The sequence below is a fragment of the Saccoglossus kowalevskii genome, chromosome 2, assembly GCF_978046115.1.
Source record: "Saccoglossus kowalevskii chromosome 2, keSacKowa6.1, whole genome shotgun sequence".
NCBI classification, from domain to species: Eukaryota; Metazoa; Hemichordata; class Enteropneusta; family Harrimaniidae; genus Saccoglossus; species Saccoglossus kowalevskii.
In genome coordinates, this window is record NC_140642.1 from 10689106 (window position 1) to 10811001 (window position 121896).

A 121896-nucleotide genomic window follows, 5' to 3' on the forward strand; every position below is an offset into this window, starting at 1 on the left:
GAGCGATTTTATAGCTATCTACTGTGAGTTAATACTGTGTTTTATAAATATGCATGTCTCGAAGTTGTTGATTAATTGTATGTATGACAAATATACACACAATAATGTTAATAAACAAAAACCATAACATAACAATGAGTGATTGCAAACATTTTTAGTGCGAGTATTGAACATGTACTTGAAAAAACCATAGCGAACAAACAAACAAACAAGTAACAATCTGCACCGGAAAGGTTCACTTAGTCCCAGCGGATAGCTGATACTCGATTGAACGACATTCTTGACCTTTATCTGATTGAGGATTAGTCTGGACCTTCCAGATATTAGGAACTGACCGAGATCGAATTATCTTTGAGCGAAGTAAAGACTTCTGTGTGACTAATCATCCCCATATATTACATATTACAGAATACATTTTAACCTGGATCCTGGTGTTTTGTACACATTTCGGCTACTCTTATATGTACATTTTATTCCTATGGTTTTATAGTTAATCTGTATATAACTGGTTGGAACACCCTAAATTTGACCCATTCGAAGTTCAAAGACTTTGTCTATGCCTCTTCTATTTCTGACGTTAAAAAGCATACTGGCATGCGTCGTCAATATGAATGGTTGGAATAACCATTAAAGGTGGGGGATGGCGGGGTTGGCAAAAATATGGTATAGTTGTTTTACAGGTTAATATTATAATACATTACAGTAAAACGTAAATAATGAAAAATGTAAAAATAGGTGAAGTTGATTTACCAGGATATCTCGATAATTACAAGGATGTATCACCTGACTTGCTAAGAGTGGTGGTGGTGGTGGTTGGGCTGGTAGCGGGGGAGGGGGTTGTTCCATCAAGCAACGATAGACTGGAACATGATATCCATGATTCTTTGTGCTAGGTCATAAATAGTCATAAGATGGTCCTTATGTGGATCTTGCGTATACCTGCTCTAATAATAGTATGCACGTTTTATGAACAATGAACACAAATTTCGAATGTTCGAGTACTTTAATAGCATATTCCATTTGAAAATATGATCCCCTTTCCTTTACGAATTGTGTGGCAGGATTCACTGAAGTTCTTCAAAAGTGTGACAATTTCCGCAAAATAAATACCTATAGATTGTTGGGGCTGTGAGTCAGTCAGATTAAGCTCACGGGCTTATCTGGGATATAAAGTCCTCGGAGTTTGGTGTTAAACCATACACGATTTAACATACGATTACATGGTATCTCAGATGTAGCGGAGATATTGCCAACACCAAAAAAGTCCTTTCTTGAATAAACGATGATGACACATTCTGAAATTATTATCTAGGGCGCTTGTTACCCGATTTGATTAAACAAGTATTTGAGTATTTAAGTATTTGAGTTGACCATGTTTATTTTTTTAATAAACTAATTAAAATAATAAATTCACATACATTAAAATAAGAATATACTTTTAGACATTGAAACAAAATAATTAATTGTCTTAATACTCATATGAAGATATAGCGAATTATGTGTATTATTAAATGCCATATTGTTGTAAAATTTTAAAATAAATTTCGAAATCAGTGAAATCGAACAAGAGTTTCATTCTTGAAAATATATTTTATCGGACTAGATAATGATAAACGACCTAATAACCAGGCAATTTGTGTTCAGTTCAAGTAAGCCTTTCCATTCGAATTCATTTTATATACAAGCCAAATGATTCCAAGGAAACAGACCAATAGGAGTATAGACAATATCACAGTCGCCGTGATAAAAGCGCCAGTATAGTCTTCACATGTCGTAGTAGGCTCATCATCAACCGGATATGACGTTGAGACGTCACTCAGCGGATTGGCAGTTGTAGTTGTAACTCGAGAATTAAGGTATGTATAAAAGTATTCGAAGTCCTATAAAGAGAGAATACCAAGTTTAATGATTAACATGTTTAACTGTATAACCATGGATATATAAAGATATTAGCAATATCCAGCGAGCGTATATTATATATCTAATATGAAATAAACTTTTCTAGAAACACGTGGTTTGTTTTACCTCTGATGGACATTCCAATATGTCACCTGGACGCCATGCTGTCCGTTTCGCACCCACTGGTTCGATCTAAAAGATAAGAAATATGTATGCCAAGTTAAAAGATTTAATTAGTTTATTTAGTTTTAAAATGTACGATATCCATATATGGTCTCCAGCCCATCACGTTAATCATTTGTATAGCTGTTTACCATATTATTCCAAAGGCTCATTGCACATGCTTGATGTCCATATTCGTTGAAATGAAAGCAGTCTGGTGCAAACATTCTATGATCCCAACCACCTTCCTAGAAGGCAAACACATTCTCCTGATTAGCGAATCGTAATCGATGAAATAAGGTAGACACTATTATCAACAAATCACAAATGAAAAATACTTACACCATCGGGAGGTACATATGTCTCTTCAAAAAACGGTTGAATAACAACCGTGAAATCTTCTCTCGTATCATATTGTCCCGTAGATATCAAAGTTTTCAACCCCGTCTGCAGTTATTTTGGATGAGAATTTAATTATCATTTATATGTCAAACATTTATTTTAGGTGTGGTTCAAATAACTAAGATCACCAGTTTATAAGTTAAAATTAATTTCAAAAAAGATGTAAAATATGTAATACAATGAATATTACATCATGACAGTTCAATGGGAAGACTTACATGGTAATCCCATGTCAACTGTAACACATCCTCCCAGTCGTCGTTATGCCATTGCTTTGCACAGGTGCATAGTGAGCTGTAAATACAACAATTCTTAAATTAAGACACAAGTATTATGGCGTGTAAGGCGAATGCGTAGCACATATAAACGCGAAATTATAATACAGTGAACTTACAATTGATTACAGTAAGAAGTATTGAACTTGTTAGTTTCTGTCACAACTACTGTCTGAGCTAAATTGACAAATGTCCGCGGCATCTGTTGAGTACAAGTCAATACATTAGATAGGTGTATGTGTCATATTTGTTTGTGTACATTATTATTATTATAATATCATTGGGAACAATAATCTATTCCTGATCTATGTTGTTGCACATGTTGGGGTCGTCATGTTAAACATACAAACAACAGGAAAGTCTTAAATAGTCTGCTAGTTTCATGGCATATGTAAAATTACATCGGAGTCTAGAGATAGTTGTTATTGCTTCGAGTCATTGTTGGTGTGCAGTACATTATTATTATTATTATTATTATTATTATTATTATTATTATTATTATTATTATTATTATTATTATTATTATTATTATTATTATTATTATTATTATTATTATTATTATTATTCATCTGTCACCGTAACGCCATAAGTTACAGTGTGCTGTAATTTTACGGTATTTTACGGGGTATTTTCATCCTAACTGTTTGGGTTTCTGCATTCATATGATTTATCCTTGGAAGAATTCAACCTGTACTAATTTGTGTTGAGTGATCAAAAATCTATATTTCAATGCTGCAAGCACAAATTGGCACAGCTACATATACAATAACCTAAAATACATCTGAAAAATAAAAATACCTCCCCTAGGTTCCTAATTATTGTTTTCATTGATATTATTTGACCTTCCTTTCTTTTTTTGTATTCATTTAATTATCCATTTTTCATTTTAGTCATATTTTTTTTTATTTCTAGTTTATATTATGCTAATAATTTGACAGATTTGCATACGACCAAGAAAACCATTTTAACTTTCATACCCAATCCTGAACAAAATTGTCCATTTCATTTACATTACTAACATGGTAACAATGACCTGTCAAATTTTTAACACTAAAATTCTATTAGTTAGGACCGTTACAATTCTCACAATATGAACTAAAAATAAGAAAAAAAATACAAGTAATACCGTTTGATGCATATAATCCAAGGCTTCTTTAACATTTTCTGTATATTGTTGAGCGGAATGTCATTCAGGAAAATTGCAAGACGCACATAAATCATTACCACCGATAAATATTGTCACCACTTTCCAGTCATTGATGTAGTCCACTGAATCAGCAAACAGTAAACGTTCAACAAGATCTTCAGCTTGGCGCCGCATATTTCTACAAATATATAATAGTCAAATATTTGAATGTCAATGAAATTTACATAACAATGATCATATATCAATGTGCATATTATAAATGAGATAACAATCAAGTATATATCTGATATGAATCAATATTATAAATGAGATAACAATCAAGTATTTATCTGATATGAATCAATATTATAAATGAGATAACAATCAAGTATTTATCTGATATGAATCAATATTATAAATGAGATAATAATCAAGTATATATCTGATATGAATCAATATTATAAATGAGATAACACTCAAGTATTTATCTGATATGAATCAATATTATAAATGAGATAACAATCAAGTATTTACCTGATATGAATCAATATTATAAACGAGATAACAACATGTATATATCTGATATGAATCAATATTATAAATGAGATAACAATCAAGTATATACCAGCGTGAATCACTATTATGAATGAGATAAGAGTCAAGTATACACATGTATGAATCAATATTGTAAATAGATATTAATCCATACAAAGAAAATTCATAGCTTACGTCGATCTTGATCCTGGAATTGCAACATTAAGTCTTGAGATGTTATAGTCTCGACTACCACCAGTCTCCACGGACCAGCCCTTCAAATCAGCATTGTATTTACGCAAAACATCTATTTAGAAAACATTAAGCACATTTTTCGGACAAATAATAGTGTACATTTTTCTTCATAATGCATAAAATTAAAATAACCTAAACTATCCGCAGTCAAAAGAAACTTTATAAATCCAAAAACACAAAACAACTGACACACGGTATTTATGAGTCAACCTACTTGGAAGTGTGAGAACGCCATCCTCCAAACTATCATCACCTCCAATGCTGAAAACGTTATATAGAACGAAACGGGTTACAAACAATATTAAAACATAACACGTGATATAATATTGTTTGTTTGTATGTGTTACCTTACCTCCATGATATTCCCCTGTATTGAGTACTAATTGTACTAATATTTTCTGATTTTGCTCCGAACCCCGCCTGCAACTCGAATAAATTGTTCAAACAAGAATGATTATTACAAATAAATTTTGACAAGCAATTTTAAATGCAATCGTGTAATTTTTTCTCTAAGATTTAGGTATGCGGACATTGTTCTGTTATTGATCTCCGCAGATTTGTCACCATGATTTTTTCTGTACAAATTATTTTTTTATACAATTCTGCCATCACGCCCAAAGTTTCATATGCAATTTTTTTTTTATTTGAAACATACCGTTATTGAGTCTCCGAGAGCTGCCACGACGTTAATGTCTGCTGGGCGAAGTTTATGTACTGTAAATATCGAATAGAAGAATAGTCATGTTACACTGATATAACAATCATCACAGTGTCACAGTTTGAATATCGCGTTAATAAATAATGTTGTTTACATGCAATATTATATATGTGACATTTGATCAATATCGAACACGACGGGTCCCGGTAAATGTAACGCTTTAATTTGCCATCAACTAATATACACCAATGAGTGATTTACTCTCGGCACAACATACTTCATCTTTCACGAAGTTGAATCCATCCAGCCAATGAATGAGCGTAGAGCAAAACGACGTCAGTCCAACATGTTCCAATGATGTTCAATCGGCCAATAGAAACCTTTCGTTTCAATTTGAATTTTGAAAAGTATAAATATTTATAAAGATGAAGGGAATGGGTTTCTCGTGCCGAGAATAGTATATTTCTCAAATAAAGTCTCCCCATAGCTTATAACACATTAGATTAGGTGCGGTGGTCAACTGCAGCTACCTCGATAACATACCTGACGTGGGGATAGTATCCGATGGTGGAAGAATCTCGCAATTAAATTCGTTCAGAGATGAATGAAAATCTTTCTAAAAAACAATAAAACTAAATTATGACCTATTACACAGACAGGAATACGTTGATTAATAGTGGTAATTATGCAAACACTGCTGGTTATAGCTATTCAGCTGTTTTATTAGATGTACACACGACATGTTTACAGTCTTAATATGTTATCTGTAGGAGTACAAACACATGATAACATTGATGACCTGTTGCATATTATGAGACAGATTACAGATCAGGCTATATGTGTACCATTATCGTTCGGTAGTATCAATAACATGATTATGTTGTCAGATATAAAACACGCTGTTGGACAAAGTGGGCTATAGTGCACGAGTACAGCGTTGATGAACACTTTGTTATAGGCGTCGTTTTGATCACTTTACATCACCTATATAAAGAGCCATGTATTTTAATTTCAACACGAACTGCTAAAATATTAGCACCCCTGCCTGCATAATAACTTTTTTAAAATTGTACAACAGGTGAATTCTGTTGTGATTTATTATAAAGCGTGCATAGACTGCATATCGTCTCTATTCATTTGAACATTTTTTTAGTTAATTAACTCATGAATCTGAGCCAATTTCGGCTCACGCTCGTCTAGGAACTGGTGAAAAGAAGAATATTAATTAATGTTACTAATGTTACTTACAGTTTTCCACTCGTCGGGTGTATCAATGAGCTGAGATAATTCGTCAGGATTCCGTAAATACGGAGATGCTACTGTAGATCAAATAAGTGGTGTTTTAGACCAAACTAAACGCATTCATGTTAATCCCAGTAACGATCGTATAACTATGACAAAGTGTACTGTCAACTTACATGATTCTTGGGAATCTACCTTTACAGAGTCAATTGATGGCAATAGCGTGACTAATGCGAGGAAGCCAAATGCTGCAATTGAAATATCCATGATAACGCAGTAGATGTAGTTCCACACTCGACAACGTAATGAAATGTAATGCAGTGCTACTACCCGGAGGATGATGTTTTATTAGATGATGTGATCAAATCACATGGTCAATATTTGAGGCATCATAAATGTCGACGTTGACTACTTTAGCCTCGTTCTGAAAATCAAGCATGTTCAGCGTAGTATTGTGTATTTTGAGTATTTTTCTCAAATAACTAGGGATTTCCAAAAATATATTACACACAAATGTAATCACTAATTTCATTATCAACATCCTTTTTATGGCCCTTACTTTCATTACTCTCCTTCCAGCTTCCCGTCTATTCCATGTTTATAAATTTCATCAGCAATACTCTTTTCACGCCCCTTGCGTTGTTTACTAATATTCCCTTCCACATTCAATTTACTCGCCCCCTGCTTTCATCACCAGTATCTTTTCCACATCCGTTTTCATCACCAGAACTCATTCCACATTCCTTGCTTTCATCCATTTATACGTCCTTTGTTCTCACCCCCAGTACTCCCTTCCACATCCCCTGCTTTCATTATCAGAATTCCCTCGAATTTTTCGTATTTTTTTAATTATCATCACCAGTTTTCTCTCTCTCTCGTCTCTTACTTTCATCACTAATACATCACGTGGTATCCAATTACCCAGAAGGCCCTATAGCATTTTATTTATGGACATGGTAAAGATGGCAGTCTTTCTGTTCTGTGCATTACTATTACGCGGAGTACAATCGGATGAAAAACACAGCAGTAAGTGATTGTTGTCGAGTATTATCAAACATATAAATTATTATATATATATATTATGAATCGCGTCTTTAAATTTATTTGACTTTTTATGTTCTGTTATCTAACACATCTGAAGATGATCATATAAGTAAGTCTGAATAATGAATATGACATCTATGACCGATGAATTGTATAATACGACAGATAATGTCAACTGTAATACTTTGGAATTCTTGCAGAATAACTTAAAGTCAGAAACCACAATTTTTCTTTTGATATTATCTATGAATTACATACATGTACATACTTTTAGCCATATACCGTATATGGCTTTGTAACGACATTCCATCCCGCATACATCTACCAACCAGTAAGTTTAATAGGTACAGCTAGTTACCAGCACACGTAAGAAAGATCAAAATAGTATTGCAGTAGTTCAATCACACAACGGCTATTAATATAATATTCGACTTCACTCGTTATCGTATTATTATGTTTATCATTTATATAAATTCCATTTTCAATGTTATCGTCAACAAAAATCGAAAGGCACTGTGTTACATTATTTCAAATAGAAAAGTTAAATTCATCAAAAGACGAAATGGATCATTCCAATGAGAGAAAGAAACTCTCGCAGTGTAAGTACTATTGGTAACGCCTGGATGAAGCGAAATGACCACTCGGCGGAAGTCACAAATGGCGCTGACTGGGAGTGTAAAGTAATAATATTATTGCAGTTTGCCCAATAAGCACTGTACGTTGTTTACAATAGTGCATCAATACAATAGTGTACACTCTTGACAAATTCTCTTTATCTATATAAATATTTATAAATTGTACGATTCAAAGCAAAGCGAAAGGTTCCTAACACAGTTGTCTGGTAAGTTTCTTGGATAATAACAATGATCTGAAGTAGAGTCGGTATACTTAGTTAGCCGCCGGTAATTCCCCGGTAATAATATCGGTATACTAACTTGAATCGCATTTATTATATTATTGCAAGCAATTGTAAGCCAGCTGACTGTGGTACACGCACCGTCGAAAATATGTTATGTTTTCTAGTTACAGAAAACGGTAAATGTAAAGAAGTAAAATAAGAAACGGGGAGGCTTAACAAACTAATTAATCAGGGTCGCATTTCTTTCGTGTAAGTGTTTATCGAACCTTATTATGGCGACTGCCTTCAAAATGAAAATGCAAACATTGTTGAACTATTGTAAACATCGCGCATTGCGTAGCGTGAAACAATTGTAATATTATTACTTCACATTCAGCACGCTGAGTAGTCTCTCCGTCCGCTCACGTGTTACCGGTAGTAATATAATTATAAAAATGTAAATAATTAATACCAATAAATGTGTATTAGTACTGCAGGATTTGTTCTCAACTGAATATTCATACCGTACACTTTCCAGTATTTTTTGTGGACCTGCCAACAACAATGAAATAGCCCAATTACAATGCAGTCCTATGTAGTTGTACATAAACAGACGTACCGCGCTCGTTCATCAACGGCTACTTTCTGGATGTTGTAATGTTCCTCAGTAATTAGCTACACATAAATAAAGTGTTATATAAACACGTTGTGGGCGATGTAAATAATGTCAAAGAGGCAATTTATCACAGTATTTGAAGGTTGTGTCTACGCTAATTTACTTGTTACATTGGTGCACGGACATTGGTATAAAATAGTACCTTCCATGCCTAGTTGCTTCATCATTTTCTCCTCAGTTCAAGAGTTCAAAATATCTAGAGAACGGGTCAAACTAATGTGTTGTTGCACACACATAAACTTTACCAGCTTGACTGGTCAATATAATCTATAAACATTGAATTATCACAGTGTGCAAAAAATAGATCAGAATTTATCATATTAATTGGTTGTATTGCATTATCAATCAGCGGGTATAGTTCAAACATATACTAGGGCCAACATGACATTATGACACGGCGGTCTCAATCGATGCCCCGATAGTGTAGATTACATCAGGTGATATAGAATAAGTCGGTCACTCAAACGTGTTCCATTTTGTAACAACAAATCTGGTCGACCTTGTGGAACATTTACTTAGCATATATGCATACCATTAATTAATTAAACATGTACTAATTAATTAATTAATAGGAACAAGGGCTTATTTTAGGTGAATTTATGGCTATTTAGATTTTTTGGCGGTCATCATTCTGGTACAAATTCAAGGTGTCTCAAATGTAAATTTCAATCAGACCGGTGTAAATTACCAGAATCCGTTAAGAAAATCTTGACGTAAAAAGCGGTAATTATTGCAATACCCTGACGTACCTATACAGGTTTTGATGGATCTTTTATTCTTGGTGTAATAATGGAAATTTACATGGTACTGCTTATATAAAGTCGCTGTCCATACATGTTAATGTTATGTTATCTTTTCCCATTTCATACTTTTGTATACTAAAATATTATTCTCCTAGTAATCTATTTTCACCATATTACAAGTATTGTATTCATTTGTTTGTAAAGAGTTTGCGGTGATTTATGTTGTAAGTAGTTCAATGGCCTCTGACATGAACATAAAATGGATACTTACTGTGCTAAATTTGTGTCATTGGTAGTGTGGACAGATTATATGCGTGCTATCGAATTCTTACAGACGAGGGAATTATACAAGGATACTACAGAGTATAAATCGACGGTAAGCCATCCTACGTCAAAGTCACAATCAGGGTGAAGTTAGTTATGTTGTTTACAACTGCAAACTGTACAGCATTGTTTACACAACAATTTGTTTATGTTGTTCATAGCAACCTAGTTAGCATTATTTATGCAATTTACACTAGCCATCTGGATACCATTATTCACGTTGTTTAGACTAGAAATGTAGCATTGCTTACACTGACAACCTGGGTGTAATCCAGCAACTTGTATTCCGTTTCGTAATGGATTTTCTTATAGCTTTTTAATATTAGATTGGACTTTTACTGAAGACGTTGTTTTTTAACGTAGTTCATATATTATTTGACAGACTTACCACGATCCACCCTCATCGTTCCCATGTGACGTAGATATACCATTGAACAAGACGGACATTAACGGTAAGTGTGTCACGTATTCAGCTACAATTGTTCACAAACAATTATGTTATTTTAAAACTCATTGATTTTCATCTTTCAGTACATTCACTGCGTCCTTCTGATATCAAAGTGATCGGTGCGATGGGAGATTCCTTAACTGTGAGTCGTCAATTGTTATTATGGTCTAATATTTTAAAAATAACCGTTAGTTGCAATGTTTAGTAACAATGAAGATACCAGCCGTGAAGCTGTGGTCACACGATAAGGCAATACATTAACATCAAAACACCAGCTCAATATTAATTGAACACACAGCATAACATAGTCGTCGGGAGTTATACTAGTGCTACATCGCGAAAAATAACACGAAATGAACAAATAATAACATGTATGTATAGAATTCTAAATGTTTCAGATCGCTTATAATCTCAAACAATCCTACGCTATAATGGTGCGTGTCACGACGATAACACAATATAACATAATAATACGTTGAGTGATCCAGTGGTTTAAATATACATATATGTGTAACTTTTTATTTATTTATTTTCTTTCCAGGCTGCCTATGGAGCCCTAGCAGAAAATATCGTTGATCTAGTTTTTCCGCTTTGGGAAAGTGAGGAGGCCAGAGGTGTGTCATTTAGCGTCGGAGGCGATCCAAATCCCGTCAATGGAACGACTGTCACCTTACCAAGTACGTAACTGATATATATAACCACATTGTAATGGTACCACTGTCACCTTACCAAGTACGTAACTGACATATACAACCATATTGTAATGGTACCACTGTCCCCTTACCAAGCACGTAACTGACATATATATTGTAATGAAACCACTGTCACCGTACCAAGTACGTAACTGACATATATAACCATATTGTAATGAAACCAGTGTCACCTTACCAAGTACGTAACTGACATATATAACCATATTGTAATGAAACCAATGTCACCTTACCAAGTACGTAACTGACATATATAACCATATTGTAATGGTACCACTGTCCCCTAACCAAGTACGTAACTGACATATATATTATAATGAAACCACTGTCACCTTACCAAGTACGTAACTGACATATATAACCATATTGTAATGGTACCACTGTCCCCTAACCAAGTACGTAACTAACATATATATTGTAATGAAACCACTGTCACCTTACCAAGTACGTAACTGACATATATAACCATGTTGTAATAGTACCACTGTCCCCTAACCAAGTACGTAACTGACATATATATTGTAATGAAACCACTGTAACCTTACCAAGTACGTAACTGACATATATAACCATATTGTAATGGTACCACTGTCACCTTAGCAAGTACGTAACTGACATATGTAACCATATTGTAATGAAACCACTGTCACATTACCAAGTACGTAACTGACATATATAACCATATTGTAATGAAACCAGTGTCACCTTACCAAATACGTAACTGACATATATAACCATATTGTAGTGAAACCACTGTCACCTTACCAAGTACGTAACTGACATATATAAACATATTGTATTGGTACCACTGTCACCTTACCAAGTACGTAACTGACATATATAACCATATTGTAATGGTACCACTGTCACCTTATCAAGTACGTAACTGACATATATAACCATATTGTAATGGTACCACTGTCACCTTAGCAAGTACGTAACTGACATATGTAACCATATTGTAATGAAACCACTGTCACATTACCAAGTACGTAACTGACATATATAACCATATTGTATATATAACAAGCATATTGTTATTTTTTTCATGTAACAATCCCTTTTTGTTCTATAAGCCATTTTAATGCAGTACGAATCGGAGAATGAATTGGTTGGATACTCTCTTGGCAGAGGGGGTATTAATGACAAAGGTTCAAATTTAAACGTAGCTGTCGGTGGAGCAACATCCTAGTAAGTAACACGTTAATGAAAACGAATTCTTGTATAACGCCCTGGTTATTGTTAGTTTTATAATTTCCGTGATTATGTGTTGTAATCTGGTTTTGGCATGGTATATGAGATCGAGGTACCAACGGACAAGGATAATGAAGCGTAAATAGGTCTTCAATTTTATATCATTAATAAGGTAAGGTAAGGCTTTTTCTGTCAGTTTTGTGGATGCGTCTAATGTACGACTACAAATTTGACAAGTGGTAACGTCTGAATATTGACATAAGGCACCATTTATTATTAATTTTTAAGTCTTGACGCATGCGCCTTACTACAAAGTCCGCTACTAGGAAAACCACATCGCATCACATCTAGGTACTGTGAAATGACTGATTAAAACACCTTTCATTATTTCTATTGTAAATAAATGCTAGCTGGTTCACAAATCCTCGTCAGCATGAACATAAAAAGTCAAATTCTCCCCAGCAAACATCACACTGTAAGTCATGGACCGTCGCATACACAATCATGTGGTATGATGCTGAATTTGTTTTCATTATAGTGATATGCCAGAGCAAGCCCTGATTTTGATTGAGCGAATGAAATCGCGTCCTGAGATCAACTATTACCATGATTGGAAAGTGGTGACATTATTCATTGGTGGTAATGATCTATGTGGTTCATGTCGTAATCCAGAGAGATTTACTGCACAGAATTATATCAACAACGTACGTAAGGCCCTGGATATTATGCACGCCGAGGTTAGTGTTTGAACAAATATTTGTAATATTGCGTACATGTGAATCATAGTAGAACTACGACGAGGTCTCCATCACTGTTGTTGATATATTGGTGGGTGGCGTACTTATCTAATATTATTGTGAAAACTATACATCCAATGAACAACAAATGCAAACAAGAAACCTTAAGTATGGCAGGTGGTAATATGAACAGCTTAATCCCATTCGAATTATGTATAGGAAGACAAATTTAACAAATTGTATATATCACTGACTAGAAAGTGAGTAAGAATGTCTAGAGGAATATATATTCGATAACAAAAAACAAAGAATTCCAATGAAACTTCTACATATGATGTTGATTAATACATTTTCACTGAATGATGAATTAATAATATGTTCACAAACCAAACTTTTTGAAGAAAATATTACAACAATCTATGTCGTCTGTTTTTAATTCTAAACTGTGATTCTGGCACGACGTCTAGCAAAGGAATGCCGTAAACAAATGTCAAACTGATAAATGTTTTTTAAGAAACTTAAAATGATCACATATTGCTTGTGAATTGTTTATTTATTGATTAACCTGACACAGAGACTTAAAAATGGTTATATAATTGCGTGTGTAATAAATAGGATCAACATTATATGGTGGAGTAGTAAATTAGGCCATTATTAATTTACTGACTTGAAGACATTGTAATAAACATATCCACAATTTGACATTTTTAGACACAAAATATATGTAACAATCATGAATTGCTGGAGACGTCTTTTAAGAAAATCGGCTTTGTTTATTTCCTGAAGTCATCTTTATTTTTTCATGCGCAGTGATTATTTTGTGTCATTTAGGTAGATAACGATATACTTTATTTTGAAGTGGTATGTTGTATTTGTTACAAGTCTGAATGTTCGTATATCACCGAATGATATCGAATACACGACATGTTTTTAATGCATATTTACAAATCTACCTCTGTGCGACATTACGTGCCTTTTCATTTGTTTAAAGACTTCGATTTGAGACATTTCTACTAGACTAATTGTAGCATAGTAAATAAGACCATTTGAGTATGATATATTGTCGGTTTGTTAGTCACATTATGAATAAGACCATCGTTGTATGGTGAAGTATACACAAAGACTGTTGCTGTTGTTTTGTGGCCCAGTAACTTAGATATCTGTTAATTGATAGCGTTGGTCGCTAACACTGAGAGCAACTAATACTTTTGGCGTTGGTTTGTGATGTAGTTACATTTTATGCTTTAGGACATACGACGACCTGTTTGTCATTTGTTATTTGTTGGGGTCTTTGGGGTAACTGTGGTGTGGTGGCTATAAGGATCAGAGGTTGTGGGCGCACGGGAGTTGTGGTGATTCAACGATCATTGGTTGGTGAAACGGTAAGTGTGGCTTCAACAAACATGTGTGAGGTGCGATAACTGTGGTATGGTGGCTTCAATGACCATTTGTTTTAATATGTCTTACCCTCTTCTTAGCTGCCGAAAACGTTTCTCAATCTGGTGTCAGTATTGAAGGTAACAGAAATTAACAAAATGGATAGTTTGGTTTGCAATATAGTTCACAGGTATGTATATTCTTAAACACCTTTGAACACAATTTATGTTATACTATCCAGTTCATAGTAGTACTATGGATTCCATTTCAAAGTAGAGTCGCTACAGTCGTCGAGTCTTGTCCCATGAGACGTGCATAACCCGAATACATTTATTTACATGAAATGTGTTTATTCAAACATGCAGGTTTGCGTGCAGTTGTGCCAAGGCTTCTCAATCAGGTAACGAGAGTGTGGCGGAAATATCGAAATTGACAGGTGAATACCAGGTAAGTCATTTCTCTGATGAAACAAACGAATGAACGAACTCGATCGCTCACTGGACCATCCTGACAGACGGTGATGGACTATGTTATGTGATTACAGTACATGTGTATGTTAGATATATCATCTTTAGGTGTTATATGTTATGTACTGATACGAAATCTATTTATTCTCATTTTAGAAATTGACACGCGAGTTAGTCAACTATGGACGATATGATACACGTGATGATTTCACTGTTGTTGTGCAACCATTCTTTGAAGATACCGGATTGCCGTGGAATGAGGAGGTAATTGTTAGCAATTTATAACCTATTCATTGAACTTTAAATCAACTAAAATCGAACACACTAAATTTCACTACCATGACTGTTGGAATCCTGTAATTTATTACCAGCATCCATCGGTTGTATTCTGTTATAATGGGGCGTTTCAAATACCATGATCGAACGCATATTCAAATAAACTGACGTAGTAATTATTTGAATATAAATTTGTCATTGACAAACAGTAACGTTTAGTTCCCTAGAATCGACGTACTTTTATGAAGATTAACAGTCCAAAAAAACGCATTATCCAGAATCCAAAACAGGTATACGCATATACTCCAGGTTTACGTGCATTTGTATTTATTAAATTCTTGATCATTAATATTATTTCAGACCCAGGAATGGGATGACAGTATAATGTCCCCCGACTGTTTTCATTTTAGTGAACTCGGGCACAAACTTAGTGCTGGGGGACTGTGGAACAATATGGTAAGCCAGTAATTGTAATGTGATTAATGCGCCGATGTGTAATCAAGTTCATGAAACCTATTCCCAAATTGATTTGATATTATGGCATTAGATCGGAATTATCATCAGATATATTTGAATGCATTTGTAATCAACACATTTATATCAGATATACTTTTATTTATTTTTTAATTCTGGCAATTTCCCTACCTACAAATTGATGACATCTTTCTATTACTAATTCATAGTTCGAAGATATGGGTAATAAGACGAATAACGTTGACTATTATAACTTGTACATATATTGCCCAGTACAGGTGAGGACTTCTATTTTTCAAATGTATATATGTTCCATTCAGTCAAGTAAACCAATCAACTGCCATAACACTGTACAAGAAGGAAGACGTGCCTCCATGTCACCCAGTGGCGAATCCAGGGGGAGGGCAGGGGGGCCATGCTTCAGCCAAAACGCATGACGATTCATATCATCTGGATTACGCATAGTTTCTCTGCGATTTACGCTCCGTAATATTAAGCGAAGCTTGCCCCCCCCCAATACATTTTGCTGGATCAGCCACTGATGACACTGTGTATGAAGGGGGACATCTCTCACACTCTCTCTCTCTCTGACACCCGAGGGACACACTAGCGAGAAGGTGCCGCATTTACGGGGTTTATATTGAGTCCTGGGGTAGCAAGACTGTCTTGATTTTCATCAAGTCATCTAATCATCTTGTCTGATTTGGCCGCAACAGTAAGCGATTCCCAGTATTTTCGATAATTTTTGATGGACTATTTTTTCCCGAGTTTTTCATGTATGAACTAAATCGTTTAAAACAAAAATGCAAAAACCGGCATAAAACCCTGGCACACACACAGGATTTTGACTACATCGTCCGCATTTTGTTATAACATATTTTCGAGCAGATCCACCGTTGCCTGACATTCTAGTTTTGACCAAAATACTCTAAATTTGACAGTTTATGGTAAAGAGTTTCATACTGCGAGATGCTAAATTGTTCGAGTTGTTTTTGTTGAACGCCCACATTTAGTACCACGGACTTTGATTAACAGTTATCCGAACCACGTGCTACGGACAATATAGTTTGTTCCCGTAACTCGAAGTTAACTGTTAATTAAAATTCCTGTTACTAAATTCGGACGTTAAACAAAAGAACAAATCCATGTTGCCTGTTTTCGTAACTCGATGTTCGAACTCGAACTCAGCATTTCTAATGCTGCACCTCATGTTGGTGTGCTTGAGAGTGCCCCGGAATCTGTGTATGTACATGCCGCCTTAATTTAATTTAGTTTAATTAAATAACATGCCTATATAGGGTTGAAATTTAATTTAAAATCGCATAATGCGAAGTTTAGTGATGACAGGCTTGCGTAGGTAGTACATGTGTGAACAGGGATTAGCTGGGGGTGAGCTCATAACAAAACTCATTTTGCAGTTAAATTGACAGGTGAATATTTTGAATTCAAAAATGAATATTTTCAAATACGTTATGCTTATAAGACACAGCACATGAAAATGGACATCCATGTGCGCTATATTCTACTGCTCTCAACACTCAATCATGTTATAATGTTTCTTGTTATGTATACAACAGAACGACGTCTTTAAAACGAGGTTGAACAGCGACCCAGCGTTCTACGTACCCCCGACCGGATATCCACCGATCACTCGCGAACCCGAAACATGATACTAGTCCAATTTAACCATACTTGGGGTATAGTTACCGACGACTGCATCCAACAATGCCTACCATACATGTTTGGCACGGGCTATTGATCAGAAGCAAGGTCTTATACCATACAGTGTTTAGGAATTGTAAATTGAGTTTGTCTTACCAGCATTTAATGTAATTTAAAGTTTACCTTATGCATATTGAAATGTATTTTTCTCCAAAAAATGAGTGCATTAAAAGTACAGTACAAATGTATTAAAAGTATATTTATTTTGTACTTGACGATTTGGAACGTCTTTACGTATGTTAATCATGCATTAAATTCATTATATAAAAATCGTAATTTTGCTTTCATTACCATTGTCCTTCGTTTTCACAATCAGTACCTTCCATGCATATTGCTTTCACCATTTTTCACCATCAGTACCTTCCATGCATATTGCTTTCACCATCAGTGGCCTTTAATGTTCCTTGCTTCCATCAATAAACTTCCATGTCCCTTGTTTTCATCACCAATACACTTCCAACGCCACTCATTTATTACAAGTATCATGTTTTTATCACCAGCATACCCAAATCACATCCCCTACTTTCATCGCAAGTAACCCTTCCACGTCCCGATTCGACAATATCCCAAATAAGGAGCCATACATACGACAGTTATGTAGATCGGTATATTTAGTTGACATTCAGCAAAAAAGTTCGTTTAACTCGTGTGTAACCTGCTTTATTCACGACCCTGGAGAGGGAAACGGAATGGCACAGGGGTGATAACATTTGGCTAATTTGTAAGAACACTGATGCTGATTACTATATCGTGATATCAGATTATCTAAGGTTACCTGCATCTAAGTGCTTGGGCCTCACGGCATTGTATTGATAGAAATAGTAAAGATGGCAGCCTCTGTTTTTCTGGTCTGTGCACTGTTATTCTTACGCGGAGTTCAGTCGGACGACAAGCACAGTGGTAAGTATATGCATTACTGATATACGAATTGTGATATATATTGTCACTATACGTGATTTGACGCATTGTAAGTGTCTTTTTATTTATTGAACATGTTTTCTTATCTTACTTGTCGCATGTTGAGTATCGTACTCTCATAAAACACCCCATGTTAACCTCTGTAGTAAAAACAACTGCTACTTAACGGTAGCGTTTTGACCGGACAATGATGACACATGGTAATATAATAAATTGTGGACAAAACGATGATCACTGAAATAAATCTTCAAGAACAACATAATATTTTCAATCACTACATTTCCGCCAAAAGCCACGTTGTATTGTATTAGTGGGTAGAGGTCGCACATGCCATAATCACAGTCATAATGGATAGTATAGGTTAAAGCAGGTAATTAATGTGTGGAACTTTAAAAAAAATGATGAAAAGAGGGAAGCTCAATTTTTCTTGATACAAAGTGTGCTTGTAAGTACGGAAACAGAACGCTGTTTCTTCCCAGTTTTAGTGTATAACGTGCATCATTTCACTACAATAACGATACTTTAATCCCCGTATTTACAGCAGGAACGCAACCGAGCGTTTTAACCGTTATTGGGCGCGATTACTATTAGATTTTAGTAGCGCCACCAACGGCGCGAAATAATGTTTTTTTATATACCGAGTATAAGCCCACCCCCTAATTTAGCCGATGTTCAGGCCCCTGGTCTTATGATCGGGAAAGTACGGTAAATGCAGAAATTGAATATATGAGAACGATACTTACTGTACTAAATTTGTGTCATTGGTAGTGTGGAACGATTATAAGCGTGCCATCGAACTGTTAAAGACGAAGGATTTACCCAAGGAAGTGATAGTGCACAAACCCATGGTAAGCTACATTTCGTTACAGCCACAACCAGGGCTCCAATGGATATCTCGTTTATATTAGGAACCTGTATAGCAGTGTTTATGTTGCTTACACTGGCAACCTGTATAAAAATGTTAACATTAAATTAGCAAGCTGTGCAAGTTTGTTCAGTAAGTGCTACGAATTATATGTTACCTCCATGGTTAGATTGGATTGATGTTTGTTTTTAACGCAGTGTATGCATTACTCTACAGACGTACTACGACATACCAACCTCGTTCCCGTGCAATATAAGTATTCCACAAAACAGAACGGACATAAACGGTAATTGGCGTAATTGCAAATTTTGACATTAGCGAGTGGTGGAATAATAATGAACCTGTCAACTATTGTATCGTGTTATGAAGCCCAGACCGGTAACATTCATGACCGGTGTCGCAAGAGGGCGTCTAAAAAGACACAGTTTTCGAGTTTGTTTCGCGATAATCCGGCTTTCAGCATTTACACAATCACATAATATTTTAGTTTATTGAAAACACATGATATATGCTAGTATAATTGTTGGTTATATTTCAGTACATTCACTGCATCCCACGGATATCAAAGTGATTGGAGCGATGGGAGATTCTTTAACCGTGAGTTATAAACTGTCATTACGATCTGATATTCTAAAAAAAATACCAAAATACTTGGAGCAACTAACTGTTTAAATAAAGATATAATGATTTACAAGGTTTACTTATTTAATGTAAACAAATATGATTTAGTGGTAAATAATTTCACTTGTCTTCAAGTATATTACAATTACAGTTTACAATTTCAATCTCATTTCATTTTGTTTTATCTCGTTATGTTTCTTGCCAATCATGAACACCATGCAATATTGCCCAGGCTGCCTATGGAGCCCTAGCAGAGAATGTCGTTGATCTGATTTTACCGTTTTGGGAAAGTGAGGAGGCCAGAGGTGTGTCATTTAGCGTAGGAGGCGATCCAAATCCCGTCAATGGAACCACTGTCACCTTACCAAGTACGTAATGTCACCATGGACATTTTTTATTTTATTTTATTTTATTTTTTTTATATTTTATGTGATTACCCCTTTTATTCTTTTAGCCATTTTAATGCAGTACGAATCGGAAAATGAATTGGTTGGATACTCTCTTGGCAGAGGGAGTGAAAATGACGAAGGTTCAAATTTAAACGTAGCTGTCGGTGGAGCAACATCAGAGTAAGTAATATGTTAATGAGAACGATTTCTGGTACTATGTACCATAGCTATTTCACATTGGCAATGAGCGTGTCGACAATTCAAAACATACAACAAATTGATTATGAATCAAGCTCCGCTGATTCACTACGCAAATGTACGTAGATGAGTTAAATAATGACAACTTGCTGTTTTCCGACACAAGCATTGGGCAAGGTTTTCCGCGTTCGTCACGTGATCTTGGTTTATATAACCGCATAACTAGTAGGTATTACTGAATTTGTCACACTCAGTGTTTATATATAAAATTGTTCATCAAATAGTAATCCCAAATCATATAAAGAGCCCTTGTTAGTCATCAATTGACAAAATGTACATCACACGGCATTTAAAGACTTGAACTGTGAAATGACTATTGTAAATAAACGATAGCTGCTTCACCAATCCTTCCCATCAAACACCACAGTAAGTCATGAACCGTCGCATACACAATCATGTGGTATGATGCTGAATTTGTTTTCATTATAGTGATATGCCAGAGCAAGCCCTGATTTTGATTGAGCGAATGAAATCACGTCCTGAGATCAACTATTACCATGATTGGAAAGTGGTGACATTATTCATTGGTGGTAATGATCTATGTGGTTCATGTCGTAATCCAGAGAGATTTACTGCACAGAATTATATCAACAACGTACGTAAGGCCCTGGATATTATGCACGCCGAGGTTAGTGTTTGAACAAATCTTTGTAATATCGCGTACATGTGAATCATAGTAGAACTGCGACGAGGTTAGTGTTTAAATATCTATGTAACGTGCACAAAAATGGGTTATAGTAAAACCTTGGCGAATAATTAACCAGTTGTTTTGTAGTCTGATATGTAATAAAGTAATTGTTCCATCGTTGATAGTTGTCTTTCAATAGTGACATGGTAACGAAAACATAAGTTGTTGGTTGGTGAGTAAATATGACCTTCGCCATGTATTGTGTAGTGGCATGACAAACTCTTTGAAACGATGAGAATAAGACCATCATTGAATTGTGGAGGGCAATATAAACTTAATTGGTTAATTGTGGAGTAGTTGAATTTGATGGATTGAAAAATACAGTCTATATTTTTGTTTGCCATTTGTTATGTATTTTCACGTGGTATTTCACGTTGGTAGTGTAAATAGTTTATGGGTTGTTATTGTATTATAAATAACGTTATTACATGTCGCTTAAATTTCTCGTACCCATCCACATCAGTCAAATATATTCGTTCTAAACGTGACTTGAGACGGTATTTGCATACTTGTTCCAATCCGTCCTACTCTCTTCCTAGCTACCGAAGACATTTGTCAACCTGGTGTCAGTATTACAGGTGACAGAAATCAACAAACTGGATAGTTTGGTTTGCAATGTAATTCACAGGTATGTGCATTGTTAAACAAACACCTTTGTCCTTTCATGGTAATGTCATGATTTATATTTCCGCTTGTTGGTAGTTGACATTCACTGATAACGGCTGGCTGATTAATGCCAGATGACAGGACTGGCTGAGATCCGTCAACACGTTCTTATGAGCTTGTTATTTTCAAGCTTATGCAGCATGTTGGGGGGTATTCGGCCAGGGTCCGGAACGAATGATGGATATGGATGTCAACTGTAAAATGTTATTACAATATCGTTGGCGCATACAAATATAAGCTGACATTGGCAGTACGGTAGTAGTTTTCCTAATACAGTAACGATTAATCAATTGTGTTATGATGTGTTAAAAACTTCATGTGATTGGCTGTATGATTGAAGGCCACGCCTTATAGTCTTTATACTCCCTTGTAATTGGCTAAGAGTTGAGTAGTTGATAAAGCTGGTTTGACGCTGTCTTGGCGAACAAGCCACGAGGCAGTCGGAAATTGAGTGTGACACGAATTCAGCTTCTGTGTGTTTTGTTAGTCCAACGTGGAGAGTATTCGACTCCTGGGTACCTAAGTTAAGGGTTTAAAGGCATCAAATTTAACCCATCACAGTAATATTGAACACTATTTAGTATTCAATGGCGTTATTTAATATCATTTACCGTTCAGTGAATTGTGAGTGTTATAGATTTCAGTTCGTTTATGGGTTTATGGGTATCACGTGACACACTACGAGGCTGATAAATAAATATGTGTGGCTTAAAATATGAAATGTGTTTATTTTGAAATATACAGGTTTGTGTGCAGTTGTGCCAAGGCGTCTCAATCAGGTAACGAGAGTGTGGCGGAAATGACGAAATTGACAAATGAATACCATGTAAGACAATCACTTCATATTATATGTGATATTATATATTTGATAGATATTTCTTATATGCGATATGCTATGTCATATGTGTATAATTGTTTGCGTATCTATACTTTCCAATTTCAGAAATTGACACGCGAATTAGTCAACTATGGACGATATGATACACGTGATGATTTTACTGTTGTTGTGCAGCCTTTCCTTGAAGATACCGGATTACCGTGGAATGAGGAGGTAACCATCTCAGCAATATATATCGTCTTATCACTCCTCAAATCAACTATTGTCGAACACACCAAATTTCACTGGACTATTGAAATCGATGTCATTTATTACCGGCACTTGTTAAAGTTGTATTTGGTTTGTGTCAATTGTCATGACCAAACGCACATTTAAATAAACCGTCATTGAAATTGAGTTTGTCATTAAAAATTACTAGTTCTTTATACATGACGTGTCATACTTAGTGTACAATGTGCTCACTCTTTTCGAGACAGATGACATGTATTTTGGTGATAGTTGTATTGTGTTCACAAACTTGTATTTTCTCTTTGCAACTATTGTTTAGTGATTTCCAGTTTGGTATTTTATGTCCAAAGTTATAATATTGTGTATTATGCATTTCAGACCGGGGAATGGGATGATAGTATAATGGCACCAGACTGTTTTCATTTCAGCGAACTCGGCCATCAACTAAGCGCCGGAGGATTGTGGAACAACATGGTAAGCCGTTAATAGTAATAACGTGTGGTTATAACTACATTAATATGTAAGCGTAATGATTCCTCGCACTGTTTCGTAAAATTTAATTTAATAAGTCTACAAATATATGACATGTTAATATTTTTATTCAACAATAGTTCGAAGATATGGGCAATAAAACGAATAACTGGGACTTTTATGACTTGTACGCATACTGTCCAGTAGAGGTGAGCCAATCTACATATTTATGCTGAACATTAAATACAAATGGTCCAGTATCTGGGAAAACAGTACTTGAGGAAACACGAAATGCGAGGATCGAGATATGAATCTCTGACATAACATACACCATACATAGAGAGAGACATGTCTCTCTGTCGTAACATACACTGCACATGAAGACATGCATGCCTCTCTGACGTAACATACAGTTGCACATGAAGACAGACATGCCTCTCTGACGTCGTATACACTGCGCATGAAGACAGACATGCCTCTCTGACGTAATATACACTGCATATGAAGACAGACATGCCTCTCTGACGTAATATACACTGCATATGAAGACAGACATGCCTCTCTGACGTCATATACACTGCGCATGAAGACAGACATGCCTCTCTGACGTAATATACACTGCATATGAAGACAGACATGCCTCTCTGACGTAATATACACTGCGCATGAAGACAGACATGCCTCTCTGACGTAATATACACTGCGCATGAAGACAGACATGCCTCTCTGACGTAATATACACTGCGCATGAAGACAGACATGCCTCTCTGACGTAATATACACTGCATATGAAGACAGACATGCCTATCTGACGTAATATATACTGCATATGAAGACAGACATGCCTCTCTGACGTAACATACACTGCGCATGAAGACAGACATGCCTCTCTGACGTAGCATACACTACGCATGAAGACAGACACGCCTCTCTGACGTAGCATACACTACGCATGAAGACAGACACGCCCCTCTGACGTAACATACACTATGTATGAACACTCATTTTGTAGTTAGATGAACAATTGACTGCGTCGAATTCAAGTCAAGTTTAAGTAAGTTTGACAATAAATAAAGCTCGGCCCAAGTTTCCATCGCTGATGCAACGTGCCCCACTAAAATAACATTTTTAATTAATCTGCAATATTTCTTTCTGTTCACACCACAGACTGACGTATTTAAAACTAGGCTGAACAGTGATCCATCGTTTTACGTGCCACCTACTGGAGATCCGCCAATAACCAAACCGCCCCCACCGACAACAACACCGGAACCAACATGTGAAGTCCCTGAAACGTCTCAAGCTGCGCGTTTAAATGTTTTTACTTCATACATGGTTACTGTTTTTTGTCTAATTTCTGCCATTTTCATGTAAATATTAAAAAATGCTAGTCGTAACACATGTTCATATATTGAATGGCACGTGTCTTCCTGTTATCAAATAAGATAGACGTGACAGCCATCAAAACTAACTTTTGGCAGTGATGTGAACCGCTCGCAGCGATTTCATGTGTCCCCAATACTGACAGCTTATACGAATACATTCGTGTTGATTGTTTATAATAATAATTATATCTAAAACAACAACCAAGTTCTAGAAAAAGTTGTCCTACAACGATGACATATGCTTGTTGTAAAACCAATAATCAAAACGGAGATTAAATTTCATGTAAAATACACTAACCTCCGAAAAGGTTTTGGACCTCCTCAGGTATAATCTTAGAGCCTCATCCCGTTCAATATAACAGACTTTTAAATATATTCGATTTAGTAACATGTCATTCACCAGGTTTTAAAGACATTATTATCAGTTGCGTCCTATACACATTTGCTGGCATGATTATATCATAAACCAAAACAGTATTCCAAAATTGCCATGATATCTTTCAACATACACCAAGAACTAAATATGTGGTAAATAAGTACTCATATAAATTTGGCTACAACCTGCCATAATATGATATGCACTCTGTTAGGTTGAACATCAACTGTCCTGATGTAATTTCTTGGTATTAACCTTGAGGTTCATGTATCATTCATTTCATTTTGTGTAGCACATTAATTTGTGTACCACTGCACACATTGTTCAAACTATGTTCCATGCCTGTTTGTCCTATCCATTGTTATATGTCCGTTGTTATATGTCCATTGTACGTTGTTGAAATCCCTATCGATTGTTGATTTTAAAATAATGGATTGGCGTGTCAGTGCTTTCATCAGAATACTACTAGTATAACAAGTTTGCCTAGTAAACATTCTAACAAATAACTAAGCTTAAACTATATCACTTCAAATTACTTTCTATGTACATTCTATCTTTCTTTTCATAGCTTTTCCTATGATTCTTACACCAGACTGAGTTTTTAATTATATTAATTAATTTAATTTCGTGTGCAATGTAGTCATTTTAATTTCTTCGAGAAATTTTGCGAGTTTCAGTAAACTGTATACATTTTTTTCAAAGAGGTTTATCATGTTATTCATAACTACATTTAACTCAGATATAATAAATACTTCATATCTGGCACATTCAATTCCTTGACCTACATTGTTATACTATGATGAAGAATATCAGTCAACAAGCATTGTTCAATTTCTCATGAAATTCACCCACGGTTGGTTAACATAAATAAAAAATATAGCAAGCATGTTTGCATCATTAATATTTGTGGAAGCTCTAGCTCTGGTTTTTTGATCAGTGGTATCATTTCCTGTGATATGTGCTCACCGAATGCCAATATTCAACGTCAATAAGCAAAATCTGACATCATCAGAATCCACGAGCAAATCTACAATTCTGGAAAATACAGTCAATTCACAAGAAGACATACACGTAAGACGTACATGCACCGCCTTGAAAGCATCCACTGCGCACCTTCCGGAGATATACATAAGAGTAAGGCAGCGGGCATCGACCTCAAAATGAAAGACTTGACGGTTGTAGATTTGTATATTTTGCTATTTTTTTCGTGACCTTGCTACCAGTTCTCATTATATAAATTGTTCATACCTTTTATTTCATGATTTCACTCTCCCAGGCAGATATATGTCACCATACTATTTTGTCGCGATTTTGTGGGCAACAACACAAATAGCCTTTTGTTAAAAGCCAAGAAATTTTGATTCGTTTTAGTGGTTTTAATGGTAGTCAATTAAGTGACACTTATTTTAGTGTCAATATTCTGATTGATTATTTGGATTGTGTCTGTATTATATTTTTTTTTTCATTATTATTACTGTTTGGTGCAAGGCATAATAAAAAAACGACTTGCGAATGAATGAGTGATTTATTCGAACTTTGTCTTGCACTAGTGAACCTAGTATTGCCACCATTTTGAAAATCACGTTATTTAGCTGTTGAACGTTTGGCATGCAACATGTCTTATTGTCTACTACCGTATCTTAAGGAGTCTTTTTGAATATTTGTGCAGTTGAGTTTTTCAGTAAGACCCATTGGTTATAGATTTCAACAACGCCAGGTCATTAGGCACACATTTCACAGCATTATTGTACGTCTAATAATGATGGCAAAATAAATGTGTCCATCGAGATGGGTTTAACTGTATAAAACACTGTAATTGCATTACAAATGATTGCCACTTGACCCGGTAATGTTGGCTTAGCTATAGCATTTATTGTCAATTCCATTGGGACAGCATGTCTTATAAAAGGCTGCGGTTAAGTCACAATTTATAAACATGTTGAACAGTTGATGGAATAGCTAGATAGTCAGAATGTCGGAATCCCTAAGTTTACCTACACCCAGCCTCACCGCATCATTTTATTATTTAGCATGGTAAAGATGGCAGCCTCAATCTCAGGGGGCTGTTACTGGCTGTTACTTACGCGAGATTTGAACGGGACTTACGGTATTATGGAGGGCGGAATTAAAAAAAAAAATCACAAAATCAAAGTAAAATAATAAAATAAAAAGGCATTAATAACAAAAGTAATAAAAAACAATAAGTTTTTAGCAAAAATAATTAAAGCTCGTACACTACATCAGATTTTAATCAGATTGCCTCAGTCCCAAAAGAAAGGAGGGACCGAAACTCGGTATTAAGAATTTGCTGTGATTAGAACCCCACTGCCTGACCTCAGACATGTTCAATGCTTGCATCTGTATGAAGAGTAATGGCCCTCTGCAGCCACATTATACAATGTGAAAACTGCATCTGGAGAGAAAGATAGGACTGTCATTTTTTGAAATTGGCACGGGTCAAGTGTTATCAGAATCATAATGAACATTGCTATTGTATATGGGATACATTGCATGATGTCTTTGTTGTCAACACGTTTAGCTTCGACATCCACTCATGTGATGGCGATTTCCATGATAATAACTAGCGCCAGCTCTGACTAAGAATATTCGAGATTTGTACAGTACTACTGTCCATTCAGCTACATCACAATGCTCATAACACCCCGCCTTACCGATTTACAAAGAAAGAATCTAAAAGGCTATCCTACTTTGAGAACATTTTTGGCAATGTTGTTCACTGATCACAGCTGCTCTCTCCCGTAATGAAGTCTGTACCAACACCAAGCACAGTTGCCCACTTCTGTAATGGGATCGGTGCCAACACCACGCAAAGTGGCCCTCCTGTAACTGAATCGATGACAACACCAAGCAAAATTTCCCCTTTCTTATCGGCATCGATGCCAGCACCAAACAAACATTGCCCCCCCGTAATGGAAGTGGTGCCAACACAAAGAACAATCCCCCCCACCGTAACGGAATCGGCACCAAACACCAAACAAAGTTACCCCTCCTGTAATGGAATCGGGCCAATTTCAAGCAAAGTTGCCCCTCCCGTACGGAATCTATGCCAACTCAAATGAAAGTTGCCCTCTCCGTAACGGAATCGGTGCCAACACAAAGAACAATTTCCCCCTCCCGTAACGGAATCGGTACCAACACCAAACAGAGATGCCGCTTCTGTAATGAAATCGGTACTAACACCAAGAAAAGACGTCCCCTCCTATAACGGAATTAGTGCCAACACCAAACAAAGTACTCCCCTCCCGTAAGGGAATCGGTTCCAACACAAAGAACAATTTCCCCTTCCCGTAATGAAATCGGTACCAGCACCAAGAAAAGATGGTCCCTCTTGTAACGGAATTAGTGCCAACACCAAGCAAAGTTGCCCACTCCTGTAACGGAATTGGTGCCAACTTCAAGCAAAATTCTAACACTGTGACCAACAGCCCACCACATTCCCTAATACATGATGGAACTGTGTAGTACAAGCAATTAAAATTAAAATTTGTACAAGTAGCAATGATGTTCTTTAAACTGGTAACTGGCACAGAAGTAGGACGACTTGACAACTCATTATGACCATTACGTCACAATATAACTTAAGACCCCTGTTCAGGGTTCCGTAGAATTGTAATCATACATCTATCGAAATGTAGAATTTTAGTCAAACTGTAGAATTAAGACCCCACCATTATAGTCAAAATGTACAATTAAACTCCCACTATTTCAGATAAAATTAAATATGCGTAGCTAGTGTATTTCAACATTTTACTACGTCACTTTGCCAGTATACTCGATTTCATCCCTCGCCTCTAAGCTATTGTAACTCTACTGGCACTATGGGCCACGATGGGCGACCCTGCCACGTTTCAGACAAATACCGTTGAGGGCAGCGAACACAGATTTGAAATACTGCAGCCATCCGAAGGAAGGCGGGATAGAGACTAGAAATCGAGTGTATAATTTCGATTGCGTTGCAGTCACAGTTAAGTTGAAAGCTTTATAAGGTCAACGTCGTGTAAATATGTAAACAATATAATAATAGATATCAATATCTTTGGTTTGGTAGGATGGCAAAACGAATTATTCTTCAAGTTGCTTTGCGCCAGATTTGTTTCTGTCTTAGCAAGAATAGTCACGATACTGCAGTCGTCGTGGAAGAACACGTTAAGCCCACTTGTCACATGATATTCAAAACCAATCTTGTTCTGCAATAATTCTCATAATAATAATCATTTTGTATTTGTTATTTTTTTTCCAAATAGCATTGTAGTTTTTATTGCTTCTATATAAATCTCAATTCAAATTTCAAAACTAATTTTTGCAAGATCATCCATACTTTTATACGCAATTGAAGAGTCCAACACCACCAGCCGCCGTTAACCACCCGATATATGGGATGCCAAAGAATACATGGACGGCCTGGCATGCTGCCTGATGATGAGATCCAACATCTATTCACATTTGAAGTTATAATTCTAGAATATGTTACTATCTTAGTAGTTACGTCCGTTGTTATTATACCATATTATTTATTAAATATCCATCGATAACGAACAAATATTTGAATAAAATGTATACCAATTTAAACGTTATATCAACTTTGGTTACTCATTTTGCATCTTCTGTTGTACGCGGCGACATTAGTGAATATTATCAATCAGTAAATCGATTTTGTAAATATATGTAGGGGGTCACTATATAAAATAGCTGTCCTGTTCGCATATGCACCAACATCGCAATGGTGTAACCGCATAGACCAACAATTCACAGATGAAAACACATAGTACGCCACAAGCAGTTATTAATGAATTCGCACACACCAGCAAGCATTAGTGTAACACATATGCCCACAGGGCTCTGGTGTAAACACACAACCAACAATGCTAACGACAGTAATCTCAATTTAATTCGAGCAAGTTGTGAATTCTGCACTCCATTTCCGAGTCGATCGGTCGTAAGATTACGTTTGTGCCAAATTCAACATTATTCTTAATTCAAGATCAACCCAAAACCTCATCCTTTCCACAATACATTCTCGTTCATATAACTGGGATTTCTGTGTTAAATTTTAAATATGGTAATTATTTTGTAAATACATTGTTACACAGTAGACAAGTGTATCGATCTTTTTATGCACCTCCTAGATACGTTGCCAATGTTCATCTGAGACGTTTACGGTCTTACTATTTGTTAATTATCTCATGACCTCTTATTAGTAGCGTTCACGTACAGCTCCTTAACACGGGCTAAGAGGTCAAATACATTATCCCCAGCCATAGAGGGGATAGAGGGACTTTGACCCAGCCGAGAAAACCTGCGTGGACGCTTTGCACGGGCTAAGAAGTACGGATTAAATGTTGCTCGAACTATGTGTACGTACGGTGAACGCTGAGATCGGGCCATCCGACCAAAACGCCATTGTATTTAATGTTCATTTAGAAGATTTACTATTATATTCATAATTATTCATTTCGGAATGCCATTTCCGACATGACAATCAACGCGAACACACCTAGGGTCATTGTTCTTGAGAAAAAAATAAACCGACGATGAGACTATGTGCTACTTTCTGTTATTTTGCACTTTCTAAATTTACTTTGGTATTGTTTTATAAGCCTAGAACTAATATGTACTAGTATGCCTCCATAGTTACTGTACTTAGTAATCTTAGATAAAATGACTGAAGGTTTTTGTATACTAGTATTTTGCTACCGACAGTTTCCTACTATGTGTATACGCAATTGGGTCTACCTGATATGCAAATATACGAGTTTAGCTTAAATCTTAGCCCGTATTTTGTGTAGCGTAAACACTACTAATGCCTAAATCATATATTTCACGTACTCAAAACCTCCAGGGATTACTAGTGGAAACATACTAACGGATATACGAGGCACTCAAGTGGGGTCTATAAATTATGTTTTTAAATGAGTAAGAGGACTCTGTATGACATTTTCAAGAAACAATGGGTTCCTTTTTTGACATTTTCAGGAATGAAAGCTGTGTTGATATACTAGTAATACATGCAATGTGGCAATGGTGGGTTCATTTTACCACGATTCCTGATGCTTCAAAAGTGTTTAAACCACTTTAAATGATGGTCGTACAATTACAACATAAAATTGTCAAGTTTAATTAAATAAAAGTTGAATATTAATATTATATCTATATTAATATAAATTGTACAGGTATCTCGTTTCGTGAAAATAAAAAAATCTGAGTTATTGCCATGAACATTTTAAGTTAACAGGTCAGTCTCAAAAACATCGTACATTAATCGTACATCGAAATCGACGCAATGAAATCGGTTCGGTGGTGCGCAATTGTACAAATGTCACCTACAAACTAAATACACAAAACAATGTAAAATTCGCTTCAATTTTAGAATTAGTTATTCTTAACTTAGTTCAATCGTTCAATAAAGCTGATTCACACAGCTCTTCATGCTGACATCGTTAGAGTTCAAGATTTGGATTCGTTCCGCTCATGGACCTTTACATATATAACTTTATTAAACACTTACACACATTTCGGAGGAATTAGAAATGGTTACAAAGGTGAAATAACTAAACACTAAATAAACTACTAATAATAACAACAATGAAAAAATAACGAAAACTATAAACTACAAAGATGAAATAAGGAAGCGCATACAATTACATCTTACAATACTTTTTTACAGTTTATGACATTCGAAAACGCGCTGTGCGACGATCACCACCCTTTAATATAATTTGTCTTAGCATTTGGATTATGGTAAAGAAATAGGTTGTATACAGTATATCAACCTAATGTCAAGACACCCATTTCTTTACATTGACTCAAATCTCTTTTGAGCGATTTCTTGCTTTGGACAAGAGAGGTTCTGTTTTCAAGTTATACCCCAAAAAGATCAACATATAAATGGACTCCGTCGATGTTAATAAGTGTAGTTTGTACACTGACATTAATGATATTATCGTCGGTTGTGGGTAATTTATTGCCCTCGAGCCTCGTCCTCGCATAGGTCAATTTTATAACTGCTAATTTAAACGACATGCGGTACTCACATGTGAATAGAAGGCCGTTCATTGACCTTTGACTCGTAAAAGCATTCTGGGATCGATCGTCAGTTCCAACATGGCAAATCGTGATATGTGAAGTGGCAGTTTTCTCCTCTTTTATTTACATGTAGATGTTACTGTAATATTTTAGACATAGAATATTTAGACATTGTGGTTACGCCATGGGCGTGGATCTACCGTCGATTGAGATCGAATTAGAAAGAGGCCAAACAGGTAGGTTTATAATGTACACTACACTGTGCTATATCTACATGTATTAGTTATCGACTTCCGCATTTATCGGCATTTGAAAGGTAGTGCTTGGAAGTTCCGTTCCGTTACTTTACTGTCGCTTGATATCAATATAAGGGCTATAGTATACGCATGAACAATTTCAAATCGATAAAAAGTCGATATATCGTTTTTTTTTTATATATATCGCCAATATTGATTTATGATCCCAAACCGTCATTTAATTACATTGTGGAATTTTTTGTGTTTCTAACTTATAGTTCATGCGCGTTCTTACGTTTCTATGTTCTACCTGTACGTTATAACACTTTCTTCTATGCTATTGATAAAGAGCCATTGCTCGAAACGTCTAGCTATTTTTAATAGTTATTTAGGACTACGATTACCAAATATTATCTTCTATATATCATATTTATCAGTCCGAGCAGCGTTTATTAATTTATAAACTACTATTTAATTACATACATGTATTCATATATCCGTGATGATGTTCCATCATATTATGCGATACATAGCAATGTACACCACCAGTCAAGTGAAAAAAAAAACCTACTGTCACTCCAAAATGCTCTGAACCAGTATCACCATCACCACTGCACTCTGTACTTTGTTATCAAGGCTGACATGCAAATACATACCATGTACTATGAGTGTGAAGACAGTCGGCGTACGATTCGATTCACGTACAATTGACGTAGGATTAATACTCCCTGTGAAATACTTCCAATTCACACACGTATATATATAGCAATTTGAGCCAATGTCAAAATATTTTTGTGTGACAGAAATATTGACAATTTTCTAGTTTACATAGATTTTTGGGATTTTTCAGATTTTGGGATGATTATCTTATTTACACATATTTCATACAAATTCAGGTTTGGGTTTCAACATTCGAGGTGGAGTAGATCAACCATATATTAATCAGGATTCTGGAATTTTTGTGACCAAAATACGAGAAGATGGAGCAGCAGGAAAGGATGGTCGATTGATGATTGGAGATAAAATTTTAGAAGTAAGGAGTTTTATTTGACTATTACAGTGGGCACAAATGAGATTTGTACAATTAATTTGCAACTTTCCAATGTTCCAATAACCCCATCAACTTCCCAAAAACAGTAGAAGAGACCACAAATAAGATTCATATGGATAATTTACAACTTCATTTTTATAGTCACAGTCAATCACAGCTATAGTACATACCTAGACACAAATTAATTAGCCCAAAATCAAGTGGCATCAGAGAAAAGTAAGATTGTCACAAAATGTAGCAAATTATTTTCATAACATTACATCATTTGATAGCGCTAAGAAAAAGGTCTCTCGCTATATTGCAATGTTCATAGAGACTTTTCTAGGGAGTTTGCTAACCCCCTATACGAATACTTTAAGGTCTTAACAGAGGAAAAACTAGTAAAAAATTTATAAATCATCAGAAAATTTATAGATATAAATGAATACAGTAATTCATTTGCTGTATCAGTGTTTGTATTTACTATTTTAAGTATTGAAAATTCAGCACTTTCAGTCACACAAGTGACTTGTGAATTGCATATTTGTAATGCTGCATCTGTTCTTTTCATCTACAACAATTTACCTCAAAACATGCACCACAATAATACATGTATGTTCAGTAAATCAAACTATTGTGTTCTATACATGAGAATAAATTATTTAAAAGTAATAGGTAAAGGTCTCAACCATTCATGGCTGACTGTTCATAATGAATAAAATTCAGACCTTGATTTTTCAACTTTGTTGGGTTTATATTACTTCTTGACTTCAAATGACCTGTTAAATATTATTACTGGTTTATTTCATTGTCAGATTAATGGTATTGAAGTAAATGGTATGGAACATGATGAAGTAGTCAAATTGTTTGTAAATGCTGGCAGTACTGTACGTCTTATAGTGCAGCAAGAAGCAGAAAAATCCATTATGGTAGGAAAGATTTTGGGTCTCATGAATTTATGTTGGACCAGTGTCTTCCTGATTAAAATCTTGTGTGGGTAGAAACTCTGTTTGCTTTTAATATCTGTCACTGGCGAGGTCACCTCAACATGCAACTAAATTGCAGCTCAATTTTTCAACAAATACTGGAAAGTAGCCTGAATGGTCAGACAACCAATTACAACATGCCTTACTAGAAAGTGATCTGTTACACAATTTTTGATTGGCTGCTTGTGAGATCCCTGCATTGGATTTTAATCAGATTGGCCTGATTCAAAAGTCACACTTGAAATTTAAAGTGTTTTAAAGTATCATTTACATGCAAGATTTCACCTTAACTCGCATTATGTGCATAACTGAGTTCATTTATTTATTTTTCTGTTTGCAGGAAAGATACCAGAATGATGTAAGTGAGGAACCATCATCTAAATCCAATAGTCATGCCACATGGTTTGTTGTCACGGCAATACTTGGAGTTGTAATAACAGGAGTTTTTTATTTCAACAAAAAACAAAGGATTTTTTAATTTATTCCTCAAAGCCATATTTTAATTATGAGATAACGTACAATTTATTTGAATTCTGGTAAGATTTATTGTTGGTTTCCAGGCCAATATTATATAATACACCAGGATCAGCTCATAAAGGGATAGTTTTGCAATAATCAAATTCACCAATATGATGTTTTGTAATCTCAAGACCATGCATATGTCTTACAGACGGATAGAACTTTACTGCAAGTGTTTGAGTGATGGACAGTTCTAAATATCAGTCTTCTATGCTTAGTACCATGCTAATATTTCTAATTTGAGGACTTCATGTTGGACGAGTTAATTCAATTTGTGTAGTAACAAATGTAGCGATATATTTTTTCACTGTGCAGTATTATTTCTATTACATAAATTTAATTTCTACCAACCTATATATAATTTTTAAATGACTTCATGGGTAATCTGTAGCTACCAGGTTTTTTTTTAATAGAATATTGTAGATTCTTGTATTTCCAAAAAGGTGTACTCGTGTCACAGCTAAAATATTATAGAAATAAACTTGTCACCTGACAATCTCAGAAACACAAACATCTTTTTTTTTTATTCTTTTAGAAAGTATCTTTTTTTGTAATCTTAGAAAATGCATGTTTGATAAGTGCCAGTATTTGGCTAAATTATTCTGTAAGGAATCTAAGATGACAATTATACTTCAACAATGGTTAGAATTTAATATATGAGAGAATTAACAATGAAGGTGTATGATTAATTGTATTGTTAAGAGGAAGTGAATTAAAATTAACTGATTTTAGTTAGTGTGTGTTCAATTGTTTACTGCTGTATAATATTCTGCCTGTGTACCAGACAACTGTTCTATATAGTGGCAATTATGTTACCTGTTCAAAATCATTTGGGAAGGTCTCCTAGGTCAGTGGGTGGCTGATAAATATAGCATACTGCTCAAACGACAGTTTCAATCACTTATTCGGTTCCTTCAATTTTGTTCAGAGGCAAAAAATACGAAAAGATTAGGAAGACCATGAAAATAAACACAGACATCATCACATTACATAGTCCAACGTAGAATTATCATAGTACTGGTACATGATTTTGACAAACACTATCCAAGGTGTTAAACAAAACAACAAATCTTGGACAACCATATATTCATAGTAGTACTGCTTGATATTTTTGAAACCCCTGGATTGGATAATATTTTATTACAGTAAAGAATGAAAGGGTTAAGTTAGGCCTGCTTCATTTAATACCTTGAAGTATGTTCACATCTTAGAAACCAAGATTAGTTGATTGCTCTTACCCTGGTTTGCTTTAATTACAAACTCAAGAATTACTGAGACCAACACACTTGGAATCACGTTTTGAAGTTTGAAATTTTCATGTGAAAACAAATGTTGCCCAGGAGATAGCAAAAAGTAGTTCAATGCCCCCCCCCACTCCCCAAATAACTAGAGGACGAGCATTTTCACATCTGTTTCTACATAGATTGTTTGAATCCACACTTATTGTCCTGGTGTGAGGAAGCCCTCAGGCTGGCTAACCTTCATTCACCCTCCATCAACTAACCCTGCCAGGGCATTCTAGCATGGGGACTTAGAGTCCAAAATTCAAGAGATCATTACTGACTTGACAGAAGTGCCAAAGTTAGGCATTGCCATACACATTACCCCCCCCCCCCAAAAAAAAAAAACAGCTGCATAAAGTTTAACAAAAATAACACATTCTATTTCTACTGTGTTACCATAGAAACAATCAAATTATGAAAATGCACTAGGGTAGAGACCTGTTAACTATAATTTGTCTATTAGGATGTGATAAAATATTTGTTCATACATGACGTAATAAGTTAGATCATGTGATCGCAACACAGGCCACATTGAATTTACTGAACAAGTGAACAGTGTGTATGAAGTAAAACAGTGTTAGCCTGCTTAGTTGAAAGTCAAAAAGGGAAGTCAAAATTTATTACATTGTATCTATTAATTGAAGACTAAATAACAGAAAATAATGTTAAAATCAATTACATGTTATTGAAATCAAACCTGTTACATGAAATTAGTGTCCACACTGTTTACTAAAGTCTGCTTAAAAAATGAAGCAAATTCAATGTTCTGTATGAGCTGTGTTCACAACAGGGTAATGTTCTAAACCCTATTAAAATCAAAGCCTCCTTTTTGTGCTTTACATATCAGAGTAAAAAACAAATACTTCAATGTTTTAAAAATGGCAAAAATGTGCAGATCAATGTGACAGTTATGTCAACTAATGAGGTAGGCAATATTGTTATTACCGGTACATGTAAGTACTCTAACAATACATGGGGGATTGTCACTATATTTAGAAGGTAGCATCAGATAATACAGTACTATTAAATGGTAATCCCCACAAGTACATATGAAAATACACTGTACTCCGAAATGATACTTTTAGGTTTTTTGGTGCAAGATACTATAATTGTATATGGCATATTTTATCAAATGACTGTTACGAAAAATATCAAAGGATTTCAAAATATTATGGATTTCAGCAATTCAAATTTAATTAACCTTTTCAGCATCAGACTTCTCGCCCAATTTTTTGCAGACTATAAAGAGAACTATTTTGTGAATTTGTGATGAAAGAGGGAACAGTTGCTGAAAGGGTTAATCCATGAGAACACAATTCAAAAGCTTTGAAATTCAAACAAATTCGATAACTCATCTTAGGATCAGTTAACATTTGTACATTTGAAAATCACTGAAATTTGAATACTTTATATTTGCCAAAGTTTGTACATATTCATGTCATCACAGATGTCCCTAACAAAGATCAACTACTACTACTGCATTGCTTTTATTCATGCCATCAAATGTCACATAACAGTCCAAAATGCACATTAACTTAAAAAGAAAATATTTTATATCTGATGCTATCTTCATTCTATTGGTACACTAGTTTGTAATTCACTCCCACAGAGCTGAAATTAGTAGAACTGTGTTGTCTTTATTTATGCAGATATAAGTACATGATGTGATTTTAGGTTTCTCTACTACCACAGAAATGCCAGTATGTAACTTTTAAATCAACATGACAGTGAGATATTAAAATAAATAAGAAAAATACATACAGACTCTTACTTAGAACCCAGTCTACTAAACACACCAGCAGTACTGGACACTTTTCCTATTGGGCTTTTGGATACTATTGCTATAGATTTGTTGGTGGTGCCAATTGTCGCTTTCCTGGCAGATTTGTCGGTGGTGCTAGTTGTTACCTTCACAATTTTTGTATAACTTCCTTTCTTAGTAGAAGTTGTGGAAGTAGGGACCACCTTTTGTGTTCCTAATCTTGTCATGATACTGGATGTCTTGGATCTGGTGGGTGCTAATATTGACGTTATAGTACCAGTCTCTTCTTTGGTGATTGGTAACCCAAGTCTTTCCAGTACAGCTCCAGTGTTCTTTCCTTTTGATAAAGTTTTAACTAGTTTCTTTTCTTTTGTTCCAAGGCGTGCAATTAACCCAGTTTTTCTAGTAGTCTGTGTTATAGGCACAGACTTTGTTTGTGTCCCAAGTCGTTTTACAATACCTGCACCTTTTTTAATTGTTATTTTTGGTATTTTTACCTTAAGGTTGGTAGATACCATAGTCTTAGTAGTAGAGGCACTGTTTCTGGTTGTTACCTTAACCGGGCATATATCACTGGTTGAGGATGCTTCAGCCTTCTGTACTCCAAGGCGTTCTTGTAAACTACTGACATTAGAAACAGTCCTGGTAATTTTTACACCTGAACCTGAACTACTAGTAGATGTAGATGTTGCTTCAGACTTCAGTGGACCTAGCCTTGCAGAAACATTTGTCTTTGCTGGACCAAGTCTCACTGTGACACCCGTTTGTTGAGGTCCAAGCCTTTGGAGGGCACTTTTCTTTTCCGCTACACTATTAGACTTATTTGACTGAGCAGCAACAACTGGCTTCATGATCTTTTTCATTCTTTTAAGTTGTAATGCTTCAGCTTTGAGAACTCCATGGTAGTCTAATTCTGAGCCATCATCAGATGACATTGACATTGTTTCCTGTCTCTTCATTCCACCAAGTCTTCGAAAGACTGAACTGTCAGACTGTATAAAGATACAAATAATATTACATAGACACAGCCCCCCAACAGTATAGATGTATGTCAATCTCTTCTATCTCAATTTTATTATCACAAAACAATTCATGCCTGTGAAAATTGAAATGAACATACAGTACATTTAATGAAATACAAATGGAAATATCTCATTAAGGGTGTTTTATCACATCACCATAGTGCATATCATGACAAGTTTTACAAACCAACACTGCCTTACTTAGTTGACTACCCTAAACCAACACTGCCTTACTTAGTTGACTACCCTAAACCAATACTGCCTTTAGTTGACTACCATAAACCAATACTGCCTTTAGTTGACTACCATAAACCAATACTGCCTTTAGTTGACTACCCTAAACCAACACTGCCTTTAGTTGACTACCCTAAACCAATACTGCCTTTAGTTGACTACCCAAAACTAACACTGAATTTAGTTACTAAGTTGACTACCCTAAACCAAACTGCCTTACTTGACTATCCTATTAAACCAAAGTGCCTAACTCACTTGACTACCCTGAACAAACACTGTCTTGCTTAGTTGACTACTCTAAACTAACACTGCCTCACTTAGTTGACTACCCTAAACTAACACTGCCTCACTTAGTTGACTACTCTAAACCAACACTGCCTCACTTAGTTGACTACCCTAAACTAACACTGCCTCACTTAGTTGACTACCCTAAACTAACACTGCCTCACTTAGTTGACTACCCTAAACCAAACTGCCTTGACTACCCTAAACAATACTGCCTCACTTAGTTGACTACCCTAAACTAACACTGTCTTGCTTAGTTGACTACCCTAAACTAACACTGCCTCACTTAGTTGACTACCCTAAACCAACACTGCCTCACTTAGTTGACTACCCTAAACTAACACTGCCTCACTTAGTTGACTACCCTAAACCAACACTGCCTCACTTAGTTGACTACCCTAAACTAACACTGCCTCACTTAGTTGACTACCCTAAACCAAACTGCCTTACTTGACTACCCTATTAAACCAAAGTGCCTAACTCACTTGACTATCCTAAACAAACACTGTCTTGCTTAGTTCAGCAAAAATTATATTCTGATTGTTGAAATGTTTAGCAAAATAAAAGTTCAAACTTGCAAAATTACTGTGGAATACTTTATTTTCGCTGGAATTAATTTTCGCTGAAAAGGCTCTTTGGGCGTTTTGTGTGGAATTTATTTTCACTGATTTTTGATGAGTTTAATGTGAAAGTATATTCGCTGGATTATATTTTCACGGAATCATCCCTTCAGCGAAAATAGCGAAAATAAATTACAAGCGAAAATAAAGTATTCTACAGTAACATTTGAAGCTCATAATTACATAGAACATTGTAAATGTTTTGAGACACACTTACCTCAGTGTTTTTCAAACTAATAACAGTTACATGGGTATCCTTTCCACTACGTTTTGATGCTACACCGCCATTATTACTAGTACTCGGAGCAATCTTACTAGGAGTAGTAAGAGTAGATGACTGGTTTTCACCACCAAGTCTATCAAACACAGATTTCTTAGAATTACTGACAGTAGCTGTAGAAAATAATGATTTTACTGGTCAGATTTGGAACATGTATTTTATTCATACAGTAAAAATATTCAAGGACACATTTGCAGTTGCAAGTCTAATTATCATAAATCAGCCTATGATTTGAAAGTTTAGTTCTGAAAAACATTTGTTGTATCAGTAATGTAATGATTCTCTTTACAATAATCCTGATGACAAAAGTTTATAAATCAAACTCAAAAAACTCATTGCATGAATGAATGAAATAGCTAGTCACATAGTACCCTGGTAATAGGAGTTTGGCTTACTGACTTCAGGTTAATGTTTTATGTGCGCATATTTAAATAAATTGGACTAATTATGTTATTCTTCATATTTCTCAAGGAAATTTATTATTATAATGAATAATATATGCTATATTCATCATACACGGTAGGTGTAAAACATTATACATGTGTATCAATAAATGCATCTAAAAATGCAGTGTAGGGTAACTATTTTTAGAAAATTACTATTATAAATTATGAATTTATCATTCATACTTCTTATACAGACTCCTCAAGTATATAGTATATAGCAACACACTGAAGAAACATTTTATGTGAAAATAAGTCACTCACTTTCAAGGTTTAGTTTTTATTGACTGTATCAATTATAAACGATGAATTTAAGATCAACAACATGGCCACCAATTGGCCATTTTCATCAAAACAAACTTATGTGCATCAGTACATCAGTGTTCTCCCCAGGAATTTAAACCACTGTGGTGGACTAATTTGCATATGATTTGCATATCATTTACATAATAATAGAGATTAACCAAAGCACATTTACATCCACATAACAAACAACATATATTTTCAAAAACAATGTGGCACATATTTATTTGTTTCATACAGTGTTATAAACACTATTCTTTTGGGATATTAATGAGCTCAGTCACAGTGCAAATATTTTTTCTATTGGAGTCAAAATATTACGTTTCACAATTTAGAAGAGTTTGAATTTAAAAATGAAAAATTGTCAAATCGAAATGGAAATGCTGCAGACTATTAAAAACAAACAAACAAATAAATTGTAAAAGGCTAAATGAAACGCATTTGAAACGTTTCAGCCAGGAATATGTTCTCGACTTCCATGATCTTATTTACTACAAAAACATTCTCCTTCAAAAAAATTTTCATTATTCGTACCATCAGCTTCTACAACGTTTACATTTACAGTAATGAATGAACAAATAAAACTTCCAAACGATCATCAAAGTTACGACGTGACTTAACTTACTTCGCGATGTTATACACCGGTTATATCAATAATTCCTCATACTCAGTCATGCCATGAAAAAATGTTACTTATTTTTTTATATGAAATAAACGTAAAATTTGAGCGATTATTTTTGATCACTCGATCGCTTCGGTGAAAAACAAAGACCGCCATGATAATTGTGACGTATTAGTCCTTTGACCCGATGGGTCAAAAACGCCATTAACCAATCAGAATACCGCATGGTAATGCCGGCAGAACCCGAAGTTTTCCGAATGGTAGTGATCATAAAAATTACATTGCGGAAGTAAAGCGATGTCGTAGCACGATGTGTTGGTATGGATTTCAGATGAAAACTGCATGATGGTTTTCGAAATAGGTGATAAGCAATTTTTAAAAGGTAAAAGAAGTCTTGAAAGAAGAGTTTTTACATGATTCGCGATGATAAAAGTTCAAATGTATTTTACCCAATCACGCAATAAACACGTTTTTTTCTTGAGTAGCGTAAACAGATCGTGAACTCCGCTTTGCCCATGTTATATCGGGGTGGAATTGATTTTGAAAAAATGTTAGCTTTCAATCTAAAGACTATGTCGAACGTTAAAGTATTTACAAAATTAACTTGTATTGTTTATAAGCCACTACCACATCGTGCGACTACATCTATTGTTTACAAATTATAATCCACGACTGGCAGGATGCGTGTCGGTCGGTACGTCGGACAATAGTCCTGGTCGGAAGCGTAGAAAGATTCCTGATAGCTACGTATTTCTTTCTATATTTCGTAATACAGTTCACAGGATGAACAATGAAAAAAGCACTGTGGCGGTCTTACTAATCACCGTGGCGGCTCAAGACCACAGTGGCGGGCAGGAAAAGCAGCGTGGCGGCCCCGCACACAAATTGAATGCTGGGGGGAACACTGAGTATTGCATCACGTGTGACGCTAATAGCAAGATTGAATAAAATCACCCAAGGCATGCCCGAGAAAGAGGTTGATTGAACAGTTGGAACGTAAATGGCCACCAGTTAGGTCGAAGAATGAAAAGCTTATCAACAATAATATGTCTCTTACATGTATGACCTGCGTTTGTTCTGAACAAAATTGGTCCAGACATGTTTGAGAAAACACAAGTCCCTGTTTTGGACATCAGGTACTACTAGAGTGATAAACATGGCAGTCAACAATGATATTATGTAATTAATGTTAATTTCTCTAATTGTTTAATAAAATATAAGTAGCTATACTTGCATTTCTGTTCAGGGTCAGGTGTAACTTTCCTTGCTTTTTTAACTGGAATAACTTCTACTTGTTTCACTCTGGATATATCCAATGTTGATTTGGAACCTTTCCATCAAACAGAAACAAAAAATTATCAGTTATGAATTACACAAATATGCAAAGACAGAGTGCAAATCATTTGATGAAAGTCAACCATGCCTGGCCTAGTGTGCCCGGCTTTCATTATTCAAAACAAAACCCATCATTCTAAATTACGACGCATGTTTGAGGTCCCGCCATAGTAAAATTGTAATTAAATAAAGTTTATAATAAAACCTTTAAGGACTGGATACAGCTTTTGGCGCCCTCGGTCGTACGGCTTACACACCCTTGCGAGCTTGGGCACCTCTGCCATACAAGGTCAGGTCACAAAAGCCGTATCCAGTCCATAAAGAATATTATCTCATCAAAATTGACCATCATCAAATGTCTATAGCACATCTTAGTGTGAAAAATACACAATCAAAGAAAGCTTAGAAAGAACTCCCATGTGCTGAGAGTATTGGAGACACATTAAATATAATTCGAAATTACTGAAAACTAATTATGCAAATCAGGAAATTAATATGACCAGATTTGAGTGTAAAACTAATGAGGTCTGCGCAATGTAACAGAAAATCTATGTCTCCAAGTTTAATTGAAATGTGATTAGAACCAAAAAATTATGAATTATTATGTTTATTAGGGAATTAATATTAACAGATTTTTACCCCAAACTAATTAGGTTTGTACATTGTCCTAGAGCATCTTTGTACTAAGTTTCATTGAAATTGAATAATTAGTACCGTGAAAACTCCAAAATTTCGACCCCTCTAAAAATTCGATCGCCTATTTATTTGCCGGGTTTCGGTGTTTTATTTACCTTCAAATTTTCGACTCCACTAAAAATTGCCGACTCATTCTTATTCGAAAATTGCGACCAGTTTTAGTTTTCCCCCCAAACGAAAAAAAAAACGATGTGGGCGTTCAAACGGGACCTTCCTCGAAGGCATGAATCCGGGTTTCTGATTGACTGAGAGATTTTTATTTTATTGGTAACGAAAATATATTCTAAATAAACGAAGTTTCAAATAAAATCGAACACAAAAATCTCGGCATGCTGCGTTTCTGAATTGTTGATTATTACTGTACTCAGTAGTGATTATAATAATGTACACAAAATAAATTTGTTGAATGGTTATGAAATACAAATAAAAGTCAACTTAGTTTCATCGTAAGCGAATGATTCCGGTCTCGTATAAACGTTTGATGCTGTAGGATATCCGCCATGTTCTCTTAGGTCAAATAGGTCAAATCGCTAATTAACAAATCAAAAAGCTGGATGATGCCAACGTGTTCAAATTACCATAGCTAATTTAAATATGTTAATGTTATTGAACGCAATGCGGAAGAGATTGATGTTGTAGTACGATATTTTGGCTTGGATTTTGATGCAAAAACGGCATGATTTTTTTTAAATAAAAAAATTAGTTGTTTTTAAAAAATAAACTGGTCATCTGAAGAACAAGACATGAAATGTCACAGTCCCCGTTATTTGATTATAAAGTAGTACAAGGAACATCTGCAAACAGGTGAATGAATATGTACTCTATGTGGGTACAACTCATCATAAAGTGATTTCCCATAATCTAGTTTTGTACTGACAACTAAAAACTTCCACTGACCCATGTTCAGAATCTCAGAGTACACAAGTGCAACAAAACTATTTGTCATACATGTATACTTGCTCAAGAAACTGCATTCATAAATCTGAGTGAACCTTGATGTACATGACTTCTTTGTTAATCAGGTCTTAGTATATTACCAGGACCTGGGTTTGTTTCAACATCACCACTGGGCATCAGAATCATTCTCATGTTGTCAAATACAATTTTTTATTAATACAGTAAGGTTTATTATTTAAAATGTATTCATTGTACATAGAACAACATCTGTTAATTTAAACAATTGTAAAAGCTATGTTTTCAGAGCAAGTACATGTAATAATTAAGGAAGCCAGTAAAGGTTGGTCTGCTCATAACCTTCAATGGAGAAGTAACAATAATTGTTTGAAGTCTTTTTAGTGCAGTGATATTATTGCATTTCATCATTATTAATGGGTATAAAATACTGTAAACCATTTAATTTTCACTTCTAGATATATTCAGGATTCTATGAAATTTCAATAAAGTTCCTGACACTCCATGTTGTAGGAACCCAGAAAAAATTGCCTTGCAAAATTGAAGCAGTTCACAGCACCACTGTAAAAAAAAAAAAGTTTAAAATGAGTACCGGGTATTGTTAAAGATATACACATGTGGGTTCATAAGACATACCGGTATGTACCAATCTGAGCGGTTCTAGAGATTAGTATCACAAGATTTTACTCTCCGTGATTCAATATCAGCCCTATGTATAACGCTGTGTTGATCAGGCGAACTAATTGACAATGGCCCTACAGGTATCGCTATGCAATCACAGTAGTTTTGTATTCTTCTTGCATTTCAATATTTGTTTTTGAGAGTGGCCGAATTATTAGAAGAAAAACAGAAACTATTTTTTTTTAGTATAAATTCTAGTAACTGAAATGCAGGATTGGTAAAGAACAAGACAATAAGCAAGATTGATAAACCTTCAGCGAGCACTCCTGAAATTTCAGATCATTGGTACCATGTTTTTGGATACATTCAATAAAATTGGGTTATTTATTTGATGTAACGAAACATGCATTCACAGCAGACGGAAATTCGTTTGAGATGTTACTGGATTTTTGTATTCAGTTTTCCATTTCAACCACCATCATCACTTAGTAAGCTGAGATCATGCATAAATGCACAGTGTAGTGCCACCAGAAAACCAATTGCTTGAGAATATTTTGCACCATTACACCATTTCAAATATTATATTAATTCACAGACAACAAAATAAAGATTTTCAATAACATATAAGTTTTCCCACAGTTTATGATTGTATGGCAATTACATGGCTTCACCAGTTTTACTCTGGAAGAAGTTGGAAACAGATAACAGGAAGGGGCTACATGGCTACATCTTTTTTTTTTGAATTTGAATCAAGCATGATTTTTAAATTTTTTTTTTTACAAATGTCTATTTCAGGGCAACAGAAACAAAAACAATAAATGTGTAGGTAGGCATTTTAACAATTGCACTATTAATATTGGATGAAAACGTCATTACCGATATAAATCATAATTCTGTTCAAATTAAAAATAAGATCACATTTAATTTAGTCAGTTTTCATAATTAAATACATAATAACATGTACTTATAAATTTGAATAAGGTTCAACGGCTTTTTCATTTAGTGCCAGTTTATACACCATAAAACTTCTGGTTTAGGTGTCACACTCAAAGAGTGAAAGGCCTTTGGTTTGGCATCGCGAAATGTTGGAATTGAATCCCCCCAAAAATTCAGTAAAGTTTACGAAAAGTAAAGTATTTTCTAAAAGAAGTTTCGAATAAATACAAACACGAATACATTGCTTAGTTGTTAGTACCGGTAGCAAATGATCACGGTAGCACAATCTGGTCATTCTGTGTTTCGCAAGTGAATAACTTACTTGTTTTCGAAGTATTGCAATTGTTTATTATTATTCAGTAATGATTATAATACGCACAAAAAAATAATTCGTTGAATTTTTATGAATTGGAAGTAATATTCAACTTAGTTTCATCGTAAACGAATGATTTCGGTCGAATGTAAATGCGATGCGATGCGATATCCGCCATGTTATTTCAGTACACGTGGTCATTTAAATATGTTAATGACGGCTCAGTGACCTCGTGGTGAACGCAACAGGGGATTCACCGATGTTTAGCAAGATCTTTATGCTTTGATTTTGACGGGGAAAACGGCATGATTTTTTTTAAATCGAAAAATTAGTTGTTTTCAAAAAAATAAACTGAGCATTCAAAGAATAATTTAACATTGTTCACAGAAATAACAGCCCATTGTCGAAACGAAGCTTACCCATTCACGCTATTCACAATAAACATGATACTCTTGAATAGGTGTCAATGACTACGGTAAAATATAAATTAGACTCTTTTAGGCATCAGGAGTGAATGAAATATCCAAAACATTAACGGTCCGTTCACAGACTGTGGTCCGTTGCAGACTGCTCGACCGACCGTCCATACACGTGTTGTCACTGTACATCCGCCATGTTGAATCGCACAAGATCGCCAAAATCTTCATTGCAACTAACAGTTCAATGCTCACAACATAAAAAATACGAATATAATCATAGGCAACCTGCTATTATATAATGAATAAATTGATCGACACAGGGAAATTCTCCCCCCCCCCCCCCCCGAGTTGTGAATATTTCGGAAATCGCTACACAAGCAAAAGACCGGAAAACGATTTACCGGTACTTGAAAACTATGTCCTCGTGAATTAATCGTTCGTGTACAATAATTTGACAGGGTATACAATTCACAAACTAGTTTCGTAGATTAGAGACAATTGTTTGCTTTTTTTGGTTTTTCACAAGAATATAAAGCTGGCAATCATCATAATATTCACGTTCGTACGTCACGAAATGTACACCAATCGTACCCCAATAAACTGGAAAACTTACCTTTGCAAACACGTCTCTTATGCCGCCTTCTTGAAGTTCTTGAAATCAAATAAAGTTACTAGTTCTTCTAGTAACGAGTGAATGAGACCACTGAGCCAAACAGAATACATGTATAAACAGTACTATAATAAATTGCACGCAATGGAGAAATCACGTGCCGTAATAACAGCAGCCTTACTCACAGATCTAATCTACTGTAAAATATTTTATTTCAGCTGGAATTATCATTCGCTGAAAAGACTTTTTCTGGGTGTTTTGTATTGAATTTATTTTCATTGATTTTTGACAAGTTGACTGTAAAATATAAGAAAAGGGTATATTCGCTGGATTTTATTTTAACTGAAACATTCCTTCAGCGAAAATAGCAAAAAAATGTTGCAAGCAAAAATAAAGTATTTTACAGTAATTAATTTATTCTGAGCATGCGCAGACGTTTTGTCAATGTTGCCGGGAGAGGCAATTTTTGATAAAATCGTGAAAAAGACCCACTTGGGATTTTCAGATCTGGAAAAAAAATTACGTGCATACTCGGAGGGGACATGTTCATCAACCTGCCAAGTTTCACTGATATCTGCTGTAGAATTTCTGAGAAAATGTTGGAGACGGAATTATGGACATAACCTGAATTAGTAGTCCCCTTTTCAGGCTACGCCTGAACGGGGACTAATAATTTAACATTGTTCACAGTGATAACAGCTCATTCTCGAAAGGAAGCTTACCCGCTCACGCTAGTCACGATAAAAATCATACACGTGTACTCTTGAATAGACAGACGTCAATGACTACGGTAAAACTTAGACTCTATTTTAGCTGGCAGGATTGATTGAAATGTCCGAAAAATGATGCCAAAATTCACCTTAAAAGTCCCATTTTATTTTCTTAAATCTTATTTTATTTTTTAATCCAAGGGCGAATTTGGTCCCTCAAATAAGGGACACGTGAGCTTTGATTCTAACCGGATACATTGCACTGGGTCGGGGAGATAGTTTGCTAAACTTCCATGTATCTTTTGTCCAATGGGTACCTGTACTTCGAACATTCGCAAGTTTTCCTAGGTAGTGCGAGACAGCTTTGTCTTTTGACCTATTAGTTTTGTGCTGACCTCTTCTCCGCGTCTTGATGTTTTGTTTTGCTTGTCATAATACTCACTGATTGATGACTTTGTTTAGATTTTGAGTTACAACTCGGCCACGACCTTTGCTTTTACCGTGAAACATGAGGAAGTTTACGTCAATTGACGGACATTGCATTTTTTAAAAACTAATGAAGCACACTGTCTATCATTCCCATTTTTTCATTTGCTGATTTCTATTCTGAAAAATTCGACCGTCCGAAAATGCACCTTAATTTTGACTCTAAAAACACGTCACATTTCTAACACCAATTATTTAAAACCGGTCGAAATTTTGGAGTTTTTACGGTACTTTAGATATCAGTGTGAAAGCTTAAAATTGGTTAATTATGCAAATTAGGTAATTAATATGTACAGATTTTAACCCACAATTATTCAGGTCTGTCTATTGTCCTACAGCATCCATGTACATTCATTGATATGTGATGTATAGTACCTGAGATATCAGTGTGAAAGTTGGTTAATTATGCAAATTAGGTGATTAATATGCACAAATATTTACCGGAAACTAATTGGGTCTGCATAATTCTAGATTCATTGAAATGTGATGATTAGTACTTTAGATATCAGTAGAAAAGCTGAAAATTAATTATGCAAATTAGGTAATTAATATGCACAATTATTTACCCTAAAACTAATCAGGTCTCTGCATAGTCCTAAAGGATCTATGTACCAAGTTTCATTGAAATGCGATGATTAGTACTTGAGATACCCGTGGAAAAGCTGAAAATTAACTAATTATGCAAATTAGGTGATTAATATGCACAAATATTTATCGAAAACAATCAATCTCTGCATAGTCCTTGAGTATGTAAGTACCAAGTTTCATTGAAATGTAATGCTAACTACTTATATCAAATGCTGAAAATTAATTAATTATGCAAATTAGGTAATTAATATGTACTGATATTACCATAAAAACTATCAGGTCTGTGCAGTGTCGTATGACATCTATGTACCAAGTTTCATTGAAATGTGATGATTAGTACTTGAGATATCAGTGGAAAAACTGAAAATTGACTAATCATTATGCAAATTAGGTAATTAGTATCCACGGATTATTACCAAAAACTAATCAAAACCTAGCATTAGTTCAGAGCATCTATGTACCAAGTTTCATCAAAATCCAATGAGTGGTTGTTTAGATATCAGTGGAACAGTCATGGAACCACTAAAAAATAGCTAATTATCACGCAAATTAGGTAATTAATATGCACGGATTTTTACCAAAAATTAATCAAATCTGCGCATATGTTCAGAGCATCTATGTACCAAGTTTCATCAAAATCCAATGAGTGGTTCTTTAGATATCAGTGGAACAGTCATAGAACAGCTAAAAATTAGCTAATTATCATGCAAATTAGGTAATTAACGAGCATGGATTTTTACCAAAACCTAATCAAATCTGCGCATTGGCCCAGAGCATCTATGCACCAAGTTTCATCAAAAACCGATGTATGGTTCTTGAGATAGCAGTGGACAGTCGGACACACATACACATATACACACACACATACACACACACACACATACATACAGACACACTAACTGCAAAGACTCCCATTTTGTGCTTCGCACATGGGAGTCAAAAACTACTTCCACATTTACCGAATCACACTCAATGTTTTGATGCTATTACAACCTTTGTTTGCCCATTTTTACATTTCATTTCATGCTAAATGCAGGATCTCATAGTTTTAAATTATTACTATAATTGTATTCATTGTATTCAATTATTGTAACATTTTGATAAGCCAGTTTTGATCATAGTGTAGTTACCTCTTTTAGGAACAGCACCTAATCTGGCTGCCATCTCAGTTGTTACTTTAACTTTAGCTTCTGGCTCTGAACTGATCATGCCTTCTTTACGCATGTAATGTTCCAACATGCGATTACCAGCTACAAATGAATTAGACACGTATAAATACATCACTGATTGTATGCCTTTCAAATAATATAAAAACATTACTGATTGCAAACATTCAAATACTTCAAAACTACGGAGATAAAATGACATCCAGTACCTGTTGTTTGTCTTTTGATTTCAATTTTACCATCTTGAGTTGCTGGCAAAGCTGACAGAGCTGGCATCTCTCTTTCTTCCTGTAAATATACCCACAAACAACTATCACACATCACACTACATTACTGGTATTACAATTCATCAATTAAATTTATACGATTGCAGCTAATCTATCAACATAGGAATTCTGCATTTAGGAATTCTAATATTTTCCTGTAATTTCACTGTTATCAATCAGAAAGCTATAAGAAGGTCAAACCAACTCCATTATTAACCTTTAGATGCGTACTCCTGGCATATTTTAGAATTGCTATCACATCTCCCATTACAGATATGCCCATTTCTTTCAGATATTCTTTTGTGAGATCTAATAACATATTTCTTTTTATTCTATTGTCAATAAATGACAATGAATATGTTGATGCAGCTCCAGGTGGTATCCCAGCTCCTGTGAAAAACTTGATCCATTCTGACATCTCTGAAAAAAACAATGATTAAAATTATTATTTTATTACATTAGCAATTACCAATCAATTATTAACCTTTTCGCCACCACTTCCCTCTTTTCATCACAAATTCACAAAATACTCAGTAGTTCCATATATAGTCTGAACTTTCCTTCAGGAGATTAGGACAAAAATAGCCAAATTTTTGCAGTAAAAACTGAAAATTGACTCAAACTTTGTGTTTGTTCGCTCCAAAATTAGGATTCATTTCCAGAAATACTGAAGAATTAAAAAAAAATTTGGGCGAGAAAGTCTGGTGGTGAAAAGGTTAATTTAAAGCACTAGTTATGAACAAGAACTACCGAAGATAACCAAGATCATGTGATTAGCCGATTGTTTTCATTGAAAGATTCAGAGATCAAAATTAACACGTCATTGACACAGTCCTTGTTTGTATTATACACACTAAATATATATAACCTCACCTGATGTGTGATGCATGTGTAAAATTTAAACATGATTGGCCCTGGCATATATGAGATACGGTTCTTTGCAACTGCATTCATTTAAACAAGATGACCACTAGCCAGCCATTTCAGATTTGATAGTGACAAAAATGCGTGCATTTGTCTGATATGATGTATGTGTGAAAATTAATCTAGCAGGACAAATTTTTAAATTCATGGAAGTTTTAAAATGTGCTGTTTGATTAGTTTAAAGCGAACCTAAATGCGGCCTTAATTTATAGTTGTGTACATTGTATATCCTACATGTAAACTGTATTCGAAATAATATTGCAGTGGTTTAATTTTGTTTTAATTATAACTGTAGCTTGGATAGGCATTTGAAGTGCTTGCAATTAAACACCATGGAGGCCATTCATGGAGGGGAATAAATAAAGAACGAACATATTTAACATCCGGGTACTTTTCAAAGCTATGACGTTTTAGTATCTGATTGCATTCGTATACGCCATTGTACATAGCCGTTCATGCTGCCAAGCATTGTGTACTACTAGTATAAACTCAACTTTTATATGCACAATGTGCTTTTTAAAACTTGGGTTAGAGCCTTATGCGTTTGAACCACAGTATTCTGAGAGTGAAAGCCCAGTTACGTTAAAGTACCGTACTTCCTCGATCGTAAGCCCCTCCCGAGTATGAAGCCCATCCCTATATTTTTACTTGGTATTTATTGAGTTGAGAGCATTCACGATTATAAGCCCAATGTGTTTTTACTGGGCGTTGACGATATTCTTTAAAATATGTGTGTAAAAGGTGTGTTTCATTTCATAATAATCGTGATTGGCATGGTGGTTTGGTTCATGCTTTTAGTTTTATGAGAAAACTCGCATTAAATTCAGAGTGCATGGCGAACGTACACAACGTGGTTCGCATCCTTTCTATTCTGTCATTTACTCAGGATGAACCCCGATGTTGCAATTCTGGAGTAATCTACATTTCTTTGAGTAGTAGCTTTCGAAAAGCCAAAAATGTGATCGTTAAGTCGTGTACCTGGTTATTGGGCATGGTTTAATTTGAGACTACCATGATGAAAGGCCTCGGGTTTGAACGATGAGACATGTTGGCGACCGAGAAGGGTGTTTAAATTCTTCCTCCACACTCAGTTTACCCACGGTTACTATTAACCGTCGTTTATATTTCGGAAATTGCGAATCGCCAGTTTTTAGGGAAAAAATCATCGTTTTTTCGTTGCAATCAGTGCTACAGATCGCATTTTAACATTGCGGTAATTCACTTCCGCATTGCGTTAAAAAATCATCGTCAATAATTGGAAAATTTTATCATTACGACACATCATTTTGATTGGTTAATGAAAGACATGACCTGTTGTGTCAAAGGAAATTGTTCCAGGTCAAATCGTGGTGAAAAACCTCGTGGTGAAAAATTGCTTTTCGTCGTGAGTTTGCGTACTGATCGAAAACATACCAAAACGAAGATAATAATAAATGCCTTCGTCCACTGTTTCCTCACAGACCCTACCCATTATTTCACCGTAAACTCAGACGGTATGTAAATCGTATTGTAATAAAATGTGTGTGTTTTTTATGAACATGTTTGTTTCTTCATTGTAAGTGTTGTTCAAATCAATGACGCATTTTTTTTCAAAAATAAGTATAATTTTTTTGGATAATATTTTGTTGTTTGCAAGATGGTTACAGTGTTTAACCCCAAAACAAAATCATTTTTTCTGAGTTGGTCCTCGAGTACAAGCTCATCCCTTACTTTTCCCTTACGTGTTCATGACTCCGGGCTTATGATCTGGGAAGTACGGTATAATGTGAAGATTCAGATCAGTCCAGTGTGAGTGGTGAGAGTATATCGTCGACGATGCCCCTTGTTCGAATGATAGTTTTATTTCAAATTACATGGAAATCTGTGAACAATCTGCTTGGTGTTCCTGTGACACTTGTCCGATGATTTGCCAGGGCAGCCCCGTGAATACATGGACGAAAATGTTTCCACCACCACCCTACGAACTCAAGATTGCATACTCCAGCATCCATACTTTGAATAATTTGCACGCCGCACAGTGCAGTACTGGAAACAGCATAAATTAGGCAGTTAGACAAAAAACAAAACAAAATGCCTGTCTCGATCAATCGCACATCCATAATGTTTGTATGTTGATACGCTTGTAAATAACATTAACGTAAAAGTCGAAACAACCTAGACTAGAAGTCAATTCACCTGTCCAGCCAACTATGGCTCCCTAAGTTGCTTATATTTAATCAGATACTATTTCGTCATCATGCTTTGTTAAATTGTTACCTTACCTGTTTATAACTCATGAGGGCGTTTTTTATGGCAAGATGGCGCAAACGGAAGTCCTTCGCAGGTTTATGGTTTCTCATATTTAAATCATCATAACTCTGAAGATAATCATTTTTTTAAATTTTTTTTTTCAAATTTATAATCAATATACATAACTTGATAAATACAAACACCAAAATAGGCTCTATTTAGTTCCCCTTTAAGATCTTCTATAATTCTCTATTTTGAAAACAAATAAAATGGTTTTAAAATGGCAGACTGATACATTGAGACTTTGGGACATTGAACACTACAGCCACCTGTCTATCTGTCATTGAACTGGCATAAAACTTTGATTTCACTGGCTAAATTTCTATAAAACTGTCAACTTTTGATTGAAAATTCCCAGTAGCTACAAATAATCAACGGACCAGCAACTATTATATTACATCTCAATATAGATTTTAGACAGGAACTTTTCATTTTCTGGTTATAACCCTGTAATACTGTGTGATGATGGTGTGAACTATTGAACTCATTGTTCTGTGTGTAAAATAAGCCTGCATTTCACGTTTTCACATTGTTGCCTATGGGAATTCAATTATAGCACAAGAACTGTACTGTGCTAATCAGGGATTGAAACTTACAATAATTCTACAGTATTCACAATGTAATTTTTGTTTTTTTGATAAGGTTCTGACATTACTGAGATTTATTTTAATGTATAAATATGTATAAAAACTTTTTGGAATGAATCTTTGCAGTATTTATTTTAATTAGGATGCTGTAAAGATCCCATTGCTAAGCATCAGTCAGTGGAAAAATTTCCTGTTTCACCCACCCTTTTCATCGAGCTTTCCTCAGCCTGTGAACAGGGTAGTTGAAAAGTATGATGTCTGTTCGGTGATCAAGAATACTATTTTTGTCATTTATCATTATTATTATTGATTTCTGTTCATTCTAAATCTCCCAGAACTGCTGAACATGCTACATTCCTAGAAACTTGCCAAAAATGCTTTTTAGTTTGTTGTTATTCATTGTGATAACAACCATATACAAGAGGCATAGGTACAATTGATGGCATGATTATACACGTTTACCACAGGACACTGTCGCAACGTTGATTTATACTGTACATGTATGTTATTACTTTTATTGCTTTTTTACAAGTTTCCAAAAGATCCTTCAATGATTTTGAGATAATGCTGCCCAAGTGCTGGTACGTTTAAAAGTGTCAAATTTCCTAATTTCCAAACTGCCTATGCAGATTCTTTCCGAAATACATTATCTCGAATTTATGATATATTGAAGATAATAATTGGTAATCGTAGTCCTAAATAACTATTAAAAATAGCTAGACGTTTCGAGCAATGGCTCTTTATCGATAGCATAGAAGCAAATGTGATAACGTACAGGTAGAACATAGGAACGTAAGAACGCGCATGAACTATAAGTTAGAATCACAAAAAATTCCACAATAGAACAAATAACGCGCCTTAGGTAGTGAGCTCAACAAATGAGTTGAACTGTTTGTTAATACCATGGGGTTCCTTAGTTCCAAGGCGGAATATAGTTTCCTCCTCGACACGCCTGAGCTGATTTTCGTTGCCATTGACAACACATACACCAGAAATAGACATATCTGTAATATTATGTCCACTAGAATTAAAATGAAGTGAAACCGGATAATAACGATTTTTCTGTCTAGTTTGCCCTAGATGCTCAGCAAACCGATCACCCAGTCGACGAACTGTAGAACCAATATAAAGTTTCCCGCATCTAATACATGAAATGCAATATACAACATTCATAGTGATACAACTGAACGGATATTTGACCTCAACATCTCCCTTGGGACCAAATATACGATTAGTGTCTGTAATAAAAGGACAAGTATTACACCTAGGACGATTACACGGGACAGAACCATATTTCTCAGGGTCTCCCCTTTCACCCGTATGCACCAATAACCTCCTTAAATTAGTGTCACGACGCCAGGCAGTAGTAGTAGTAGTAATAGTTATTTAGGACTACGATTACCAAATATTATCTTCAATATATCATACTTATCAGTCCGAGCAGAGTTTATTTATTTATAAACTACTATCTCGAATTTAGATTGGTTAAATATAGCTGCAGTTCTGTAGCTCTGGGTCAAACAGAAAACGCCAAAAACAGACACCAGCGAAATTCAGAGCTACAGAACTTCAGCTAGGTTAAAAATAGCCCTGCGTACAGTGCTGTGTGTACGGGGACGCGTTCGGTTGATAGATGTCCCCACCACATGGGACATCTATCAACCGAACGCGTCCGGTACACACAGCACTGTACGCAGGGCTAGGTTAAAAACATTGAACGTTGGTTTAAATGCATGTAACACTGTTACAGTATATCCCAAACAGATTTACGTTTTCAGTTCATCGTTCTCATAATATTCAATTGATCAAATCGGTAAGAATATCGACAAGAAAGAACTACAAAGAAACGAACTAACTGTATTTGGAATATAAATACTGGCAGAAAGAATCCGGTACTCACCCTTATCCGCCATCTTGAAACGCTAGTAAATAAACTCTCGCGATAGGCTGCGCGATTTTGAGACAAGGCGGTCAAAGATCAGTGACCTCAATGTGGCTTCAAAAATGGCGGCTGCATAACTGCAGAAATGGAAAACGGTGAAGTTTTGAAATGGGAACAGTTTGTAGAAGGTAGTAGTAGTGCAGGTTCTAAAAATCCTAAAACTGTTTCAGTTCTGCTGTACTTACGCCTGTCTGTGATCCAATAGTACATATTATCCGATATACAGTTGTAAAAACGTATTTTTTGTTTGTAGCATTTGAAGTATGGTTTATATTATAAACATGCAACATTTATAAATTTCAAAACTGCCATTGACCTATTAGAATGATCGCCGTGAAGTCACCGTCTGTTCGTGTGCGTAGGGGTATCCGGGTCGGCCCAGTTGTCCTACATACGATAACGACCAAACTCGACCAGATTTGAACTCTTCCAGCGGTTGAAATCAGCCAGTGTGTTAGGTTTAATCACAGTCCCTCAACACCTGTGGTTTAATGGGTCAGTCAGTGAGTGGGATGGGTAGGTGGGTGTGTTGGATGTTAATGTAACATTTTCTAACAGATCCTTTTATCTGCAGTTGATGCTTTGTTTATGTGTGAAAATAGTGTATGGTCAGTATTTATACTACCAGTTCGTTGAAATATACTAAAATTGTTGACATTTTTTTCATAAGCCTCGCCCATCTATACCTATGTTCTATGGATTACCTTTTATCCCTGGAATTTGAATACAAAATCTAGAATTAGCATATTTAGAGCAGATAATAATCAAACATATATGACCACTAGTTATTTAGTGGCATATATCTCAATAATGCTAAAAGCATAAATTTCAGATTTCCTATACCCTGGAAAATTGTTGAAACATAGTACTGAAATTATTAATAACTTGGTATTAAATAGTTTATTTTTTTTTAAATATAGGTGACAGTTCCGGACATTGAGTGTCACTGTTGTCTCTCCTGAGTTTTTTTTTTGTATATGCGAATTGCAAGTGCTATAGTGACGACACATAGTGCATTTTGCCACAGAAGTCATATTCATGTTTGGGACTACATGACAGGGCTGTGTGGCCATCTCTCTGTCAAATGGCAATTTGTAATGCGCTATCCCGGCGTCAACCAGGCCCGGTCGAACACAAGCACCTGCGGACCTTGACCAAGGTTCCCCTAAAGTCGCATTTGTTAGTGAATGAATCTCGGCCAGTGGAATTGGCCTTCCCATTGAGTCTGTGGCACACCCACCCAGGGTAGGGGTCGACCCTTTTGATGTTCATCCTAAGGTAGGATTTGAACTTGGGTCTACCGATCATGACTAATGCGACAACCCCTATGCTACCAGTGGCCGGTCTTAAATAGTTTATATGTATCAATATAAAGCAGTTTATTATGATGTCACAGTTGCAGTGATGTGACGAATGGTCAGACAAGTGGGCAGTCTGACATCGGGGTATGCCCAGGCATATCAACCAGAATATAAGTGGCTTTGCAGCACATAATAGAACACAATTATTATATCCATTCCAGTTGTTTCAATTGTATTTGAATGAAATGTTCAGTAAATTTGTTATGTGTCGTATACTAAATACAATAATTAGGGTATTCAAAAGATAACTGTGCTTTCAGAAAAGCCGTTATAAATTTACAATTTATAAACATTTATAAATTTGAAAGTGATTGATGTGACATCACCACGATTGAATACACAATCCTGAAAAGGAAGACCCAGTATATGACATGTGTGTATGCATATCGACCAAAATCGGCAACACATCGTGGAACACCACATGAATATTATAAGCCAATAAAGTTGTCTTAATTGAATTTGAATGAAAGGTTCAGTAAATGTGTAATAAATTAGTTACCTTGCACAGCATAGTTCCCGATAAAATTGTTTTATGTTTCAACAGTAGTCAGACATTAGTATATAGTTTGATTGTCAATAATAATTAGTCCCCGTTCAGACGATGTCTGAAAACATGGACTTATAATTCGGTCTCCGTCCGTCCGCGTGTCCTTCTGTGCGTCCGTCCGGAGTCATATTTCAGAATCCTTTGGACCTATTCCGTTCATTCTTTGCATGTGCCTAGTACTTTATGTGGGACATATGCACATGCAGTGGTTAATCGATTTGATTCAAAATGGCCGACTGGCAGCCATCTTGTTTTTTGAAAATGTTGTATTTTGGACATGCTTTGTCAGTTTTCATTCAAATTTAGTACATAGATTATACATGTTAAGATACATGTCCATGACAATTTCTTTTGCAATTGGATGAAAGATGGCCGACTATCAAGCATCTTGTTTGTTTTTTTAAATGTGGTATCTTGGACATGCTTTGTCAGTTTTCATACAAATTTGGCATATACTTTATACATGTTATTATAGATTTCCATGGCTATTTGTTTCAAAATCGGAACAAGGATGGCCGATTGACAGCCGTCTGACTTTTTGGCATTGCTACTATATTTCCAAGATTTATGTACCATTTTATTTGTATTTGGCACATTATACATCATACATGTCACTTTGTTTTATAATCAAATCAAAGATAGCCGAATAACGGCTGTTTTTATTTTTGGCCATATTACTATATCTCTGTCACCTATGTATCATTTTCATTGATATTTAGCATGTCATAAATGGATACATGTACATGTCAATTCAATTTGCAATTTTATCAAATATGGCCGACTGGTGGCCATCTTGTTTGTTTAAAATGTGATAACTTGGACATGCTTTCACTTGTGATCTATGTTTTTCTTTGCTATGTCTTAAACAGGAGGGGTCGTCAGGCAACACGTGTTTGAATTTGATGTAAATAAACAATCTGTTGTATATGCCACTTGGGACTCAAGTTTCAAGGACGCGCTCGCGACAACCCCTCCACTTTAATATGACGAGCGAGCACAAAGAGAACAAATTTAACGTGGACTGTGTCATTTTCAATGACTTGTTTTTTTACATTTTGTGTTTTAACTGCAGAAAAATTGCTGTGAGTAGTGAGGTTAATGTAGTAAAGGGCGTGTTCCTTTGTAACCACCTTCAATGCGACAACAACACTGAGGTCATTCCTAAATTATACATCAAAATCACAGTTGCTGTGAACAGTTAGATGATTTTTAACTGATATATATGTAAATGATTTTTTATACTTTTTTAAAAGAAAAACTACTTCGGCATGGTGTGGTGAATGGTGTTGCACTAATTAGCAGACAGTGTCGGTGTATTTATTCTCATGGATACTTACAAGATTTAGAAGAGGTATGTGTAAATATGCTCATGACATCACTTTCATATAGAGCGTGTTCATAACATACATATGATCATAACAAATATGTGTTTTTGCCATATTATGATGATGGCATAAATGATACACATTATTTATTGCACTGCACCTTCACCAATAATCACTGAATGAAAAGTCAATGTTGCCACCACAGAGTATGTAAGTTGCTAAAAAGAGTGATGAATATAGATCATGGCACCATTCATTTAATTAATTTAAACAATGAACATCGATGCATTTTGTGTTTAGTGATATTTGAGAGGCTGCCTGTAGTGCAAAAAAAAAATATAAATATGGGGTCACCAAACTCAAAATTAATGTACCTGTACATGACGTACAAAATGAAGTAAAGTAGTATAATTTGTCTTTATGACAATGACATATTTCCAATATTTCATAATTTTTCTCATATGATGGAAGAATGATACATATAGTATCACTTTCACAATGTCTTCATAACAATATACTATATGTATCACACAATGTACCGGTACTCAAGACACATGTAATGTAATCATGACATATCACACACAATGTGATTGTGACATTTAACTAGTACACAATGTACATACGACACAACATCTATCTCTTACATAATGTGTTGTAAGTACATTCATGCATATACCAATCTATTATTTATTGTGTTTATATTGTCTTCATTAAACTCTATGTCTGTTTTATAAAGGGTAACTGGCAGCAGTTTGGGAGTTTATTCAACACAACATCATCAACTCAGGAACAGCAAGTGTTGGAGAAAGGATTCATGATTTCTCTGCAAAAAGATGAGACGGACAAATTTGAGATTTACAAAAAAACTCACTGCAGGTATCTTACATTAAACCATGTGAAATCTCATACACACTCTTCATGCTATAAACTAAAACCCCTCACTCACCAACTTACATTGAAGTTATACTGTCTTTGTTACCCCCTATTAAGCACAGCCAAAAAAAGGGCTAATGGATTGAGTGTTGTCCCTACATGTAGCTGGGTGGTTAGGCGGGTCCTTGTTTATACTTTCTCAGCAATGGTTGGTTTCTATGGTTTTGTGATTAGATTCAATTTTTTTATGATTTTTTATTTCCCATTCGAATATGGCCGAATAGCAACATTTATTGCCAAAAATGCATAAAAATAACACATTTTTCCTATTTCGGAACTGGATCCCAGTTGTGTGTGGAGAGATTGAAACTTGCGTTGAACATACATGTATGTGTGCAAGTCTGAGAAGTTTTTTCATGAAATACCTTTGTGATAACTCAGAGACTATGTAATACAATTACTTTTTTTTACTGTAATTACCATATTTTACTGATTGTATTATGTTTATTTTCAGTATATATGCAGCATCACATGGTAATCAGCGTGGACTTGTTGTTTGTAACTTACCCTATGGTATACTGATTTGTGCATATGCCCTTCCACTTAACGCTAGTACAGCTATCAAACACGTTGAGCAGTTCTGTGATCTATTAAGAACATAATGCATCTTGTAACTTGATTATCCAAACTTCAAGACAACAGAAAGATTGCAAGGAACTTTCATAGTCAAATGTGTGACTGGAGCATACCACATACAGTACCTCTACTTTCATAATACTGAGGTACATTGGTGAATACATAATGAAATATTGTGATGGTATTACATTGTAAGTACAGGTGTGCATGTACACTATTGTAAGGAATATGCTGTTATACAAGAAAGAAAGAAAAATGTTACTCTATTATTAAACTCATGATTAATGAGTCATTAGATATTCAGTGTTCTCCACAATCCAAAATAGGTCATAGGTGTTCTAATTTGCATAAATATGCATATTAATTTGAATACTGTTGACATACATTCCAATTATTTTACATTATATGTTTACATATTACATTTACAATCTTTTGAAATAATAACAAAGGAATAACATAATTTGCAGTCTTGGAAATCAGTATTCAACATAATACTCGCTGCAAGGTTAGTGATTACATTCTCAAAAGAATTTGGGATAAAATGCAGATGCATAGAAACCAATGAATTTTCATGAAAAATAATAACAAATATGATGAGCCAAAAAAGGATAATTTTGTCAAAATAAAAGTAACCATATTTTAGGCACCTGTGCAATGCATTTTGTGAGTCTACTTTGTACAACATCTTTGCAACAACAACAACTCAACTTACAAATTGTTACAGTGCCAACTGTAGGGGTGGCTGTTAAATCCATTTATGACCTGTGAGGGCACTGCACTGAGGGAAAGGCTACTTGGAAGGTCAAGGAGAATAACACAAATGTCTTGGATCAATATAGGGGTACCTAGTTTATTACTAAAACACTATTAACGAGGAAACCAGTGTTTTCACAAGGAATATGCAAATTTATGCAAATGGTATGCAAATGTAACATGCTGACAAGTGAAAACACTTGTAACATACAAATCAAAAAACTAGACTAAACTAAAAGAGATCAAAGACATTGTAGTGAGAGTAGTTGTTGAAGGTATGAATTGGTTCACTGTTCGCCGCCTGAGAGGAAGGGATGGGTGCAGATATTTCTTGAAAGAGTCACTCTGCCAGTTCCCCAGGAGTTTGATTAACTCGGATGGTATCCACCCCCCCCCCCCCCCCCCCGAGTACAACGCCCATGAAGCACCACCATGCTATTTCACTTTGAAAATCGATTTTCATTTTTGTTTATCATCAAAACATGGATACCAAAAAAACAGTGAGTTGCATACAGTATGTAATCAGTGGGGACAATAAAATTTAGACACATTGATACATCTACAACTACAACTGTTTCTTTAACAATGACATGAAACAGACTTGTGGAGAACACTGGATGTTAATGAAGCAGTCACATTGATAACACAAGAGTAAGTATTGCTAGAGAAGACAAACAAATCACACTAGAGCACATATTCATTAGATATTTCATACACAACAGTCAATACAAGAATAACTTGTAATTGTGAAATAAAAATTTAATATCTTTGACATTCTTATATATTTCAATGAGCAGTGTTTTGTATTATACCTTGAAAACTATAAACGTTCATGACCAATACAGTCATCAGTGGTATTGGAATTGATGCAACTTTTCACAATTGAAAGTCTAGCAAGGATGACATGGATTTAATTAGGAGCTACAGGTATTTAGGCCCTATTATATGGCAGTGCCATTGCATTATCTAAACTTCAATGTTTGTATTTTGATTGTTTGCTTGAAGTTTACTGGAAAACAAACCCCTTGTACAGAAAAATGGTCAAATTGATAAGCTTTATAAATAGATTTGAATAACAAAATTATGAAATGAATAGAATGTAAAGAATAATATGACATTGCTTTAATTTAACAGAACCTCACAATTTGAAAATAGTGCTTTAAGCAAACCTGGTGTAGCTGGAATGACAATGTTACCGGTAGTTTACGTATGAGAGATTCAGTGATGTACAAGAAATTCAATACCAGTTTTATTATAGGTGGATTAGTAATGTTGATAGTAAATAAAAAGATATAAAATGGATAAAACCAAGTTGATAGAATTTATTCAGAATATATATTTTGTATTACTTTTGTATGGGAAATAAAGAATTTAACATCATGACCAAACACATTTCCATAAATGTTCATTTTAAAGGTTGATAAGAATGGACCCATGACAGCTACAAATGTTCTAGTTATCAAAGTAAAGTCTTTTTTTGGCAGATATTATTTGCATAATTCACTACTTTAACAGAATATTGGAACTAGTTGACATACATTTTATTTTATACTACCGCATTGTTTGACATTGTAGATATAAAAAGCGAGTTTAATCAGCCTTAATCAATCAGTTTCCCTTTCTTTAGTGTTCAAATTGGACTTAAAGACAGCCAAGAAGTATTTGTACCTGAAGTGAGTCAGCACCACTTTGCCTGGACTTCACAAGTTTGTTACTTTTAACTGTGGTTTTGACAAGCTATTAGGCCATTATTTTGGCTTATATCTTCAATTAGTCACCCTTGTGTTTACGAAAACAAGATGGCAGTATTATCCTTTTCATGTCAGAGAAAATCAAATTGTTATTGTTCCCAATTCGTGGACGTTGACTCTGGATAAATGACAATTTTTTCAAAAGGTTTCTCGTTCGTAGTGGTTTCCTCAGCCTAGCTGTCCATTTCTCTGACATGTACATCTACCGTTTGTTATGATGTAAATTCATCACTAGACACGGTGGCACTCCTAGCATTTTGTGTTTTAGGCTGTTGTGTTCATTGAAAAGACAATAAATTACCCTTTCTCACAATCCAATCACAAAGCATAGCTTTGTAGGTATCCAACAGCAAAAGAAAACTCTCTGCTATTGGAACATACTGTATATATCGAATACTGTTAATTGCCACTGTAGATTTTCTCTACCATTTAGCTAGCATAGAAGGAAGAGCACCCTCAACACTAACATATTAAAGCACTTTCTTGGCTGTCTGTATGTCTGTGTCTGTCTTATTTGCTATAACCAGCATCTTGCGGCATAGGTACATGTAGTACTCCACTCATAATATAAACTAGGTGGTAGTATAAGATAAAATGTATGTAAAATATGGGACTGAAGAATTTATTTAGGCTACCCACAAATGACACTTCCCCTCAGATGGATGGTGCTGTGGCAAACATGTGCCCCCCTGAAAAAAATCTTAAGCCATGAGGATTAAATAAAGATTGCAGTCTCTAATATTATTAACCTTTCATACATGGTGCTTCTGTCATTACATTTTTATTTATTTTAGAACTTTCAGTAAATATAATTAAAAGTTTTTAATGGAGTGGGGGGGGGGGGAGAATTACAAAAAGTGGAGGACTATGATTTTAAATCATTCAAGTCAGACTTGCCAAACTTATTTACATTTGTTTTATATATCAGCAAAAAAACTACACAGCATTATTTACAGCAAATTACAATTTCAATTTAGTGTCCATTAAAGACAAGTGCTCAAGGTATTGGTCCAAGTAATGCACTATGGTTAGAGCTTCATTCAGGCAGTGTACAAATACAGGTACAGATTACATAGAAAAAAATACCAATACCAAATTTTAGCATAAAATACCCATTTTGAAGTACCATGTTTGTGAATAATCTAAAAATACTACTTCCAAATATTTAGATATGCATGAGAGAGAAAATCAAGACCATAGTGCAACATCTGGTTTAGTATCTGGGGAAAAAAACCTTGGTGCAATATTTGATTTGGACTGTGACCTAGGGGAGATCAAGATGTTTTCATGCATCTTGCTTAACTTTTTAAAATTGGTTTTCAATAGAATTATTTGCTATTTTATGCTTCATAACATCATCCTGGATTTGATAATTGCCATTTTGTTTTGCTGTTGGAGTGCTTTCATCTCTCACCAGCTCTGCACTTTTGATAAAAGAAGCAGTTTTACAGACGTCTTCCATGATCTCATCAGAACGCTTATAGTTGCCTAATTGGTTGTGAATATGTGCCATCAGAGCATGGTAGAACTGGGGAACACCATCATAGCCTATGAAAAGTAAAAGATCAAGCATTAATTTCGTTCAGTTCTTATATCTCAAATCTCACATAAATTAGAATGCAGATTATATATATTATATTTTCAACTGATACATATATTTATAATTTTATAGTTTTACAGATTTGATATGTACAAAATATTGATATATTTTTTCAACTTTTTTCTGACAATTTACTTTTTTTGTCAAACATTCAATATCTTCATTGATCCATTGGCACCAGCAGACTTAGTCAAATGCTCTCCAGCATTACTCTAATATTATGGAATGCTCAATTCCCTTCGTTTTAGATGAATCATCCTAAAAATTTATACAACAACAATTTCTCAATATTGTTATCATCATGATAAAAATGTTGAGAAATTGTGGATATACATGGCACGGATAGAGATTTGAAATGAATTTCAGTGGTTAATCCATGAATTAAAACAAGATTAAAGGGCTGTCGCACTGTGATATCATTTGTTTACATTTTGTCGACCTGATAACCAATCAGCTGTGACAATGTTGCCTGTAAGTTGTTTTGTGATTAACAGGGACACATACATATATCTTTAAAATAACAGCAGTGAACAACATCATTATTTTTGTCTTCAAGTGAAAACGACCAGAACTTGCCAACCAGTCACTGCACATGTGTGACAGCCTATATTAATTACATTGTGGGTCAGCTGCTGAGTGTATTTCTGGGAAAGTAATGAAGTCGATAACTACATGTGTTACCTGGGAAAGCATTGATGTCGATAACTGCATGTGTTCCAGTTTCATTCTCTACTATGATATCAATTCCAAACAATGAAGCACCAAGCTGACTTCTTACATGGAAGGCTAATTCACTAAATCTATCGATACATGGAGGTTGACCTTCAAGTTCATCCAAGTCCTCTTTGTCAAGCTAAAACACCAAAAAGCAAATTATGTCAATACAACACAACTGATGATGCTCAAGTGAAGGGAGAGCAAAAAAACTATTCATGCATAATTTAGGATGTCTGGGCAAAACACAGACTCAACTGACACAAAAATTAGTCTTTATGCAATATAAAAAGGCTAAGCATTAGAGTCAGTGATCTTATGCTCTCCATGTAGTACATTGCCATCAAACCCCTTATTTGTGTTCTAAAAACATTTAATATTCCTTATATGTTTAACACACTGCCTGCTTATGCCATGGAGGCTTTCAGCAGCTGATGTTTACCCAATAACTCTGGCATATAATGAATTTAAAAAGTCAGAAAATAGACTAAATTATTATTATTTAATATTTCTCTACTTACTTCATTTAGAAAAGATGAAGAATTGGCCTTGGATACATCATGACTATCAAAAAATATTGTTCTTTGATCTACAGAAAATATAATAATGTATTTATAAGACAAATATCCAGGTTTTTCTCTTGAGTGTCTCAACACAAAATATTAAATAGAATATATATCAACCTTACCTCCAGCTGTAAAGTTTTTGACTGAAGGTCGCTGAACTGTATAATAATAATCACCAATCACAAACAGCTTGTGTAGTTTAGCATTATGATTAATAAATGTTTGTGCCACACACGGAGGTCGAACATCCTTCAGACCTTCCTCATTGAATATGATTGCCATCTAAAAATCAAAAGTAGAAATTTTAGAATGAATCTGATTAATAAAGTCTAATAATAATGTAGCACCTTACTATACATACTAAGTAATAAAGAAATCATTATCACCTGATAAGGATAACTAGTATTCTGGATGATTCCGTTGCTGTAAGATGACTTAAATTTTGACTCAGGTTGCTCTACTTGCTTTTGTGAGGGTTTGTACTGAACATCACAAAAAAATAAAGACAGTTATCCCCCTTGCCCGCATGGATGCTGTATTCTAAAGTTATCACAGTATCCATGGTTCCAACAACTGTATATGCATGCAGAGTTTAATGTATGCTGTGTTATCTAGGAAATCAGTTGCATTGCCTAGTATTGGGACTTGGTGTGCATGCGTCAAATTGTATGTATGAATGGTTATCATGTGGCGAAAAAAACAAAACCTCATGCTGACAGAGATTCAAATCTGCGAGCGCAGGGATTGCTGTGGGTGAAGTGCATGTGCTGAAGTATTGCTCTTGGTGGTGAATTTTTGTAAAAAATGGTGCAGTTTCACAAGCACAGCTAATAATAACACAGAACAAGAAGTATGAAGAACACATTTAAACAGAATGAAAACGATAATCAAAAAAGTGCTGTTGCTCGGCACAATAACTAATAATAACAGTAAATAGCATCAAATATGTGTGCAGAACGCGAGTTTCGTTCGACATGCTTAAAATCAATGGATCAATGAATGAGAACGTGATTTTGATATGTGACTGAATATTGAAATTTCCTGAATAGTGAAAATGTGTAATTTTGATGCATTTTTGGCTTTAAAATGGTTGCCATTCGGCTATCTTGAATCGGGTCATGAAACAAATGCATGTGCATATAGAATGTTTCGATGCACGTGTAACGTTTAAACTTGATCGGTCGATGCATGGCGGATATATGGATCTAGAACTGCATTCTTAATGTCCACCAGTTGGCCATTTTGAACTCAATCTCATAAATAAAATGACATGCATCAAGGTCCTATTGTTTTAATGCATGTACCAAGTATAAACTAAATCTGTTCACATACATGTATGACTGAGGTCTGGTTCCAGAAGATTGAAAATGTGTGATTTTGTTCTATTTTTGGTCTTTGAATGGATGCCATTTGGCCATCTTTAATCAGATCATGAAACAAATGCATGTGCATATGTCCAATACACATGTATAATGTCTGATGTATGTATGTATGTAGTTTGAGCTTGATCGGTCAAAGCATGTGAAATGTGCACAGTCTATGTTTCCATTCAAAAAGAGACTAACAACATCCTTCGGTTTTACATATGAGTATAGTACTTGTGTACAAACTTTCAACTGTATCAAGTTAAATATAGGTTACGAATTGGCATAGAAATGAATAAAACAAAAGTGCAACCAGCTATTATTATTTGATTCTCAAAAAAAAATATGACATGCACCTGTGATGGGTGATCCTGGTACAGGGTTGAAATAAAAACGCCATGTTCATGTCTGAGAAATGGTTCTGGACAGGTTTAATACCGCGGTTTTAAGATTTTAGACAAAAATTAATGTCAATTCGACAAATTTGATCAAATCACAAAAGAACATACATGTAACCTACAGTATTAACTATAAATGTAGTACTTGTGTGCAAATTTTCAAATGAATAATATTAGCGGGGACTCATAGACATGAATAAAAACAAAAAGACGTATACATGAAACTCAAATTAATAGTCTTCATTTTCAGACTTCTTCCAAACAGGGATTTAAAAGGCAGCCATACCTGAGAATACTTGCTCAACAGAATTGTTGACCAACAGGTGAGTTTTGGGTGTGTTCCATGGCTGCAACATTACTGAATGCACACATGACAGGAAAGGGGACCAATTTATAACTGGTTTTAGGAGCCCATTTGCCTCAGTTTTTCGTTGAATGGATTGAACGTCCCCACAAATATTTTACAAAGATACATTACAGAATCAACATGTGTGTTTCAAAACAGAGCTGGTAGAGTAAAATATCTGACTAAAATTGTGTATCTCTGCTGACTAGCAGCAAATCTATCTGTCGTAACTCGTTCATTATTAACATGCTCTGATCTATGTATCATAAGTATTCTCATTGATATATTCGGTTACTTCTATATCTAATTATGTCGGGACTGTAGATAAAGTACTCGATAATATTTTGAAACAAAGTAGGTAATCAGTTGTTCTAATTTTACAACATCTAGAGCAATATCAATGATAACATTTTGGATGTGTTCACTGTAAATTCAATGTGGAACAGTAGACTCACCTGATGTGAAAACTCGCAGCCATGAGCTTGTAAAGGTTTACACACTACAGGTGAGAAACAATCACAAATGTCAATACTATATTATTTGTTGTACGGTAATTGTAATGAATGTTGCACAGGAAACGCACAACAAAGCTTTGATTTGCTATAATGTACTAAGACGTACAGAAACATTTTGAAAATTATTTGATGCACTGACTATATAGAAATACTTGTGCTTACCTATTGGAAACTCCACATTGGCAGAATTGAGTAATTTCATTATTTCGTCTTTCTCTTGAGTATCAATTTGTACAAAATTTGGAGTGCATATTCTAGGAAAAGTATCTGATAAAAAAACAGCCATATTTAAGTACCTTTGAAATCCTATTACTAACTGAATCCTGATTACAAACTGCCCCCTAAATGAGAGATAAGATTAACAGTGTTTATGACAGCAATTTAAATGTCACAAAATAAAATGCAAAAAAAAATTGTGACATAGCGTCGTTGGATTTGAAAAAAAGTGACCTAAGGAATCAAAGGGGTAAAATTCTCTAGGTCAACCCTAGCTGGAGGCGAATATTGCCAAAATGTCTCCCTGCATCAGAAAGACGTGGTTGCACATCATGACAAAGACAGAGAGATGATTCCAAGATGAGTTGTTACCCAAACTGAATTTATTGTTACTTTAATAAACTCTATTTAGATCATGACTGAGTACACCTAATGTTTTTAAACTTTGAGTTTTTTTCAAATAGAACTCTCCATAAGTATCAGTACTCATGAAAACCAACCCCAAACTAATAGAACTAATTTTTAAAGTTGCAACATTGCACATACACCAAAATTTGCATGTATTATATTGCATTGTCTGCTTAAAGCCTTCACAGGTAGCCACGATGAATGGGGTAAATGGCATTAGCAGGCAATGTGTTAAATTAAGACTTACTTTGACCATAGACACATTTCTGTAATTCATGTAAGCATATGCAATACTATTAGTAATAGAGAAATAACAATACGTAAATTTTAGGGAAGTCAATTCAAATGACATGACAGCAATCTTACCTTTGAACTTTAAATTACAGTCTCGTATGAGAGAATAAGATGTGTATCTACTTAATAATGTTCTTACAGCTTCAATTGGGTCTATAACTACAAGGTTTGGATGACGATCTACATAGTCCTGAAAAATAAAGAAAGATAACAGTTCTCAAATAATAGTGCAGTAATATTAAAATATTAAGAAAAATAGTAGCAAACATGTTCTTCAAATAATGAATGTACTGTATTAATCTCAATGTCCCTTATAGAATAATATAACATTAGCATAGTAGTAAAGTAATATGTATAAGCAAAACAAATAAAAAGCAGGAAAACTGCACTTGGCATACTTTTTTATTTTTATTATACTTATCTAATTACCGAGGGTATTGACAAGTCTTGGAGAGCATATTACTAACATCTGGTTCTCATTATTAGCAGTAAAAATATCTATATCTTGAAAATTGATAGTTACATCAAAATTGAACCTTGTTGTGACATTTCATAGTAATTTCATAAGATTCCGAAATTTGAAGATGATCAGATAAAACTGTTTGAGTTATCGTAACCACAAGAAGACAATTTTATGAGAAATTTAACCAATATATTGAAAAATATACATAGAACACAAACCAAACTGGCTAATATATTTCAAGTTTCTAAACATTTAATAAAAACTTTGATAATGAAGTCAAGGTTAACAAGATCAAGGACAAACATTCACCCCTCATATACCTTGATTTTCTTCTATAGCGATATGGACAAGATCAAATATCATTTGTATAGTTTTGCGCCCCCCCTCCCAAAAAAAACATGATTTTTGGAGCTGTAAACAAAAATTTGCAACTTCTTAATAATCATATTCAACCTTTGTTTCACGTACATGTAGCTGACACTTCAATCAACTGAACCTACACATATCCTCAATGTTTCTTTTAGAAATTATACAGTATACACATGTACTCTGCAGTCTAAATTTTTACACTTTTTGATGGAATGGCCATAAAATAACAGAATACTGCAGGACTAAATATAGGTGTTCACACAAATACGTACACAATTTGTTGATGTCAATGTGTTTGATAAAGGACATTCATTTTGGTGTTAAAATATAAAACATTAAAATATTAAAATCAAATATAATTAATAAAATAATTACTAATATACGTGATTATGCTAATGAGCTGAGCTAGGCTATTAAACTAAAAAAAACATGTATCTGTATTATATTAATTAGGTGGTACAATAAATTCATGGACATCAAGATCAAAATCAATCCTACCCCCGGTACCCGGTATTACCTGAAGGTTTCTCAACATCTTTTCCTCCTTGACATTTCCATCATCAGCCTTGGATATAACATCAGTTAATTTGTGGATAAATACATCAAATGGGCCTTGATTATCTAATGGTTGAGATAGGTCAACCTGTGAATTGCCAATGTAAAACAAAGTAAGTACAATACCAGCAATAGGTGTGAATAGATTCATGCAACTACATGTTTATAGTGTCTGTTAAAAGCTTGTGTGTAGTTACAGTGTAGAGAGACAAGTGTACAGAGTACATGCTATCAGTACACAACATATTCAGCTAAATTACATTGATTGATTAAGCTTAGGTCTAGACCATTTACCCCCCAAAAAATCCCATGAATTTTAGGGTCTATGGTCTAGACCCTAGTTAGTTTACCTTGAGTCAAAGCTGGTCTCAATACTGAGTTGAGCCAAATGTAAACAACACCCTTTAACTGCACCAAAAACGGTATCGGCTTGTTATACTACAAGATGGCTGGCAACTTGGTCAACAGAAAAGAACAAAATTTCCTTTTGGAAAGTTCAGCGCGTTTTGACTATAAGAAAGTCTTTGCTTTGGCAGTTTAAATTAAGTCTAAATTTTAAATCCACATAATCAAAAAATGGATAATAAAAGCATGGTACCAACTTGAAGTATACTAAAGGGATTATACCTGGGATCAATTGCTAAGTTCACGTAACGGAATCTCGACATGTGCCAAAATTTGAAATCCTTCATGTTTGGAAAGGGAATAAAGCAGTTGTGTTTCACAATAGTCACGACCCACGTCCAGATTCACTTTGTTTGTCCTTATTTGTCGACCTGATAGTTGACCAAAACATATGAACAGCAAAAAAGTATTCAAAGTAGTATTTCACGTTGATGTAGGATTGCAAAAAGGTACCAGTTGAGACAGTACATAAATATGCATCACCAGCATTGTTCTGCATTCATTTCATTCATTACTACATCATCTGATCATATATAGCTGTACTTCTCTCTATCGCCATGTCATGAATCAGTTTATGTTCACCACCAAGAATGTGATTTCAGTTTGTGCTGAGTGTTCAGGCAGCGAATCTCGGCATGTGTCTGACTTTCCATTTGAACCAAGTTCACGTTTTTTTGGCACTTCACTCGATCGATCACACACACGTTTGACACATGCTGAGATCTGCAACCTGATCGCCACTAATCCAACTGTGTCTGTATAAAGTACAGTATACTAAAGGGATTATGTCGGTTGATAATCCAACTATATATAACATACATAAAAGTCTTTTGTCAATCGAAGTTGACTCAATAGTTGTGTTCACGTTACACGAAGTATGGGCTAAGATTTAAGCTGATTTAGGCTTATCTAGCATATTTGCATTTCGGCTAGACCCAATTGCGTCCACGCACAGGGAGGGCCAGTCGTTGGCACGGGCTAAAGGGTGCCATTAGTCGGTGACCTTTGGTAAGCCGCTATTTACGAATGAAAAACGGATGACATGCGCAAGGTTCTATTTCTGCTGCTGACATGTTTCGTTCTAATTTTGAAGCGACGTGCACAGAAACGCGAGAGAAGACGGACCCAACTTATTTGGATGCACAGAAACAGTATACAACGGGCGTAACAGAATACAGAGTTTTATTAATGCATGTCGTAGACAGCAAACCCAATTTATTTTGTCTACAATTGGAGCTGCTGTACGCTCTACTACAGCGACCCGATCAGTGTGGAAGCGAGCGCGGAGTAGTGACTGGTGGAAAAGAGTTGTTATACGAACATGGGACAATTTTCAGACCCAAAGGTCACCACAGAGGGCACTTAGCCCTGGGCTAAGCGTTCGCACATACTTCGTTAGCCCGTGCTAAGGGTCTAGACCGCGTCTTAAATTCGGATCAGATTTAACCCGTACTTAGCATTCCTTAGCCCGTGCTAAGCGTTCACGCACGTTTTCTTAGCACGGGCTAAGGTCCTTGGTTAAGGTCCGCAGGTGCTTGTGTTTGACCGAGCCTGGTTGACGCCAGGATAGCGCATTAAATTGCCACTTGATAGGGAGATGGCCGCACAGCCCTGTCATGTAGTCCCAAACAGGAAATGACTTCTGTGGCAAAATGCACTATGTGTCAGCACTTGAAATTTGCATGTACAAAAAAAAGTCAGGAGAGACAACAGTGACATTCAAAGTCCGGAACTGTCGCCTGGCACAAAAAAATATTTAAAAAAAAAAAAAAAAAAAAAAAAAAAAAATTAGCACGGGCTAAGGAATTTGACCTCTTAGCCCGTGCTAAGGAGTTGTGCGTGAACGCAACTAATAGTAAACTAGGTTAGATGAAATTTATTGTCTATTAAATGTACAACAATACAAAGAGTACAAAGCTATGTTAGTATTGTGATTAGTGCCCATCTATTGTATTGTTCAGTACAATGGATTACAAAGAAAGATCAACTTCTCTAAAGAAGAAACACACCTAACGTTGCGTTAACAGAAGCAAAAACAGTTTTATTACAGATAATTTGTTTTTTTACTCTATCCAAGACAAGAATACTGCACATACACTGATAAAAACAAGAACAGCGCATGTAGACACTACAGTTTTATGTCCTCTTCACTTGCACACCTTAATTTCAACTATGAATCAAGTGGGAGGCAAAGTTTGTTTGTCCTGGTTATCAGACAATTTCAAGATATCAGAGGTTGATGTGACATTATTTATTAAAATTCAGAGTGGATTACATAATAAAGAAAGACACTATGGGTAGCCCAGTATAGAGGCCTGAATGAGTAAACTGAATAGTAACCCATGCATTAAATAATATATTTCAAACAAGTGAGCTTAAAAGTTAATTAATGTTAAGCCCTGTGGTCAGAAGAGGTAATTCATAAAAAAGAATGGCACATTAACCTGTATTGTCCAGAAGGAGTAATTCGTAACTAAATGACAAAATTGTGTGTATAAGCAGTCACTTACCTGAACAAGATCTAAGTCTGTTGTCCTATATGAAAACAAAAATAGCAAAATTAGGTACTGATAACATCAATGCTATACTCAATATATCACGACATACTTAAACTATTTAAAGTGTGTTCTCAAATTATTTTAATTAATAACTGATGGTTTTATATTTTTATTAAAAAGTTACATTGTATAATTCTATGTACTACATATACAAACTTTGGTGGGAAGATAGACAAAAAATAAAAGTACAACTTAGCTACAAAGTTTAAAGTATCTGTAAAAACCAGGGTACTATCTAATGCCCCCAAAATATGCATTAAGACCATCCAGTTTGTAGTGACTGTCAACATTAGTGCAAAATAAATATTTACACTCAGGTGACAAACATAAGCCGGTTTATTTGTTTGTTTCCTTCCTTTATCTGCCCGCCTTGAATCAGATTCTGAACTTGAACATTATCATTCCAGCCATGTTAGGACTATGGCTCCAAAACAGCATTCGTTAACAACAAAATGGCCATCAGACAGCCATTTTGAATCAAATCAGAGGAAAAATAATGTGCATCAATGACCCACTATGTTCAATAAACATATTTGAATGAAATATTTACCTGTAATAGATATTTGCAAAATTTGTTGTGTAATTGTTTTATTGATATTTCACTATTAAAGTGGCATTCAGCCTTTGTAATGTTGTTAGAACTTTCTTTTATTGTACACAGTGACTGCAGTAGATCAGGATAGGCCTAACCATGCTATCAAATAGTTTTAGATAGGTTTTGATTGGAATATTGTTTTCAAAGTATAGTAACTGTTTTATTATGATGAAAGCTTTTATTACTCTGTGGCTGAGATCTTTTTGGAGCTCTGCTAAATTGACCAGTTGTATTTGATTTTAGTCCCAAGGTATAGTTGTATATGAAGAAAGATTTCCTCTTGTCCATTAATTACAAATTTATGGTTTGTTACAGTTTTGCCAGATTTATTCAAAATTATGGATTTTGAGACCTTTACTTCTAGTTTCAATTCATTCCAAAATGTTTTGTAACATTTGAAATTTTGTGATAGGTCTATATGTGATAGATCAAGATGCATAATTGAATCAAATACTTTTTGAAGATCAATAAAGCAAGCAAAAATGTGTGTGATTAGCTGTACGAAACTTTAGCATGACCCCATTTTTTTCTATCATGATTCTATTGTTGACTTTAACATGTTTGATTAGTCTTTTTTTGTTTTTAAAGAATTTTTATTGTACTATGTGTCAGCGCTAGCACTTGCAATATGCACATACAGAAAAACAAGCAGCCTGTCGGCTGAGATAGCTCCGCTGTTAGCAATGCACATGGCAATTAAAGAACAGAAGATATCATTAGAAAATGAACAAATCTGATAGAGGTCCACAAGTAGTACCTATATGTATAATATATCAAAGCAATTGGACTTGCGGTTTTCAACAAGAAGTCGAAAATATCACTTTTTACCAAAAATTACAAAAATATTCATCAAAATTAGAGAATTAAAGATATCATCATGAAATGAACAAATCTGAGAGAGGTCCACATGTAGTACCTATATATGTAATATCAAAGCAATTGGACTTGCGGTTTTCAACAAGAAGTCGAAAATATCACTTTTTACCAAAAATTACAAAAATATTCACCAAAATTAGAGAATTAAAGATATCATTACAAAATGAACAAATCTGAGAGAGGTCCACATGTAGTACCTATATATGTAATATCAAAGCAATTGGACTTGCAGTTTTCAACAAGAAGTCGAAAATATCACTTTTTACCAAAAATTACAAAAATATTCACCAAAATTAGAGAATTAAAGATATCATTACAAAATGAACAAATCTGAGAGAGGTCCACATGTAGTACCTATATATGTAATATCAAAGCAATTGAACTTTTGGTTTTTAACAAGAAGTCGAAAATATCACTTTTTACCAAAAATTACAAAAATATTCACCAAAATCAGAGAATTGAAGATATCATTACAAAATGAACAAATCTGAGAGAGGTCCACATGTAGTACCTATATATGTAATACCAAAGCAATTGGACTTGCAGTTTTTAACAAGAAGTTGAAAATATCACTTTTTACCAAAAATGACAAAAATATTAAAAATTAGAGAATTGAAGATATCATCATGAAATGAACAATCTGAGAGAGGTCTACCCAAGGTACATATACACCAAGTATCAAAGCATTCAGGCTTGTAGTTTTCAAGAAGAAGTTGAAAAAGTAAAACATTGACACGGACGACGATGAACAATCACTCATATGATAAGCTCCGCTCGACAAAGTCGACAGCGGAGCTAAAAAGTAAGGAGAGACAACAGTCACAATAAATGTCCGAATCTGTCGCCTGGCACAAAAATTAAAAAAAAAAAAAAATTTTATTGGATACATTTCCATAGTTCTTGACAAGTACATTACAGATTGACTGAAATTACAAGGTCTGTATAGTTCTGTATTACCGGGTAAGTTTAGAAATCAAACAAAACCTGAAAATATAATCTTGTAGTTACCATGTTAAATACAAATATTTATCAGACATACATGTATAATACATGTATTATATATAGGAGCCCATTTCGTAAAGTGCAGTCCCAGTTTGTTATTCTTTTCAGCATTGGATACCCTATTAAATTTGGCTTTCCACCATTCATCTTTGAGAAGTATACATGTTTCCTGACCAGCAAACAAATAAAGTTCACCAGCAATGATTCCTTAGGATCAGAAATAACCATACAAAGACTGCTTTTTAAGATTTAGGATTTGATTCACCCCCAAGGTCTTTTCAAAATGATACTGTATACCGACACCCATAAAGGAGATGCTTATACATGTAGTTCTCTAGTTCACTTAATAGAAAGTACACAGCAGATACTGTAAAGGGGGTAATTATTCACTGGGTTTTAATTTAGCTTATTTCGCTGACTGGAAAAATGCGCTAAATTAAAACACAGTGAATATGTAAAATTTAGCATAGAACACATTATCTAAATGATAAAACCGTGAATTTAAAACCCACTGAATATGCCTGAAATGGTAAATCAGTGAAATTTAAACCCAGTGAAAATTAGTCATTTTACAGTAGCTTAATGAGTTAATTTTCTGTAGTTTTTTGTTGTGGTGTGTACAGTACATTATTTCTTTTATTATGAAAGTACATTCCAAGTGTATGAATACATTTGCTGCTCTAATATAATATTGGAGATGAATCTATTTTGAGAAGTATCAAAACTAGAAATATTTACAAAAGAATTTGTTTAAAAATCTGGTAAGTTATTTGGCAGAGGCCCGATAAATTTAAATAGATGTACATAAAATTAAGAAATGTTTTTAAATAAATTTAGTTTAGTCTACTATACTACTACCTTTATTCTGGTAGCATGTATATTTCCCAGTGAGATCTCCAACACACCTATCATTAAGAGTAACTACATCTGTGCTCACACAAAAATCTAACAATTGGATGTCATAGTGATTCTTTATTACTAAGGCTTTGGAAGCTCTTGGTCTTATTGGATTGTCTGTACCAGTATATTTAGTGATTGTGTTTTCAAAAAATATGTATGTACATATATGTATATACAGTGTACCATGTTTGAACAAATCAGTTCATACACGACCAAGATCCAGAATGGCAGAAATGCAGTTGGCCATCTTGAATTGAATCATGAAACGAATGCCCGATATATGTGATGTATTTGAATGTGATCAAGACCAGGCATGTCCAAGATATTGGGTGCACACACTGACACACAGGTCAAAACATAAGGTCCTGTGATCAAGAACAGGCATGTCCGAGATATTGGGTGCACACACTGACACACAGGTCAAAACATAAGGCCCTGTGATCAAAACCAGGCATGTCCGAGATATTGGATACACACACTGACACACAGGTCAAAACATAAGGCCCTGTGATCAAAACCAGGCATGTCCGAGATATTGGATGCACACACTGACACACAGGTCAAAACGTAAGGCTCTGTGATCAAAACCAGGCATGTCCGAGATATTGGATGCACACACTGACACACAGGTCAAAACGTAAGGCTTTGTGATCAAAACCAGGCATGTCCGAGATATTGGATGCACACACTGACACACAGGTCAAAACGCAAGGCTCTGTGATCAAAACCAGGCATGTCCGAGATATTGGATGCACACACTGACACACAGGTCAAAACGTAAGGCTGTGATCAAGACCAGGCATGTCCGAGATATTGGATGCACACACTGACACACAGGTCAAAACGTAAGGCTCTGTTTTTGGACAGCATCCAAACAGAGACTGATAATGCCTATGATGTGATAACGCAATGGCATTGATATAGCCAATCAGGGAACTTCAGAAGTTATTAGCTGAATTTGAAAATAATGTGAAGAGTAAGGCAATTACTGGTTTGGAAATGAGTGGATGACCACACCTTATTTGTGTTCTGCTGCTACACGTATCTGATGATGGTGAAGTATGGCAACAAGAGATATTGATTGTCCTACACATTGTATTAGATCAGCCTCATTTCTGCTAATAGACACATTTGCAATTGGACTGAACACATTCGGTCTACTAGAATTGGCCACAGTATGTTTATTATTGGTAACATTTGGTCTAGTATTAGACACATGATAAACACATTTGGTTTATAATTTATCATATTGGTTAAGGATTGGCCACAGTCAAATTTATAAAACACGGCATTTTTGAGTATTCGGCCTAATGCTTTTTACTCTATGCATGTTGTTTACTGCTTGTTAGCTCCTTGACTATAATGTAGACCAAATTAGGTCAAGCAAAGCTGCTAGAACAACATATTAAGTTTGGGGTTTTGAGCTAATATGAACAATTTAGAAATAAAACACAATTATAATTTATTTCAATAATATCACAAACAAATTTCTATCTAGGTATAATCGTATTTCAGAGTATAACATGGTTAGTCTGAATCTAGCCATCTGATTGGCTGAAGCAAGGTCTTACATCTTGCACTAGATGATCTGTGATCCTACCCAGAAATGGAATAAGCTGGCTTAAATATCAAGATCACATGACTGTGAGCATAAGGAAATATAGGGAAACTTTGTACAGGTACTACTTATTATTGATAAAAATGTTAATATACTGCTCATTTTGTGAGAAACCTTTCCATGAGAAACATGCATGTTAATTGAAGTACATAGTGTTTTAATCAAAAGTGTGACATCATCAAGGTGTCCGTCATTGCCACTCGCCAGGCCAGTCATCTGTTTCATTAATTGACACAAATACGAACAATCACAACTAAAAACATTTTTTTTTTTACTTTTTTGCTTCATTTATCTATTAACTGTATATTTTGTTTCCAGCTTTAGATGTAAAATAGTATATCTTAATACCAGCTAGATATCCAGGTCAGAAGTTGAAACAAATAACCAAACATTTTTGTTGATTTGGTTATAATTATAAAATTATGGGTTTTTACTTGTTGCTTTTTTTTCTTCAGAGTATATTGAGCAAATAATATAAATTTTTGATTAATACCAGGGTGGAAAAAATGCGTCACAGCAAATATAACTATTGATATGTAAAGGGCATCAGACTCTTGGAACAATAATTATAACACAATAGCTATACCAGTATGTATATGTCATCGTAATTCATTTGTGAGATCTCCTATATAAAATGTGTAAATTTAGAAAGTAAAGGACAGGACAATTAAATAAGTGTCCATCAAACAAATCATCCGACTTACTTCTCATCAAATTTATAGATCAATAAAGGAGGCCGCATTGTTGACATCCTAAGACTGAGACTAGGAAACTCTACAGCCAAATCTACATACATGTAAATGCTTGAATATGTTTGACTGTTTGCTAACATTTTCTACAAATACTGTATTATGCATTATTAGGTATAGGCACATACTACTTTCTACATCAAATGCTATGAATAAAATATAATAGTATCTGATAATACAATTTTGATACATATATGACTTATTCAAATGTAAGAAGTTTCGGCATGGAAGTTTTTTTTCGAAGTTTTAGTAGCAAATACCGGTAAACATGTATAAGCTATACTTGCAACATACAAATTACAGCAAGTCTCAGAAGTATTGGGGCAGCCAATTTACAAACTCGCTAGCAAATCGGCTAACTGCTTGGGTTTTGACTAAACAGTTGACATTCGAATCTCGCTGGTGCCGACTCGTGGTCGCGTCCACTCTGGGCTAGTCTATATCGCATTAGGGAACATAGTATGCTTTTACATAGCCTGGAACATGTCTGGATTCCCCTGAGTCAGCTAGCGTACAAGTGATGATATGATAAATGCGATTACTCCACCAATATTTACTATATGTGGGTAGCCATCTTGAACACTGATTGAAACTAAATAGAGACAAGTTGAGAAACAGTTTCCTATAAATCAGGGAGAAACTCGGCAGACCCCTACTGTAATATAGATTCATCCAGAGTGGGCGTGACCACAGAACGGCGCCAGCGAGATTCGAAAGCCAACCGTTTAGTCAAAAACCAAAGCAGTTAGCCAATTCGCTAGCGAGTTTGCAAATTGGCTGCCCCAATACTTCTGAGACTTGCTGTAAACTAAATACTTTATTTTCGCTTGGAATAAATTTCACTAAAAGAATGATCCAGTGAAAATAAAATCCAGCGAATATACTTTTTTTTTTTTTTTTAAATCAGTGAAATTAAATTCCAAACAAAAATTCTATATAAAATGTTTATGGCCTAAATTTTCGGGGTAACAAATGGTGGCCAAAACTTCAATGGCTGAAAATTATGTCCACTTGAATTATTCTTGCCTATAATTAATTTTGAAATTTCATTATATGTATCCAATAATAATAAAAAAATAAATAAAGTGTCTTCATTAGTTCAACTCCTTGTTGCCCTTGTCAAATGTCAAATATTGAAGTTTATGTTCAATCTTTGATAATGTCAATATAATAATATGTTTAGTGTCTGCATGGGGTTTTAGAAATCTGACGGTTCGTCAAAAAAAAAAAATGAGCACTTTATTCATAAACTTGAGGAAATCCATTGTAACTTTTTTATGTAGCATATTAATATAAATATGAATACAAATTGTAGCAGAATCAGTTGATGGGCAGTAGTTTGGATCACACTAAATATTCATTAATTATACTTAATCTTTAAATCAAAGAATAATGAATGTTTATTAAATAACATTAAGTAAATAATTGTATATAATGTGTATTTCAAACCTTGACTGTGGAATATATCAATACCTCCATGGTCAGAACCGATTATATGATTAATGAATGAAGAAGTTGAGGTGCGGAACTAATCGAGTGATCATGACTAGACACACCCTCGCCACTGCATAGGGTGTAAACAAAGATCAGCCCTACCTGCACAGGTTCGCAAAGTCGTCGAAGTTCAGCTTTTTTCGTTTCTTTTCACTTAGCCAATATCCTACTCGCTTCATTTTAGGCATCTTACCACTTCTGTGACGGAATTGATAACTAAATCTGCTATACGACAGCCAAAGAACTACGCGAAATTCGTCATCTTAATCGTTCCCACGCAATCCACTTCCTACCAGTGTCAACGAAATTGTATAACCTTTGAACTCGTATTGGCTCAGTTAATATATTTGTGGGTGGGGTCCCGGGTGGGTGTCAATGCGGAATGAGCATAGTTTACATAACAGTTGTGGAGAATAGCCAACTCATTGTCATATTTATTGATGCATTGAATGACAGAATGACATCAAAAATATATTTGAGCAACGGAATAATGAATGCATATATGCATCTGTCGGACTCAACCCCCATGATGGCACCTACGATGAAGACGGCCACCGCCCCAGATAAAGTTGAAAGGTTATACTGACATACTTTAATTTGATGAGTTTAACATGTCGAAATGATAACTATAATTGTTTCTATAATTTTCTCAGGGAATCATATCTTGCTTAATTAAACAACTTAACGGAAAATAGTTGTTATTATAGTGTCCCGTGAACCGTTTGAATTTACCCAGAGTGCTGTCGTATTAAAGATGGCGCCGTTCATGTTTGATTATCGCATTTAACCGGGAATGGCTTTCCACCAAGAGTGACTGGATTTTTCGTCCGCACAGCTGTCACCACACCACATGTACATTCATTTGAATAAGCTGTTTTTTTGTGCTCGTCAACGAAGACACGCCGACGATATCGTTTCAAATGCTTTCTGAAAGACCGGCTTTTCTGTTTGTTCTTCCTCTGAAACTCAAAAACTGTTGATTCAGTTTTGCATGTGATAATTAACAACATTGGATTAGTGTCTGGTGGATACTCCTCTGTCGTGATATAATTCTAATAAGCGTTGTATCATCGTTCAAGTTAGACATAATACACAATTCGTTTTTGATATGGTGAGTACAAAATGCCTCAATATATATAATAGTGGTTCTAACAAACTTTACAAAACTTAGAGCACCTGTCAAGTGATGTGATGTGTGTTCATTAATGTTGATGCATGTGAGTAAATCAAACGTAACTGTGTAGTACCGCGACTAGAAATGATATCACCATTTCATATATCAAGTTTAATCAATACAGTCATTGAAAACCTTTGGAATTTTGTTATATTTTGCTTATAAATTCATAATAATAATAATGTCTTTATTGTGTTCGTATCCCTATTAGGATTTTGACTAAAATGCAATACAGGTGTGAATAAAGACAAACAAACAATTAAAGTGAGAATAAAAATACACGCAGGAAAATAAAAACTGACAAAAAAAAGAAAGAAAAGTAAATTGGATTGTTTTCTATGTTTGTGTTGGTGAATGTTAGGATTACTAATGCATGTACATGACCTTAACTTGAGATAAGTGGAAACCAAATTATTTTTGTTGTTTTTTTGTTTTTGTTTTTTTTTCCTCGAGATAAACATATTTCTTGGAAACTATGTTTATAAAACATAATAAAAGGGGGTATAGACCTATTTGTTAAGATATTGCAATTTGAGTAATTTGCCCTATGCTAATACATGGGGGTATGAAACATCCACTTCAAACCCATCAACATTCATGACACTATTGATTAACCTTATGACAGATACATGTACATGTATGGGTCCAATACAAACATGTTATCACAATTCAATACCCACACATTTACAGAAATAACATTGAGTGTCGTTAAGATCAGAGTGTACAAAAAGACAGATGCCACAAAGGTTTATATATGTAAATTACACAGTCAGCTGGCGCACACGTGATAATTAAATAAATATGATATTTACTGTATGGGGGCCGCCATCTTGAATGACGCATACAACTAAATAAGAGACAAGTTGTGAAACTCGTTTTTTAGATTCCTACAAATCAGGACAAAAATACCAATCTTTCACAAAAATACGGTCCGTTGGGGTTATATTAAGCCAACCGATAACAAAATTCGGCCTAATTCGTCGTTTTTGTGTGGAAAAATCCCTTGCATACGAACACCTAATTACGCGGAAGAACCTAGAACACTTTCCTGGGGGTATTTAAAACTAAAAATTGGCATTCCAGCTCAGCAGCCAATCAGCGACGGCCTAACGCTTAGATGACAATTTCGGTTTCAAATACCCCGGTTTAGTTTTTTATTAGCTCCGCTGTCGACTTTGTCGAGCGGAGCTTATCATATGAGTGATTGTCCGTCGGCGTCCGTCGTCGTCGTCAGTCGTCCGTGTCAATGTTTTACTTTTTCGACTTCTTCTTGAAAACTACAAGCCTGAATGCTTTGATACTTGGTGTATATGTACCTTGGGTAGACCTCTCTTAGGTTTGTTCATTTCATGTTGATATCTTCAATTCTCTAATTTTGGTGAATATTTTTGTCATTTTTGGTAGAAAGTGATATTTTCGACTTCTTGTTAAAAACCGCAAGTGCAATTGCTTTGATATTACATATATAGGTACTACATGTGGACCTCTCTCAGATTTGTTCATTTTGTAATGATATCTTTAATTCTCTAATTTTGGTGAATATTTTTGTCATTTTTGGTAAAAAGTGATATTTTCGACTTCTTGTTAAAAACTGTAAGTCCGATTGCTTTGATATTATATATATAGGTACTACATGTGGACTTCTCCCAGATTTGTTCATTTTGTGATGATATCTTCAATTCTCTAATTTTGGTGAATATTTTTGTAATTTTTGGTAAAAAGTGATATTTTCGACTTCTTGTTAAAAACCAAAAGTTCATTTGCTTTGATATTACATATATAGATACTACATGTAGACCTTTCTCAGATTTGTTCATTTCCTGATGATATCTTCAATTCTCTAATTTTGATGAATATTTTTGTCATTTTTGGTAGAAAGTGATATTTTCGACTTCTTGTTAAAAACTGCAAGTCCGATTGCTTTGATACTATACATATTGTTCATTTTCTAATGATGTCTTCTGTTCTTTAATTGAAATGTGCATTGCTAACAGCGGAGCTATCTCAGCCGACAGGCTGCTTGTTTTTTAATTTTTGGTAAAAAGTGATATTTTCGGCTTTTTGTTAAAAACCACAAGTCCAATTGCTTTGATATTATACATATAGGTACTACATTTGGACTTCTTTCAGATTTGCCCATTTCGTGATTATATCATTAATTGTCTAATTTTAGTGAATATTTTTGTAATTTCTGGTAAAAAGTGATATTTTTGACTTCTTTTAAAAAAAGGCTAGTCCAATTGCTTAGATATTATACATATAGGTACTACATGTGGGCCTCTTTCAGATTTGTCCATTTCGTGGTGATATCTTCAATCATCTAATTTTTGTCATTTTTGGTGAAAAGTGATATTTTTGAATTCTTGTTGAAAACAGCAAGTCCGGTTGCTTTGATACTACTGTATACATATTGTTCATTTTCTAATGATATCTTTAGTTCTTTAATTGAAATGTGCATTGCTAACAGCAGAGCTATCTCAGCCGACAGGCTGCTTGTTATTTTATTCTTTTGTTTAATTTAAAATATTCTATAGATTCTACTTGTTTTTGTGATTGTTTCATGAGTTATGATATACATGTATGTGCATTACAGGGTTCGACACTCACGCTGGTCCTCTATCCCAAGTCTAGTAAACTTCCTTCAGGACCAGCAAAAGTGAATGGGTGGAAGTCTGAAGGACTAGTGGGTTTTTTTTCGTTGTTTCACCTATAAAATAATGTGAACTCAATTCAATCCTCAATGTTAAATTATTTTTTTTAATGCCCAGTTTATTTGAAAAAAAACATGCTGTTTTCCCATCAAAATCAAAGCCAAAAGATCGCAAACATCGGCAAATCTCTTCAGTGTTGGGATCATACATTAAGTGTCATACTAAGTATCATACTGTAAGTAAACTATTGCCAATAATGAATCACCAGAAAAGAGCAAGAACAATGGCTTGAAACACAGTTACTAGAACTTGAAGTGCTTGAAAACAGCGCCATTTGTAAGAAAGTTGCCAAAATTTAACCACAAATAAGTGCAACCATGAAATGAAAGTGTAACAAAGTGGCGCCTCGTTGAAGAAAAATACAGTAACCATAAAAGAGACAACTCTTCGAAAAAGTAGGAGGGCCAGTAAGATTTTAGGTGGGATAGCATTTTTCCAGATTCATTAGACCTATTGGATAGTGATGAATTTTCTTGACTGTCTAACCCTGCATTATTCATTAGTATGCATAAAGGTACAGTTTTACAGTGTTATTCATACATGTATCCCAGTGATTAGTTTTATGGTCACACCAGAACAACACACAAAAACATCTCATTACAATTATTATACACCTTTTTGTATTATTTTTTTATTTGTCATGTTTCTGGTGAAATAAATTCATTATTAATTTATGGTATGGTATTTAGAAATGTTTAGACGTACAATATCAACATGTAGTACAGTACTTGTAGTAAAGTTTGACAACTTTAATGTTCAATCAATCGCTTACTGGAATTAGGAAGAAAAGATTGTTATAACATTGTATAGCATTCTGTGACAGTATTCACAGGGCTGATGTCATATGCATTTTGCATATTTAGACTTCTACATTTGAGGTTCTGATGCACTGACAGGCTTGAATATTTCACATTTTTGACATGTTTTATATGTTTACATTCTAGACATGTTTCATATTTTTCCACATTTCCTACGTATTTTAGATTTTGTACATGTACCGGTACATGCAATCCTGAAGTGGTAAATGTGCAAGTCAAAAATGAATAAAGAAAAATGGTTCAGCCATGAATGGTGTTTAGGGATACATGTAGCCAATTTCTCTGATGTCTTATAGTATAGTTGTACATGTATACGATTATTTGTACATAAACTAATGAAAGCATTATCCTATCATGATTTGGTACTTGCAGTTGCCTAGTAACTGATGTTTATTATAACACCATTTCAGAAATCATAACATGCTATTCTCTGTGTCTATAATATGACTGAACACAACAATCCACTAAACACATTGTTTGTGATGTTTGAGTAAAGCATCCACTATTTCTTTCTTTTCTTCCAGATTTGAAATGTTGACATTTTGTCAACTGGTACTGCAGGGACGAAGAATGAATTTCCGACAACGCATGGCCTGGTTGTTTTTAGCTATTTTCCTGATTGCAAGTGTTGCACTGACATATTACATTTTTGAAATAAGTGACCAGTATAATACATTGGCACTGGAACATACTCAGAATTATGACAATCTGCTGCTGAAGAAACCAAATGAAATAACACTATTGGAATCGCTGAAACTTCGCCTTGTTACTATGCCATTCTGGGTTTGGATGATAATATTTCTGATTCCCTATTTACAGGTGTTTTGTCTACTATGGGCTTGTACTAAAAATGACCCTATGAATGCCTCTGTCATGGTGTCACCTTTATTTGTTTGTTTGAGAATGCGAAGTAGTACATCTAAAGCACACAACTGTCTTAATGGTACCAATATGATGCATACATAGCAATTCTGGTGTAAATCATTGCATTTACTGAATTGTATCCTGATTGGTCGTACTCTATGTGTTTTCATCTGTCCTGGATATTTACAAAACTTGATATGCAATGTTGCACAATGTAAACCCAGTTACATTGTCATAAGAACACCGAAATGATGTAATTCTAGTGCTTATCTGCCATCGAAGATTTGAGGTGCATCTTATTACATCATTGTTTACTACAGAGGTACCGCAGAATACATTTCAAAAAAAATAATATTGCTGCATAGCTTGTATGAAAACTGGAAGAACAAATTACCACAAGTTTTAACTGTGTACATGTATAAAAATATTTGGCCACAAATTAACTAATTTTCTTTCTTCATTTTATGCCTGTTGGCTTTGAAGCTGGGTAATCATGTTGTCATTCATGTACATCTTTTCAATGATTAATGTGTTTGCCCCACTATACTGTATGTATACGCATTGGATTTATTTTCTTCTTCAGCAGTACCACATTTTAGCAAGTGTTACGGATGTGTTCACAAATGTTTAAAAATGTGTTTGAATCTGTTACGTCTTATTCCTACACATTGCACACATCTAATATAGCACTTGGTGGAAATAAAATGCAATCACTGAATGGAAACGATTCTGCAGAATTGCTTTTGTTGCCATTTTGAACTGTTATCTCTCACTACATTATGACTAAGAGAAGACAAATATATCTAAAAATAATAATTATTACAATACTATAAAGTATGCACTTGGGCAGCACATGTGATAACATCAAGCACTCCTACTTATTGGTTGATACAATTGCTATACTGCCTTTGTGAATACTACCGGTATATGGGATTTTTGCAATCAACTTAGAATAAATTAGAAATATCATCTCAAAGTTTTAGATTTATATAACCTTTCAGACATTTGTATTTTGCTTCATTTCGAGAATTACAATCTCACAGTAGATTTTTGTTTTGTATAAATGTATGCATGTGGTGGTATTTGTGTGTCTATGGTATTATTCACGCTGAATTTGGAAGGTTTTAGAAGAATGGTCATAGGTAACTTATTAATATTATGTTGCGTTCTAAGCAATGTCAATTTGCTCTGAAAACTTGAAAAGTTACCAGATTCTAATTAAATGTAAATAATTTTAGTGATGTAAATTTTGTAGCTCTGTTGTCAGCTGATGCATAACTTGTGGCATGTGTGTTTGTTCCATTTCAGTGCACAGAAGATGCTCTCAGATAAATTTCTGATTTTATATTTTGTCACAGACTTGTACCACGCAGATATCGTAATCAGATTTGTTCTTTTACTTGACAATAACAAATCTGATATTTTTGAGAAACCCTTTGATATAGTCTCCACCTTCACCAATTTTACCAGGGTTTGCGTTAGTGTCTTGGCAAGACGAGTCTCACTTACAAAATTTTAAAAAATTGAAATTTGACCCTGGATAACTTTATTAGAGATTGGACCCCAGCTTGCCTGAAAAACTGGGTCCCTCTTCAATAATTGGAGTCCGGAAAGCAAAATATGGGGTTAGCGTAATCCCTGTTTTACTGCTTGATATGGTAGATTTTTTGGATTGTTCAGAAACTACAGCGATTTTGACATGTCACTTGATTTATACATGTATTATCATATTCTTGTTTAAGTTGAGCTTGATCAATACAGTTTCATGAAATTTTTTGGAAATTGCTGAAACATTGTGAATAAATTGTCATTGCTGTCATATCTGGGGAAAAAAAAATTGGGTCATAGACAAGATGGACTCTATTTGCTGTATTAAAAGCGCATCTCTATATAAACCAAAAATCACATTGTTTCCTGAATCATTAAAATATTGCTACTTTTGTCCGTAGAAACATTTACTCACATTTAAGCGAATACTTAAATAGTGCAAATAAGGTATGTTATTGATACTGTTTATGAAGTTTAATACATAGCACTGTATAGAGAAAAATATATTATGACCTGCTCAATTAGAAAATGTCTTCTATGTTTGATAATAAAATATTGTGTCTGTATTAAAAAAAAAAAGTGGGACATGGATTTGGAAATATGCAATGGGTGATAGATTCTCATGTGAAAACTCCTGCATGTTCATGAAACTTAATTGAACTTAACGTATACTTTGTTACAATGCATGCATTGGTTTTATTTTGTGTAAACAATGTTTTTTTTTTACATGCTTTGTCTGATTTGATCTATATCAAACACAACGTGATGACTACATGTCACTTTAAAGATAATGATTTGATGCGATTGTTATTGGTCACATTTCATCAATATATATTATGGGTGTATGATCAATATGGTATTTGAGATTAATTTCATAATATTTTGCAATAATATCAATGCTGCCTGCAGTTATTAGGTGACAATATGGAATATATATATATATGGAATATCCTTATTCTTTATTATGACTTGTCTGTAATGGTTAAGGCAAATAAAATATTTTCATGCGATATTATTTGTTTCTTGTCATAAGTATCAACAAACAGTGGCCAGGAAATCTGTGTGCTATGACACAAAAGAAGTCATTTATCCCGTCTTTAATTTGTGTGTTTGTCCACTTGTATCTCAACAACTACTTGTTAAAGTTTAAAGTCACTTGGTACATAGTTAATCCACTCCCCTGCTTAGTTTTTGTTGTGACATTTTCAAATTTCAAGAGAGTTATTAAATATGACATGGGTATCAGGTATCAAGTTAGATTCACACATTTTGTCCTCTGATAACTTTTGTCAGTTGATATTTGAAATATGTTGCATGTACCAATGCATTGGAAACTTCTTAACACATTTAAAATGTATTTTAATTTTCACAACATAAAAATTTACAAACTTGGATGGATCTTCAGTAATATTTGACATTGAATTACCCTTTGGTTGGTATATTTACATGCTAACATGCACAAAATAAAATATGTGATTGAAATGCAACGCTTCATCACAGAATAATGGCCCATAAAAAGTGGTTACTAATGGTGAATTACTGGGATGGAAATACTTCTCTGTAAATGTTTGAAAACAGGTTCTTAAAACACATTTACATGGGCTTAGTAAAACTTGGTGTATCCCATAAATTTCAGCCAGAATTTTTTTTCCTGGAAATTTTAAGTTTAGTAATTTTTATATGCTCCACCAATTAGATGAACACATAATGCTTATGTAAAAAATGACTTCCTACTATAATCAAAATGTTATTTTATCAGATTGTCAAACAATACAATGTAAATGACTGTTTTGAATGAGATAACAGACAGAAAATTCTTTATTCAAAAATATTATCCCATCCTCCTTGCTACCTTAATTTGCTTGAAAATACTCCGCTTCTATATTCATTCATCATGTCAGTATGATCATTAGCAAAACTTTATATGCAGTTATTCTAGCTCTAACATCATCACAGCAATTTCAAAAGGTTTACACCTGTTACACTAAAGAGACAAACTTGCACATACACATGTGAAATTGAGCCATTTCGGTTCACTCTGCCATGTTAAGTCATTGTAGTGGATGAATGATGTGTGTGGGTTGAAAGGAGACTTGGTTCTCAGGTAAATATACATGAACGTGCCAGATTGTCTCCCATCCTTTTGATAGTGGATTCTCTGTTTGGACTGTTACCAAGGAATCCGGAGAAGGCACGAATAATACTGACGAAGGTTACAGCCTTGCCAAAACAATGTTTCAGGTGTATAAAAGGAAAGATATATTTTGGTTTGGCTTTTTTTTATTTGATAATAGAATGCATGTAGCACTTTATTTGTTTACACAAAGCAGACAACTATGTATGTGAGATATTTGCAGATAACGCCTCAGGTAGCACTTGTATTCGAAATGATTACACCTCAGTTTATCTGTGATATTACTTTCCATTGTATATCCATCAATATCTTAGCTGCATTAGATCTGAAGGATTGGTTTACTAAAAAATCCCAATGCATCTGGGCAGTTAATACCTGTTTGTGAACGAAAGGATAGTTTTGGCGATGTGATCTGATATGATTGCCCTTACAATCACTGTGTGTGTCATGTTACCTTCGCGTAACTAATCCTAGCGTTCGTTGCCATGACAACAACGAAAAATATATATCTGACTTTGAGTGTTGTTTTTTTATATATTGTTTTCATTGCCGAGAAATTTAACTTTTAAGTTCTGTCCTACTGTTGCCTTGCCCACGACCGAACACTTGGTTGTAGCAAATTGTATCCTCGTACAAATCTTTGAGTCAGAATCACGGACATATCTTATTCCAATTTGCTTAAGTGTGTGCCTAAAGTTAGTATTTTATTTTTGAGTGCCATTACTGGATTGACACGCACAAGACACACATTCAGTACTAGCCTAAATTGTTATTTACATCCGACCATAGCTTCATGATCCGACTCTCTTGTCTGTATGTCTGTACAAACTGGTCACACCTGCACTCTAGTTTGGTGGGAAAAATCTGTCCTACCATTACCATGGCAACACCCGACTAAATGTGTTTTTAACGGAGTGAATCGCCAATCATCCTACCAGGTTTTATCAATTGAAAGTCCCTTCCTCTGGGGCCCTTGGACCCTGGCCCCTAGTTGTGTTCCTAAAGGTTTGCCAGGAAATTGTACATGTGGTAGTTTATCACCATCATCTTTGTATTGCATTACACCGATGAATAGCCTTACCACTAATAACCACAGGAAAATCTAGCGGTCCAATCATATCATGTCCACGTAATAAGTCTTTTAAAATATTTCAGTCCATCTATCCCACACTATCCAGAGTGTTGTACGTACATTATTGTAACTGACATATAATCAAGCAGGCAAAATTATCTGACAACGATGTGGTTATAAATTTGCTATTATGTCTGTACATGGGACATACAGACACTCAACCTCAGATGTTCATCTGCAGGCCCGTAGCTAGCACTTTTGAATAGGGGGTTCGAAAACAACAATAAATGATATATTTGATGTGAAACGTGTGAATTTTATAATATTCAAAAGGTTTGTTTGAGCTCTGTTACATACATTTTTAGCTCCGCTGTCGACTTTGTCGAGCGGAGCTTATCATATGAGTGATTGTCCGTCGTCGTCCGTCGTCCGTGTCAATGTTTTACTTTTTCGACTTCTTCCTGAAAACTACAAGCCTGAATGCTTTGATACTTGGTGTATATGTACCTTGGGTAGACCTCTCTTAGGTTTGTTCATTTCATGTTGATATCTTCAATTCTCTGATTTTGGTGAACATTTTTGTCATTTTTGGTAAAAAGTTATATTTTCGACTTCTTGTTAAAAACCGCAAGTGCAATTGCTTTGATATTACATATATAGGTACTACATGTGGACCTCTATCAGGGGGAAATTCTTTCTACTCTCGGGTTCTCGTGATGATAAATCTTCGTAATTTTTTAATGATATGTTCAACCCGTAGCTGTACACTATTGTCCAATAACAGAGGCTACACATACTAATACAATAAGTTGACTACATTTGGCTGATACACTTGGAACAAAACAGTATATATGCCATCATTAACTTGAAGAATACAAAACTAATGAACCAATATGAAAGTACAGTGTCGTGTTGTCGTGTCAACCCCGTTCGAATCCCACACTTTACTAACTGAGCGAACACTAGCACAAGACAAACGGACCTATTCAGGACCACCACATCCTTCAGAGAGTGACTACCATTACATTATTGTTTCAATGTTGCTTTAATATTTAACATCAGCTGCTTGAACGCGATCTTCATTACACCATCGCGGAATCACCGAATAAAAGATTGCCCATTTATAACAACCTGTTTTGATTGGCTGCTGTTGAACTGACACGACGTAACTTCACGATTGACATTTAAAGCTCGTTGCCACCTAAATGCTCATTACTATGCAATTTCAACCGAGTCAAGTGATTTAAACGATGATAATTATTTTAATTAATACTGTTTGTTTTATTATTTTCTAATCTACGATCATAAATCTAATATTCACTTCCAAAACTTCACTTCATATTTTATCTTCATATTCATATTCATATTCTTCATATACTAATATTCACTTCCCCCGACCCCCCCCCCCCAACTACGGGCCTGATCTGGCATGGAGAAGGGAACATGAAATTGAGCTGCACACTTGATCTACTAATATCTTTACTGCTCTTTAGAAATAAAAATGTTCAGTATATAGCAACAACAAATAAGTATCAAATTAAGTATCATTTATTTAATAGTATTAGTATCTATGCTTTAAATTAAATTAGTATTTGGAGATTGGTTTGTATTTCAATGGAAAACATTTACAGTAGACAAACATTTTTGAAGTCACGGTGAGCATTGATCACACATTTCATCTTCTAAACGTGTCAGTATGCCTCCTCTAGCTGGATTATAGTGGTCTGTTGTGAACTTAGCTACTGGAATTACTTGTTTTGGCTTCAATATAATTATGTTTTGTTTTTAAATGTAGCATATGTTTCTTTCTTTCACTATTGTTTGACCCCGTAAATACTGTTGATTTCTTTTTTAAATATGTTGTTGCGATATATGTTTAAGCTCTGTTGTCACCAAAGATGACAGTCGAAACTGCTGGTGTAGAAGATTGTCCGTTGACAGTGGCGTCCACCCGATTGTACTCCGATTGGTTTGATACTTTACATATGTTTCTTTGGTGAACTTATATTTAATTTGAACATTTAGTGAAAGTAATTCTCTAGTTTCAGCGAATATTTTTGGTGAAAATGTTTCCTTCGACTTCTTTTTGAACATCGCTACTTCAACTACTTTAATATTCCGTATATGTGTACCATGAGGGACTGTGGGTGGACCGCTATTAGATCAGTTCGTTTTGTGACTTTTCTAATTCACAGACATTTATGTACCCTGGAGTTGATGAATACACTGTTTGGACACTATCAAACTTATCCATATGAGACATTCAAAATAGAAAGTAAATATAGCCAAGGTTATGCATGCACATGTTATTGCAAGACCGCTATGCTGAAACAGCGGGCCTATTTTGACTATAATGTCGTTTATTTGTTGAATGTGTTGATATATCTGAGTCAAAATGTACTTTTCATGGAGGTTTCCACTGTAATTTGGACAGAGAATGTCCCAGAAAGGCTGTTCCAGTATCAGGTGGCTCCATATTCTTGACGAAAATACATAATCTGAGCGGTCTAGACAACTTAATGGCATTACAAGATGTGTTGGCAACCTGATACTGGAAATCGTACAATACAGTGTATTTCCTATTATGTCAAGAATATAACAGTGTTTATACATATATGGGCCCTGACAGTCCAGATAATAACAAACTCATCTTACACGAATTTATATGATTTGGATGTTGTGTTTAACATATCAAGCTTCAACCTTTTACTCACAGGGTTGATGTTTAATTGCCCCTGCCATTGTTACGTGAACCATACATTTATTGAGGGGAGGAAATAAAAAGGGCTTTTCACAATTTACGAAGAAAAAAAGTCGTTTTTACAGTTTACAGTGTTAACAAATGGAACATTGAATGGTCCGAAGAGCTCTCCGACTCAAATTCTCCGCCATTGCTGCGCCGTGTGAAGAGACGCATGCGCATATTACCCTCGTAATGCTCTTCATTCGGTTAGAGGGCCTTTTACGTCTTGACATTCAATTTTGTAGTGAATTGTGTCATCTAGTCGTTTTACAGTTTCTAAAATCTAATTTCCCTGGATTATTCTTTACGATTTTTTTATTTGGATGTAAATTTTTATACGTACGAGAAAAATGACACATTTTTACAGTGTACGAAAAAAATATTTGATTGATTACGTTGTACGCCCAGCCTGTGATTACAGAATTACGGAATATATATTTTTTTATTTACGTTGTACGAACAAAAAAATATTGCAATTACGTTGAACGAAAATAACCCTTGCCCCCCCTCTTTATTCCCAGTAAAAGTAGTAAAACTTTGAACCTCATCCCATGTAACAGTTACCCTTACAATTACGGCTGTCTGGGTTGAGACTCTACCCTCATTTGTATGTTATGTAAATATACTTTTAAGTACTTAGTTATGTGGTCAACGCCATAAATCTTTTATTTATTAGTAGCGTTCACGCTACATGAAGTACGGGCTAAGATTTATTCATTTGACCACATGTAAACTAAAACCCAAATATTTAATTGTGGTTCTTCGACAAACAAATAAACCAATGTCATTTTGCACCTCGTCGTGTAACTTGACCAGTCGTTCACACTGTAAATATATTCACTTCTATTTTTTAAATTCGCCAGAATGAAATCTATTGAAAATAAATTGCAATTAAAACAGAGTACTTCACAGTAAATTGCACACCAACAATTATACAATGTTGGAAACACAACTGTTTCCAGTTAGTGGTTTGAGACGTGGTTTTCAGTCCAAGTACCAATATAAATTACTGTCTATATCTGGGTGTGCATCACACAATGTTCTAACTAGTCGCCTCCTTCGCCTTATCAACCGGATATGCCTTGTTGCTATGACAACCTAGTAGGTACATACGTTGTGTCAATGATAGTTACTCTTCACGACACATATTGTAATCATATCTAGCACGTTTGTCTATTTTTGTGACGTCATTGTCCTTCAGAAACATTCAATACCGATAGTACATCGGAACACGTGTCGTTGTTATGGAAACCACACTCGTCACACAACAGTGAGCCCAGCAGTATTTTTTGGGCAATTGAGAAGCTGCTTATTTCATGAACATCAGTCTCGTTTTGGACAATAATAGCGCATTCCATAAGTAGTTGTGGAAAGACGATGATCATAATAAGTCTAAATATATGCATCGCTACATAAAGCACTAAACATGCTGCCGATGCCCTGAACATAAAATCAACGTACACATCGTCAAGGGAACGTGTCGTTTTACGGCGTACACCATTCGCTTTAGAACGAATAACTCTTTTCTTCTCACGATAATCTTCTAATTTCTTTTTCAAAACTACCAAACTGTCTGTCAGTTGGTCAACGTCTTGAACAAACTGTTTTTCTTCTGACATTGTTCTTAAGATCTTTGTGTTGGCGATGACTCTTTTCCGTCTCTGTCGAGAAATTGGACGTACTAAGCATTATTGTTTGAATCTGTATTAGCACATACTATCAGTAAAATCAATACAATATATGTAGATTTAAATACGACACAACGTTATAAGAAGTATGACTGAAAGTTCCACGTCAGTCGCCATTGTACTACTGTCATAATTTGGTTTTCGTTCACCTTTATACAGCGCTGGTTCCCTGATTCTCGGGTGTGTTTTAATTGTATTAGTACTATAGAATACGTATGCACACTACATGCCTTACATCATTTACATAACCACTCAGTCTGCAATGCATCGAATGCGTACATGATACTGCATACATGTGTATTTAAAAATGAGGTCACGAGTCATGTCAGGGTGGCATATATTACTATGACCTTTGGTTTCACTGTGTTTTCACTGAAATATATCATCCTATAACACGATTTCTTCAAATATTCACAAGGCATGACACCAGATTATACACAATACACCAGGGTAGTCACAATCTATACTAAATAGTCATGGATCAAAGGCAGATATACTTTATCTATGTGATTGTGAACAAATATTACACGGCATTCCGATGATCACAGTGGTAAATGTAAACACTTCACACTGTGTGCGATGTGACCGCCATGTTACAGCGGTTTTATGACTGGCCTTGGCGCCATTCCACAAACGAGTGTTAGCGGATGTATGGTACTCGAGTTGTATGGAGGAATTATACCACTTAAGTTGGGTGGGCGGTGTAAAAGATTGAACCGATGTGACACAAACTTACCGCTGCCAACTCTTCTAAACTTCCAGTCTCCATAGTATGCTGTTGCAGCTCGAACGACAGGAGTGATTTCGCTGTAAGGTGTTGAGTAGTCTCGAATTAAATAGGCATGATCAGTGATATGGAATACGGGGATCATCGGACCGACCACAGACCAATCTTATTCCTCAACTACGTGACAGCGATATACCAAAGAGTAAACAACCAACTCAAAATGTTTACATACACACTCGTATAAGTATTCAGTGATATTGGGGATGAACGAATACCGCTTACAGTCCAACTGAACTATACATGTCCCACCATGTTATACGCAACCCCAGTGACATTGTGACCTCCGGCAATGAAACACGATAGAACAATGCGGCAACCGTGGTCCCTTTATGAACTCTATTGAACTCGTGTTATGCTGTAAATTATAATAAATGTGCATATATATGGGTTGTAACATATGTGTTTTATAACTATCTATTGGTATGCGTTGAAAACGTCAGATTATAAAGTGGCTACAGATGCCAGTGACATCAGCAGTATGACCAAACTAATACGAGACATATAGAAAGGTTGTTTTATTTGATAACTAACATGTTTCTAGAATCAAAGATAGAGAGCATATGAAATAGACAAGAATGAACATTCTTTGAAATCACGGTAATACAAATAATTGAGACATAATACATCCATATTCATTACTTTACTGCTTGATTACTTGAAGCAAAGTAGTTTATCTACTTAGCATCAATCTATAGCTGACATTTCCACTATGATACACACTTTCACTTATTAGTTCAGTGTTAGACTTTTGATTTTAATAATAACCCAATAACAATAACATTTTTTTCAATATTCTACTACGCTATGTGGACGATCGTAAATGGAATGCGTGTAACTTGTACCTTGGACTACTAATACCTGTATTACTAGTCTGAGCTTGTAGCATGCTTGTACTGAATGCAAGAGACTGTTTATATTTGCTATGGGTGGTGACTATTATGCAAATTATCTGTCTATTATGTCTTTGGCTGATTAATTAAAACATAGCTTTCAAGACAATGACATGTGCTTTTGTTTTTAATTAACAAAAATTGATTTTTACACCTTATAAAAACATCCAATTAACTTTTTTTTTCTATTGAGTGTTTGCTCCTTGTAGTCCAGCATTAAAAAATACAAACAAAGTAGAGTTTTGGGTTTCAAAGCAAAAAACGTATACAGCATCCGTAATGAATACGATAGCGCACAGTCCCTAGAGGGACTGTGGATAGCGATAATGTTCTAATCTTCTGTTTTGAGTCTAGCGCCCTCTTCAGTCTAATATTTCAAACCATCCGATCTCAGTGTTCAAGAGATTGGATGAGTGGTAGAACAAATTTAGGAAACAGCAAAATATTACAAGTCAGCAAATTTTGTCTCTCCAAACTAAATAGGAAATTCTTGTCGTAAACGGTGAACAAATGTTTATTTTAAATAAAGCAGAATAAGAGTTTATCGGGGATGGGGGGGGGGGGGGTATTTTCAAGCACATACTATAGCGTTATTTGCTGCCCTCTTAGGTGGAATTCGGAAAATGTACAGGGTTGATTTTTAACCATGACGTGGGCTACATTAGCGAAGAGATGAATACTAATCCTGTGTATAACGCCACAGTCGGTGGCGTCTTCGCACCAAGGGGTAGACACTTGGACAATTTGGAGACAGCCTGCAGGACATTTAGCGAAACGTTTTTCTATGTATGTTGAATAGATACGACAGTTTATGACATCCTCTCAGCAGCTCTCCACTCTTCACGTTCTTTCTGTTCACATTGGGGTTATCTGTAACTGATGAGACACTCGAAGTGGAGGTTATTAAAAACATCATTCATACAGTAAATGGCGACTGTTTTCAATTTGAAAATGTGGCAGATGTGAGTAATGAGACTGCAAGACGCCTCCTTCGCTGAACAGTCACGATCTAGCGCATATTCGACTTCGCGCCATACAGTTAAGTGACATTGTAGTCTACTGTAGCCATGATCTACCGCGTGGAAACAATACAATTATGTATACTGTGGTTATTTGAGATTGTTCTCCATTTCTACATATATAATGTATCATTATCAGATATTATTTCTTTTTAATATTTATAATAAATAGTTTAAATATTACTCGTTCAATGTTCACTCACACACTCACTCGCTCACTTAGTTGAAGTGGATTGATCCAAATAAAACGATATCGCCAACTGAACGTAAACTGAATTTGACAGGTGAATATTTCATAACGAAAATTATTCCATATGCACACTAATAATAATTCCCATAATTACTGATTATACATGGTTATTAAAAACGAACGTAATTTTTTATATTGTCGATATTTTTGCAATTTAATATGTTTTCAATTATCACTGAATGCAGCTGAATAAAATTACAAAACGCAGCGTGTACAACAACTCATGTACGAACACTAATTTTAATAAATATGATTTTTATTTTTCATAAAAACGAAGGAATTTCACAATGTCGAAAACGGAAAGGCTTTATCGTAGTGTTAAGTGAACGATATCACCGAGTGAAATGAACGATATCACCGACTGAAAATGAACGATATCGACGACTGAAAATGAACGATATCATCGACTGAAAATGAACAATATCACCGAGTGAAAATGAACGATATCACCGACTGAAAATGAACGATATCATCGACTGAAAATGAACGATATCACCGAGTGAAAATGAACGATATCACCGACTGAAAATGAACGATATCACCGACTGAAAATGAACGATATCACCGACTGAAAATGAACGATATCGACGACTGAAAATGAACGATATCATCGACTGAAAATGAACAATATCACCGAGTGAAAATGAACGATATCACCGACTGAAAATGAACGATATCATCGACTGAAAATGAACGATATCACCGAGTGAAAATGAACGATATCACCGAGTGAAAATGAACGATATCACCGAGTGAAAATGAACGATATCACCGACTGAAAATGAACGATATCACCGACTGAAAATGAACGATATCACCGACTGAAAATGAACGATATCACCGACTGAAAATGAACGATATCGACGACTGAAAATTAACGACATTGCCGACTGAAAATGAACGATATCACCGAGTGAAAATGAACGATATCGACGACTGAAAATTAACGATATTGCCGACTGAAAATGAACGGTACCACCGACTGAAAATAAACGACATTGCCGACTGAAAATGAACGATATCACCGAGTGAAAATGAACGATATCGACGACTGAAAATGAACGATATCACCGACTGAAAATGAACGATATCGACGACTGAAAATTAACGATATCGCCGACTGAAAATGAACGGTATCACCGACTGAAAATGAACGACATTGCCGACTAAAAACCCTATTGCTTAATGAAAGAGAACAATATCCCCGACTAAATGTGAACGATATCCCCGACTGAAAGTAAATCGACCCAGACAACGCACACCAGATGCTTCTAACAGATAGTTCACTTTTATTAATAACCGACAATTCGTCTATACTGTCAGGTCGCTAACTCAAATCACAAACCGTCCGTCTCCGGTCGGGCTGCAATCTCCTATACAATCCTAGTAAGCATACGATCAACGGTGAGGCAATACGTCGTCTGCCAATGATGGTAATCGACTGATGTGATTACGGGATTACCAGGTCTCGGAACTCATGGGAAAATCCGTGATACATAATAACTTATAATGATTATAATATGGCATAATATACACTCCAAATATGCAGGCTGTTGACATTAGGTGACTTTATAATATTGAAGCGACAAGTACATATACGTGCTTTACCATACAGTCTCCGTAAACTAAATACTAATACATTCCATGGTCGGGTTGCTAAAAGAATTACATTTTTTTACATTTACGGTAATAATACTTAATATGAACAAGGACACCGACTAAAAGTGAACAATACCGCCGACTGAAATTGAACGACATCACCGACAGAACATAAAAATGGTCACAGTTTAATCGCTAAGGTAGTTGCCAATTAAAGCCACGCGTACTAAGCTCGAAATCAAAGACAAACATAAGAGGATAAGAGATGCGGTAGTTATTATATTAATAGTTCCCGATGTCTGCATATACTCATTTCTTTTTTGGAGAATTTCATGTTTCTTTCTGTATGCGTCTTGGCAGTCCTCTAACATAAATTGCAGCCGCTGTAAGAAAGAACACATGTTTACTACATATGGTATGATACAGGTTTATTCAAAACAGCGCCCTCTAACACCCAACTATATATCGCCTTGAGCGTATCAGGTAAAACCACAATAACGGCTATAATTACCTCGGAATGTTGTGTTAAAATTAAAATGAATAAAAGTTATTAATATATAATTGAATTGTAAAGACGAACGAGAGGAAAATTTGTAGACATTCATTGGAAATTGAAAACCCTGTAAACAACCTGAAATCGATCCTGTAAAGCTGCGATTGCATCTTTAATGTCGCGTTCTGACGTCACTCCGTGAATTATCTTTTGATAGTCATCGTATTGTCTCCCATATCGAGGCTATAATATAATATAATATAATATAATATAATATAATATAATATAATATAATATAATATAATATAATATAATATAATATAATATAATATAATATAATATAATATAATATAATATAATATAATATAATATAATATAATATAATGAGGACATACATATTAAATCAAAGTATATTACTATATAAGATGAGCAGTAATGGTTGGGCAGCAGAATATAGCTTAGGTGAAGCTAGTCTAGTCTGTTCCCGAATTCTGATGGAGCTAAATAATCATTTTGGCGGGCGTTTTGTTGAAAAATAAAATTACATTGATACAATCTAATAGAAATAACAATAAATATAAATACAATAAACTCGTTTGACAATAAAGTTTCACATAGTAGTTGTTTTTCACTACAGGTATGTAAATAGTAAACTAACTATGTGAGTCGGCAAAATGTGCTTTTAAGTTTGCTTGATTGCGATTGGAAATACTTCTAATATGGTTAGGAAGACTATTCCACAATTGGGTTCCAGAATAATCCACAGACAAATTGACCAAATGTAGTTCTTTTATGTGGGCAGGCAAAGTTTTCATTTGACTAGGATCTAGTTTGGTATGAATGGCCAGGAAAAGAGTTACTTGGATCACAAGGGGGGGGGTGTATTATTGTTGTACAGATCATGAATAAAACATGTTAGCTAGAGCTTGTGTTGGTCATAAATGTCAAGAAAACCCAGATAATTAAAGAGAGGTCTGCTGTGAATGAGTCTGTCTTTAAACATTATAATGCGTACCAGTTTCTTTTGTTGTTTATAAATTGGATCAAGAGAAGAGCCCCAGACTTCTAAACCATATGATAAATGTGGAAGAATTAAGGAGTTATAAAGTAGAATGAGAACGAATGTTATTTTTGCTAACACGTGTTTTATGTGAGGCTTCCAAGTGAGGTGTTTATCTATGGTTATTATTGAGATTCAGGTTATTGTTTGAAGAGAGGATTTTCTGGGGAAGAGAGAAAATCATGGAGTTTGTTTTATTGTTGTTTATTTGCAGCACACCAGTTTGCTACATGATTTAGATTAGTTTCAAATTCATTTTTATGGTTATTATTATTTGAAAAAAGTTTAATGTCAAAAAATTATGATGAGGAAAATAGATCATTGATATATAGGAGAAAAAAAAGATGATTAATGAATTGACTAAGACGTCACCTACTGTACTGTTTATTACGAGTTGCGTCATAGCAGATGACGTTCATTAACTGTACTGTGTATTACGAGTTGCGTCACAGTAGATGACGTTCATTAACTGTACTGTGTATTACGAGTTGCGTAACAGCAGATGACGTTCATTAACTGTACTGTTTATTACGAGTTGCGTCACAGTAGATGACGTTCATTAACTGTACTGTACTGTGTAATTACATGTTGCGTCACAGTAGATAACGTCCATTAACTGTACTGTATATTACGAGTTACGTCACAGTAGATGACGTTCATTAACTGTACTGTATATTACGAGTTACGTCACAGCAGATGACGTTCATTAACTGTACTGTTTATTACGAGTTGCGTCACAGTAGATGACGTTCATTAACTGTACTGTTTATTACGAGTTGCGTCACAGTAGATGACGTTCATTAACTGTACTGTGTATTACGAGTTGCGTCACAGTAGATGACGTTCATTAACTGTACTGTGTATTACGAGTTGCGTCACAGCAGATGACGTTCATTAACTGTACTGTTTATTACGAGTTGCGTCACAGTAGATGACGTTCATTAACTGTACTGTTTATTACGAGTTGCGTCACAGTAGATGACGTTCATTAACTGTACTGTGTATTACGAGTTGCGTCACAGTAGATGACGTTCATTAACTGTACTGTGTATTACGAGTTGCGTCACAGCAGATGACGTTCATTAACTGTACTGTTTATTACGAGTTGCGTCACAGTAGATGACGTTCATTAACTGTACTGTGTATTACGAGTTGTGTCACAGTAGATGACGTTCATTAACTGTACTGTTTATTACGAGTTGCGTCACAGTAGATAACGTCCATTAACTGTACTGTTTATTACGAGTTGTGTCACAGTAGATGACGTTCATTAACTGTACTGTATATTACGAGTTACGTCACAGTAGATGACGTTCATTGACTGTACTGTGTATTACGAGTTGTGTTACAGTAGATGACGTTCATTAACTGTACTGTGTATTACGTGTTGTGTCACAGTAGATGACGTTCATTCACTGTACTGCTTATTACGAGTTGCGTCACAGTAGATAACGTCCATTAACTGTACTGTTTATTACGAGTTGCGTCACAGTAGATGACGTTCATTAACTGTGCTGTATATTACGAGTTACGTCACAGTAGATGACGTTCATTGACTGTACTGTGTATTACGAGTTGTGTCACAGCAGATGACGTTCATTAACTGTACTGTGTATTACGAGTTGTGTCACAGTAGATGACGTTCATTAACTGTACTGTTTATTACGAGTTGCGTCACAGTAGATAACGTCCATTAACTGTACTGTTTATTACGAGTTGCGTCACAGTAGATGACGTTCATTAACTGTACTGTATATTACGAGTTACGTCACAGTAGATGACGTTCATTGACTGTACTGTGTATTACGAGTTGTGTTACAGTAGATGACGTTCATTAACTGTACTGTGTATTACGTGTTGTGTCACAGTAGATGACGTTCATTAACTGTACTGTTTATTACGAGTTGCGTCACAGTAGATAACGTCCATTAACTGTACTGTTTATTACGAGTTGCGTCACAGTAGATGACGTTCATTAACTGTGCTGTATATTACGAGTTACGTCACAGTAGATGACGTTCATTGACTGTACTGTGTATTACGAGTTGCGTCACAGTAGATGACGTTCATTAACTGTACTGTTTATTACGACTTGCGTCACAGTAGATGACGTTCATTAACTGTACTGTTTATTACGAGTTGCGTCACAGTAGATGACGTTCATTAACTGTACTGTGTATTACGTGTTGTGTCACAGTAGATGACGTTCATTAACTGTACATGTACTGTGTATTACGTGTTGTGTCACAGTAGATGACGTTCGTTAACTGTACTGTGTATTACGTGTCGTGTCACAGCAGATGACGTTCATTAACTGTACTGTTTATTACGAGTTGCGTCACAGTAGATGACGTTCATTAATTGTACTGTTTATTACGAGTTGTGTCACAGCAGATGACGTTCATTAACTGTACTGTGTATTACGAGTTGCGTCACAGTAGATGACGTTCATTAACTGTACTGTGTATTACGAGTTGTGTCACAGTAGATGACGTTCATTAACTGTACTGTTTATTACGAGTTGCGTCACAGTAGATGACGTTCATTAACTGTACTGTACTGTGTATTACGAGTTTCGTCACAGTAGATGGCGTTCATTACGTTCACTCTTAGCTCTGATATTATTCAGGGCTAAGAGTCGCCCTTTTTTGAAACATTTAATAATTTATTTTTGAAGGCTCGTTGTTTGAATAATTGCCTCGGGATTCGTGCAGTAGAACATATGGGACCTAATTACTACTTCTTTGTCAGTTGATCTACTATGATATGACAGACTGGATACCGTCATTTAGGAGGGCACGATACAATGATCCAAATAAATGAACATATATATATATATATATATAATTTCCTCTTCATATTCAATTCCTTGTATTATTTCAATGTTCAATGTAAATCGCCTTTGTGTTCACACTTTCTAGATACCTGTGATGCCATAGGCTACCACATATGGATGACAAAGACAGCTGTGAGTATATGGCATTATTTTTTATTAGGCAGTTTTCTGTAATCTAGTTAACCTGGATTATCGTATTAAATCGTTCGATGTCATTTATCCCACGGATAGGATTGAGCACAACTCAAACTGCGTTCAAGTCAGAAGGGGGGGGGGGTGATCATACTAATGGCGTCGTCATGTCTGATTCCTACAATTAGACCTAACGCCGATTTTCACAAACTAAAATTCCACACTTTTTAATCCGATTATAATTATTTATTTATTCACTGACGTAGCGTCGTCCGAGAATTTTGTCGGTCAATAAGAAACGTAGCGGGCCTTCGTTACAATTTACATTGCGTATCCAATAATAACCACAACATGGAGGCAGGAGAACATTGTTGACTGTAGTTTAAATACTTGTCGATCAGCGGCATTTTAATCAAATAATTATGGTTTGATACTTGGAAATCTATGACCCGTTTTGTTTTATCAGTGGGTAATTTATTGATGGCCAATACATGACGATTTTAGCTTTTTACGTTCGGCATTTTTAGATTTTTGAGTTTCACGTTTGTAATCATTGAAAATTGCATTTTTGAAATTTGCTTGACTTGAGTGTTCGGATTTTCAGAAAACTGGACGTTTGATAGTTTAAAAAGTTTACATTGTTATCTTCACATTTCGCCATTATATTCTCGACATACTCGTTTGGCATTTTTCAAGACACGACTTTGCCGTAATAATGTTTGTTCATCTGACATTTTCCCCGTCTATTCGCACGTACGTTTTGTAATATTTTGACTGCAAGATTGTCATTAAAAAAAAATGTTTTCAGCGCCGCTTGTACGTTTGACATTTTTGACACACTTGAAACAGGTGCATTTTCGAATTGCACGTTTGGAATTTATGAACCCCGCCTTTGCCTTAATAATGATTGCGAGTCAACAATGCAAATGGAACATGGCTACCGAACATGGTTAATTAAACTGCATTCCCATATAGAAATGCAATTAATTAAACTCAATTATATTGCAATACCATAGGCAGTAGAAAAATAAACATCATACAAATTGTAACTTGAGTTATAATGGTTTGCGTTACTTCGGACTAACATAATTGGGTAAGGTTTGGTACAGGTTACCTTACCGTACGACCTTACGACAAAACCGTAAATTACACAAACTTGGATTAAATGTGAAGCAATCGCAAATCGCGGTTTAGTGGTGGGCAGTACAGAGGGCCACATTGCCATTGACGCTGCGATCCCGTCTATTTTATATTTAATATTTTTGACGTTTCATCATTCCCTACTGTTATCGGCTAACGACCCGAGTGAATAACGAGCAATACACCTTTGCGTTTAGTAATTGCATGTGGTTTCCGGCTGTAAATGACTAATGATGATTCTCATTAAAAATACTTTCAATTGCAGAATAAACGAGAAGCAAGATTCTTATATTAGACCGGACTTCATTAATTAATAAGAGGACAACTGCTCCGGGTCTCAGGAACCATTTGAAATGCGTAGTCACGTAGCAGCTGGTTTCAATAATTAAAAAATGAAACCCGAGGAAAGTAAAAAAGTATGTTTTTAAGGGCCCCAGGGGGTCGATTAAAAGCATTCCCGAACAGTGTTGTCTTCATTGTTACACTATTCCAGTAGACATAACTCACACTAACATCAGTCGCCGTGCATCCGAATACTAGCATATGTTATTATACATGCTATGCAATGTTTGAAATTTATCAGTGTGAGAAGCATCATCAGTTGCCAAGTCGTGGAAACGATAACTTTTACAGTCTGATTATTAGCAAGCGTCAGCACACTGCGCGCTGGAGGAACTCTACTAGATATACTCACTGCTATATTAGTCTTATAACGATCAATAATACGGATTCTCACCATGATACTGCGCTAAGACTGTTCCATATATTCCATAAAATCATCCACTCTCCAATAAGACGATGCCAGAGTCTGCGCACCCTATCTTGGCCCACTAAATGACTTGACGATCTCACACACTGTAAACAATCTGTGACCTGATACTGTACGTACACGCGATACGGCTTGTAAGCGGTTTGACGCAAACCAGACAACAACACGACTTTGTAGAATAATAGATCAATATTAGCACAGTGACTGTATTTAACAGGACGTACACTGCACGACTAGTGATATTTTAATGAAGGTTTGTACACCTGTTTTAACAAAACATTTCCCATGACTGAAATATCGTGTTGCACACTTATGTGCTAGAGATCACCATTTGTTTTTATGTGTATTGAAATCGGATTTCAAAATATTATTCATGTGAAAATACAGCGCGGGAAATCCAATTAGTGTAAGAGTGTTATCAATCAAAACAATGTTTTATTTGTTCAATATTTATACGTTGGCTGAATAATTCCAACATTAATCTTCTTAATAGCATGTTTCCCCGGCCAAAAAAATTCTTGTATTTTTTTCTTTTAGTGTTTTGTCGCGGAGTGCCCAGGTTGATTGATAAACGGAGAGGTCGATATGTTGGATAGATTGCTCAAAAAGACATGATGTTATTGATATAGTTTGCGGTATTTTTCATATATTTGCCATACCCTAATATCATACACAAATACAATAGTAATTCCTATAAAAACACGCTAGTCGCTTACACAGGGACCCAACCCAATTGATTCGGCTTTTTCATTTTTTTTACATTTTTAAAATTGTAATTGCTGTGTGATTTTATTATTTTTTTTCAATTATTTTTCTAATATTTTTTTTTTTTTGTAATTGTCTGATCGGGACAGCCCAACGATCTTAACAACTTCCATGGGAGATCTCGTTCAACGCAACACTCACAAACTTAAAGTGGGAAGGTCGTCACCTGCACACGCGCGGGAATCGAGTCCCAAACGACGATAACAACACACGCTAAAAACGCAAAGGCTCATGGGTAAACAATGACACGCTATGGCCATCTGATGCATTGGTAGGTGACGACTCCCCCGCTTTAAATAACCAATAACAGAATACTTGTTGCTACGTTCTGCTGGTTGATTTCTGGGAACTCACAAAATCTCTACAAAGCATGTCACGTTAACCCAATGAGTTATGACGTGTTGAAACCAGTTTATGGATTATATATAAACAGGATACTGAGATTAGCAGGAATGGCTAATATGATAAACAAACATACTGGTGTGTCACGAATTAGCTATTGCAGGTATGGCATTTTCGATTTATCAAAATTAAAACACACAATAACCTGACTGACTATCATGAGTATATACAAGGTTTTGAAAAGATATGTTTCTAGGTTTAGCAGGAATGGTTGCCAATGAGTCAAGTTGTAGCTCTCGAAGTTTGTGGGGATTGAATTTCGAGACTGGCAGGAATTGTAAACCACGTGACAAGGTAGCAGTATTGTTCGTGTAAGGTATGTACTCGTCACATGCTTACCTGCGGCTCAAGTGTAGAGTTGTACTCCGTGATTGACTCCATTGATCGATATCGGTAATACCGTGATGACATATTATTGAAATATTCCGCCACCTATATTATAAAAATATTATTCTCATTATCCGTATGACACAAGTATTCCAAATGAATACAGTATAATTTACCTGCAGTACGTCAAATTGGTAGAGGAATTTAATGATGGGGGGGGGGATATCTGGCGATACATGAGTTTAGATGGATTGAATAATATAACTGGAATATGATTACTGCAGTGCATTATGTATTATGCCGATGAAGTTAAAGCTTGATAATGATATAGCCATATTATATTGGTGCATGCACGTGTGAAAGTTAGGACATATGGAATGATACAGCAATAATATGGTGGTATATGATGGTGATATACGAGTAGTTAGAGGTAATGGAATGATACAGCCATATTATGGTGGTATATGGTGGTGATATACTAGTAGTTAGAGGTAATGGAATGACACACCCGTATTATGGTGGTATATGGTGGTGATATACTAGTAGTTAGAGGTAATGGAATGATACAGCCATAATATGGTGGTATATGGTGGTGATATACGAGTAGTTAGAGGTAATGGAATGATACAGCCATATTATGGTGGTATATGGTGGTGATATACTAGTAGTTAGAGGTAATGGAATGACACACCCGTATTATGGTGGTATATGGTGGTGATATACTAGTAGTTAGAGGTAATGGAATGATACAGCCATAATATGGTGGTATATGGTGGTGATATACTAGTAGTTAGAGGTAATGGAATGATACAGCCATAATATGGTGGTATATATGGAGGTGATATACTAGTAGTTAGAGGTAATGGAATGATACAGCCATATTATGGTGGTATATGGTGGTGATATACTAGTAGTTAGCGGTAAAGGAACGATACAGCCATATTATGGTGGTATATGGTGGTGATATACTAGTAGTTAGAGGTAATGGAATGATACAGCCATAATATGGTGGTATATGGTAGTGATATACTAGTAGTTAGAGGTAATGGAATGATACAGCCATAATATGGTGGTATATGGTGGTGATATACTAGTAGTTAGAGGTAATGGAATGATACAGCCATAATATGGTGGTATATGGTGGTGGTATACTAGTACTTAGAGGTAATGGAATGATACAGCCATAATATGGTGGTATATGGAGGTGATATACTAGTAGTTAGAGGTAATGGAGTGATACAGCCATAATATGGTGGTATATGGAGGTGATACACTAGTAGTTAGAGGTAATGGAATGATACCGCCATAATATGGTGGTATATGGAGATGATATATTAGTAGTTAGAGGTAATGGAATGATACAGATAATATGGTGGTATATAGTGGTGATATACTAGTAGGTAGAGGTAATGGAATGATACAGCCATAATATTGTGGTATATGGTGGTGATATACTAGTAGTTAGAGGTAATGGAATGATACAACCATAATATGGTGGTATATGGTGGTGATATACTAGTAGTTGGAGGTAATGGAATGATACAGCCATAGTATGGTGGTATATGGTGGTGATATACTAGTAGTTAGAGGTAATGGAATGATACAGCCATAATATGGTGGTATATGGAGATGATATACTAGTAGTTAGAGGCAATGGAATGATACAGCCATAATATGGTGGTATATGGAGGTGATATACTAGTAGTTAGAGGTAATGGAATGATGCAGCCATAATATGGTGGTATATGGAGATGATATACTAGTAGTTAGAAGCAATGGAATGATACAGCCATAATATGGTGGTATATGGTGGTGATATACTAGTAGTTAGAGGCAATGGAATGATACAGCCATATTATGGTGGTATATGGAGGTGATATACTAGTAGTTAGAGGTAATAGAATGATACAGCCATAATATGGTGGTATATAGTGGTGATATACTAGTAGTTAAAGGTAATGGAATGATACAGCCATAATATGGTGGTATATGGTGGTGATATACTAGTAGTTAGAGGTAATGAAATGATACAACCATATTATGGTGGTATATGGTGGTGATATACTAGTAGTTAGAGGCAATGGAATGATACAGCCATATTATGGTGGTATATAGTGGTGATATACTAGTAGTTAGAGGTAATGAAATGATACAACCATATTATGGTGGTGAAATAGTTAGAGCTGGTGAATTGATAGAGCCATATTGTCAGCATCCTTATATTACTCCTGGAAATAGAAGTGTACATGGAACCATGGGAAGAAACGTCGTGCATTGCCCTGATTGCCGTGTGATAACTGCGATAAAAGTGATTGACAGGTCATACTTGTTTACAAGTCTGCAAGGATAATTGGAATCTACCAGGTGTGCTTGTAATTTACATAACAAAGGATGTTTACGATCTACTGACTTGCTTACGTGAATGTCTGCATGTCATCTTTTGGCAGATGGTAGCAAGACCACATTCTGATTGGTTCCTGTGGAAACCCACTTCCCTATGCACTCTCCCATTTTAGTGAATTTATACATTGTATTATTCTGCGTTTCGTTTTTTGTAATTATTTTGAGAAGTATTAAAACCAGGAGCTTTAACCTGATACTTTGGTGTACATGTATTTCATCTCAAGTACTATTGCCTTGTCTACCCCATTCTAGCAGTGAAATAACTTCCTGTCCAGTATGAGTTATGTGGGTGTCCCTTTCAACATCAATAATCAGGCCTACCACTATGGCACATATTATGGTGGTACATGGAGATGATGGGATTAGAGCTGGTGAAGTATATTTACCATTTTGTAAAAAATTCTTGTGGGTGTATATGGATACGGACAAGCCTATTATATTACACGGACAAGTCTATTATATAACAAGGACAAGTGTAGTGTATTACACGCCCAAATCGTGTATGTTACACCCACAAGTATATCATATCCCTTGGTTATAAATAGTAACGTCATGTTCTGTATCCGGTATGGCCAACTTTTTCATTAGTTGATATGGACATCTCTATTCACCTCTGAAAATCCAAACCTTGCGAAGCTCAGTAATACCAGGCACTTAAACATTTGAGAATTGATAAACTACATAATGCTTGAACTAAAGAAGTGGACGATTTTTAAATTGCATATAGTGTTAACGGCATAATATGAAAAATATGTGAGGCAATTATAAAATCTACATGGAGACAAAAGTCCAAGTGTAGAGTTGCCGAAATAAACACAAGACCTGTATAAACGGAAACAGTGTACACGTTGTGACGTTATACCACTTCAAGTTAAAGTGAATCTTCTAATTCCTGTATCCTAGCTCAGTTCGGTCCCTTTCCCAACGAGTCCAATAGTTAAGGAAAAAGATACTGTCTCCTCGTCAACTCCAGACGTTGCACTAAACCTACCCAGTCTTGGCCAAGGCCCAAGGCCTGATTTACAATAGTGGTTTACAAAATTGGTTTCACACATTCTGTTGCCGGTTTACAACCTGCATAAGAATAAATGGTTTACAGAAATAAGCCAATGGAGGTCACGTGGCCACGCGTGGTATAATCCTGTAAACCAACTCTTTATGGTTTTATGCTGTAAATCGCCACGTTTGTGTTCATATGCAGATTGTAAACCGCTAGTGTAGCTGAACATAATTTATAAACCGGTATTTCAATAACTCACATATGTTCTTCATCAACTATTGGAACTAGCCGAGCTAACGGTGTGGTTGTAACACACGTCATCAACTACAGCAGGTAAAGCTTCTACCGTACGCGTCTGAGCTAATGGGGATATGTTTGATTAATCAACAAAAAATAACGTACTTAAGTTATTCCAGCCTGAGTATTGAATGGGCAATGACAAAGCGCACAATAGAACTTTTGTATGTATGTTTGTACGTAAATTGGCCTCAGTTCAGCGTTGTGCACGGGGCAAAGTAATGACTTGCACGATCTTTCAATTAACCCGTTTCGCCGTTGTATAAATCGATCGGTGATCATTTGTTTTTTGTAAACGAACGTCGTGGATGTTTTATTGTAAGTTCACGACGCATACAATAACACACGATAACTCGCGCGATTTCTTATATTTTACGGGACTGAAATTAAATTATGTATGAACATGGACATACTAGGTATGAACTATTGACTCCGACCAGATCACAGCTCCTCAACACATCACATACATAGGGAAAATTGACAAAATAACCGTCGCTCGTATTGGTACAAGTAAGTTACCCCCCCCCCCACTGTTTCAGTAATGACACTCATAAAGCCGTAAAGCGTCGTCTTGCATTGAATGAACATTGTATTACAGTCATGCTATATGACCAGAATAGCCACGCTTTCATTAAGCATATATCCAATAAGATAAGTTATTTCAAGTCACATGGCGTACCAAGTCGGGTCACGTGAAATATACTATAAAAAAGAACTAATTATGTCACTTGACCTACGGACTTCATTTATTGCTGAGCACTTGAGTATTCGGTGGTTCGATTAGTCGGTCATCATGACGCCCCAAACCAATAGAACTTGGAAAACTAATGTTTCGTCTTCTTATCTTTAGAACCGCAGCTAGCTATATCCAAATATCTCGACTACAAGCCGAGCGAGCCGAGATTCTCTGATCATCTCGATCCTTATACATCAGGTATCTTGAACCGTGGCTAATCAATGGAATAATAGAATAGTATCCAATAAAAAAATAAACTGAACATTACTCCATAGACATTATAAAGTAATTTTTCTAAGGTCTATGATAAATCCAATGAACAACTCGGCGGTTTAAACATCTTATCAACAATAATTTAAAAGAAAGTTTTTTGAGAAATGTATAAAATATTCACCCGGAACCACATGCCCCGGAAGACCCTCATGTTCACCGAAATCCAAATAAGCAGTTTTTATTGGCTAGAGAGTGGGAAAACTATATGGATTAGCATATAATTAGCATCTATTCGTTATGTAAGTGATTTCACAGGTGAGTATCTAGTGTACAAGTACTAGTTGTATCGCCACTTCAATTTCGCACAGAATGTTTTAAAAAAATCACTTCCATCTAGCGGGGAAATCATCACACCAGCCGTTGTGGGAATTCATGCGGGTGGTTTATGTTTACTGAAAAAAATCAACATTTTTTTGAATATAATGTAAAGATGAAAATAGAATACGTCAATTTAAAAATTATAAATATGGATTTGAGGTCTATTACACATAAACTAATCATGCAAGCCATTCAGGGAAGTTTATTTATTTGCAACAATCCAATGGATTGTAGACAAACATTAATGGGAAAACAACAAACCGAATTGTTTTGTATAAGACCATACGTTTTGTATTTAAAGCCAGGACTTTGTTCTTAACAGATGGTAAGATATATAGTTACTTCTAAGTGACTAGAACGAAGCAGAATATAACATATTATAACATAATAGAATATGCTGTGTTTCATCAAGATGGAAGCGTCACTAGTTTCATCTCATTGTATAATACATAATCAGCTTAGCTGTTAATTCAAGAGAATATGTTCGTTAAGTTGTGGTCTCATGGCCCTTGCACGATTAGTTATTTACCATTATAGCGTACCAACCTTTGACTTCATGAATATCACCAAGACAAACCTAACATTGTTCCATATGTTGTTGCGTAGGTTTTGACTTTTACATTAACGAGACTGAATGCAAGCGCCGAAGTGATTAATGAACACGTAGTGAAATATTTGTCACGGTTCCGTTATTTTTAGCGTTCTGAATACCAACACGTAGCTAATATTCACAAACATGTCCTATCTTTCCATGAGAGAGGCAGTGTAGGACTTCTATTAAGACAGATTGGATTCAAATAATATATTATAAGCAAAAATAAAAATGGAAATCTGAGGGGGCCATATGCTACAAAGCAATGGGTTTCAAGTAGGACATGGTGCATTTACAACACCGTAAGTTGGAATGTGTTTTTCAGAGACAGTGCCTAACAAGTGGCATGGTGGGATAGTGCTCTGTGTAGCATACATACAATAGGCAATACACATATGTTTGTACACACATACCATGAATGGAAATATGACTTGAAACGAATGTAGTCAACCATATTGTTCTTAGTGCTGGGTAACAGTACATTGGTAACATAGGCAATCGCGGCTGTATGTACAGGAATGTGGCCTAATGGTGTTCTCAACAATTATCCGATTGATATACGTGTCTGCTCAGCTCAATGCAATTGCAATATCAAAATGAAAAGCAACTTTATCTTGGGCAAGTCACGTTGGGCTTGGTGATAAGTTTGGTTGATATGACACTGTCTCACTACAAATTCACCTGGTGACGCTATCTGCATGCAGAGTCAGTTCGATGCTTTTATGGCGACATATACAACGCATCAAAACACTCCGTTGATTACGCTATCTACACACAGAGTCGGTTGGACTCTTACATGGCGATATCACTTCACACGGTGCAAATAAACAGCACAGCGCGATGCAGCAACCTCAACACGTCGCCATGTCCCTATTATGAGCTAGGATATATTATATGTTTTTTTTATTCAGTTGGTCAATTTTTCAACATTGCGGATGTCCATGTGCGATATATTAAATTGTGTTCAGTCATCTGTCAAATCTGAACATAACCTTTTAAGTTTATTATATAAAAGCTGTCAAGACAAGCAATGAATTTACCTGTATCATGTGGTGGTATTTTCTTGTATAAACCAATCAGTGTACACTGTAGCCCAGCACAGCAGATGACGTAATCGATGTCGTCATGAACGTGGAGTTGACTTAGTTAGATAATATATCAGATGAGCGACAGTATAAACTTTTCAAGGAAGAGAAGAAGTTAGATGTGTGTTCCCTTCGTGTTGTTAAATGACATAGTGGTATAAAAAAGCTAGTTCTAGCGAGACGGTATGCGCCCCTTGTTTGCTCCCCGGTATTGACATATACTATCCCGTTGCCGATGTAGCATATATTTGTGTGGTCATTAACTCCTGTTATTGTTGTCACACCGGTATGTCATCAATACCTCTGGAATGTGAATTGACTGCAATATATGTTAAACGTTAGTATATATGTAGATTTCTTATGAATCGTTATCACCAGGATTACTTCCCGCGTGATTTTAATCAATCCATGGCCCTCATGTTTGCAGGTCAAATCTTTAATAAAGTAACTGTTAGACATTTAGTCTATCCAGTCCCCCCTGCCATGTGATGGTAGTGGGATCGGAGTAATAGAGGAACAGTAATGACATTATTGGTATACGAGTCATATATTGTGCTACGTGCTTGCTTGTAGGTGTGTATCTGGGGAGGGTATGTAATGATCGCATCAACATTATACTAACACTACTTATTCTACATTGTGAAACTTTTTTGGGGGGGTTAAAACAACTGATTTTGACAAGAAACTTCAGAAGTATATTATGAATAATTCTAAACAAAATGCATTACATATGTACACCAATGATAATTTTCATAATTACTCAAGAATATTATCATAGAAATAAGATTATTTGCTATATTCTCCATAATGATTTTATTGTCTTGAATTATAACTGAATAAAGCTGAATTACAAACTATGTAGTGTATAACCCACGTACGAATAATAATTTTAATAAATAATAATTTTACTTCGTAAAAATACTGTATTTTCTGCATAAAAACGGAAGAATTTTACTGTCGAAAACGGAAAGTCTTCATCTTTGTGTCAAATTAAAAAAATATTAGTTCTAATTGGCCGGCGACCCGGTGAATGAATGAATTCATACGTTCAGCTGTGACTTAAAACGCATAATATAGAAATTGCCGAAATTTCGATCATTTTAGATATTGAATTTGTCATAAATCTGTCGATAACATCTAAAAAAGGGAATTGCAGTTCTTCAAGCTGATATTTTATTACAAATTTGACTAACTTTCCAAGGTTTGGGAACATATACTTAGATAAAAGTATCCAGCATGTTTACTTGGACACCTGTGGTAACGTAACTGAATGGAATCCGGAACACCGGTGAATACATATGTACCATATCATACCATATATTTCTATATTCAAATTAGACAGTCATTATGTACCATATCATACCATGTATTTCTATATTCAAATTAGACAGTCATTATGTACCATATCATACCATGTATTTTAATATCCAAATGAGACAGTCATTATGTACCATATCATACCATGTATTTCTATATTCAAATTAGACAGTAATTATGTACCATATCAGACCATGTATTTCCATATTCAAATGAGACAGTCATTATATATCATATCATACCATGTATTTCTATATTCAAATTAGACAGTCATTATGTACCACATCATACCATGTATTTCTATATTCAAATTAGACAGTCATTATGTACCATATCATACCATGTATTTCTATATTCAAATTAGACAGTCATTATGTACCATATCATAACATATATTTCTATATTCGAATGAGACAGTCATTATGTACCATATCATACCATGTATTTCTATATTCAAATTAGACAGTCATTATGTACCATATCATAACATATCTTTCTATATTCGAATGAGACAGTCATTATGTACCATATCATACCATGTATTTCTATATTCAAATAAGACAGTCATTATGTACCATATCATACCATGTATTTCTATATTCAAATTAGACAGTCATTATGTACCATATCATACCATGTAGTTATATATTCAAATAAGACTGTCATTATGTACCATATCATACCATGTAGTTATATATTCAAATTAGACAGTCATTATGTACCATATCATACCATGTATTTTAATATCCAAATGAGACAGTCATTATGTACCATATCATACCATGTATTTCTATATTCAAATTAGACAGTAATTATGTACCATATCAGACCATGTATTTCCATATTCAAATGAGACAGTCATTATATATCATATCATACCATGTATTTCTGTATTCAAATTAGACAGTCATTATGTACCACATCATACCATGTATTTCTATATTCAAATTAGACAGTCATTATGTACCATATCATAACATATATTTCTATATTCGAATGAGACAGTCATTATGTACCATATCATACCATGTATTTCTATATTCAAATTAGACAGTCATTATGTACCATATCATAACATATCTTTCTATATTCGAATGAGACAGTCATTATGTACCATATCATACCATGTATTTCTATATTCAAATAAGACAGTCATTATGTACCATATCATACCATGTATTTCTATATTCAAATTAGACAGTCATTATGTACCATATCATACCATGTATTTCTATATTCAAATAAGACAGTCATTATGTACCATATCATACCATGTATTTCTATATTCAAATAAGACAGTCATTATGTACCATATCATACCATGTATTTCTATATTCAAATTAGACAGTCATTATGTACCATATCATACCATGTATTTCTATATTCAAATAAGACAGTCATTATGTACCATATCATACCATGTATTTCTATATTCAAATTAGACAGTCATTATGTACCATATCATACCATGTATTTCTATATTCAAATAAGACAGTCATTATGTACCATATCATACCATGTATTTCTATATTCAAATTAGACAGTCATTATGTACCATATCATACCATGTATTTCTATATTCAAATAAGACAGTCATTATGTACCATATCATACCATGTATTTCTATATTCAAATTAGACAGTCATTATGTACCATATCATAACATATCTTTCTATATTCGAATGAGACAGTCATTATGTACCATATCATACCATGTATTTCTATATTCAAATAAGACAGTCATTATGTACCATATCATACCATGTATTTCTATATTCAAATTAGACAGTCATTATGTACCATATCATACCATGTAGTTATATATTCAAATAAGACTGTCATTATGTACCATATCATACCATGTAGTTATATATTCAAATTAGACAGTCATTATGTACCATATCATACCATGTATTTTAATATCCAAATGAGACAGTCATTATGTACCATATCATACCATGTATTTCTATATTCAAATTAGACAGTAATTATGTACCATATCAGACCATGTATTTCCATATTCAAATGAGACAGTCATTATATATCATATCATACCATGTATTTCTGTATTCAAATTAGACAGTCATTATGTACCACATCATACCATGTATTTCTATATTCAAATTAGACAGTCATTATGTACCATATCATAACATATATTTCTATATTCGAATGAGACAGTCATTATGTACCATATCATACCATGTATTTCTATATTCAAATTAGACAGTCATTATGTACCATATCATAACATATCTTTCTATATTCGAATGAGACAGTCATTATGTACCATATCATACCATGTATTTCTATATTCAAATAAGACAGTCATTATGTACCATATCATACCATGTATTTCTATATTCAAATTAGACAGTCATTATGTACCATATCATACCATGTATTTCTATATTCAAATAAGACAGTCATTATGTACCATATCATACCATGTATTTCTATATTCAAATAAGACAGTCATTATGTACCATATCATACCATGTATTTCTATATTCAAATTAGACAGTCATTATGTACCATATCATACCATGTATTTCTATATTCAAATAAGACAGTCATTATGTACCATATCATACCATGTATTTCTATATTCAAATTAGACAGTCATTATGTACCATATCATACCATGTATTTCTATATTCAAATAAGACAGTCATTATGTACCATATCATACCATGTATTTCTATATTCAAATTAGACAGTCATTATGTACCATATCATACCATGTATTTCTATATTCAAATAAGACAGTCATTATGTACCATATCATACCATGTATTTCTATATTCAAATAAGACAGTCATTATGTACCATATCATACCATGTATTTCTATATTCAAATTAGACAGTCATTATGTACCATATCATACCATGTATTTATATATTCAAATTAGACAGTCATTATGTACCATATCATACCATGTATTTCTATATTCAAATAAGACAGTCATTATGTACCATATCATACCATGTATTTCTATATTCAAATTAGACAGTCATTATGTACCATATCATACCATGTAGTTATATATTCAAATAAGACTGTCATTATGTACCATATCATACCATGTATTTATATATTCAAATTAGATAGTCATTATGTACCATATCATAACACATATTTCTATATTCAAATGAGACAGTCATTATGTACCATGTCATACCATGTATTTCTATATTCAAATTAGACAGTAATTATGTACCATATCATACCATCTATGTCTATATTCAAATAAGACAGTCATTATGTACCATATCATACCATGTATTTCTATATTCAAATAAGACAGTAATTATGTACCATATCATACCATGTATTTCTATATTCAAATGAGACAGTCATTATGTACCATATCTTACCATCTATGTCTATATTCAAATTAGACAGTTATTATGTATCATATCATACCATCTATGTCTATATTCAAATAAGACAGTCATTATGTACCATATCATACCATGTATTTATATATTCAAATAAGACAGTCATTATGTATCATATCATACCATGCATTTCTATATTCAAATAAGACAGTCATTCTGTACCATATCTTACCATGTATTTCTATATTCAAATCTTACCATGTATTTCTATAATCATATTAGTCATTGTATTTCTGTGCACTTTGGGCGTCTAAACGTAACGCTCATGACTCATGTATTTTCCCTATAGTTTGGAAACCGAATTTAATGGCAAATAGTTGCAATTGCAATTTATGTTTGTCAAACTGCGAGATAATTATCTCATATTTAATAATAAATATATATGATAAAAAACGTACAATAAATATATTTAGACTGCATCTACATTTAAATTCTCATTCCACAAAATTCAGTTATTGCTTGAAATAATCATCTATATATTTGAATTATGGATGTAACAAAAATATAGTTTAAATTATTGTTCAATGCCGATTAACTGAGAAGACTTTTTTAATCGCGCCAACGCTTAGCTAATTACTAAAAAAATACTAACAAAACACTACAATGATGAGTTATGGGAATCTCATCGTATCGAATAGGTTTCAACAATACAAAAATGAATTCCATAATAAAATATTGACCAATAATGATGATATATGAATTACCCAAACAGTATGAATTAGCATGTCACAAACAGCTTCATTTGAGCCATAAATTCTAATGCATAGTATTGTGGCAGGGTATTCTATAACACCGCCAACTCATTTTACTACGTGTTCAATAGAAATGTCTGCATCAGAAAAGCCACCAAGTCATCACCATTGCAATAATACTGTGCAGAAACTACCCTTTCACTAAAACATTATCAAAATAGTTATACTGTGCTGAACAATATACAACCCTTTCACTTTCACCTTCATCCCATTTATCTCACTACACTATTGTCATCATATTTCTTTGTGTGCACAGGAGTAACTAGAATAAACAAACATACTGTGAACAGGTCAAATTGATATGTACAACCCTTTTATTGCATCATTATCACCACATTCACAGTGTGGACAGGAGTAATATACATCACCATACTCATCATATTCTTAGTGTGAACAAGACTATATAGCATGAACAACCCTTTTCGATATATCATAGTAATCGTATTCATAATGTGAACATGGCTATCTGAGATTTACAGCCTATTTAAATTAAG

The 121896-nt window shown here is 34.9% G+C and overlaps 10 protein-coding genes, 1 long non-coding RNA gene and 1 pseudogene across 16 annotated transcripts in view; 6 read left to right on the plus strand and 6 right to left on the minus strand.

Moving 5' to 3' along the window:
* The window catches only part of LOC146748101 (phospholipase B1, membrane-associated-like), a 5831-nt gene extending 5696 nt beyond the window's left edge, over positions 1-135 (plus strand). Inside the window, exon 14 of the mRNA XM_085504676.1 lies at positions 1-135. This exon is cut by the window's left edge and continues 258 nt beyond it. The gene's annotated coding sequence lies outside the window, so the exon portion shown is untranslated.
* Positions 136-1640: 1505 nt separating this feature from the next.
* Positions 1641-6820, minus strand: LOC146748102 (phospholipase B1, membrane-associated-like; annotated as a pseudogene).
* A 3293-nt stretch (positions 6821-10113) lies between these two features.
* Positions 10114-17777, plus strand: LOC146748103 (phospholipase B1, membrane-associated-like). Its single transcript, XM_085504685.1, has 12 exons — positions 10114-10230; positions 10561-10630; positions 10710-10768; positions 11168-11303; positions 12413-12527; positions 13069-13267; positions 14746-14834; positions 15010-15091; positions 15268-15375; positions 15748-15843; positions 16071-16139; positions 17439-17777. The coding sequence occupies exons 1-12, from the start codon at positions 10114-10116 to the stop codon at positions 17529-17531; spliced, it is 1233 nt and encodes a 410-aa protein (XP_085360811.1). The 3' UTR covers positions 17532-17777.
* Positions 17778-18410: 633 nt separating this feature from the next.
* On the plus strand, positions 18411-24922 carry LOC146748104 (phospholipase B1, membrane-associated-like). The gene is made up of 13 exons (XM_085504693.1): positions 18411-18483; positions 19270-19349; positions 19583-19652; positions 19905-19963; positions 20220-20355; positions 20442-20556; positions 21064-21262; positions 21862-21950; positions 22733-22814; positions 22932-23039; positions 23433-23528; positions 23666-23734; positions 24693-24922. Exons 1-13 carry the CDS (start codon positions 18411-18413, stop codon positions 24897-24899), a joined length of 1383 nt encoding a protein of 460 aa, XP_085360819.1. The 3' UTR covers positions 24900-24922.
* Positions 24923-32383: 7461 nt separating this feature from the next.
* Positions 32384-35832, plus strand: LOC144357983 (synaptojanin-2-binding protein-like). Its single transcript, XM_085491143.1, has 4 exons — positions 32384-32566; positions 33463-33599; positions 34412-34525; positions 34923-35832. The coding sequence occupies exons 1-4, from the start codon at positions 32515-32517 to the stop codon at positions 35058-35060; spliced, it is 441 nt and encodes a 146-aa protein (XP_085347269.1). The 5' UTR covers positions 32384-32514; the 3' UTR covers positions 35061-35832.
* A 905-nt stretch (positions 35833-36737) lies between these two features.
* LOC102802834 (uncharacterized) lies at positions 36738-56800 on the minus strand. The gene is made up of 7 exons (XM_085491132.1): positions 56714-56800; positions 51231-51433; positions 50957-51035; positions 50712-50831; positions 43190-43285; positions 40525-40700; positions 36738-39138 (listed from the first exon to the last, which is right to left on the minus strand). Exons 1-7 carry the CDS (start codon positions 56724-56726, stop codon positions 38152-38154), a joined length of 1674 nt encoding a protein of 557 aa, XP_085347258.1. The 5' UTR covers positions 56727-56800; the 3' UTR covers positions 36738-38151.
* On the minus strand, positions 44994-48439 carry LOC146748105 (uncharacterized). The gene is made up of 2 exons (XR_014931160.1): positions 47801-48439; positions 44994-45459 (listed from the first exon to the last, which is right to left on the minus strand). It is a non-coding gene; the product is annotated as an uncharacterized LOC146748105 (long non-coding RNA).
* On the plus strand, positions 56759-63638 carry LOC102800575 (uncharacterized). Of its 2 annotated transcripts, XR_014926618.1 has the most exons (5): positions 56759-56883; positions 59917-60014; positions 60725-60864; positions 61376-62415; positions 62752-63638. XR_014926618.1 is itself a non-coding variant. In XM_085491154.1 (4 exons), exons 1-4 carry the CDS (start codon positions 56841-56843, stop codon positions 61521-61523), a joined length of 429 nt encoding a protein of 142 aa, XP_085347280.1. In that variant the 5' UTR covers positions 56759-56840; the 3' UTR covers positions 61524-63638. The 2 variants fall into 2 exon arrangements, 1 of the variants encoding a protein (XP_085347280.1); XM_085491154.1 differs by having other exon boundaries at positions 61376-63638.
* A 1128-nt stretch (positions 63639-64766) lies between these two features.
* Positions 64767-82326, minus strand: LOC102806915 (inositol-tetrakisphosphate 1-kinase-like). The gene is made up of 10 exons (XM_085491138.1): positions 82109-82326; positions 74725-74749; positions 71772-71897; positions 70495-70612; positions 69667-69771; positions 69445-69488; positions 67004-67163; positions 66837-66904; positions 66283-66454; positions 64767-65549 (listed from the first exon to the last, which is right to left on the minus strand). The coding sequence occupies exons 1-10, from the start codon at positions 82192-82194 to the stop codon at positions 65308-65310; spliced, it is 1146 nt and encodes a 381-aa protein (XP_085347264.1). The 5' UTR covers positions 82195-82326; the 3' UTR covers positions 64767-65307.
* A 421-nt stretch (positions 82327-82747) lies between these two features.
* On the plus strand, positions 82748-90131 carry LOC144357984 (lysosomal enzyme trafficking factor-like). The gene is made up of 2 exons (XM_085491166.1): positions 82748-83117; positions 87234-90131. Exon 2 carries the CDS (start codon positions 87241-87243, stop codon positions 87673-87675), a length of 435 nt encoding a protein of 144 aa, XP_085347292.1. The 5' UTR covers positions 82748-83117; positions 87234-87240; the 3' UTR covers positions 87676-90131.
* Positions 90132-95485: 5354 nt separating this feature from the next.
* Positions 95486-97879, minus strand: LOC102804786 (uncharacterized). Its single transcript, XM_006820414.3, has 2 exons — positions 97495-97879; positions 95486-96731 (listed from the first exon to the last, which is right to left on the minus strand). Exons 1-2 carry the CDS (start codon positions 97525-97527, stop codon positions 96258-96260), a joined length of 507 nt encoding a protein of 168 aa, XP_006820477.1. The 5' UTR covers positions 97528-97879; the 3' UTR covers positions 95486-96257.
* Positions 97880-100970: 3091 nt separating this feature from the next.
* On the minus strand, positions 100971-116141 carry LOC102806416 (uncharacterized). Of its 5 annotated transcripts, none has more exons than XM_006820427.3 (4): positions 115887-116141; positions 109240-109332; positions 101935-102039; positions 100971-101686 (listed from the first exon to the last, which is right to left on the minus strand). In XM_006820427.3, the coding sequence occupies exons 1-4, from the start codon at positions 115893-115895 to the stop codon at positions 101492-101494; spliced, it is 402 nt and encodes a 133-aa protein (XP_006820490.3). In that variant the 5' UTR covers positions 115896-116141; the 3' UTR covers positions 100971-101491. The 5 variants fall into 5 exon arrangements, with proteins under 5 accessions (XP_006820490.3, XP_085347296.1, XP_085347312.1 ...); XM_085491170.1 differs by lacking the exon at positions 115887-116141 and adding an exon at positions 114801-114922; XM_085491186.1 differs by lacking the exon at positions 115887-116141 and adding an exon at positions 113661-113702.
* Between the last annotated feature and the right edge of the window lie 5755 nt (positions 116142-121896).

What these genes read in the sequence shown, in the direction of transcription:
- LOC146748103 (XM_085504685.1), top strand. Translation starts at nt 10,114, where the DNA reads ATGGATACTTACTGTGCTAAATTTGTGTCATTGGTAGTGTGGACAGAT. An exon ending in GGGGACTGTGGAACAATATG is followed by an intron (nt 15,844 to 16,070) that starts GTAAGCCAGTAA and finishes ACTAATTCATAG; the next exon opens with TTCGAAGATATGGGTAATAA. An exon ending in ACATATATTGCCCAGTACAG is followed by an intron (nt 16,140 to 17,438) that starts GTGAGGACTTCT and finishes TGTATACAACAG; the next exon opens with AACGACGTCTTTAAAACGAG.
- LOC146748104 (XM_085504693.1), top strand. Translation starts at nt 18,411, where the DNA reads ATGGCAGCCTCTGTTTTTCTGGTCTGTGCACTGTTATTCTTACGCGGA. An exon ending in GATTACCGTGGAATGAGGAG is followed by an intron (nt 23,040 to 23,432) that starts GTAACCATCTCA and finishes TATGCATTTCAG; the next exon opens with ACCGGGGAATGGGATGATAG. An exon ending in GAGGATTGTGGAACAACATG is followed by an intron (nt 23,529 to 23,665) that starts GTAAGCCGTTAA and finishes ATTCAACAATAG; the next exon opens with TTCGAAGATATGGGCAATAA.
- LOC144357983 (XM_085491143.1), top strand. Translation starts at nt 32,515, where the DNA reads ATGGGCGTGGATCTACCGTCGATTGAGATCGAATTAGAAAGAGGCCAA. An exon ending in ATTAGAAAGAGGCCAAACAG is followed by an intron (nt 32,567 to 33,462) that starts GTAGGTTTATAA and finishes ATACAAATTCAG; the next exon opens with GTTTGGGTTTCAACATTCGA. An exon ending in AAGCAGAAAAATCCATTATG is followed by an intron (nt 34,526 to 34,922) that starts GTAGGAAAGATT and finishes TTCTGTTTGCAG; the next exon opens with GAAAGATACCAGAATGATGT.
- LOC102802834 (XM_085491132.1), bottom strand. An exon ending in AATCAAAAGACAAACAACAG is followed by an intron (nt 50,832 to 50,956) that starts GTACTGGATGTC and finishes ATTCATTTGTAG; the next exon opens with CTGGTAATCGCATGTTGGAA. An exon ending in ACCTGACCCTGAACAGAAAT is followed by an intron (nt 40,701 to 43,189) that starts GCAAGTATAGCT and finishes TATTTTCTACAG; the next exon opens with CTACTGTCAGTAATTCTAAG.
- LOC102800575 (XM_085491154.1), top strand. Translation starts at nt 56,841, where the DNA reads ATGGAAAACGGTGAAGTTTTGAAATGGGAACAGTTTGTAGAAG. An exon ending in ATGGGAACAGTTTGTAGAAG is followed by an intron (nt 56,884 to 59,916) that starts GTAGTAGTAGTG and finishes CTTTTTTAAAAG; the next exon opens with AAAAACTACTTCGGCATGGT. An exon ending in ACTTACAAGATTTAGAAGAG is followed by an intron (nt 60,015 to 60,724) that starts GTATGTGTAAAT and finishes TGTTTTATAAAG; the next exon opens with GGTAACTGGCAGCAGTTTGG.
- LOC102806915 (XM_085491138.1), bottom strand. Translation starts at nt 82,194, where the DNA reads ATGCCTAAAATGAAGCGAGTAGGATATTGGCTAAGTGAAAAGAAACGA. An exon ending in CTGTAATTTAAAGTTCAAAG is followed by an intron (nt 69,772 to 70,494) that starts GTAAGATTGCTG and finishes TTTTTTTATCAG; the next exon opens with ATACTTTTCCTAGAATATGC. An exon ending in GCTGCGAGTTTTCACATCAG is followed by an intron (nt 67,164 to 69,444) that starts GTGAGTCTACTG and finishes TTTGATTTTTAG; the next exon opens with ATGGCAATCATATTCAATGA.
- LOC144357984 (XM_085491166.1), top strand. Translation starts at nt 87,241, where the DNA reads ATGTTGACATTTTGTCAACTGGTACTGCAGGGACGAAGAATGAATTTC.
- LOC102804786 (XM_006820414.3), bottom strand. Translation starts at nt 97,527, where the DNA reads ATGGAGACTGGAAGTTTAGAAGAGTTGGCAGCG. An exon ending in GTTTAGAAGAGTTGGCAGCG is followed by an intron (nt 96,732 to 97,494) that starts GTAAGTTTGTGT and finishes ATTTCTCGACAG; the next exon opens with AGACGGAAAAGAGTCATCGC.
- LOC102806416 (XM_085491170.1), bottom strand. An exon ending in ACTCTACACTTGAGCCGCAG is followed by an intron (nt 102,040 to 109,239) that starts GTAAGCATGTGA and finishes ATTATATTATAG; the next exon opens with CCTCGATATGGGAGACAATA. An exon ending in CTTTACAGGATCGATTTCAG is followed by an intron (nt 101,687 to 101,934) that starts GTTGTTTACAGG and finishes TCTTTCTTACAG; the next exon opens with CGGCTGCAATTTATGTTAGA.